This window comes from Mobula birostris, chromosome 28, assembly GCF_030028105.1.
Source record: "Mobula birostris isolate sMobBir1 chromosome 28, sMobBir1.hap1, whole genome shotgun sequence".
In the NCBI taxonomy this organism is placed as follows: domain Eukaryota; kingdom Metazoa; phylum Chordata; class Chondrichthyes; order Myliobatiformes; family Myliobatidae; genus Mobula; species Mobula birostris.
This window is the reverse complement of record NC_092397.1, coordinates 6,033,047-6,150,699: the sequence shown is the minus strand read 5'-3', so window position 1 is coordinate 6,150,699 and position 117,653 is coordinate 6,033,047. Positions and strand designations below refer to the sequence as shown.

The window sequence follows — 117,653 nt, the reverse complement described above, 5'->3', positions numbered from 1 at the left end:
GCGGGATCAGTTCATTCCAAAGAGGAAGAAAGATCCTAAGGGGAGTAAGGGGAGGCCGTGGTTGACAAGGGAAGTAATGGACAGCATAAAAATAAAAGAGAAGTATAACATAGCAAAGACAAGTGGGAAGCCGGAGGATTGGGAAACTTTTAAAGAGCAACAGAAGGTAACTAAAAAGACAATACGCAGAGAAAAAATGAGGTACGAAGATAAACTAGCCAAGAATATAAAGGAGGATAGTAAAAGCTTCTTTAGGTACGTGAAAAGGAAAAAAGTAGTTAAGACCAAAATTGGGCCCTTGAGGACAGAAGCGGGTGAATTTATTATGGGGAACAAGGAAATGGCAGACGAGTTGAACAGGTACTTTGGATCTGTCTTCACTAGCAAAGGCACAAACAATCTCCCAGATGTAATAGTGGCCAAAGGACCTAGGGTAATGGATGAACTGAAGGAAATTTATATTAGGCAGGAAATGGTGTTGGATAGGCTGTTGGGTCTGAAGGCTGATAAGTCCCCGGGACCTGATGGTCTGCATCCCAGGGTACTTAAGGAGGTGGCTTTAGAAATCGTGGACCCATTGGTAATCATTTTCCAATGTTCTATAGATTCAGGATCAGTTCCTGTGGATTGGAGGGTGGCTAATGTTGTCCCTCTCTTCAAGAAGGGAGGAAGAGAGAAAACAGGGAATTATAGACCGGTTCCTGACGTCGGTGGTGGGAAAGATGCTGGAGTCAATTATAAAAGATGAAATTACAACACATCTGGATAGCAGTAACAGGATTCAGCATGGATTTATGAAGGGGAAATCATGCTTGACTAATCTTCTGGAATTTTTTGAGGATGTAACTATGAAAATGGACAAGGGGAGAGCCAGTGGATGTAGTGTACCTGGACTTTCAGAAAGCCTTTGATAAAGTCCCACATAGGGAGATTAGTGGGCAAAATTAGGGCACATGGTATTGGGGGCAGAGTACTGACATGGATTGAAAATTGGCTGGCTGACAGAAAACAAAGCAGTGATTAACGGGTCCCTTTCCGAATGGCAGGCGGTGACCAGTGGGGTACCGCAGGGTTCAGTGCTGGGACCACAGCTGTTTACAATATATATTAATGATTTAGATGAGGGAATTAAAAGTAACATTAGCAAATTTGCCGATGACACAAAGCTGGGTGGCAGTGTGAAAGAAATGTGAGGAGGATGTTATGAGAATGCAGGGGTGACTTGGACAGGTTGGGTGAGTGGGCAGATGCATGGCAGATACAGTTTAATGTGGATAAATGTGAGGTTATCCACTTTAGTGGTAAGAACAGGAAGGCAGATTATTATCTAAATGGAGTCGAGTTAGGAAAAGGGGAAGCACAACGAGATCTAGGTGTTCTTGTACATCAGTCACTGAAAGCAAATAAGCAAGTACAGCAGGCAGTGAAGAAAGCTAATGGCATGCTGGCCTTCATAACAAGGAGAATTGAGTTATAAGAGCAAAGAGGTCCTTCTGCAGCTGTACAGGGCCCTGGTGAGACCACACTGGAGTACTGTGTGCAGTTTTGGTCTCCAAATTTGAGGAAGGACATTATAAGCTATTGAGGGAGTGCAGCGTAGGTTCACGAGGTTAATTTCCCGGGATGGTGGGACTGTCATATGTTGAAAGATTGGAGCGACTGGGCTTGTATACTCTGGAATTTAGAAGGATGAGAGGGGATTTGATTGAAACATATAAGATTATTAAGGGATTGGACGCGCTGGAGGCAGGAAGCATGTTCCCGCTGATGGGTGAGTCCAGAACCAGAGGCCACAGTTTAAGAATAAGGGGTAGGCCATTTTAGAGCGGAGTTGAGGAAAAACTTTTTCACCCAGAGAGTGGTGGATATGTGGAATGCTCTGCCTCAGAAGGCTGTGGAGGCCAAGTCTCTGGATGCTTTCAAGAAAGAGATGGATAGAGCTCTTAAAGATAGCGTAATCAAAGGTTATGGGATAAGGCAGGAACTGGATACTGATAGTGGATGATCAGCCATGATCACAGTGAATGGTGGTGCTGGCTCAAAGGGCCGAATGGCCTACTCCTGCACCTATTGTCTGTTGTCACACAGCAGTGAGACAGATCAGCTGGTTGAGTGGCGTTGCAACTCTTCATCTCGGATTCCATTTTCTCTGAACTGTTCCCACAACCAGGGGACTCACTTTCGAGGACCCTACACCTCATGCTCGCGATACTTATTATTTATTTATTTCTCTTGCACTTGAGCTTGTTGTCTTTTAAACATTGCTTTTTATTTTTTTTGTCCGTCCCGTTGGGTGTGGTCTTTCGCCGATTGTACTGATTTCGCCTGGATTTACTCTGAATGCCCGCGAGAGAGAACGAATCGCAGGTGACACGTACGTATGTTGACAATAGGTTTACTTCCAACTTTGAACAGCCACCTTGCACTCGAGGGATTGATTGTGGACTTCAGGAAGAGGAAGTTGAGGGATCACACACCAGTCCTCTGGCTCCTGGGTGTCAACTTATCCAAAGATCTACATTTCGCTATAATTACGAAGAGGGCGACAGTTACACTTCATCAGGCCTCCGATTGGGCTTGGTATGTCACTGGCATTCAACGTCAGTAAGACGAAAGAGCTGATTGTGGACTTCAGGAAGGGTTAAGACGAGGGAACACATACCAGTCCTCATAGAGGGGATCAGGAGTGGAGAGGGTGAGCAGCTTCAAGCTCCTGGGTGTCAAGATCTCTGAGGATCAGACCTGGTCCAACATATCGATGCAGTTATAAAGAAGGCAAGACAGCGAATATACTTCACTAGGAGTTTCAAGAGATTTGGTATGGCAACAAATACACTCAAAAATTTCTATAGATGTACCGTGGAGAGCATTCAGACAGGCTGCATCACTGTCTGGTATGGAGGGGCTACTGCACAGGACCGAAAGAAGCTGCAGAAGGTTGTAAATCTAGTCGGCTCCATCTTGGGCACTGGCCTACAAAGTACCCAGGACATCTTCAGGGAGCGGTGTCTCAGAAAGGCAGCGTCCATTATTAAGGACCTCCAGCACCCAGGACATGCCCTTTCCTCACTGTGACCATCAGGGAGGAGGTACAGAAGCCTGAAGGCACAGACTCAGCGATTCAGGAACAGCTTCTTCCCCTCTGCCATCCAATTCCTGAATGGACATTGAACCCATGAACAGTACCTCACTACATATATATATATATATAATTTCTGTTTTTGCACGATTTTTAATCTATTCAATATACTGCAATTTATTTATTAATTATTATTTTCTTCTTCTTCTAGATTATATATTGCATTGAACTGCTGCTGCTAAGTTAACACGTTTCACGTCACTGCCGGTGATAATGACCCTGATTCTGATGAACCAAAGACTCCAGCACGTTTCTACGGACAAGCACTGGAACTGCCTACACCACCCTTTCGTACAGAAGGCTGCTGCACAGGATCAGAGGAAGCTGATCATTGAGGACATCTTCAAGGAGCGATGCCTCAGAAAGGCAGCGTCCATCATTAAGGACCCCCATCACCCAGGACATGCCCTCTTCTCATTGCTACCATCAAGGAGGAGGTACAGGAGCCTGAAGACACACACTCAACGTTTTAAGAACAGCCTCTTCCCCTCTGCCGTCCGATTTCTGAATGGTCCAAGAACGCTACGTCATTCTTTTCCTTTTGATAACATATAGTATTTGCAACAGAACGGGTTTCATTGCACGTGTCAGTAAAATGCTAACACTACTGATCGGTTTTATAACTAACAGTGACTTTTAATGTACTGCCACGTTTCACAACATAGGTCCACAACCAGAGGTCATGGGTTAAGGGTGAAGGGTGAGAAGTTTAAGGGGAACACGAGGGCAAAAGTTCTTCACTCAGGAGGGTGGTGAGAGTCAGCACAGACACAGCACAAGTGGTTCAACATTGAAGAGAAATTTGGATAGGTACACGGATGGGAGAGGTATGGAAGTCTGTAGTCTCGCTGCAGCTCGATGGGAGGAGGCCGTTTAAATGGCTCGGTACAGACTAGAGGGGCCGAAGGGCCTGTTTCTGCACTGTTCACCCTATAACCCTGTTCAGTGATAATAAATCTGATTCTGGACTCTGGAACAACACCGGAAAGTGCCGGAGGAACTCGGCAGGGGCAGGCCGCGTCTGTGGAGGGGGCCGAAGAACAGCCGGCGGACGCTGACTGTTCCTGCTTCCCTCCCAGGAGTTCCGGGGTAGTCCCTCAGAGCGAGTCCTGAGCTGCTAGGCCAGCTCCAGCCAGCAGAGGGCAGGGCAGCACCACCATCGACAGGGCCAGCGAGCGGGAGGTCGCGGTTCGATCCCCCCACCCCACTGTCCGTAGCAGTTCGTACGGTCTCCCCGTGAACGCCAATAAACTGCGCAAATGCAAATATCAATAAATCATGAGACAGAATCCTTAAAGTGAGATCACTGGTTGTGGGAACATCTCAATGGATGAGCGTAGTTATCCCGTTTTGTTCAAGAGCCTGATGGTTGAGGGGTAGTAACTGCTCTTGAAATGTCTTTTTGCAAATTGGTTGGTTGTTTATCCTGTTAGGTATGGCCTCCTATTGACTCTGTTGTGTTCCGTCTATTTACTGTGAATGCCCACAAGAAAATGAACCTCAGGCTGACATATATGCACTGGGGTAATTAATTTATTTTATTCTTTGGAGCGTAGAAGGTTGAGGGGGAACTTGATAGAGGTGTTTAAAATTATGAGGGGGATAGGTAGAGTTGATGTGGATTGGCTTTTTCCATTGAGAGTGGGGGAGATTCAAACAAGAGGGCATGAGTTGAGAGTTAAAGGGCAAAAGTTTAGGGGTAACATGAGGGGAAACTTCTTTACTCAGAGAGTGGTAGCTGTGTGGAACGAGCTTCCAGCAGAAGTGGTTGAGGCAGGTTCGATGTTGTCGTTTAAAGTTAAATTGATAGATATATGGACAGGAAAGGAATGGAGGGTTATGGGCTGAGTGCAGGTCGGTGGGACTAGGTGAGAGTAAGAGTTCGGCGCGGACTAGAAGGGCCGAGATGGCCTGTTTCCATGCTGTAATTGTTATATTAAAGGCATCCGTTAGTCTTGCGAGACCATGGATCTGCGCCTGGAAAGTCTTCACTCTCCAGGGCGCAGGCCTGGGCAAGGTCGTATGGAAGACCAGCAGTTGCCCATGCTGCAAGTCTCCCCTCTCCACGACACCGATGTTGTCCAAGGGAAGGGCATTAGGACCCATACAGCTTGGCACCGGTGTCGTCGCAGAGCAATGTGTGATTAGGTGCCTTGCTCAAGGACACAACACATTCCCTCGGCTGGGGCTCGAACTCACGACCTTCAGATCGCTAGTCCAATGCCTTAACCACTTGGCCACGTGCCCACAATTGTTATATGGTTATATATGGTTTGACTGGAAAGTAGTATTGAGCACAACCATAATCTTATTGACCCGTGGAACAGTCTCGAGGGGCTGATTGGTCTCTCGAATCTCTTTCAAATGTTATATCTTTATCCAGCCTCTGCCAACTGAAGAGTTGGTGACCAGGTACAGAAACACCAGTGCCCTTGAACAGAAAATCCTACACAAGGTAGTGGATACGGCCCAGTCCATCACGAGTAAAGCCCTCCCCACCACTGAGCACATCTACGTGAAACGCTCTCACAAGGAAGCAGCATCCAGCATCAGGGACCCCCACCACCCAGGCCGTGCTCTCTTCTCGCTGCTGCCATCAGGTAGAAGATACAGGAGCCTCAGGACTCGCACCACCAGGGTCAGGAACAGTTACTACCCCTCAACCATCAGGCTCCTGAACCAGAGGGGATAACTTCACTCACCTCAACACTGAATTGTTCCCACAACCTCTGGACTCACTTTCAAGGACTCTTCATCTCATGTTGTCGATATTTGTTGGCTTTTATTTATTAATTTTTTAAAATTTATTTTCGTATTCACAGTTTGTTGTGTTTTGCACACTGGTTCTGTTGGATGTGGGCTTTCATCGATCCTATTGGGTTTCTTTGTGCTTACTGCGAATGCCCACAAGAAAATGATTCTCAAGGTTGCCTATGGTGACTTGTCTGTACTTTGATAGTAAGTTTACCTGGAACTTGGAAGAGGCATTGGAAGCTGGTAGGGTTTGGGAAACAGGGAGTCGCCGTTAGGGGACGGGGAGGTGTCGGGGTACTCACTCCGGGCTGCTCCCGCTGCAGGATGTGGAGGGCCGTCGCTGAGTTCATGCTCAGCTGCAGCCACACTGAGTGGGTGAAGATGAGGCGATCCAAGACGCTGACCTTGGTGAGGGAGCACTTGTGGGGCGGCTGCCGGCCGGTCGGGGTGTTCGGGGCGTCGTACACCGGGTCGTCCTGCATACTGCGGAGAGGGCGCCAGTCAGTTACGGGGCCCAGGAGAGGCACGTCGCTCCACCCCTCTCCCCATTCACCCCCGTCCAACCTCCCAACGGGACCCCACCCCTTTCCATTCACTCCCCACCGTCCACACTCCCAATGAGACCCCACCTCTTCCCATTCACTCCCACCGTCCGCACTCCCAACGGGACCCACCCCTTCCCATTCACTCCCACCGTCCACACTCCCAATGGGACCCCACCCCTTCCCATTCACTCCCACCGTCCACACTCCCAATGGGACCCCATCCCTTCCCATTCACTCCCACCGTCCACACTCCCAATGGGACCCCACCCCTTCCCATTCACTCCCACTGTCCACACTCCCAATGGGACCCACCCCTTTCCATTCACTCCCACCGTCCGCACTCCCAACGGGACCCCACCCCTTCCCATTCACTCCCACCGTCCACACTCCCAATGGGACCCCATCCCTTCCCATTCACTCCCCACCGTCCACACTCCCAATGGGACCCCACCCCTTCCCATTCACTCCCACTGTCCACACTCCCAATGGGACCCACCCCTTTCCATTCACTCCCACCGTCCGCACTCCCAACGGGACCCCACCCCTTCCCATTCACACCCATCATCCATACTCCCAATGGGACCCACCCCTTCCCATTCACTCCCCACCGTCCACACTCCCAATGTGACCCCACCCCTTCCCATTCACTCCCACCGTCCGCACTCCCAACGGGACCCACCCCTTTCCATTCACTCCCACCGTCCACACTCCCAATGTGACCCCACCCCTTCCCATTCACTCCCACCGTCCGCACTCCCAACGGGACCCACCCCTTTCCATTCACTCCCACCGTCCACACTCCCAATGGGACCCCACCCCTTCCTATCCACTCCCACCGTCCACACTCCCAATGGGACCCCACCCCTTCCCATTCACTCCCACCATCCACACTCCAAACGGGACCTACCCCTTCCCATTCACTCCCACCGTCCACACTCCCAATGGGACCCACCCCTTCCCATTCACTCCCACCATCCACACTCCCAATGGGACCCACCCCTTTCCATTCACTCCCCACCGTCCACACTCCCAATGGGACCCACCCCTTCCCATCCACTCCCACCGTCCACACTCCCAATGGGACCTACCCCTTCCCATTCACTCCCACCGTCCACACTCCCAATGGGACGCACCCCTTTCCATTCACTCCCCACCGTCCACACTCCCAATGGGACCCACCCCTTCCCATTCACTCCCCACCGTCCACACTCCCAATGGGACCCACCCCTTCCCATTCACTCCCACCGTCCACACTCCCAATGGGACCCACCCCTTTCCATTCACTCCCCACCGTCCACACTCCCAACATGCACAGATCACGATCCCACAACCCCAGCTCAACACCCCTTTAAAAACAGAGCAGGAGACAGCCATTCGGCCCCTTGCTGATGCTGTCCCATTGATGGCTGACCCACAACTGGCATCCACACAGCTTTCCCTTTGGCCCCGGCACCCCGCGTCTCACCGAGTTTGCCTCTCACCCTATTGTTGCCCCTTCTACCTCTGTGTCCCACTCTCCGCTGAATACAGAGAGGGTTGGACACTGTCCTACTGAGCAGCGGAGTGTGCCTCATCCCTCGGAAGGGGAAGGAAATGAGAATCCAGTATCGGGACACAAAGGTGTCCCGAAGTACAATTGTAGAGAAGTGAGATCGTGTGGGTCAGAGTGTGGTGGGAGAACTGAGAGCAATACACCAACCCACGCCCGGCAGAGTGACGCACTGCATTACACAATCCCTCGCCACATCCTCTCACGCCACCTGCTCCCAGCACACGTGTCAGCATGGCATGGGTCAGTCGCAGACACTGTCTCCCGTCACACACGACCAGACCAGAGATGGGGAGGGGTGTAGGGGCCGGAGGGGGTTACAGAGACGGGGAGGGGTGTAGGGGCCGGAGGGGGTTACAGAGACAGGGAGGGGTGTAGGGGTCGGAGGTGGTTACAGAGACAGGGAGGGGTGTAGGGGCTGGAGAGGGTTACAGAGACAGGGAGGGGTGTAGGGGACGGAGATGGTTACAGAGACAGGGAGGGGTGTAGGGGCTGGAGGGGGTTACACAGACGGGGAGGGGTGTAGGGGTTGGAGCGGGTTATAGAGACGGGGAGGGGGTGTGGGGGCCTGAGGGGATTACAGAGACAGGGAGGGGTGTAGGGGCCAGAGGGGGTTACAGAGACGGGGAGGGGTGTAAGGGCTGGAGGGGGTTACAGAGACAGGGAGGGGTGTAGGGGATGGAAGGGGTTACAGAGACAGGGAGGGGTGTAGGGGATGGAAGGGGTTACAGAGACAGGGAGGGGTGTAGGGGCTGGAGCAGGTTACAGAGACGGGGAGGGGTCTAGGGGCCGGAGGGGGTTACAGAGACAGGGAGGGGTGTAGGGGCCGGAGGGGGTTATAGAGACGGGGAGGGGTGAAGGGGCCGGACGGGGTTACAGAGACAGGTGTGTGTGTGTGTGTCTGTGTCTGTGTGTCTGTGAGCATTTGTATGACTGTGTGTGTGTGTGGGGAGAGAGAGGGAGGGAGGGAGGGGAGAGGGAGACTCGGCCTCTGTCGGTGAAGCAGGGAAGGTTTCAGAGGGGCGACAAGGCCCGGAACATCTGCCTCCAGATGTGTGCTGCACAGTAACGCCTCAGTCTGACCTGCCCTCAGAACCCCTGGGCCCTGGGAATGAGAAGGGAGGGTCCCACGCCACACAAACCTGAGGCCAAGACGTCGAGGTTGGAAGACTGACTCAAAAGATGCCAACCAGCCAATTAAGCTGCCGTCTCCACAGCAACCTGGCTTGGGCCTACATTTCTGCGCACCGTACAGGTTATGACAAGCAGAAAATTTGGGTCGGGTGCTCGTGGGAAAATAAGAGGAGAGGAAAATTAAACCGAATTTCACCACAGGACATCTCCCTTACATTCCCTGTTCACTGACGACTGTGTGGCCTGGTGCTGCTCTAAACTCACAGATGATACTACCGCAGCAGGCCGCATATGAAATAATGATGAGTCGGACAGCAGGAAGGAAATATGGAGCCTGGTAACTTCATGTCATGACAACAATCTTTCCGTTAATGTCAGCTAACTTAGTCAGTCACCTCAGAGAAGAGAGTGTTGCACAATTAATGCCAACATCAGTGGTGCTGTGGTCAGGAGGGTTGAGAATGTCACATTCCTGGAGTAAACATCACCAACAGCTTATCCTGGTCCAAGCACATGGCTATCACAGCCAAGAAAGTTCACCCAACGTCTCTACTTCCTCAGCAGGTTAAAGGCATTGACCGCCCGCCCCCCCCACCCATTTTTATCCAGCTGGATCTTCCCGGCTCGGGACGGGAACCGCTCTGCCCGTGACCGCGAGAAACCGCGGAGAGTCGTGGACAGAGCTCAGCTCATCACGGAAACCAGCCTCCCCTCCGTGGACTCTGTCTACACTTCCCCACTGTCCCAGTACAGCAGTCAGTGTAATCAAAGACCACCCCCCCCCCCACCCACCCCAGACACTCTCCCTTCTCCCCCCTCCCGTCGGGCAGAGGATACAAAAGTCTGAAAGCTCGTCCCACCAGGCTCAGGGGCGGGCTCTACCCCGACATTATCAGACTATTGGAGGGTCACCGCTCAACCCCACAACCTCATTGTAGCCCTCGCGCCTTATTGTCAGCCTGCAATGCCCTTCCCCCTGTGACTGTAACACTTTGCTCTGCGTTCCGTTAATCCTTTCCCCTCGATGCGCTGACGTGACGAAACGATCTGTACATACGGCTTCCAAAACACAGTTTTTCCACTGTCCCCCGGAGCGCAAGACAAAAATTAGTCAAAGTTAATCATTACTGCCAAACCTCCCGATCGGATACCTGCCCCTCAGAGAGGGAGATAAAGAGAGGGGTAGGGAGAGAGATAGATTGAGACAGAGAGAGATTGAGATAGAGAGACAGAGAAAGAGTTAGAAAGAGAGGGAGCAATAGAGGCTTCAATGAAATTCCCTCCTGTCCCAGGTCCTGACCTCCAGATAGTGTTCCTTTCTAATCCAGCCCGACCACTTCCCCTCTCCCCAGAACCACCTCCGATTCCAGGGCAAGTTGTGGGCCTGGGCCTCAGGGGAGACAGAACGTGACCAAGCTGCCCGCCAGGCAGCTAGACTAACGCGGCTCCCAGCGTGTATCCGTGGCTGCGAGGAGGGAACGCCGCACCGTGGGGGGGGGTGGTGGTGGTGGTGAGGAAGGAGGGGAGGCGAGGAGGGCCAGCGAGGAGAGATCGCGGCTCCGAGGGAAGGGGCAAGCGTGCGAAACGCACGCCCCTTTGGCCCGCGTCGCTCGTCGCAGCAAGGAACCAATCACAGTGTTGGGATCTTGCCATGCAGGGCCCTGCGTCGGCATTGCAATTGGCTGCCCTGTGGGACTAGCCTCAGCAGCCGGCGGAGCACTTTGACACCGGGGCAGGGTCGGTAAGGTATTAGGTAACACAACGGCGGTGGGGGGGGGGTGTCGAGGGTCAGCGCGAGTGGGGCCGAGAGACCCCGGCCTCCAGTTGGACGTTCACCTGAGAAACTCTGCCCCTGCGCTCATGGGACAGATCTTCGATTGGCCTCCAAGCAGGAGGGAAGTTCAAATTCAAGTATGTGTATACGGCCAAACGAAACGACGTCCCTCGGGGCCACTCGTCCTGATGCTCCTGTACCTCCTTCCGGATGGTAGCAGGGTGGGTGGTGGGGATCAGGCCCCTCACCTGCGATGCCCCCAGTCCCAGTAAATGTCAGGAGCAGTGGGGCAGGGGACAGACCTGGGTGATTCTCCCTGCGATTTTTAGGGTCTTGCGGTCAGTGTAGCCAGACAGGACGGGCTCGATGGCCCTCCTGCAGAAAGTTATTCGAAAGTGGGGGGACTTGCTGGCCTTCTGGACTAGTGGATCGGGGTGAGACCAAACCCCACTGAGTCAGGCGGCGTACAATGCTGTACCAATCTTGATGCAAGTTCATACAAAATGCCCTCCCGATCTGTCCAGACCCCTATATCTAAAAGCCTCTTAAAACCCCACCAAGCTACCTGCTTCCTCAGCTATCCCTGGTACTCCATTCCAGGCACTGCGTTAAAAAAAACTTGCCCCCGCGCCTCACCTTTAAACTCTCCCCACCCCTCTCCAACCATACCCCTTGACGTTTGTCATTTCTGCCCTTGGAGGAAGATTCTGACCGCCCATCTCATAGTTTAAAGAGCTGCTCTCAGATCCACCCTCCAGAGAATACAGGCCTGCTGAGTTCCTCCGGCGTTTTGTGGGCATTGCTAAATTCATCCAAAGCTCTCCTTGTAGCTCGGGCTCGCTAATCCAGGCAGCATCCTGGCGAACCTCGCCTGCAAAGCTTCCACATCCTCCCTGCTGCGGGGCGACAGGAACTGCATGCAGTACCCCAAGTGTGGTCTGACTAACGTCCTCCTGCCATTTTCCACAACAAACATCTTCTTATCTGAGAACGGTCTCTGGTTTAGCAGATCGTTAGCAGAAACTCCTTGAGGCCACGTTCTGCAAACAAGAGGAATTCTGCAGATGCTGGAATTCCAAACAACACACATAAGAGTTGCTGGTGAACGCAGCAGGCCAGGCAGCATCTCTAGGAAGAGGTACAGTCGACGTTTCGGGCCAAGACCCTTCGTCAGGATTAACTGAAAGAAGAGCTAGTAAGAGATTTGAAAGTGGGAGGGAGAGGGGGAGATCCGAAATGATAGGAGAAGACAGGAGGGGGAGGGATGGAGCCAAGAGCTGGACAGGTGATTGGCAATGGGATCCCACCACTAAGCACATCTTTCCCTCCCCCCCACCTCTGCTTTCCGCAGGGATCGCTCCCTACACGACTCCTTTGTCCATTCGTCCCCCCCATCCCTCCCCACTGATCTCCCTCCCGGCACTTATCCGTGTAAGCGGAACAAGTGCTACACATGCCCTTACACTTCCTCCCTCACCACCATTCAGGGCCCCAGGCAGTCCTTCCAGGAGAGGCGACACTTCACCTGTGAGTCGGCTGGGGTGATATACTGCATCCGGTGCTCCCGATGTGGCCTTCTATATATTGGCGAGGCCCGACGCAGACTGGGAGACCGTTTTGCTGAAAACCTATGCTCTGTCTGCCAGAGAAAGCAGGATCTCCCAGTGGCCACACATTTTAATTCCACGTCCCATTCCCATTCTGACATGTCCATCCACGGCCTCCTCTACTGTAAAGATGAAGCCACACTCAGGTTGGAGGAACAACACCTTATATTCCGTCTGGGTAGCCTCCAACCTGGTGGCACGAACATTGACTTCTCTAACTTCCGCTAATGCCCCACCTTCCCCTCGTACACCATCCATTATTTATTTCTATACACACATTCTTTCTCTCCCTCTCTCCTTTTTCTCCCTCTGTCCCTCTCACTATACCCCTTGCCCATCCTCTGGGCTTCCTGCCCCCCCCTTTTCCTTCTCCCTGGGCCTCCTGTCCCATGATCCTCTCATATCCCTTTTGCCAATCACCCGTCCAGCTCTTGGCTCCATCCCTCCCCCTCCTGTCTTCTCCTATCATTTTGGATCTCCCCCTCCCACTCCCACTTTCAAATCTCTTACTAGCTCTTCCTTCAGTTAGTCCTGACGAAGGGTCTCGGCCGGAAACGTCGACTGTACCTCTTCCTAGAGATGCTGCCTGGCCTGCTGCGTTCACCAGCAACTTTGATGTGTGTTGCTTCAATAGCTCTGATCAGGTCATCCCTCGGCATCCCCTCAAGACTAATCAATAGGCTTCAAGGCCTTGGCCTCAATATCTCCCTGTGCAGCTGACTCCTCAGTTTCCTCGCTTGCAGAGCCCAGACGGCTCGGACTGGCGACAACGCCTCTTCCACCACAGTCAAGGTCGTCGTGCTTAGCCCCCTGCTCTGCTCCCTTTACGCTTCTGACTGCGAGGCTAAGCACAGCCCCGACGCCACGTTCAAGTTGGCTGGCAAGGCCGCTGTCCTAGGCTGAATCGAGGGTGGTGATGAGTCGGCCTACAGGAGGGAGATTGAAAATCTGGCTGAGGGGTGCCAGAATGACAACCTCCCACTCAATGTCAGTAAGTGCAAGGAGCTGATCATTCACTTCAGGAGAGGGAAGTCAGACCTCATCAGAGGATCAGAGGTAGAGAGGGTCAGCGACTTTAAATTCCTTGGTGCTATCATTTCAGAGGCCCTGTCCCGGGGCCAGTGCACGAGTGCAATTACAAAGACAGCTACTTCCTTTGCCGTTGGCAGAGATTTGGCACGACTTCTAAAACTTTGGCAAACTTCTATAGATGTGTTGTGGAGAGCATATCGACTGGTTCCATCACCACAGCCTGGTACGGGGAACGCCAGTGCCCTCGGACGGAAAATCCCACATGAAGTCGCGGGTACGTCCTGGCCCATCGCGGGCGAAGCCCTCCCCGACACTGAGCACGCCTGCGAGAAACGCTGTCGCGGGAGAGCGGCATCCGCCGTCGAGGACATGCTCTCTTCTCGCCGCTGCTGTCGGGTAGAAGGTACGGGAGCCTCAGGGCCCACACCACCAGGGTCAGGAACAGTTACTACCCCTCAACCATCAGGCTCCTGAACCACAGCAGATAACCTCACTCAGCTTCACTTGTCCGTCATTAAAATGTTCCCTCATCCTTTTCAAGGACGCTTTATCTCATGTTCTCGATATTTATTGCTTATTTACTTATTTATTGTTATTATTTCTGTTTTATTGTACACTGGCTGCCCGCCCTGGTGGGTGCAGCCTTTTGCCGATTCTATTGTGGTTATTGGAGCTACTGAGAGTGCCGGAAGGTAAATGAACCTCGGGGTTGTCTATGGTGAGGTATGCACACTTCGATAATGAAATTTGCTTTGAACTTTGATGTTTTGTACAACTGCAGTGCTATTTCTTAACTCCTACACTCAATACCCCCACCATCGAGTCATAGAAAGCGGCAGCTCAGAAACAAGCCCTTCAGCCCATCTAGTCCATGCTGGACCATTTAAGCTGCCTACCCCCATCGACCTGCACCGGGACCATAGCCCTCCCTACCCTTCCCATCCATGCACCTGTCCAAACTTCTCTTAATCATTGAAATCGAGCTCGCATCCATCACCTGTGCCAGCAGCTCGTTCCACACTCTCACCACCCTCTGAGTGAAGAAGTTTCCCCTCATGTTCCCCTTAAGCCTCTCACCTTTCACCCCTAACCCCATGACCTCTGGTTGTAGTCCCACCCGACCTCGATGGAAAAAGCCTGCTTGTATTTACCCTGTCTGTACCCCTCATAATTTTGTATACCTCTGTAAAATCTCCCCCCAATCTTCTATGTTCTAAAGAATACAGTCCTAACCTGTTCAATCTTTCCTTATATCTCAGACCTGGCAACATCCTTGTAAATTTCCTCTGCACTCCTTCAACCTTATTTACATCTTCCCTGTCGGTAGGTGACCAAAACTGCACACAATACTCCAAATTAGGCCTCGCCAACGCCTTATACAATTTCAACATAACATCCCATCTCCTGTACTCAATACTTTGATATATAAAGGCCAACGTGCCAAAAGTTTTCTTTACGACCCCTGTCTACCTGTGACGCCACTTTCAATGAATTATGGACCTGCATTCCCAGATCCCTCTGTTCTACGGTACTCCTCAGTGCCCTACCGTTCACTGTGTAAGACCTGCCCTAGTTGGTCCTCCCAAAGTCCAACACCTCACGCTTGTCTGCATTAAGTTCCAGCTGCCATTTTTCCAGCAGTTCCAGATCCCAAGATTCCCTGACTTCTCCCACAAAGCCAATGTCTAATCCAGTTTACTACCTCATCCTGAATGCCGAGCGACTAACCTTCTTGACCAGCCTCCCCGAAGTCCATGTAGACAACATCCACTGCCTTGCCTTCAACCTTCCTGGTAACGTCCTCATGCGATTGGTTAGACACAACCTACATGCACAAAGCCATGCAGACTGTCCCTAACCTATCCCCGTCTTTCCAAATACTCATATATCCAGTCTCTTCAAATAATAACTCTCCCCTATACTGATTTCATACTCCTTTACGGCCTTTAACTTCCTGGTTAATTCTTAAAGCCTTTTTTAAACAGTGTGACAACATTGGCTCACCTCCAATATCTGGCACCTCACCCGTCGCTAAAGATGTTTTAAATATCTCTGCTATGGCCCCAGCTACCTCTGCACCTGCCTCCCACGAAGTCCAAGGGAACACCTTGTTGGGCCCTGGAAATACGTCCACCTCGATCTGCCTCAGGGCAGAACTCACCACCTCCTCCTCTGTGTCCGTGACGCTCTCCGGCTGCTTTGCCTCACTTCACTGGACTCTGTTCCCGTCTCCCGGGTAAGTATGGACGCAAAAGAAAACATTTGAGATCCCGCCCGCCTCTTTTGGCTCCACGCATGGATTACTACTCTGATCTTTGCAGAGGACCAAATTTGTCCTTTGCAATCCTTTTTGCTGTTATCAATGAAAGTAATATTATTTATCTATTTATTTATAGAGAGAGAGAGAGATAGGGTCCTTCTGGCCCAATGACCCAGCAACCCACCTATTTAACCCAGCCTAATATAACATATAACCATATAACAATTACAGCACGGAAACAGGCCATCTTGGCCCTTCTAGTCCATGCTGAACTCTTACTCTCACCTAGTACCACCGACCTGCACTCAGCCCATAACCCTCCATTCCTTTCCTGTCCATATGTCTATCCAATTTAACTTTAAACGACAACATCGAACCTGCCTCAACCACTTCTGCTGGAAGCTCGTTCCACACAGCTACCACTCTCTGAGTAAAGAAGTTCCCCCTCATGTTACCCCTAAACTTTTGCCCCAACTCTCAACTCATGTCCTCTTGTTTGAATCTCCCCCACTCTCAATGGAAAAAGCCAATCCACGTCAACTCTATCAATCCCCTTCATAATTTTAAACACCTCTATCAAGTCCCCCCTCAACCTTCTACGCTCCAAAGAATAAAGACCCAACTTGTTCAACCTTTCTCTGTAACTTAGGCAATGAAACCCAGGACAATTTAATCACGGGACAATTTACCAATTAAGCTACTGACCCCTACGACTTTGGACTGCGGGAGGAAACCCACGCGGTCACGGGGGGAACATACAAACTCCTCGCAGGCAGCATCGAGAATCGAACTGGGGTCAGCAGAGTGCTCGCCTCCACGCCACTGTGTTGCGCCGTGGGACCGGTGATCGACGGGGTCTTCCGAAAGGCAAATGGATGGTGGAAACGGTTTGGACGGGCCGAAAGGCCACTGCCTGACCTCTGGGCGCGGGGTGGGGGAGCAAAATACGTGAGGTGTCCCTGTGCCTGACCGCAGGGGAGGTGTTGGGTGGTGTGTGTGTGGGGGGGGAACGCGGTCACGTGGCAGGGCTGCAGTTCCAGTGTGAAGTTCTGGTGTCTGAGTCACAGCCAACGGGCGAGTGAGTCAGGGACGGGCAGGACGGTGGGAGGGAGGGAGGGGCCAAATGAGAGCCGGAGGTCAGAGGGAGAGAGAGGCAGAGTGAGGGGGCACAGATAGAAGCGGGGAGAGGGGGAGAGAGGGGGGGAGGGAGGGGAGGGGAGTGAGAAGAGGGGAGGGGGAGAGCGAGAGAGGGAGGGAGCAGAGAGGTAAAGAGAGGTGGGAGAGCAGGAGAGAGGGGAGGGAGGGGGAGGTAGAGAGGGGAGAGAGAGAGAGAGAGAGAGATCCATACCTTTCCCTCCCATCTCCCCCTCTCTTCCCCCAGCCCTCCTTGCTTACTCTCCTTCTCTCCTTCATTCCCTCCTTCTCTCCATCCTTCTCACCCCCCTCACTGACCCTCTTCCTCTCTTCCCCCTGCCTCCTCTCTACCTCTCTCTCCATCCCCCACTCTCGCCCTCTCTCCTTCTCTTCCCCCTTCCCTCCCTCCTACTTCTCTATCAGCCTCCTATTTCTCACTCCCTCTATCTATCCCCTCACTCCCTCCCTCTAGTTCTACTTCCCAATACTACTTCCATCGCCCTTTCTTTTCACCCTTTCTCATTCCTTTTCTTTGCTCCCTCTTTCCCATCTCTCTCTGTCCTCTCTCCCTTCCCTCCTTCCCTCTCCCTACCTCCTCTGTCTCCCACCCTCCTTCCCTATCCATTCCCTCCCTCCCTCCTTCTCTCTCCTTCCCCTCTCTCCCTCCGTCCATCTCTCACTCTCTCCCACCCTCTGTCCTTCCCTACCCCTTTCCTCTCTCCCACCCTCCTTCTGTCTCCCTTCCCCACTCCCTCCCTTCCTCCTCCTCCTACTCTCTCTTTCCCACCCTCTTTCTCTGCTTTCCTCCTTTCCACTCTCTCTCTCCCTCCCTCCTTCTCTCTCTCTCCCAATCGCGGAAGGCCTTCCTGTCGATTCCTCGGAGATCCGATCCCATGGGAGGAGGACCTACACGCCCTCCCCCCCCCCACACCCCCCGGTGAGTTACCTGTAGATCCTGGATTCTTGCTGTGCCCTCGGACAGCGGCTGCTCCGCGGGGGTGCCGCAGGGTCTCTCCGCCCGTCCGCCGTTCCCGGGGAAAACTTTTCTTGACAGACAGCCGCCCTCTGCGCAGGCGCGGCAGCCGGGACGGGACCTGGGGCAGGGAAACTCCCTCTCATCCGCGGGAAGGTTGAATCAGGGGGTGGAAGGAACAGAAAGGAAGCGCGTACGTGGGATAGGCATTCCCCGTGTTTGAAGTTTATGATGGACTTTGGAGTCACTGGGGAGTCCAAAGCGAATCCCGGTAAACATACACAAGGTGCTGGAGGAACTCAGCTACGGAAAGTCTTTTCATCAGGAGAATCTAAAAGACTCGACAAGGTCCTACTCGTCCGTGCTAGCCGTGGTCCCCACAGGGCTAGTCCCAGTTGCCTGTTCGGCCAACGTCCCTCTGAACGAGGGGTGTCCAATTTGGGGTCCAAGGACCCCTTGCTTAATGGCATTTAAAGAAAGGGTTGGAAACCCCAGCTTTAAAGCAAATTTATTAAAATAAAGTAAAATTATTATCTAAATGTAGACATCTTATTTATAGCGATACAACGCGGAAGTGTATCAATCCCCCGATTTAACCCTAATCACGGGACAATTTACAATTGACCTACCAGTGGGACGAAACCGGAGCGCCCGGGGGAAACCCACGCGCGGTCACGGGGAGAACTCCTCACGGGAATTGAACCTGGGTCCACCAGTACCGCAAACCGTCGTGCTAACCACTGCGCTACCGTGCCGCCTCCTCCCGGCGTTACTGTTACTGTAACATTACTACAGGGAGATTCATCTTCTCGCAGGCGTTCACGAGGAAGAAAATACAATAGGATTTACGGGGGGTTGGGGGGAGACTTATCCGCAAACAGACGGAGACTGAGAGAATGTGCAAGACAAGACAAACTGTGCAGATAAAAATAGAACTGAGAACATGATTAGAGAGTCCTTGAAAGTGAGTTTATAGGTCGTGGAATCAGTTCAGAGTTGAGATGGGTGAAATTATCCACACCGGTTCAGGAGCCTGATGGTTGAGGGGTAGTAACTGTTCCTGAACCTGGTGGTGCGAGTCCCGAGGCTCCTGTACCTCCTGCCAGCGGCGACAAGAGGGCACGGCCTGGGTGGTGTCGGGAGGGGGAGAGGGTGGGGGTCACTGATGGTGGACGCTGCTTTCTCGTGTCAGGGCTTCTCGTAAGTGTGCTCGATGGTGCGAGGGTTTTGCTCCTGATGGCCTGGGCTTGACCCACCACTTTCTGTCGGCTTTTCTATTGCTGGGCATCGGTGTCTCCGCACCAGTTCGAAATCTCTCCGCCGTGCATCTATAGAAGTGCCTTTTAAACGTTGTTAATCAATCTATCTATTTATTTGTGGAACCGGCCCCTCCGACCCAACAAGTCCAGCAACCCACCCTAGGCTAACCACAGGTCAATTGACCAATTAACCGGTAGGTACATCTTTGGACTGTGGGAGAAAACCGGAGCATCCGGAGGAAACCCGTGTGGTCACGGCAGGGGGGAGGGAACGTACCGAGACTTCTTACGGCCGGCCCCGGAATCGAACTCCGAACTCTGGGACGCCCCCGAGCCGTGGCGCCCGACCTCAGGCTTCGGATACCGGCTGCCCGACGGGAGCGGTGAATGCACCCGCCGCCGCCGCTTCCTCTTGCCGGAGAAAGTTGCAAGACAGAACCTGCTGTCAGTCGCTGCTGGAAATTTTAAGCACCTGACGCCGGAAATACACACACACACTCACACACTCACACACTCACACACTCACACACACTCACACACTCACACACACTCACACACTCACACACTCACACACTCACACACACACTCACACCAGAGGCCGGAGGATCTCAGCGGGTCAGGCAGCGTCTGTGGAAATGAATAAACTGTCGACATTTCGGGCCGAGACCCTTCTCAGGACCGAAAGGGACACCAGACTACCCGAAATTCGTTGTTTTGCCGCGCAATGCGTAAAGATTATTCCTCGTCTCTCAGATACTCTAAATCTTTTCCTGCTCTATTTGCCTTCAACCTGCGCCCCCTACTTATGGTTATAGTATTGGTCTATTGTTGTCACGGGTACCGAGAAACAGTGAGAAGTCTGTCTTGTATATTGCTGTAATCATTTCACAGTGCACTGAGGTAGAACGAGATAAATTCAGAGTGGAGTGTACAGAGACTTCATTGTTCAACAACGAGTAAACGAGGTGCACTGTGAGGTCAAGAAAAGGCTCGAATATTCAAAGGTTCATTTATTATCAAAGAACCTGGGCAGCACACAACTCCGAAATTCGTCTTCTCCAGATAGCCACAAAAAAAAGACCCATGGGAGGTTGTTCGAAGAAAAACAGCAAACCCACCACCGCCGCACAAAAACAAAAATTACAAATCGCCCCAAATTTAGATTGCAACGGCATCAACCCCCTCACCACCACACACACACACACACACACAGAGAAAAACAAATCAGGCCAACTGCAAGAAAATCAAACCCCGACCCACCACCCCACAAAATTAAATCGCTCAGATGGCAGCAAGGAAAAAAAACGGGTGAAAACACAGAATATAAAACAAAAAGAGTCCGGCTTATTGTACGCGGGGACCATTCAATGGTGTTAGCGGGACAGAAGCTGCCCTTGAGACAGGTGGTATGTGTTTGTGCTTTTATATGTCTTCCTCGAACATATAACATTACAAAACAGTACCTGTGTTGTTGTACCGAACTCTTAGCCCACTCTTAGGTCAATTTAACCCTCCCTCCTGCATAGCCCTCCATTTTCCATCATCCATCTAAAACATAGAACATAGAATAGTACAGCACAGTACAGGCCCTTCAGCCCACAATGTTGTGCCGACTCTCAAACCCTGCCTCCCATATAAGCCCCCACCTTAAATTCCTCCACATACCTGTCTAGTAGTCTCTTAAACTTCACTAATGCATCTGCCTCCACCACTGACTCAGGCAGTGCATTCCACACACCAACCACTCTCTGAGTAAAAAACCTTCCTCTAATATCCCCCTTGAGCTTCCCACCCCTTACCTTAAAGCCATGTCCTCTTGGATTGAGCAGTGGTGCCCTGGGGAAGAGGCGCTGGCTGTCCACTCTATCTATTCGTCTTATTATCTTGTACACCTCTATCATGTCTCCTCTCATTTCTGGGATGGCAGGACTTTCATATGATGAAAGACTGGATCGACTCGGGTTATTCTCGCTGGAATTTAGAAGATTGAGGGGGGATCTTATTGAAACATATAAAATCCTAAAGGGATTGGACAGGCTAGACGCAGGAAGATTGTTCTCGATGTTGGGGAAGTCCAGAACGAGGGGTCACAGTTTGAGGATAAAGGGGAGGCCTTTTAGGACCGAGATGAGGAAAAACTTCTTCACACAGAGAGTGGTGAATCTGTGGAATTCTCTGCCACAGGAAACAGTTGAGGCCAGTTCATTGGCTATATTTAAGAGGGAGTTAGATATAGCCCTTGTGGCTAAAGGGATCAGGGAGTATGGAGGGAAGGCAGGTACAGGGTTCTGAGTTGGATGATCAGCCACGATCATACTGAATGGCGGTGCCGGCTCGAAGGGCCGAATGGCCTACTCCTGCACCTATTTTCCATGTTTCTATGTTTCATCCTCCTTCTCTCCAGAGAGTAAAGCCCTAGCTCCCTTAATCTCTGATCGTAATCCATACTCTCTAAACCAGGCAGCATCCTGGTAAATCTCCTCTGGACCCTTTCTAAAAGTTTCTTAATTGCCTCTAAAATGTTTTTGAAAGTATCCTGACTGCGCCATGCAATTGGGTTTCAACGTAAGAATCTACAGAGAGTAGTGGACTCGCTCCCATACATCCCTCTCCTCCATCGGGATTATCTACAGGAGGCATCCAGCGTCAAAGATCCTCCCACCACCACCCAGGCCGTGCCATCTTCTCACAGCTCCCAACGGGCAGGAGGTACAGAAGCCTGAAGTCCCACACCACCGGGTTCAGGAACTGCCTCTTCCCTTCACCCGTTCGGTCCTTGAACCGACAAGCACGACCCTCATCACCACCTCGGTACAGCAACACTGTGACCACCTCACAGCGTACACTGTCGTAGGAAAACAGCATCCATCATCAGAGATCCCCACCACCCAGGCCGTGCTCTCTTCTCGCTGCTGCCATCAGGTAGAAGGTACAGGAGCCTCAGGACTTGCACCACCAGGTTCAGGAACAGTTACCACCCCTCAACCATCAGGCTCTTGAACAAAAGGGGATAACTACACTCACTTGCCCCATCCATTGGGATGTTCCCACAACCAATGATCTCACTCTTTATCAAGTGGGACAAAAGATGCACAAGTTAATGGTTAATTGGCCACATGGGTGTAAGTGAGCAGCACAGGCTTGTCGGGCCGAAGGGCCTACTACTGTGCTTTATTGTTGCGTAAAACAAAAATAAAAGGGGTTAAACTTTGAGGGCACTGGTGAACCTTGTTGTGAGGGCAGGTAGATGGTGGGCCGACCCATGGACGAGTACCATGAACTCTGACCTCACTGGAGCTAAAGATGGTGCCATGGGGCGACTTCTTGCAGTTCATTCACGAAACAGTTCGACAACTTCTCCCTGATGTCTCTCCTTTCCTTCCCAAGCCGGCTGGGGGTCCGTGATGTACAGCACAGCGTTCAAACCGCGGTTCGTCACGGCGGCAGGACCCCGCTACCGGAGCTCGCCGAGCAGCCCGGCATGTCAGGCAACTCCCGGAGCAGCCAGGCGCAGACCTGCGGCCCTGTGGGCGACCCGATCCCTCGCCGGCGTCGACGACAGAAGCGTCGCGGGAGATCGGAACACCGAGTCAGCGGTGTACGCTGCTGTTGGAACAAGAAGATCAAAACAGCAAGGTGTTGGCCTCACCTCTGACGATACCGCTCTCCCCCTTGTTAGTAAGAGAGAGAGAGAGCCTGCGGGATATCGAAGTGTGGGGATGGTCAGTAGTTGTTTTGATGGACTCCAGGTCACGGTCTTTTTGGGGGCTTCGCTCTTGCTTGTACGGCGGGTGGGGAGGAGGGCTGATGCTTTCTGTTGGAACAAATGGGAGGGGGCAGATTTGATGTTTTGATGTGCGAGAAGGAGGGGGCCTTTGGGGTTCCAATGTTTCTCTGTCATTCATTCTTGAGGGTTTCTTGAACAGTGGGTGTCTGTGAAGAGTAAGAATCTCAGGTTGTATACTGTACAGATTCTCTGACATTAAATTGGACCTTTGGACATGATGAAGTGCTTTGAGAGGTCAGTGATGAGACATATCAATTCCTGCCCAAGGACCGACTTGGAACCGCTCCAATTTGTCTGCCGTCACAGCAGATCCCCATTCATTGGCTCTTTGCTCAGCCCCGGAAAATCTGGGCAGTGACAATGCAGATGTACATCAGGACGCCGTTCAGCATTCAACACCATCATCTCCTTGGAACTAATCGATAAGCTCCAAGACCTGGGCCTCAGAGCCTCCTTGTGCAACTGGATCCTCCATTTCCTCACTTCAAAGTTCATCTATTAATCATCAGACAACCTTGAGATTGGTCTCCTTACACGGCTGCCGCGGAACAAAGAAACCCAATAGAGCCCATTAAGGAAAAGCCCCAATGTGCAGAGAGAGAGAGAAAAAGAACAAATCGTGCAAACGATAAAAGCAAGGAAATGGCGTCCTGACCTGAAGCCCACGAAAGAGAGCGCGGCCACACAGACACTCAGTTCAGTGCAGAGCTGAGTAAGTGTCGCGTACACCGCAGGGCCGTGTGCTTGGCGCTCCCCCCTCTCCCCGCTCAGCTCGCTTAGCGACGGTGAGGCCGAGCAAGGCTCCCATGCCATATTCAGGCTTGCTGACGACTCCACTGCCGTTAGTCGAACCAGAGATGCAGAGGCGAGAAAATAACTCTCAAAGCTTCAAAGTAAATTTTATTATCAGAGTACATATGTGTCTCCATATACAACTCTTGAAATTTGTAGTCATAGTCATACTTTATTGATCCCGAGGGAGATTGGTTTTCGTTACAGATGCTCCAGCCAAGAATAGAGTATAAATATAGCAATATAAAACCATAAATAATTAAATAGTAATATGTAAATTACGCCAGGAAATAAGTCCAGGACCAGCCTATTGGCTCAGGGTGTCTGACCCTCCAAGAGAGGAGTTGTAAAGTTTGATGGCCACAGGCAGGAATGACTTTCCTGAGGAAAAAAAAAATTATTTTCTTGGGCACTAAATCCAAGAACCGCAGAAGTATTAATGGTAGCCCGCGCCCAAAAGTCAACACACCTGTGCATATACAAAAAGGGGAAAAAAATGAAATTATAATATAAAAAAATAAGCATTACGATCTGTGAACATGAGATGAAAAGTCTATGAAAGTGAAGCTCCCTCTACACTGTCCCATCACAATTTGAGGGAACAGTTCCGTGTTGGGGGTGAGTGAAGTTTTCCCCTGCGGTTCAGGAGCCTGGCTTGAGGGTCTTATATAGTGGCAAATGCATACTTTGATAATAAATTTACTCTGAACTTTGAACGTCTCTGCGTGCAGGAACTGGGAAGGAATTCAGAGCTCAAACGTGAGTCAGCACTCATGCAGGAGGGAGGCTGGGCTGAGGGCGTGTGTGAGCGAACTTGACAACAATTCCTTTTCCAAAAGAGGATTAAGGCGCAAATCACCAGATGACAAGCGCTCCCTAAGCACAGAGCACCCTGTACAGGCTAAATCGCAGCTATTTACAGAGAGCTCCGAGCTGACAGGAGGAGCTGGAGAGAACTGATTAACACAAATCGACAGACTGACGAACAACTAGCTCGTGGTTTTAGTATCAGATCTGAGGTCTTGGCTGGGGATACTGGGGCGCTTCTACACCGAGAACCCCGATCACAACAATTCCCAGGGTCAGACACAGAGTGAAGCTCCCTCTACACCGTCCCATCACACACTCCTAGGGTCAGACACAGAGTGAATCTCCCTCCACACCGTCCCATCACACACTCCCGGGGTCAGACACAGAGTGAATCTCCCTCCACACTGTCCCATCACACACACCCGGGGTCAGGCACAGAGTGAAACTCCCTACACACCATCCCATCACACAGTCCCGGGGTCAGACACAGAGTGAAGCTCCTTCCACACCGTCCCATCACACACTCCCGGGGTCAGACACAGAGTGAAGCTCCATCCACACCGTACCATCACACACTCCCGGGGTCAGATACAGGGTGAAGCTCCCTCTGCACCATCCCATCACACTCTCCCGGGGTCAGACACAGAGTGAATCTCCCTCCACACCGTCCCATCACACACTCCCAGGGTCAGTCACAGAGTGAAGCTCCCTCTACACCGTCCAATCACTCACTCCCAGCGTCAGACACAGAGTTAAACTCCCTCCACACCGTCCCATCACACAATCCCAGGGCCAGACACAGAGTGAAGTTCCCTCCACACCGTCCCATCACACACTCCCGGGGCCAGACACAGAGTGAAGCTCCCTCCACACCGTCCCATCACACACTCCAGATGTCAGACACAGAGTGAAGCTCCCTCCACACCGTCCCATCACACACTCCGGGGGTCAGATACAGGGTGAAGCTCCCTCTGCACCGTCCCGTCACACACTCCCGGGGTCAGACACAGAGTGAAGCTCCCTCCAGACCATCCCATCACACACTCCAGACGTCAGACACAGAGTGAAGCTCCCTCCACACTGTCCCATCACACACTCCCGGGGTCAGATACAGGGTGAAGCTCCCTCCACACCATCCCATCACACACTCCCGGGGTCAGACACAGAGTGAAGCTCCCTCTACACTGTCCCATCACACACTCCCGGGGTCAGACACAGAGTGAAGCTCCCTCTACACTGCTGTCCCCTACAAGAAACACATGGGCCACCTTTCCCCGCGTTATACACGGGGACTGTCCATGTGAAGCAGCTGCCCCTGTGTATACCCTCGGGGACATCCGCCCCGTGTATATTGTCACGAACAAGATTCCCTGTGCGAAGAGACGGTCCTGCCAGTTAATTGTGATTTAGGGGAGAATCCCCCTAGTGACGGAGTGCGTGTACTGGTGATAGGCAGAGAGTCAATGGGCAATTAGGGGAGGGCCCCAGTATTTGTGTAATTAGGGGAGAGCCCACTAATAAATGGAAGAGCTCCAGGATAGGGGGAGTAGCTGTCGCCATGGAAACAGGTCCTTCAGCCCATTCCACCCAAGCTCGTCCTTTTTGCCCTCGTTTGGCCCCTATCGGTGTGGCACGGTAGCGTAGAGCAACATTTTACAGCACCAGCGGCCCTGGTTCGATTCCATAGAACCATAGAAACTACGGCACAGAAACAGGCCTTTTGGCCCTTCTTGGCTGTGCCGAACCATTTTCTGCCTAGTCCCACTGACCTGCACACGGACCATATCCCTCCATACACCTCCCATCCATGTATCTGTCCAATTTATTCTTAAATGTTAAAAAAGAACCCGCATTTACCACCTCATCTGGCAGCTCATTCCATACTCCCACCACCCTCTGTGTGAAGAAGACCCCCCTAATGTTCCCTTTAAACTTTTCCCCCCCTCACCCTTAACCCATGTCCTCTGGTTTTTTTTCCTCCCCTTGCCTCAGTGGAAAAAGCCTGCTTGTATTCACTCTATCTATACCCATCATAATTTTATATACCTCTATCAAATTTCCCCTCATTCTTCTACGCTCCAGGGAATAAAGTCCTAACCTATTCAACCTTTCTCTGTAACTGAGTTTCTCAAGTCCCGGCAACATCCTTGTAAACCTTCTCTGCACTCTTTCAACCTTATTAATATCCTTCCTGTAATTTGGTGACCAAAACTGAACACAATACTCCAGATTCGGCCTCACCAATGCCTCATACAAGCTCATCATAACATTCCAGCTCTTATAATTGATTAATAAAGGCCAATGTACCAAAAGCTCTCTTTACGACCCTATCTACTTGTGACGACACTTTTAGGGAATTTTGTGTCTGTATTCCCAGATCCCTCTGTTCTACTGCACTCCTCAGTGCCTTACCATTAACCCTGTATGTTCTACCTTGGTTTGTCCTTCCAAAGTGCAATACCTCACACTTGTCTGTATTAAACTCCATCTGCCATTTTTCAGCCCATTTTTCCAGCTGGTCCAAGTCCCTCTGCAGGCTCTGAAAACCTTCCTCACTGTCTACTACACCTCCAATCTTTGTATCATCAGCAAATTTGCTGATCCAATTTACCACATTATCATCCAGATCATTGATATAGATGACAAATAACAATGGACCCAGCACTGATCCCTGTGGCACACCACTAGTCACAGACCTCCACTCAGAGAAGCAATTCTCTACCACCACTCTCTGGCTTCTTCCATTGAGCCAATGTCTAATCCAATTTACCACCTCTCCATGTATACCTAGTGACTGAATTTTTCTAACTAACCTCCCATGCGGGACCTTGTCAAAGGCCTTACTGAAATCCATGTAGACAATATCCACTGCCTTCCCTTCAACCACTTTCCTGGTAACCTCCTCGAAAACTCCAGTAGATTGGTCAAACATGACCTACCACGCACAAAGCCATGTTAACTCTCCCTAATAAGTCCCTGTCTATCCAAATGCTTGTAGATTCTGTCTCTTAGTACTCCCTCCAATAACTTACCTACTACCGACGTTAAACTCACCAGCCTATAATTTCCCGGATTATTTTTTGATCCTTTTTTAAACGACGGAACAACATGAGCCACTCTCCAATCCTCCGGCACCTCACCCGTAGACAACAACATTTTAAATACTTCTGCCAGGGCCCCCGCAATTTCAACACTAGTCTCCTTCAAGGTCCGAGGGAACACTCTGTCAGGTCCCAGCGATTTATCCACTTTAATTTTCCTCAAGACAGCAAGCACCTCCTCCTTTTCAATCTGTACAGTTTCCATGATCTCACTACTTGATTCCCTCAATTCCATAGACTTCATGCCAGTTTCCTTAGTGAATACAGACGCAAAAAACCTATTTAAGATCTCCCCCATTTCCTTTGGTTCCGCACATAGCCGACCACTCTGATCTTCAAGAGGACCAATTTTATCCCTTACAATCCTTTTGCTCTTAATATACCTGTAAAAGCTCTTTGGATTATCCTTCACTTTGACTGCTAAGGCAACCTCATGTCTTCTTTTAGCCCTCCTGATTACTTTCTTAAGTATTTTCTTGCACTTCTTATACTCCTCAAGCACCTGATTTACTCCCTGTTTCCTATACATTTCATACAACTCCCTCTTCTTCTTTATCGGAGTTGCAATATCCCTTGAGAACTAAGGTTCCTTATTCCTATTCACCTTGCCTTTAATCCTGACAGGAACATACAAACTCTGCACTCTCAAAGTTTCTCCTTTGAAGGCTTCCCACCTACCAATCACATCTTTGCCAGAGAACAACCTGTCCCAATCCACGCTTTTTAGATCCTTTCTCATTTCTTCAAATTTGGCCTTCTTCCAGTTCAGAACCTCAACCCTAGGACGAGATCTATCCTTGTCCATGATCAAGTTGAAACTAATGGTGTTGTGATCACTGGAACCAAAGTGCTCCCCTACACAGACTTCCGTCACTTGTCCTAACTCGTTTCCTAACAGGAGATCCAATATTGCATCCCCTCTAGTTGGTACCTCTATATATTGATTTAGAAAACTTTCCTGAACATATTTTACAAACTCTAAACCATCTAGACCCCTAACAGTATGGGAGTCCCAATCAATGTATGGAAAATCAAAATCCCCTACCACCTCAACTTTATGTTTCCTGCAGTTGCCTGCTATCTCTCTGCAGATTTGCTATTCCAAGTCTCATTGATCTGTAATACAATCCCACTAATATGGCCATACCTTTCCTGTTTCTCAGCTCCACCCATAAGGACTCAGTAGACAAGCCCTCTAATCTGTCCTGCCTGAGCACTGCTGTAATATTTTCCCTAACAAGCAATGCTACTCCCCCACCTTTCATTCCTCTGCCTCGATCACATCTGAAATATCAGAACCCTGGAATATTAAGCTGCCAGTCCTGCCCCTCCTGTAGCCAAGTTTCACTAATTGCTATAACGTCATAATTCCACGTGTCAATCCATGCCCTCAACTCATCCGCCTTCCCCGCAATACTCCTAGCATTGAAATATATACACCTCAGAAGATTTTTACCACCACTCACAACCTTTCTATCAGCGGATTTGCTTGAACTTTTAACATCATTTATTTTCACCCCAGCCACACTGTCAGCTCTGGCACTCTGGTTCCCATCCCCCTGCAAATCTAGTTTAAAGCCTCCCCAATAGCACTAACAAATCTCCCTGAAAGGATATTGGTCCCCCTGTAGTTCAAGTGTAACCCGTCTCTCTTGTACAAGTCCCACCTGCCCCAGAAGAGGTCCCAATGATCCTGAAATCTGAAACCCTGCCCCCTACACCAGTTCCTCAGCCACTTGTTCATCCTCCAGAGCATCCTATTCCTACCCTCACTGGCACCTAGCACAGGTAGCAATCCTGAGATTACCACCCTCGAGGTCCTGCTTTTCAACTTCCTACCAAGCTCTCTATACTCACTCCCCAGGACCTCCTCACTCTTCCTTGCTATGTCATTGGTACCGATGTGCACCACGACATCTGGCTGATCACTCTCCCACTTCAGAATGTCATGCATTCGATCAGAGACATCCTTGACCCTGGCACCCGGGAGACAACAAACCATCCTGGATTCTCTGTCACGACCACAGAACCTCCTATCTGTACCTCTAACTATCGAGTCCCCTATCACTATCGCTCTCCTCTTTTTCCCCCCTCCCTTCTGCACTGCAGAGCCAGACTCAGTGCCAGAGATCCGGCTACTGCAGCTTGTCCCAGGTAAGTCATCCCCCCCCAACAGTATCCAATGCGGTATACTTGTTGTTGAGGGGAATGGCCACAGGGGAACCCTGCTCTGCCTGCCCTTTCCTCTTCCCTCGCCTGACAGTGACCCAATTTCCTGTCCTCTGCTCCTTTGGCATAACTACCTCCCTGTAGCTACTATCTATAATCTCCTCATTCTCCCGAATGATCCGCAGGTCAGCCAGCTCCTGCTCCAGTTCCCTAACGCTGTTTGTTAGGAGCTGCAGCTGGATGCACTTCTTGCAGGTGTCGTCGTCAGGGACACCGGAGGGCTCCCTGACTTCCCACATCCTGCGAGAGGAGCATTCTGTCAATGGTTCAATTTATTGTGCAGAGAAATGTATACAATATACATCCTGATATTCCTTTTCTTCACAGACATCTACAAAATGGAAGAGTGCCCCCCAAAGAATGAGTGACAGTTAAAATATTAGAACCCTGTAGCCCCCCCACTCGCCCCTCCCATACACAAGCAGCAGCTAAGCAACGAATCTCCCCCCCCCACGTACTTCAGCAAAAAAAAGCATTTGCGCCCTTCACACACCAAGCAAGCAATAGCAAAGCGCCCAAGAAAGACCATGATCTGCAGAACAAAAACTAATCTTTCCCCCGATAATTCGACATACCACAGGCTCTCCTCCTCTCTTCCTAATAAAGGCTCAGAGGGTTGCCCCCCACTTCCTTTCACAGCGAGAGGGGAGACGACCTAAGACAAACAACTCGCTGATTACGGTGTTAACGTCTGCCGCGTTGCTGTTTGTCCTTGTTCTGCGACTCAAGAATCGGCAATAAGCTCTCCCCCACCACCCAAGCCTCGGACCCCCGAAGGGGCACTCTTCTTCTCGGCCATGTCCTCGGGATAACATCCGGTCGTGAGCCCCCGGGAGCGGGTCCCAACGCCCCAAAGAACCGAAGTTTGAGTAGGCCAGGGTCTCCGACAGAACCCCATCCACCTTGAAGAGGGAAAGGGGACATCAAAGGCAGAAATTAAGCTGTTCCCACCTGATGAGCTCGAAGGAGTCACTGTCGAGCGCCATCATAACTCCGCCCCTCATCCTCGCTGTCTGTAAGGAGTTTGCACGTTCTCCCCGTCACCGCGTGGGTTTCCTCCGGGTGACCCGGTTTCCTCCCACAGTCCAAAGGCGTACCGGTTGGTAGGTTAATTGGTCATTGTAAACTGTCCCGTGATTAGGCTCGGGTTAAATCGGGGCATCGCCGGGCAGTACGGCTCGAAGGGCCGGAAGGCCTGTTCTGTGCTGTATCGCAACAAACCCTCATTACACATAAATAAATGTCTGATCATTTCCCTGTTGAACTGTTGCAGGAGACTGAATCTTAGAGGCAGCGGGCGGTGTGCGCTGCCGTCGGAAGAAGGATCCTGCACGGGAGGAAACCCTCGCCCTCTTTTTCCCTTTTCAAAGTGAGTGAGGGGCTGGCGGTCCTCGGAGAGGCGACGCGGCCGATTGTAACATCGAAACGGCGAGCCGCTGGTCTCCTGCTCCCGTTCGTTACAGGAGCGAGCTCTTTCTGTCTCTCTCCCCCTCGTTAGTGGGACAGCGCCGGTCTGACATCCCGAAGTGATGGGTTATGGACTGGAGTTTCTTGATATACCGGGGAAAGACGGTTAAGTGCGCACACTCAGCGTAGCGAAAGCCGAGTGACGAGGCAATGTTTGTGTGCGTGAGTGTGCCAGTGTTCAAATGCACACGTGTCCCGGGTGTGATCACCGAGCGCTCTCCATCTCATTACCCACCCCACCCTCCCCCGCGGCGACGATGCTCGGCAGCCGAGACGGGTAACACCTCCTTTCCCTGCTCTCCCGTGGATGGAGAACTTGAAGGGTTGGAGCGCCAGGTACCACCGTGACACTCCGGCATTACGGTCCTTCGTTGTCTGGATCCGTGTCCAGAGTGCGGCGGCGGCATTAAATGTAGGATTAGAGGGTGACGGTATTAAATGGGGGATTAGAGGGTGGCAGCATTAAATGGGGGATTAGAGGGTGACAGCATTAAATGGGGGATTAGAGGGTGGCAGCATTAAATGGGGGATTGGAGGGCAGTGGCATTAAATGGGGGATTAGAGGATGGCAGCATTAAATGGGGGATTAGAGGGTGGCAGCACTAAATGGGGGATTGGAGGGCAGTGGCATTAAATGGGGGATTAGAGGATGGCAGCATTAAATGGGGGATTGGAGGGTGGCAGCGTTAATTGTAGGATTAGAGGGTGACGGCATTAAATGGGGGATTAGAGGGTGACAGCGTTAAATGGGGGATTAGAGGGTGGCAGCATTAAATGGGGGATTAGAGGGTGACAGCGTTAAATGGGGGATTAGAGGGTGGCAGCATTAAATGTAGGATTAGAGGGTGGCAGCATTAAATGGGGGATTAGAGGGTGACAGCGTTAAATGGAGGATTAGAGGGTGGCAGCATTAAATGGGGGATTAGAGGGTGGCAGCATTAAATGGGGGATTAGAGGGTGGCAGCATTAAATGGGGGATTAGAGGGTGACAGCGTTAAATGGAGGATTAGAGGGTGGCAGCATTAAATGGAGGATTGGAGGGCAGCGGTATTAAATGGGGGATTAGAGGGTGGCAGCATTAAATGGGGGATTAGAGGGTGACAGCGTTAAATGGAGGATTAGAGGGTGGCAGCATTAAATGGGGGATTAGAGGGTGACAGCGTTAAATGGAGGATTGGAGGGCAGCGGTATTAAATGAGGATTAGAGATGAAGAACCTCCATTTCTGCCCTGAACACCAGCGGTATAACAGGCAAAAAAAAATCTATGCACTATCCAACGACTTCCCCACAGTCACAAAACAAATAAACACTATGGAACCCACTCAAAATAAAACAAACCCCCACCCCAGCGCTTAAAAAAAAAACCCCACGCCTACATCAACAAAAGAAAAACAGAGAAACATAGAATAAAAAACACAAAATCAAAAGGTGTGTTTCAGTTCAGCTCAGTGTTTATTATGTGCAGGGTGCCCCGATTCAAAGTCACCCAAACTAGCAACAACAACAAAAAATCCCCAGAATGTTACGTTCAGGGGCATTGGTGTCTCTATACCAGGCATATCCCGCTGGTCACCAACTCTTCAGTTGGCAGAGGCCGGGTAAAGATATAACTTTTGAAGGAGAATCAAGAGACCATTCAGCCCCTCGAGACTGTGTGACTTTCCATTCAAAGTTCAAAGTAAGTTTATTATCAGAGTACATACATGTCACCACGTACAACCCCGAGGTCCATTTTATTGCAGGAAAATACAAGAAACACAATACAACCAATGAAAGACCCAACACACATAAAAGTTGCTGGTGAACGCAGCAGGCCAGGCAGCATCTCTAGGAAGAGGTACAGTCGACGTTTCAGGCCGAGACCCTTCGTCAGGACTAACTTCGTCAAGACCCTACCCTACCGGACGGAGAAACAACCAGCGTGCAAAAGACCACAAAACCTGCAAGTACATAAAGTTTATTTTTAAAAAAGGCAATAAATATTGAGAACATGAGATGAAGAGTCCTTGAAAGTGAGTCCATAGGTTGTGGGAACAGTTCGGTGAAGTTGTCCCCTTTGGTTCAAGAGCCTGATGGTTGAGGGGTAGTAACTGTCCCTGAACCCGGGAATGTGGGTCCTGAGGCCCCACAGGAGTGACAAGAACAGCGAGAGGAAAGCATGTCCTGAGTGGTGGGAGTCCTCACTAATGGATGCTGCTTTCCTGCAACAGCACTCCTTGTAAATGGGCTCAGTGGTGATGGACTGGGCCATATTCAATTCTTTCTCCGATCTCTCCTGCTCTCTGCCTCCTGTTAGTTATCCAGCCCTCTGTCTGAGACCACACTCTCTCCATCCCGAGCCCTTTAGGGCTTCTAGAAATCTCGTTAATGCAAATATCCGATCAGCCAATCACGTGGCAGCAACTCAATGCATCAAAAAGCATGCAGACGTGGTCAAGAGGTTCAGTTGTTGTTCAGACCAAACACCAGAACGGGGAGTGGGGAGAAGAAATGTGAACTAAGTGATTTTGACCGTTGAATGACTGGTGGTGCCAGATGGGGTGGTTTGAGTATCTCAGAAACTGCTGATCTCCTGAGACGCTTCGGAAAGATGGGGCTTGTCAGCCGTGGTTGGCAGCTCATCTCGGAGAAGGAAAGCTCTGATCTCAAACCTCCGCTGCCTTGCGGCTACACCCCCTCATACAGAGGATGGTGTGAAAACCAAAAAAGGACATCCAGTGAGCGGCAGTTTTGTGGACGAAAGTGACTTGTTAATGGGAGAGGTCAGAGGAGAATGGCCAGACTGGTTCAAGCTGACAGGAAGGTGACAGTAACTGAAATAGCCACACGTTACAACGGTGGTGTGCAGAAGAGCATCTCTGAATGTACAACATGTCTAACCGTGAAGAGGACGGGCCACAGCAGCAGAAGACCACGAACACACTCTCAGTGGCCACTTTATTAGGTGCAAGAGGCACACTTCAGAAAGGGTGAGACAAGGAAACACACACTCACAGACACCAGTCCTCACACAGGGATCAGAAGTGGAGAGAGTGAGCAGTTTCAAGTTCCTGGGTGTCAATATCTCTGAGGGTCTAACCTAGTCCACAGGACCGAAATATGCTGCAGAGAGTTGTAAACTCAGTCAGCTCCATCACGGGCACCGGCCTCCGTAGTATCACCTGTTCCCCGGTAATGTTTGACAAGCTAAGTTATCAAAGATTAAATCCCTTTCATAACATCATGACGACTTTTTTTTCTGATGTTTTAGATTTTCTAAATGGCTTTGAAATAATTTCATTAGTAATGGATTCAGGCATTTTCCCAATGGCAATGGTTGGGTGATCCGGCCTGTGCTTTGCTGTACTCTGGCTCCCTCTGTCGGAAGGATGTGGCATTACATCTGTGGTTTCCCAATAACACGAGGGGTTCTGCAGACGCTGGAAATCCAGAGCGACACACACACACACACACACACACACACACACACACACACACACACACACACACACACACACACACACACACACACAACGCTGGAGGAGCTCAGCAGGGCAGGCAGCATCTACGTGAGGTCCCGACGAAGTGTCTCAGCCCAAAATGTCAGCTGTTTATTCCTCTCCATAGACGCTGCCTGACCTGCTGAGCTCCGCCAGCATTTTTGAGTATGTGGTGGTTTTCCAGTAAGATTTACGATTGAAGATTGGTTAATGTCATTTTCCTAGACACAAGTGTAAAGAAGAAAGAAATTACTCTTACTCTGGATCTGCTGCAGCACAAAAGATAAAGAACAATTTTTTTTTAAAAAACACAATAAATATAAATACACAAGATAGTTAATTGTATGTATGTCCCTAAAGTGACACCGGGCTGCACGTAAGGTGACTGGTAGGAAATAATAAAGTATTGGTGGAGTTAGTGGGTGGAGGTGTTGATCAGCCTCACTGCTTGGGGAAAGTAATTGCTTTTGAGTCTGGTGGTCCCAGAGTGGATGCGACGTAGCCGCCTCCCTGATGGGAGTGGGACACACAGTCCGTGAGCAGGGTGGGTGGGATCCTTCATGATGTTACTGGCCCCTTTTCCATCCCAGGAGGGATGGCACAACTCACATGACTGGTTAACGTGTATGAGAGTGATGGAGTGAGTGACGGAGTTGGGTGCGTGACGGAGTTGGGTGGGTGAGGGAGATGGGTGGGTGACGGAGTTGGGTGCGTGACGGAGATGGGTGGGTGAGGGAGATGGGTGGGTATTGAGTGGGTGATGGAGTTGGATGAGTGATGGAGATGGGTGGGTGACGGAGATGGGTGGGTGACGGAGTTGGGGGTGATGGAGTTGAGTGGGTGTTGGGTGGGTGACGGAGTTGGGTGCGTGATGGAGATGGGTGAGTGACGGAGATGGGTGAGTGACGGAGATGGGTGTGTGACGGAGATGGGTGGGTATTGAGTGGGTGATGGAGTTGGGTGGGTGACGGAGATGGGTGGGTGACGGAGTTGGGTGGGTATTGAGTGGGTGATGGAGTTGGGTGGGTGACGGAGATGGGTGGGTGACGGAGTTGGGTGGGTATTGAGTGGGTGATGGAGTTGGGTGGGTGACGGAGTTGGGTGGGTATTGGGTGGGTGATGGAGTTGGGGGTGATGGAGTTGAGTGGGTGTTGGATTTGGGTGGGTGACGGAATTGGGTGGGTGACCGAGTTGGGTGGGTGATGGAGTTGGGTGGGTGAGGGAGTTAGGTGGGTGATTGACTGAGTGAATTCCACAGATTCACCACACTCTAGCTAAATAAATTCCTCCTCATCTCCATTCTAAATGGTCGTGCCTCTATTCTGAGGCTGCCTCCATCTGGTCCTAGACTCCTCCACTATAGGAAACATCCTCTCCACATCCACTCTGTCTAGGCCTTTCGACAATCAATAGATTTCAATGAAATCCCCCCCACCCCCCATTCTTCTAACTTCCAGCGAGTACAGGCACAGAGCCATCAAACTCTCCTCATACAATAAGCCTTTCACTCCTGGAATCTTTCTCATGAACCTCCTCTCCTCAATGTCAGGACATCCTTTCTTAGACAAGGAGCCCAGAACTGCTCACAATATTCCAACTGAGGCCTCACCAGTGCCTGATACAGCCTCAGCGTCACATCCCTGCTTTTGTATTCTAGTCTTGTGATGAATGCTAACATTGCATTTGCCTTCCTCACCACTGACTCAACCGGTAAGTTAACTTTCTGGGAATCCTGCACGAGGACGCCCAAGTCCCTTTGAATCTTGGATTTTTGAATATTCTGCCTGTCTACACTTTTCCTTCTACTAAATTTCATGACTATACACTTCCCGACACTGTATTCCATCTGCCACTTCTTTGCCAATTCTTCTAATCTGTCCAAGTCCTTCTGTAGCCTCTTTACTTCCTCAAAACTACCTGCCCCTCCACCTATCTTCGTATTGTCTGCAAATCTGGCCACAAAGCCGTCAATTCCATCAGCCAAATTATTGACATATGATGTAAAAAAGCAGTCCCAACACTGAGGAACACCACTAGTCACGGGCAACCAACCAGAAAAGGCTCCCTTTAATCCCACTGTCTGTCTCCTGCCAACTAGCCAATGCTCTATCCATGCTAATATCTTGGGCTCTTACCTGGATAAGCAGCCTCACCTGTGGCACCTTGTCAAGGGCCTTCTGAAAATCCAGGTACACAGCATCCACCGATTCTCTTTTGTGTATCCTGCTTGTTATTTCTTAATTCTAACAGGTTTGTCAGGCAAGATTTTCCTTTAGGAAACCATGCTGACTTCGGCCTATTTAATCATGTGACTCCAAGTACCAAGACCTCATTACAAGGCTAACTGGTCTATAATTTCCTTTCTTCTGCCTCTCTCCCTTCTTGAAGAGCGGAGTGACATTTGCAGTTTGGCAGTACTCTGGAACCATTCCAAAATCTAGTGATTCCCCGGAAAGATAGTTTCTAATGCCTCCACAATCTCTTCAGCCACCACTTTTTTTTCCAGAACCCCAGTCAAAATCAGGAACCAGCGAGGAGGCTCCTCGCAGGTCCTTGAGTGAAGTTTTGAAAAGGCGGGTTCGCTGGCTTTTGGTGTTTGTCCAGCGGCCCGGAGAGGGGGGCCACTCACAGGTCTGAGAGCGTGATTTTATAAAGGAGCGGTCGCGAGATTCCTGCATTTTCTGGTGGCCCAATCGAATCGCGATTCATTAGCAAGGGCAAATGAAAATACGTAGGGACAAGTGGAGAGGGTAAAAAGACCCCGATGGGAGTTACATACAGACCTCCGAGCAGTGGCCAGGATGTGGGGTACAAATTACAACGGGGGATAGAAAGCCCGTGCCAAACAGAATAATATTAGGATGGTCATGGGGGATTCCAATATTCCCTAAAGGTTAACTTGCAGGTTGAGCCTGCAGCTCAGCATCAGTAAGACAGAGCAGATGGTGATGGACTTTAGGAAGATTGAGCCTGCACTGCTCCCTGTCACTATTGATGGTGAGGACGTGGATGTGGTGAGGACCTATAAGGGGATGCACCTGGACGACAGACTTGAGTGGAGCACCAACACAGAGGCTGTGTACAAGAAGGGCAAAGTCACCTCTACTTCCTGAGGGGACTGGGGTCCTTTGGAGTATGCAGGCCTCTCCTTCACATGTTCCACCAGTCTGTTGTCTGCCAGTATAATCTTCTACGCAGGGTGGTGTGCTGGGGGCAACGACATCAACACGGGTGATGCCAACAGGCTCAATAAAACTAATTAGAACGCCATGGCTCTGTTTTAGGAGTCAAACTGGACTCACTGGAAGCTGTGGTAGAACAAAGGACTCTGCGGAAAATCCTGGCAATTCCAGACAATGTCTCTCACCCTCTGCATGCCACCCTGGCTGAACAGAGGAGCACTTTTGGTAATAGACCAAGACAACTGCACTGCTCCCAAAGAGCGCTGTATGAGCTCATTCTTACCCTTGGCAACTGAGCTGTATAATGAGCCAACTTGTAGCCGGGGAAATGATGACCCCCCCCCCCCATTAGACTGTTTGAGGTAACTTATTTTTTTTATTCTTTCTACTTCTCTTCCAATATTTATATCTGTTCACTTGTAATGCTACGGTGACACTGTAATTTCCTTTGGGATCAATAAAGTATCTACCTATCTAGTAAGGAAGGCAAATGCGATATTAGCATCCATTTCGAGAAGGCTAGAACATACGAACAAGGATGTAATGTTGAGGATTTAAGGCACTGGTCAGACCGCAAATGGAGTACTGTGGGAAGTCTGGGGCCCTTACCTAAGAAAGGATGTGCTGACATTGGAGAAGGTTCCCGAGAATGAAAGTGTTAACGTATGAGCAGTGTTTGATGTCGCTGGGCCTGTACTCACTGGGGGTACATTACAATGAGGTGCGGGGGGGGGGGGGAGAAATATCTCATTGAAAGCCTATTGAACATTGAAAAGCCGAGACAGTGAACGTGGAGAGGGGGAGTCTAGGACCAGAGGGCACAACTTCAGAACACAGAGACACCCCTTCGGAATAGAGAAGAGAAGGAATTTCTTTAGCCAGAGGGTGGTGAATTTGTGGAATTCATTGCCAGACACGGCTGCGGAGGCCAAGTCATTGGATACCTTTAAAGCAGAGGTCGACAGCTTCTTGATTAGTCAGGGCAGAAAAGGTTACGGGGAGAAGGCGGGAGAATGGACTGACGAGGGTTAATAGATCGGCCGTGATCAAATAGCAGGGCAGAGCTATGTCTTATGAAACGAGGGAAATATCCCCAGAAGGAATAGACGCCAAAACACCATGACTTCCAAGTGCTTGGAGAAATTGGAAGTGGTTCACTTTGGAAGTTCAAACCTGAGGCAGAGTACAATGTCCGGATCACGTTAGGGTTCACATCCAGAGATCCCTCAAAGTTTCTGCACAAGCTGATGGCGTGGTTAAGGAGGTGTATGGTGTGTTGGCCTTCATTAGTCCGGGGGAGGGGGGGTGGGATTGAGTTCAGCAGCCGCGAGGGTAATGTTGCGGCCTCTATAAAACCCTGGTTAGACCCGCACTTGGAGTATTGGGTTCAGTTCTGGTCCCCTCATTATCGGAAGGATGTGGAGGCTTCGGAGAAGGCGCTGAGGAGATTTACCAGGATGCTGCCTGGATTAGAGAGCGCGTCTTACGAGGAAAGGCAGAAGCGAGGGCTTTTCTCTTTGGACGCGAACAGGATGACTGACGACTTGATAAAGGTGGTGTCTCAGACGATAAGAAGCATCAAAAGAGTGGACGGTATAGGACCTTTTTCCAGCAGTGGCCAACACCAGGGGGCACCTTTTTTAGACAAGAGAATGATAGGTTCCTGGTTGAAGACACTTTAAGAGACTTTTAGATAGGCAAAATGGATCTAGCAAAAATGGAGGGCTACGTGTGAGGGAAGGGTTAGATTGATCAAGGTTAATACAGGTCTGCACAACTTCATGGGCTGTACCATTCTGCATACCGCACGTTGAAGCCCTCTGTTGGTTGGGATGTTGTGTCTCAGCTGTCTTACCTGTGATAACGCAAGTCAGGGCAAGTATGATCAAGCTGCTGCCCATGTAGCCATAAAATAATGAAGCAGAAATTAGGCCTATTTGGCCCATCAAGTCTGCTCCGCCATTTCATCACAGCTGATCCAATTTCCTTTTTAAACCCCAGTCTCCCGGCTTCTCCCGTATCCCTTGATGCCCTGACCAATCAACAATCTATCAGCCTCTGCTTTAAATATACACAAAGGCTTGGCCTCTACAGCTGCCCAATGGCAAAGAATTCCACAGATTCACCACTCTCCCGTACGAAAGAAATTCCTCCTCATCTCCATTCTAAAAGTACGTCCACCTATTCTGAGGCTGTACCCTCTGGTCTTACCCTTTCTCACCTTGAGGAACACCCCTCTCCACATCCATTCTATCAAGGCTGAGACCATCCCGCCTCTCCCGGAAGTTCCAGGAGTCTCCCGCATATCGACAGTGACTCCCTGACGCCCGGAAATTATATACACCATCCCGGAAATAGATTTTTTTTGGGGAGGGAGAGCGAGCATCCTGATTGGTCTCTCCTCGTGCTAAGAGTGGTCCCCAACCACCGGGCCGCTAGGAAACAATATGATTTGGCGATATGAAACGATACGACTCAGCTGCACCTTTCTTCAGTCCCTGTCGCGCACTGTTGAACTTTAACGCACACGAGGTCATCAGTGACCCGAGACGTGGAAAGGAATGGGTCCGTGACACACTTGTGAATGTGTAGCCAGGCTCCCCCTCGCCATGGACCCTCTGATGGACCCAAAGGAACGGCAGTGACCGATACAGTTTGTCACCAGCAGCGTCGCAGGAATTGCCAGTCGGCGTTGAACCCAACGTAGGGACTGCCTCTAGAGACTCCAGCTCTGCGGGTTTCCCCCTGGGGGTCCACTCCCGAAGCCTTCCCCATGACCTGAAGGCAGCGGAGGTTTGAGATCAGAGTTTTCCCTCACCTGCCAACCACGGGCCGAGGAGGCCCGCCTGTCCAAGGCGCCAGCAACCCGCCTTCGCCCTGTCAGTAGAAACAGTCCCACCGGGCTTAGTAGCTAAGCCACGTGTGAAGGCCAGGAGCTGGATTGGTTGTCAGAGGCGCATGTCCTTGGAAGCATTTAATAGGTAGTGGGAACTTATCCCCAACTCCCCCCCCCACCCCCCAGCTATAACCACCCTAAGGAACCTTCCTCTGTAAACTACTGTCGGTGAAAATCCCAGATTAGCAGTTTCTGAGATACTCAAACCACCCCATCTGGCACCAACAATCATTCCACAGGTCAAAAACACTTCGATCACATTTCTTCCCCTATTCTGATATCTGGTCTGAACAACAACTGAACCTCTTGATCGTGTCGGCATGCTTTGATGCATTGAGTTGCTGCCACGTGATTGGCTGGTTAGATATTTGCATTGACGAGCAAGTGTCCGGGGGTACCTAATAAAGTGGCCGCTGAGTGTAGGTTAGCACCACATCCTGGGCCGAGGGAACTGCTTTACGTCCTGTGGAGAAAACTGGAAAATCTCGAGCAGGAAGTCCGACACCTCACCCCCCCGCGTCAGAAATCTCATTCCCCCCCCCGATGTGGCCCCTCTTCGGCCACGACCCCCCGGAACGCAACAGTCAGTAACACAGCAGTTTCATATCGGCAGGGGTTTTATTTGGATTAGAAAAAAAAGTTCTGTAATACTTTATATACTGAAGCAAATGACAGAGGACGGAGAGCCCCACGCAGAGGAACACGCTCCCCTCTCCGTACACGTAACAGGCCTGCTGTTAACTACTCGAAGGAGCCAAGGACACAGCACAGAGAAAGTTACGCCGGAGACGATTTATACCCTCCCGCGGAACCGCTGGGAGAAGGGAAGCACGTTTACAAACTTGGAAGTCAATAAATACTCGAGGAAGCATCAGGGCGGTGGGGATGATCGGAGGGCTCTTTGGGACATCAAGCGCAGACACGACGGGCTGAGCGGCCCGTCTGGAACAGAATGAGCTTAGAAGCCATTCACCATCTTGACTTGACGCGGGAGTTCCCCGATCCTCGGGAAGGCCCTGTAATTCCCCGTGTAATCCTGGTTGCAACGTGGGAAGGAAGACGGAACAGTGACCCCCCCCCCCCACCCCTCCAAAGAGTTAAACATCATCCATTAGAACAAGACTTCTTTCCCTGCCACCACCCTGGTCTCATCGCCTATGAAGCACCGGCAGCATTATACTAAATGTCAACCTCCTGCAATATACTTCAGCATTTGTTAATTCATTTGTTGTGATACACTCCGTGTGCGAGCTATGCGCACGGTGTTGTGGCCCCCCGACCCCCCCGGCCCGGAGGAACGTTGTTTTCGTTTGGCGGTTTTGCAGCTGAGTATAAACTTGAGGAATCGAGTCTGTGGATGTTCACGCCCTGTAGTGGCCCCCCAACCCGCCTCCACCGCGGCCGAACCAGCTCTTCACGGACACACGGGACGGGCGGCGGCGGGAGACGCGGCCCCCGCTGAAACTCCCTCCCCCACCCCCCCGAGGTAGAGCAAAGCGCGCCGCCGCTCGCTCCCCGCTGACACCCGGACCCGCACGGCCGCAAGTGGCTCGTCGAGGCGGGAGCGGCCCGCGGGAAGGTCAAGGGGGAGGTTGCAGACCCGACCCAGACCGCAACGGTGGGGCTGGCGGAGGGCGGCTCCCCGGTCGTCTTGCACCCCACGCCACTGGACCCCGACCCGCCCTGTCAAGGACCGCGTGGCGACTGTGCCGCATCAGCCTCCCCCCGCCCTATTGAACAAAGTTCACGCTGAGGCGTTCTCCGTTAAGGGACCCCGACATCCCGGGTTAACTCACGTAGCGACCGTCAAGTGGTGAAGGGAGGGTTACTGTGAGGAATGGAAACCCCTCAGAATACCGGCCTCTACCTGAAATCCCACCAACGGACAACCCCCTTTCGGAGAACATCACGCTCGACCCGATTACTGCTACCTAGTCTTCTTTCACTGCGCACTAGTTGCCTAAAACTAACACCAGAGATTCTGCAGATACCCCAAACCTGGGCTTCTCCCGGTCCAACCCCCAATTCCTTTTCCAGTCCTGATGGGAAGGATCTGGGTCCGAAACGTCCGTCGGTGCTGTCTGGCCTGCTGAGTACCACCCGCACTTCGGCCCAGCTGATGCTTTTGGGCAGCCTCTCCAATGATCCTGCGGCCCACCATCAACGCCCCGCGCTTCCCCCGTCTCCGTCTGCCGCGTGGGTTCCGCCGCTCACGGGGCACGAAGTTTCAAAAACAACCAGGACACAAGACTCACTATTTACAACACGGGGCAAAACACTAGCTTGCAACACAAGACTTTTTGCGGACGTACGGCGGGGAGCGGGCGAGGAGGGCTTTGAGAGGACCGACCGCGGCCCGGGACTGATGATGGCTCAGAATGTGCTCTCCCCTCTCCTCGGTATTCGCTCTCCGTCCTCCGGACGGCTGCCCTCGATCTCCCAGCACGCAACCCGCCTCGCACACGCGGAGCTCTTCTTTTAAACATCTTAACACGCAGGACGCAGCTCACCCTGTCACGCACTCCGAAGGGCAGCGACGGCGTGCGTCCACCCAGAAGCGAAGCCCACCCCCCCAGCACCCTCCCCCCCCGACGCGCACGGAGCTCCCTCGGCACCGGTGGGGGGGGGGCGCCACCGATCCCTTGCTGAACGGTCCAGGTATAAAATGGTGGGCAACCCCGCTCTACACTGTCCCGTCACGCCTTCCCAGTGACAGCAAGGAGGATTGAAGCATCCCAGGTCCTCTTGAGTTTTGAAGAAACTGGGTCTGGCGGCGGCAGAGGCAGTGTGGAGGGGGGAGGGGGAAGGGCAAGGCCCCTGTAAGGGCGACACAGTGACGCGCAAGCGAGCCGGGTTCAAATCCCGCCGCGGCGCGTGGAGCGTTTTTGCACGCAAATTCCCACCGGGCGCTCCGGTTAAGCTAAACTTTAATCCTCAGACCCTTGATCTGTGGCGTCCGGAGCTAGGGCGGCCCTCGTAGCATCCCAACGACAAGAGAGAGAACGGAATGGGGAGGGGGTCCCTGCTTGTACCTTCCCGGCTACATCTGCAAGGCGTCCAGAGCTTAGGTGGGCCAAACAGATCGGGCGACTACAGGCAGGGACGGGCCAACCACAGATCACAGATCACAGACACGGACGTGTAGACCAGCACCACTGACGGGACAACCACACACACACACACACACACACGTAACGTGGAGATCACCGACACACAGACACGCTACCATTACACAGCTGGCCTCCTGCGACGTTCCTTTCAGAAACCGAGGGGAAGGGTTTAGGGGAAGAGGCGTGAGGCAACTTTAACATCGGCTCCGGTTCCCGTTCCCGAGGCGTCCTCCCTGGCGGTCGAGTTCGCCGAGCGGACGCCGGGCCCCTCCCGGCCCCCGAGAGCACCCGTGCAAACGTCCCCTCCGCGGTGAGCTAGCAGCCGGGCTTGCTGTAGGAGAACAGTCCGATGGGGAAGTGCTTCACGTGAGTCGGCCACTGGGCCGCCAGCTGGAAAAATTTAACGTCGTTCCAATCCAGCCCGTCGATGGAGACTGCAAAAAACAGAGCGCACAGATAATTCACTAACTTCCCTCCCTGATTTATTAGAAATATAACAGATTAGCAGATCCTTCAAAGTTACCGCGCTGGTGGTTAAGGAGGCGAATGGTGTGCTGGCCTTCATTAAAAGTTCAAAGCGCAAACTTTATTATTAAAGTTACATACGTCACTATAGGCTACCGTAAGATTAACTTTCTTATGAGCACACACAATAAATCTCAAGAATAATAACCACGACAGAATAGGACACAGGAGAGAACAGATTGTGCCGATACAAAAGGGAAACAATAACGATAAATAGATTAGCAATAAATAATCGAGAACACCAGACCCGCGGGCACTAGTCCAGGGACTGAATTCAGGAGCCGCCAGGTAATGTTGCAGGTCTATAAAACTCTGGTTAGGCCACACTTATTGTTGTAAACTCAGTCAGATCCATCATGGGCACTGGCCGCAGTAGTATCCAGGCCATCTTCAAGGAGAAAGGCAGCATCCATCATTAAGGTCCCCCAGCACCCAGGACGTGCCCTGTTCTCATTGCTACCATCAGCGAGGAGGTACAGGAGCCTGAAGGCACACACTCAATGATTCAGAAACAGCTTCTTCCCCTCTGCCATCAGATTTTTAAATGGACATTGAACCCATGAACACTACCTCCCTACTTTTTAAATTTCTATTTTTGCACTCATTTAAGAATCGGTCCCCTCATTACAGGAAGGATGTGGAAGCTTCAGAGAGCAGGCAGAGGAGATTCACCAGGATGCTGCCTCAATTACAGAGCACGCCCTACCAGGAGAGGTTGAGCGAGCTGGGGCTTTTCTCTTTGGAGTGAAGGAAGATGGGGGGGGAAGAGAGGAAGGTGATAAGAGGCAGAGATCGAGTGGACAGCCAAAGATTTTTTCCCCAGTGCGGAAATGGCTAATATGAGGGGGGGAGGGGGCAGAATTTTAAAGTGTAGCTACACCTCAGGGACTGCAATGGTTCAAGAAGGCAGCTCAACACCACCTTCTCGAGGGACATCTAGGGACGGGCAATAAACGCTAGCTTGGCTGGCGATGCCCACATCTCATGAATGATTTTTTTTTTAAACGATAATTACTGTGCGGTAACCGGAATCTCCGGAGCTGAAGGCCTCGAAATCCTCGGCTTTGGCGTGTTTCAGCGGCCGGGGAGAGGTCGAAGGCGCTCGGCAGAGGATGGCGCTCGGGAGGCTGTATCGGAGGGGCTGGTCGGAAGCTCGAAGTTTTCGGATGGACGGACTCAGTGTCGGCTGTGGTCGGCTGCTTCCAATTGCATCGGCAGTTTTCGGTGCCTGGAGGTTTATGGCAGGGAGTTTCTCCCTTTTGCTGTCTGCTGTCGGGCGGGACTTGAGACTATTTTTACCGTGCCCATGGTTTGTTCTTCATCAAATTACAGTATTGCTTTGCACTGCTGTAACTATATGTTATAATTATGTGGTTCTGTCAGTGTTAGTCTTTGGTCTGTCCTGTTTTCTGTGATATCACCCCGGAGAAACATTGTATCATTTCTTAATGCATGTATGCATTTCTAAATGACAATAAAAGAGGACTGAGTGTTCTCATAATCTAAAAAAAAATCTAATTATTTTAAGGTGATTAGAGGAAAGTATGGGGGGGGGGGGCAGGGTTGTCAGGAGAGTTCTTTTTCCCCAAACACACAGCATGGTGAGTGTGTGGGACGCCCTGCCACGGGTGGTGGTCGAGGCAGATACATCAGGGACATTTAAGAGACTCTTAGATAGAAACAAGATGATGGAAAAATGGAGGGTCATGGAGGAGGGAAGGGTTAGATTGCTCCGACGAGCAGGTTTAAAGGTTGGCACAACATCGTGGGCCGAAGGGCCTGTGCTGTTCGGTGCAGCTGAACTGCAGGAGGAGATGCCAGGACGCACGAGCACAAGTCAAGGAGGGATGCCTTTGGAAGGACGGGAGTGGGGAAGGGGAGGGAATTCCAGGACTCGGCCGGCCCGGCAGCTGAAGACGTGGCCATCGGCGCAAAGGGGGCAGGAATCCCCAGGCCGTCCAAAGTCATGGGGCTCGTGGAGCAGTGACCTCTCGACTCAATGCGGAGCAGACTTGATGGGCTGAATGGCCTACGCCTCAAGACCAAGGAGCTCGAGGAGGAAACCGGACGTGTGTGAGCCAGTCCTCATCGGGGGAGGGGGGGGGAACCAGAGGTGGGGAGGGTCAGCAACTTTAAATTCCTCGGCGTGAACACCTCAGAGTAATTTATCCCGGGCCCAGCACGCAAATGCCACTTAATGGTGGCCGATTAGGAAAAGGGGAGGTGCAGCGAGACCTGGGTGTCATTATACACCAGTCATTGAAAGTGGGCATGCAGGTACAGCAGGTGGTGAAAAAGGCGAATGGTATGCTGGCATTCACAGCAAGAGGATTCCAGTACAGGTGCAGGGAGGTACTACTGCAGTTGTACAAGGCCTTGGTGAGACCACACCTGGAGTATTGTGTGCAGTTTTGGTCCCCTAATCTGAGGAAAGACATCCTTGCCATAGAGGGAGTACAAAGAAGGTTCACCACATTGATTCCTGGGATGGCAGGACTTTCATATGATGAAAGACTGGATGAACTAGGCTTATACTCGTTGGAATTTAGAAGATTGAGGGGGGATCTTATTGAAACGTATAAAATTCTAAAGGGATTGGACAGGCTAGATGCAGGAAGATTGTTCCCGATATTGGGGAAGTCCAGAACGAGGGGTCATAGTTTGAGGAAACAAGGGGAAGCCTTTTAGGACCAAGATGAGGGAAAACTTCTTCACACAGAGAGTGGTGAATCTGTGGAATTCTCTGCCACAGGAAACAGTTGAGGCCAGTTCATTGGCTATATTTAAGAGGGAGTTAGAAATGGCCCTTGTGGCTAAAGGGATCAGGGGGTGTGGAGAGAAGGCAGGTACAGGGTTCTGAGTTGGATGATCAGCCATGATCGTACTGAATGGCGGTGCAGGCTCGAAGGGCCGAATGGCCTACACCTGCACCTATTTTCTATGTTTCTATGTTTCTAAGAAAGCATGGTGGCGCCCCCCCCCCCACTTGCTTTGCTAATCTGGTTTGACGCAAACGATGCATCCCACTGCATGCTTCGATGTACGTGTGACAAAAACAATCTTTTTTTTCTTTCTTTGTAGCATAACACACACAAAATACTGGAGGAACTCAGCAGGTCATCAGGATTTCCATGGAAACGTCGTGACTGGAAAGGAAGCAGTGGGGGGGGTGGTGCTGGAAGCCAGAAAAAGGTGTGGTGGTGGGGTGGGGAAAGGTGAAAGGATGCAAGCTGGAAGGTCTCGGGTGAGGGGGCACGTGGGTGGGTGGGATGAAGTAAGAAGCTGGGAGGTGATAGGTGGAAGAGGTAGAGGGCTGAAGGAGGAGGAATTTGATTGGAGAGGAGAGTGGAACCTGGGGGAGAGGGGGAGGAGGAGGGGGAACCAGAGGGTGGTGGTAGCTTTTCCAGTCCTGGGGGCTGTCGGAATTCAGAAGATCCACACTGGGCCACCGGGCTGGAGGGGTTGCCTTCCTGCCTCGCGCTCCTGAAGGTTTTGAGAACTTTCGGCGACGCCCTAACCAGATCTGGCTCACAGTGCCCGTTCCCTGCCACACACACACACACACACACACACACACGTCACGCGGGGTTAGGCAATGGGAAACACGCGCAGCCAAACCCCACCCCCCGCCACGCCGACTGACCTTTCAACGTGCTGTGCTGCTGCGGTTTCGCCGAGCAGATCAAACGGCTGATGCCCTCGATGACCTGGCTCTTCGAGTCCACCTCCTTCTCCTTCGGTCTCTTGCTCAGGAATATCGTCGGCACTGCAGACAAGGCACAGTTAAACCCACTCTGCTCTCCCGAGCCTCTCCGTCCCTCCCCACTCTTCTGCCTTGCGGTTTAAACAAGCGCCAGTCGTCCTCAACTCAAAGTTCAAAGTAAATTTTATTACCAAAGTACATGTATATATCACCACATACAACCCTGAGATTCATTTTCCTGCGGGCACACTCAGCAAATCTATAGAATAGGAACTGTAAACAGGATCGATGAAAGATGAGCCAGAGTGCAGGATACGCCGTGCAGACGCAAATATTAATAAATAGCAATGAATAATGAGAACATAAGATAATGAGATAGAGAGTCCTTGAAGTGAAACCATTGGTTGTGGGAACGTCTCAATGGATGGGGCAAGCGAATGTAGTTAACACAAAATACTCTGCAGACGCTGGGGTCAAAGCAACACTCACAATACGATGGAGGAACTCAGCAGGTCGGGCAGCATCCGTGGAAATGGTCAGTCAATGTTTCGGGCCGAGACCGTTGACTGTTCATTTCCACGGATGCTGCCCCACCTGCTGAGTTCCTCCAGTGTGTTGCAAGTGTAGTTAACTCCTTTTGTTCAGAAGCCTGGTGGTTGAGGGGTAGTAACTGCTCTTGAACCTGGTGGTGTGAGTCCTGAGGCTCTTGTACCTTCTACCTGATGGCAGCAGTGCAAGGATAGATAAATAGCAATAATTAACAAGAACAGGAGCACCACGAGGCTGTATGCTTCACCCCCTGCTCTACTTGCTAGTATGGATTCAGTGGGCCAAATGGCCTCCTGTTATATTTGAATCCATCATTGACTCAGCATTGTACAGCAGAGCCCCTTCGGCCCATCACCTCTATGCCGTCCATCAACACTGAACCTTACTTCCTCTCTCCCATCTACACTGAGTATCCACACTATTGGGTACACCTGATAATGCAAATATCCACCCAGCCAATCACGTGGCGGCAACTCGATGCTTAAAAGTACGCAGGCACGGTCAAGAGGTTCAGATTGAACATCCGAATGGGGGAAGAAACGTGATCCAAGTGACTCTGACCGTGGAATGATTGCTGGTGCCAGATGGGGTGGTTTGAGTATCTCAGAAACGGCTGATCTCCCGGGAATTTCGCCCACAGCAGTCTCTAGAGTTTACAGAGGATCGCGCAAGAGAAGTTCACGGACGACACAGCGCTAGATCGGCTGAAACCAAACACGCCTGGACTCCCTCTGTGGATTGGCGTTTTACGCGTAACGACCGGCTAATGTGATGGTTTCTCTGTAGCAGCAGTGTTTGGGTTACCACCAGGGATAACCGGGGGGCTTTGGAATGTGCGGCGTCCAATGAGGGGGAGGTGCTTTCCTTTCTTGTGCACCCGAGCGAAGGTTTCGCGGGCTTTTGTTCGCCGGAAGACGGAGGGAGAAGATGCCAGAACAGGGGAAGTCGTAGTCTGTAGGACGGAATGGATGTGGAATGGGGTCAGGAGTCAACGCCCGAGGGGGGGGACGAAATCGATGGAGAACGAACAGACGGGAAAAGCACGAGTCCAATGTTACACGTTAGACTGTTTCATGACAATGGGCCCTTTTTCTTTACCAACCGTACAGTCAAGTTAAGAACTATAAAGCTCAATCATTTAATCGCATATTGTGTACCGTTTGTTATTTCGGGGTACTGATTTGTAACGGGGAACTCATCACGCAGCATCCACCCAAACAAGATTTCTCAGAAGTCTGGCCGGGCCAGAGGCTGTCTTCCCCTAAATGAAGCCGCTAGCCAAACCTCAGGGTTACATGTGTTCTGTCTTTCTCTCTCTCTTTTTCTTAATGTCGTTTGTGTGATTTTTTTTGCGCGCGCAGGAGTGTGAGGTCTGATGTTTCTCTCTGAATGCTTTCCGTGGGTTTTCTCTCTTTGTTTCGTGGCTGTCTGCGGAGAAGACGAACCTCAGTGCTGTATACTTTGATAATAAATGCACTTTGAATCTTTGAACGGCAGGGCTCCGAAGAGCGCGAAAGGGACCGGGAATACGGGTCCATAGCTCCTTGCAAGTGGCATCACGGGCAGGTAGGGGCGTAAAGAGAGCTCTCGGCACATTGGCCTTCGTAAATCAGGGCACCCAGTACAGGAGATGGGGTGTTACGATGAAGTTGTGCCAGGCAAGGCCTAATTTGGACTATTGTGTGCAGTTCTGGTCACCTACTTACAGGGAAGGTGTAAACAAGGTTGAAAGAGTACAGAGAAAATTTACAAGGATGTTGCCGGAACTCGAGGATCTGATTTATAGGACGAGGAGTGCAGATTTGATGGCCACGTATGAAAATTGAGGGGAATAGATAGGGTGACAACATGCAGGATTTTCTCCTTCAGGACTGGTGAGATTAGATCGAGAGGTTTAGGGTGAATGGTGAAATATTTATGGGAAACCGGAGGGGAAAGTTTTTCCAGAGGCTGAATTGTAATATTTAAGAGAAGTTTCGATCAGTACACGGATGGGACGGGTGTGGAGGGCCACGGTCTGGGTGCGGGTCGATGAAGCAAATCTCAGGCCTGTATACTCTGATGATAAACTTTGAACTACAGAGCGCTCCTCAATGTGCAGCGAGAGGAATTAAGGCATCCGTTAGTCTTGCGAGACCATGGATCTGCGCCTGGAAAGTCTTCACTCTCCGGGGCGCAGGCCTGGGCAAGGTTGTATGGAAGACCGGCAGTTGCCCATGCTGCAAGTCTCCCCTCTCCACGACACCGATGTCGTCCAAGGGAAGGGCATTAGGACCCATACAGCGTGGCACCAGTGTCGTCGCAGAGCAATGAGTGATTAAGTGCCTTGCTCAAGGACACAACACGCTGCCTCGGCTGGGGCTCAAACTCACGACCTTCAGGTCACTAGTCCAATGCCTTAACCAGTTGGCCACCGGCAAAATCGTGCAAACAATAAACGCAAATAGCATTTAGAACGAAAGTGAGCCTTCAGACACGAAGCCTGGAGTAGGCCGCAGCCTCAGTACAGCGCAGAGCTGAGTAAATATCGCGCAGAACAGGCCCGACCCTCGCCTCCGCCTTTTCAATCCATCTGGGGCCCGGTGTTTAAATCGCCCATGCCTTGGATCGCTCCCCGCACTAGGAGCCCGGGCCCTGTCGTATCGATACACTCTGGGCCTGGACCCTGCTGCCACGTACCCGACCTATCCAATCGGCCTGCCGCTTAGATCAATCAAACCTCGCTCTCGGTTTAGATGGACAGTCTGCCTCTCCTCCGCTCCGACTTCAGACACCCTAGCCCAGGGCTCAGAGGTTCCACTGGGCCTGTTCCCATCGGCCTCACCACCCACGCACCCCCCCCCCCACACACACCCCTTCGCTCCTGCCCCCCTCACCTTTCTTGTTCTTCTCTTTGGTGACCACCGTCATGGACATGGTGACGGAGGGGGTGACCTCCCCGCCGTTTGGCAGCCGGCTGACCTGCACCGAGCGGAAGGCGCTCTTCAGCGTGTTCTTGGCGTTGGCGTCCCGCTTCTCGCCCTCCTTCCGCCGCTCCACCGACTGCGAGAGCCAGTAGTCCACCTGCAGGCCCATGGCCTCCCCGCCGCTGCCGCCCGGGCTGTGCAAAACACAGGAACCAGAATCAGATCTCCCCCCACCAGAGCCGCCAAAACGCCCCCCTCCGCACGTTTTAGCCCTTCCGCCCCCGGGACAGTGCCAGTCGCCGCCCGGGCCCCACCCACCGCCACCCGCACTCACCTCGTGGACGAGAGGCCGCCGCTCATGGACGGGGAGGAGGGGGGCGTGGACAGCGCCTCTTTGACGTGAGCAGAGCTCGCGCTGTGGGGAGGGGAGGTGGAGGGGACGAAACTCGCGGCCGACGCTGCGTCCTCCGGCTCGGCGGCTGTCACTGCAACGGGGGGGAGAGACAGAGAGAGAGAGAATTAAGGCACAAACAAAAAAGCGTGACCTCCTGCTCTGGAAGCAGCCTGTGACCGCGTGGGTTTCCTCCCACAGTCCAAAGGCGTAGGGGCTAGGCTTAGCGGGTGGCGGGTGTTCTACGTTAGCACCGGGGGCACGGCGACAGTTGCGGGCTGCACAGACTCTGCCGGTCACTGATGCAAACGATACATTTCACCCTGCGTTCCCATGCGCGCTTGTGACAAATAAAAGCTTGAAGCAGGCCATTCGGCCCAAATCATCAGTGCTGACCCAGATTCCAACCCGAGCTGGTCCCATTTGGCCACGAATCCCTCCTAAACTCTGCCAACCCGACTTAATTATACACGCCTTTACTTTCACCAACACCCCTCTTGATACAGAGAGGGTGGGGGAGGAGGAGAGGGGCACAGAGAGGGAGGGGAGGGAGGGTGAGGGAAGTTGAAGGTGAGAGGGAGCAGGGAAGCAATGGAGGGAGGGGGAGAGAGAGAAAGGCAAGGAGTGGGGTGGGAGGGCTGGCGGAGATGCAGGCAGGGCGACAGTGGCAAGTTCAGGTATCGGCCGAGCCAGAGATATCCGTACCTGAGGCAGAGGGACAGGGCTCAATAATTCCAACTTTCACCACCTGCGGGATCAACAATATCATAAATTAACACGGACTTTCATCCTTCAGGAGGGAGAGCGCGGGAGGGAAGCGGGGGAGCATGAGGGGGAGCACGGGGGGAAGGAGTTTGAGGGGGGAGAGTTTCGAGGTGGAGGGGGAGGGGGAGTGGTTCGAGGCGAAGGGGGAGGGGTTGAGGCGGAGGGGGAGGGGTTTGAGGTGGAGGGGGAGGGGTTCGAGGCTGACGGGAGGGGTTTGAGGCGTGGGGGAGGGGTTCGAGGCGGAGGGGGGGAGGGGTTCGAGGCGGAGGGGAGGGGTTCAAAGCAGAGTGGGAGGGGTTTGAGGCTGGGGGGAGGGGGTCGAGGCTGGGGGAGAGTTTTGAGGCGGAGCAGGAGTGATTCAAGGCAGACGAGGGGTTCGAGGCTGAGGGGAGGGGTTCCAGGCGGAGGGGAAGGGGTTTGAGATGGAGGAGGGGGGATGGGGGTTCAAGGCAGAGGGGTTTGAGGCGAAGGGGGAGGGGTTCAAGGCTGAAGGGAGGGGTTCGAGGCGGAGGGGGAGGGGTTCGAGGTGGAGAGGGAGGGGTTCGAGGCTGAGGGGGAGGGGTTTGAGATGGAGGAGGGGGGGTTCGAGGCGGAGGGGGGAGGGGAGTGGGAGGATTATGCACGTGAGAATGGCCGAGTGTGAGAGACGAGGGTGAGAGAGGGAGGCCGTGTTTGGTTACGTAGCACAAACCGTTAAATCAGCAATAGTCAGGTGACGATGTACTCACACCAATAAAGGGAATGAACTTCTGATAGGAATCATCTTCGTGACTGAGAAGGGAAAGGGGAAGTTTGTTAGAGGACAGGAGGCCACACCAACCAACACTCACTCACCCACAGAGGAGCAGAATCAGGCCATTCAGCCCATCGAGTGTGCCCCACCATTCCACCATGGCTGATTTATTATTCCCCTCCACCCCAGTTTCCTGCCTTCCCCCCCGTCACCCTCAAGAACCTATCGACCTCCGCTTTAAATATATCCGACTTGGCCTCCACCGATACAACACCCCCGGCTAAAGAAATTCCCGCTCAGCTCCGTTCCAGAGGGACGTCACTCTGTTCCGAGACCGTGCCCCTCCCCACTTACGCGAGCGCCCGATTACCTCTTGTGCTTGCAGGTCAGCATGGCCTCGGCGATCGGGAGCTGGTGAGACACCTGCGCGCCGGATATGTACTGCGTGACCCGCCCGACCACGTCCAACGGATCTGCGGGGCATCAGAGCAGACAGCAAGCCGTCAGCGGGGCGGGACGGGCCAACGTGGACTCACAAAGGAGCCACCGTGCTCCATCATTGCAGAAGCGGGGGAAGACGCCAGAATAAAAAGGTGGAGGGGAGGGGGAGGGGGACGAGCTAGAAGGCGATTGGTGAAACTTAGGGGTGGGGTAGGAAAGCGGAGTGGGTGGGGGGCGGATGGTAAAGATACGTCTGGCGGTATGATCCCTTTGGAGGTGGCAGAAGTTGTGGAGGGAAGGACAAGGGGAAGTTGGTCACTGTTAAGATGGTGGAAAATGGGGTGAGCGCGGACGTTTGGGAAATGGAGACGTAGGCAAGGGCAGCATCAATGGTGGTCTCGAGAAGGTGAGTCGGAAAAGTAAAGGGCTGGGAGACCACCTCCCCTCTTCTTCTCTTCCCCAGTCTGGCCTCTTACCTTTTCCCACCGGCCCATCACCTCCCCCTGGTGTCCCTCCTCCTACCCTTTCTCCCACGGTCTGCTCTCCTCTCCTGTCAGATTCCTCCTTCTCCAGCCCTTAACCTTTCCCACTCGCCAGGCTTCACCTCTCACCTTCCAGCTAGCCTCCTTCCCCTCGCCCCCATTTTTTCGTTCCGGCACCAACCGCCTTCCTCCTCAGCCCCGATGAAGGATCTCGGCCCAAAACGTCGGCTCTTATTCATTTTTATAGAAGCTGCCTGACCTGCTGAGTTCCTCCAGCACTTTGTGTGACTTACCTCACTATTTTCCACTATTTCTCTTTTTATATATATTTCATAGTGTATTTTATGCCTTGCACTGTACTGCTGCCACACGGTAACTAATTTCATGAAACACTCAGTAGGCACTTTAACAGATACACCCGCTCGTTAATGCAAATCTCTAATCAGCCAATCACGTGGCAGCAAATCAATGCATAAAAGCATGCAGACTCGGTCAAGAGGTTCAGTTGTTGTTCAGACCAAACATCAGAACGGGGGAAGAAACGTGATCGAAGTGACTTTGACTGTGGAACGATTGTTGGTGCCAGATGGGGTGGTTTGAGTATCTCAGAAACCGTTGATCTCTGGGGGATTTTCACGCACAACAGTCTTTGACAGATAGACAGACAGACATACTTTATTGATCCCGAGGGAAACTGAGTTTTGTTACAGTTGCACCAACCAAGAATAGAGTATAAATATAGCAATATAAAACCATAAATAACTAAATAATAATGTGCAAATTATGCCAGATGGAAACCAGCCTATTGGCTCAGGGTGTCTGACCCTCCAAGGGAGGAGTTGTAAAGTTTGATGGCCACAGGCAGGAATGACTTCCTATGACGCTCAGTGTTGCATCTCGGAGGAATGAGTCTCTGGCTGAATGTACTCCTGTGCCCAACCAGTACATTATGTAGTGGATGGGAGACATTGTCCAAGATGGCATGCAACTTGGACAGCATCCTCTTTTCAGACAGGAGCAGAGGTTCCCAAACATTTTTTTAATGAGACGGACCCCTACCATTAACCCAGTGGTCTGCAGACCCCAAGTTGGGAACCCCTGCTCTAGAGTTTGGAGAGAACAGGGCAGAAAAACTTTTTTTAAAACCATCCAGTGAGTGGCAGTTCTGCGGACAAAAACGCCTTGTTAATGAGAGAGGTCAGAGGAGAATGGCCAGACTGGTTCAAGCTGACAGGAAGGCGACAGTAACTCAAATAACCACCCGTTACAACAGTAGCGTACAGAACAGCATCTCTGAAGACATATCAATCCGTGAAGTGGACGGGCTACAGCAGAAGACCACGAACATACACTCAGTAGCTACTTAATTTGCTACTGGAGGTAGATAATAAAGTCAACCCTATTCTCCTATCAGATTCCTTCCTCTCCAACCCTTGACCTTTTCCACCTCCCTGGCTTCACCCGTCACCTTCCAGCTAGCCTCCTCCTCCCCCCACCACCTTTTCATTCTGTTGTCTCCCCGCCCCTTCCTTTCCAGTCCTGAGGAAGGGGCTCGGCCCAAAACTGTTTATTCATTTCCACAGCTGCTGCCTGACCTGCTGAGTTCCTCCAGCATTTTGTGTGTGTTACCTGATACAGTGGATAAAGTGGCCAATGACTGTATATCAGTCATGGAAAAGTACAGCACAATTTGACCCGTTTAGTCCGTGCCGAATCATTTAATCATTCGACCCACACCGGGACCATACCCCTCCCATCCACGTACCTATCCAAACTTCTCTTCAACGTTGAAATCGAGCTCACACGCCCCACTTGTGCTGGCAGCTCGTTCCACACTCTCACCACCCTGAGTGAAGAAGTTTCCCCTCATGTTCCCCTTAAACGTCTTACCCTTCACCCTTAACCCATGACCTCTGGTTGAAGTCCCATCAAACCTCAGTGGAAAAAGCCTGCTTGCATTTACCCTATCTATACCCCTCATAGTTCTGTACACATCTATCAAATCTTCCCTAAATCTCTCTGCAAGCTTTGAAAACCTACTTTATTATCCACAACTCCACCTATCTTAGTATCATCAGCATACTTACTAATCCAATTTACCACCCAATCATCAAGATCATTAATATATCTGACAAACAACATGGGACCCAGTACAGATCCCTGAGGCCCACCACTACTCACCGGCCTCCAATCTGACAAACAGTTATCCACCACTACTCTCTGGTGTCTCCCATCCAGCCACTGCTGAATCCATTTTACTACTTCAGTATTAATACCTAACGATTGAACCTTCCTAACTAACCTACAGTGTGGAACCTTGTCAAAGGCCTTACTGAAGTCCATATAGACAACATCCACCGCTTTACCCTCGTCAACTTTCCTAGTAACCTCATCAAAAAATTCAATAAGATTTGTCAAATGTGACCTTCCACGCACAAATCCATGTTGGCTGTTCCTAATCAGATCCTGTCTCTCCAGATGATTATATACACCATCCCTAGGAATACTTTCCATCAATTTACCCACCACTGACGTCAAGCTCACAGGCCGATAATTGCTAGGTTCACTCTTAGAGCCCTTTTTAAACAATGGAATTAGAAACCTGATTCTCATTAATCCCTAGCTGGCTCACCTCGCGCCTACCCCCCCCCCCACCCCCGCCAACCCCGGCTGCCCCATCTTACCGGTACTGGGCGGCTCCATCTTGCTGAACAGCTCAGTCCACGCGGCGTCCAGGAAGAGGGTGTTGTACTTGCTGTCCAGTGACGCCATGTACTTGGCAACAGGGTGAAATCCTGGAAGGGGGAGAATAGAGGTGGAAATATGAAGGGGGCTCCAATATTTAGTAGACCACTTGCCCCCTTCCACCCCGTGCACTGTACATCACATTGTCCTCTAACTCTGCCCCTAGATCTTACGGCCTTATTAGAGGTCGTGGGCTGGATTGAAATGATCCGACTTTATTACTTGCATCCTTCATATACATGAGGAGTAAAAATTTGTACGTTAGGTCACCGTCTAAATGTACAATTTATGGTAACTTATAATGAAGAGTATGTACAGCAGGCCAGTCAATATAACACAGAAATACAGTTGCGTCAGTGTGAATTAATCAGTCTGATGGTCTGGTGGAAGAAGCTGTCCTGGAGCCTGTTGGTCCTGGCTTTTATGCTGTAGTACTGTTTCCCGGATGGTAGCAGCTGAAACAGTTTGTGGTTGGGGTGACTCGGGTCCCCAATGATCCTTCGGGCCCTTTTTACACACCTGTCATTGTAAATGTCCTGAATAGTGGGAAGTTCACACCTACAGATGCGCTGGGCTGTCCGCACCACTCTCTGCAGAGTCCTGTGATTGAGGGAAGTACAGTTCCCACACCGGGCAGAGATGCAGCCAGTCAGGATGCTCTCAACTGTCTCCCTGTAGATTTGGGGGCCCACACCAAACTTCTTCAACAAACTGAGGTAAAGGAGGCGCAGTTGTGCCTTTTTCACCTCACAGCCGGTGTGCGCAGACCACGTGAGGTCCTCGGTGATGTGGATGCCGAGGGACTTACAGCTGTTCCACCCTCTCAACCCCAGATCCGTCGATGTCAATCGGGGTGAGCCTGCCTCCGTCCCTCCTGTGGTCCACAACCAGCTCCTTCGTTTTTTGCAACGTTGAGGGTGAAAGGTGAAAGTAGTTTTAAGGGGAAGGTGAGGGGGACCTCCTTCACTCGGAGGGTGGTGAGGGTGTGGAACCAGCTGACAGAGGAAGCGGTGGATGTGAGTTAAGAAAAGTTTGGATAGGTACAATGCTGGGAGGGCTATGGTCCATGTATGGTGGTGGGACTAGGCAGAATAACAGTTGGGTATGGACTAGATGGGCTGAAGGGCCTGTTGCAACTCATTAACCCTAACCCGTAGGTCTTTGGGACTGTGGGGGGGGGGGGGAGCTGGAGCCACACCCCCGCCCCGGGGGAAACCCAAGCGGTCACGGGGGAGCACGTGCAAACTCTTCGCAGGCAGTGGCGGGACTTGAAAGCGGGTCACCAGCGCCGCAGTGCAAAGCGATACAGTCCCTCGCCAGCGACGCCGACAAAAACGGCCACCACCCCTCCCCCCGCACCGCGGCGGAGAGCGAAACTCACCCAGCGGGACCACCAGGATGCGCAGGTAACCGAGCCAGTCCGACGTCTTGTTCGCGAGCTGCTCCACGAAGAACCGCAGGATGGCGGCCAGGTAACTCTGCCCGCCGATGGCGGCCACCTTCACCGGCCGCGGCATCGGCGCGTTACAGTTGCAGCTGGCGGAAAGGAACGCGGGCATGGTGGGGGGTCAGGAGAGCGAGGCTGCGGCGGTACCCCAAACCCAACCCAAAGGGATCTCAGCGGCCGCCCGAGTCGTAGGGGCAGGTCCGCGTTTAAGGCCTTGCACAAAAGGCAGCAGCCCCTTCCTTTGTCGCTGCAAAGCTCCCTCATGGTTGGCCCTCTGACAGAGTGGAGATCCCTCACTCTTGCCCAGCACTTTGAAGCTCCCTCACTGCTGTACTGCAGACATCATGGAGCTCCCTCAGTCCTGCCACTTCGAAAGGGTGGAGGCTCCCTCAATCCTGCCCCTCTGACAGGCTGGAGCTCCCTCACTACCCCTTTGAGAGGACAGCGCTCCCTCGATCCTGCCCCTCTGACAGGGTGGAGCTCCCTCACTACCCCTTTGAGAGGGTGCAGCTCCCTCAATCCTGCCCTTGACAGAGTGGAGCTCCCTCGATCCTACCCCTCTGGCAGGGTGGAGCTCCCTCAATATCCCTTTGAGAGGGTGCAGCTCCCTCAATCCTGCCCCTGACAGACTGGAGCTCCCTCACTACCTCTTTGACAGAGTGGAACTCCCTCAATGCTTCCCCTCTGGCAGGGTTGAGCTCCCTCAGTGCCACCTCTTCAAAGGAGTGGAGCTCCCTCAGAGAGTGCAGCCCCTCCCTCAGAGCTCCGGATCAGAAGCCCAGTGGATCAAACACGGATCGTTTCCCACCCGGAGCCCGGCACTGGGAACACTGGGACGGATCCCAGGGTCACTGTTCCCCCGGGCTGAGAATCGAACCCACCATCTCACGGCGTGCGCGGGGGACAGGGAGGTCGCGTGGGGGAGACGGGGAGGTCACGCGGGGGAGACGGGGAGGTCACGCGGGGGAGACGGGGAGGTCAGACGGGGGAGACGGGGAAGTCAGGCGGGGGAAACGGGGAAGTCAGGCGGGAAGACGGGGAGGTCAGGCGGGGGAGACGGAGGTCAGACAGTGGAGACAGGCAGGTCAGACGGGGGGAGACAGGGAGGTCAGACGGGGAGACAGGGAGGTCAGGTGGGGGGGACGGGGAGGTCAGGTGGGGGGGACGGGGAGGTCAGGCAGGGGAGACAGGGAGGTCACGCGGGGGGAGACAGGGAGGTCACTCGGGGGGGACAGGGAGGTCACTCGGGGGGGCAGGGAGGTCACTCGGGGGGACAGGGAGGTCAGGTGGGGGGGACAGGGAGGTCACTCGGGGGGGAAAGGAGGTCACACGGGGGAGACAGGGAGGTCAGATGGGGGAGACAGGCAGGTCACACAGGGGAGACAGGGAGGTCACGTGGGGGGAGACAGGGAGGTCACTCGCGGGGGACAGGGAGGTCACACGGGGGAGACAGGGAGGTCAGATGGGGGAGACAGGCAGGTCACACAGGGGAGACAGGGAGGTCACGTGGGGGGAGACAGGGAGGTCACACAGGGGGGGAGACAGGGAGGTCACTCGCGGGGGACAGGGAGGTCACGCGGGGGCAGACAGGGAGGTCACGCGGGGGAGACGGAGGTCACGCAGGGGAAGACAGGGAAGTCACGTGGAGGGAGACAGGGAGGTCACTCGGGGGGGGACAGGGAGGTCACTCGGGGGGAGACAGGGAGGTCACTCGGGGGGGACAGGGAGGTCACTCGGGGGGGCAGGGAGGTCACTCGGGGGGGCAGGGAGGTCACTCGGGGGGACAGGGAGGTCACTCGGGGGGGGAAAGGAGGTCACACGGGGGAGACAGGGAGGTCACACGGGGGAGACAGGGAGGTCAGATGGGGGAGACAGGCAGGTCACACAGGGGAGACAGGGAGGTCACGTGGGGGGAGACAGGGAGGTCACTCGCGGGGGACAGGGAGGTCACGCGGGGGCAGACAGGGAGGTCACGCGGGGGAGACGGAGGTCACGCAGGGGAAGACAGGGAAGTCACGCGGAGGGAGACAGGGAGGTCACTCGGGGGGGGACAGGGAGGTCACTCGGGGGGAGACAGGCAGGTCACATGGGGGAGACAGGGAGGTCACACGGGGAGACAGGGAGGTCAGATGGGGGAGACAGGGAGGTCACTCGGGGGAGACAGGGAGGTCACTCGGGGGGGGACAGGGAGGTCACTCGGGGGGAGACAGGGAGGTCAGATGGGGGAGACAGGGAGGTCACGCAGAGAGACAGGAAGGTCACGCGGAGAGACAGGGAGGTCACGCGGAGAGAGGGAGGTCAGATGGGGGGTACAGGGAGGTCACATGGGGGAAACAGGGAGGTCACACGGGGAGACAGGGAGGTCACACGGGGAGACAGGGAGGTCAGATGGGGGAGACAGGGAGGTCAGATGGGGGAGACAGGCAGGTCACACAGGGAAGACAGGGAGGTCACACAGGGGAGGAGACAGGGAGGTCACACGGGGGGGAGACAGGGAGGTCACTCGGGGGGACAGGGAGGTCACTCGGGGGGGAGACAGGGAGGTCACACAGGGGGAGACAGGGAGGTCACTCGGGGGGGAAACAGGGAGGTCACTCGGGGGGGACAGGGAGGTCACTCGGGGGGGAGAATGGGAGGTCACACAGGGGAGACAGGGAGGTCACACGGGGGGGAGACAGGGAGGTCACTCGGGGAGAAACAGGGAGGTCACGGGGGGAAACGGAGGTCACTCGGGGGGGAGACAGGGAGGTCACACAGGGGAGACAGGGAGGTCACATGGGGGAGACAGGGAAGTCACTCGGGGGGAAACAGGGAGGTCACTCAGGGGGAGACAGGGAGGTCACTCGGGGAGACAGGGAGGTCACTCGGGGGGGGGGACAGGGAGGTCACACAGGGGGACACTCACTAGCGCTGTATCCTGGTGAGGATGGCTGACAGCGACGTCTGAATCTCTATCATGGAGCAGGTGCAGACCACAGCCCTCTTCTGTTCCAGCAGCAGCTCGGAGACGTACTGTGCAGAGGGAGAGAGGGCGAGTTAACGAGGGGGAGAGGGAAAGGGGAGGGGCGATGGGGGGGAGGGGGAGGGGGAGAGGGGGAGGGCAAGGGGCCAGAGAGGGAAAGGGGAAGAGTGCAAGGGTGAGTGTTAATGAGAGAGGTAGGGCGAGGGTGAGAGAATGAGAGGGGAGAGGGGAGAGGGGGAGGGGAGAGAGGAGAGGGGAGGATGGGAGAGGGGGAGAGGGAGGGGGAGAGTGGTATGGAGAGGGGGAGGGGGAGAGGAGAGCGGGAGAGGAGAGGGGAGGAGAGGGGGAGGAGAGGGGGAGGAGAGGGGGAGGAGAGGGAGAGGGGAGGGGGAGGGGGAGGAGGGGGAGAGGGGAGGGGGAGGAGAGGGAGAGGGGGAGGGGGAGGGGGAGGAGAGGGAGAGGGGAGGGGGAGGGGAGGGGGAGGGGAGGGGGAGGGGAGGGGGAGGGGAGAGGGAGGGGAAGAGGGGAAGGTGGGAGAGGGGTAGAGGGAGGGGGAGGGGGAGGGAGGGGAGAGAGTAGGGAGGGGGGAGGGGAGAGGGGAGAGGGGGTGGGGCGCAGGGAGAGGGGAGGGGAGGGTGGGAGAGGGGGAGGGGAGGGGGAGGGAGAGGGGGAGGAGGGAGACACACACTCTGGTACCCCAGGTTAGGGGGTACTGGTCTGCTTTCAATAAGTACCTCCACTCGGGCGCCGGTGATGCCTACCTGCCCCTGCCAGTCCACCGTGCTCACCATGACGACCGTCTCCGGCACGCTACTCTCCGACGCCGACAGGATTTGGTTCAGCTGGTCGTAAACCACTTTGCGAGGGACCTGGCGAAGGAACCGCGCACCACATCAGGAATGTGAGACTCGGCGGGTCGGGGGTCACGCGCTGGGAAAGACGGAAGCTGCCGGCTCCCTCACCTGGATGCTGAGCTCTGGCGACCTCTCACTGTCCGAGCTGTTCGCCCGCTCGTTCTGCGCCCGGGTCACCTGCCGATCCTTCAGCGGAGTCCTCCTGTGCTTCGGAGTGTGGCTGGCATCGGCTTTACTGAAAACACAGGTCACAGCGTCAACGACTTCCCAGGGGCGCGTGTGCACGCAGGACCCACCCCCAGAGTCAGTGTGTGTGTGACCGTTCCCCCAGTGAGGGTCAGTGTGTGTGTGTGTGTGACCGTCCCCCAGTGAGGGTCAGTGTGTGTGTGTGGGACTGTCCCCCAGTGAAGGTCAGTGAGTGTGTGTGTGACCGTTCCCCAGTGAGGGTCAGTGTGTGTGTGATCGTCCCCCAGTGAGGGTCAGTGTGTGTGTGTGGGACCATCCCCCGGTGAGGGTCAGTGTGTGTGTGTGTGTGTGGGACTGTCCCCCAGTGAAGGTCAGTGCGTGTGTGACCGTCCCCCAGTGAGGGTCAGTGTGTGTGGGACCGTTCCCCAGTGAGGGTCAGTGTGTGTGTGTGACCGTCCCCCAGTGAGGGTCAGTGTGTGTGTGTGTGGGACTGTCCCCCAGTGAGGGTCAGTCTGTGTGTGGGACCATTCTCCAGTGAGGGTGAGCGTGTGTGTGTGTGGGACTGTCCCCCAGTGAAGGTCAGTGCGTGTGTGATCGTCTCCCAGTGAGGGTCAGTGTGTGTGTGTGGGACCGTCCCCCAGTGAGGGTCAGTGTGTGTGTGGGACTGTTCCCCAGTGAGGGTCAGTGTGTGTGTGTGTGTGTGACTGTCCCCCAGTGAGGGTCAGTGTGTGTGTGGGACTGTTCCCCAGTGAGGGTCAGTGTGTGTGTGGGACCGTCCCCCAGTGAGGGTCAGTGTGTGTGTGTGTGGGACCATCCCCCAGTGAGGGTCAGTGTGTGTGTTGTGTGTGTGTGTGTGTGTGTGTGTGTGTGTGTGTGTGGGACCATTCCCCAGTGAGGGTCAGTGTGTGTGTGTGGGACCGTCCCCCAGTGAGGGTCAGTGTGAGTGTGGGACCGTCCCCCAGTGAGGGTCAGTCTGAGTGTGGGACTGTGCCCCAGTGAGGGTCAGTCTGAGTGTGGGACTGTCCCCCAGTGAGGGTCAGTGTGAGTGTGGGACCGTCCCCCAGTGAGGGTCAGTCTGAGTGTGGGACTGTGCCCCAGTGAGGGTCAGTCTGAGTGGGCAGTAAGGCGAGTTACTGGGCAGTGCCGACAGAGCAACCAATCACCTGGGAGAAACAAAGGTCTGACTCTCGGACTTGCTGCTCTTCACGAGCGGTTTGGACCTATCGGAATTCGACCCCGTCGAAATGAGCTCCCCAAACGCCTCCTGCTCCATCAATTCCTGCGGCAACAATTCAACAGGGGGTTAAAACAGACTTTCATCCCAAAGACTCCACGCTGAAAATCCCAACACGAGCACACAGAGGGCAGAGGGAGAGAGGGCCCAGGGAAGGGAGAGACAATCAAACAAACAATCTACTGGGTGCCAGAGACTCTCCCCTTTGTGTCCACTACAGTATGGGGCCGAGGATATACAAGAGTACTCAGACTAGGGCAACAACAGACCCGAGATGAACCTTCGGTGTAATGGGAAAGAACCAGTGAGATGCTCGCCATTGGTATGGCCATGACATCAAAGTTCAAAGTAAATTTATCAAAGTACGTATCCATGTCACCAAATACAACCCTGAGGTTTAATATCACTGGCCTATGTCGCGAAGTTTGTTGCCTTTGCCACAGTGGTACAACACAATACATATTAGTAAAAAACAACTATAAATTGCTTTAAGATTGCCTGCAAATCTCAAAGGTGTATAACTTATGTCTTCTTTGATCATCAACACACTTTGAAACTTTGAATCGGGACAAGTAGATATCGGCCCAATTAAGCAGCTATCCCAGTTCGCTATATTTTCATGGAAATAGTTAAAAGTATTTTTAAAAAAGGGGCAAACTAACTTTATAACTGAGTAACATATTATGTATTTAAATAAACTATAGAACATATTAGAACACTACCTATACTACTACAGTACTATAAAATTGTGCATTAGTTCCTGATACTTATTGAAGGAGGAATTCAACATAAGCTGCCATGTTATTTTGATTGCAAATGAATAAATGCAGCACAGACACCTCCTGCAGATAATCTTCATACAATGCTTCTGACCATTTCATCCTCCAAATCTTCATTTTCATTGTAACATTCAAGATGATTGCCGATACCTTCAAATTCTTCGTAGTTCCCAACTTGTTGAAGTAGTGAAATTGTTTCATTTTCGCTCCCGGCTGTTTCTGGCATCTCCAAGCCTGAGTGCTTGAAACCACAGTGAGCAGAACAGTTCCAAATTGTTGTACTTCTTATTTCTCGTCGACTATCAGTGACAAAGATCGCTGTTTTTTATTTAAAAAACACTAACACATGTTACTGGCGCTATTTAAAAACTGCTCGCTCTAAGTTAGAAACTGTTCAGCAAGTCTCCTGTCCCAATTAAGGGGCATATCGGGAAAGGCGGGAGGAGAAGATGGCGGTGCGCCTGCACGTGCGCAGCCCTCCGGTGAAAAATGATATCGTATCTGTTAAATAGGGGCCGTGGACAATTCTGATTTGATGGAGAATGGACGCGAAAGCACAGAGGAACATCTGGAGAAATTTCTGAAACGCTCGTTCGCTGTTGTCCTTACTGCGTGGTTGGGAATCTTTCAGAGGGTAGGCCTCAAAATCCCCGGCCTTGCCTGCTTTTGGCGACAGAGAAGGAGGTCGAATCGTTCGGACAGAGATGGCGCTCAGTACGCGGTGTCGGAGAGCTGATCAGAGCTCGACGTTTTCGGATGACTCAGAGTCGGATTGTGGTCGGCATGGCAGGGAGAGTTTTTCTTCCTTCTCCCGTCTGTGTGAGATGTGGGACATTTGAGAGACTTTGAACTTTACTGTGCTCACGGACTTCTTCATCAATTTATGGTATTGTTGCACTGTTCGTAACTATATGTTATAATTATGTGGGTTTGTCAGTTTTTTCAGTCTTGGTCTGTCCTGTGTTTTGTGATATCACACCGGAGGAAAGAATGTATCATTTCTTAACGCATGCATTACTAAATGACAATAAAAGAGGACTGCGTGTCTTCATAATCATACTTCCACCTGAGCCACTTCTCTCCAAAGCCCCTCGGCATCCTTCATCCTCTGCCCCAAGCACCAGCACTTTACCCTTACACCTCAGACCTTCAGTCCTGCTGCTACCTAGCCACTTAGAAGAGAGTTCCTCTTGCTTCAAGTCTATCAACACCCAGCGGCCACTTTATCAGTGACCTCCTGTACCTAATAAAGTGGCCATTGAGTGTACATTTATGGTCTTCTGCTGCTGTAGCCCGTCCACTTCACGGTTCGACGTGTTGTGCGTTCAGAGATGCTCTTCTGCTCACCACTGATGTAATGAGTGGTTATTTGAGTTACTGTCACATTCCTGTCAGCTTGAACCGGTCTGGCCATTCTCCCCTGACCTCTCTCGTTAACAAGGCGCTTTCACCCAGAGAGGTGCCGCTCACTGGATGTTTTTCGTTTCTCGCACCGTTCTCTGTAAACTCTATAGAGCAGGAATTCCCAACTTTTTTTATGCCATTAACCGAGGGGTCCGTGTACCCCAAGCTTGGGAACCCCTGCTCTGGAGACTGCTGTGCGTGAAAATCCCAGGAGGTGAGCAGTTCCCGAGATACTCAAACCACCCCATCTGGCGCCAACAATCATTCACCGTTCACTTGGATCACATTTCTTCCCCCACCCCCCACGCCCGCCCACTCTGGTGTTTGGTCTGAACAACCGAACCTCTTGACAGTGACTGCATGCTTTGATGTGTTAAGTCGCCGCCACGTGATTGGCTGATGAGATGTTTGCATTAACGAGTGGCCACTGAGTTCAGATATCTATAGTGACAGTCTCCTGCACCAAGCATCACTATTTCTAACCAGTGTCAGACTTGTGTGGCCATTAAGTACTACACCGTAGTTAGAGGGAACAGTTTTTAAAATAAGTGTCAGCTGGGCGTGTTTGTGCTCAAAAAGCGGCAATTTTTATCACTGAAAGTTGGCGAGAAGCAAGCAGAAAGAGAATTCCGAACTCTTCTGCTCACTGCGGGCTCAAGCATTCGGGCTTGGAGATGCCAAATACGGTCGGGAGTGGGAATGGAACAACTTCACTACTTCAACAAGTTAGGAACTACGAGGAATTTGAAGGCATCGACCATCATCTTAAATGTTACAATGGAAATGAAGATTTGGAGGATGCAATTGTCAAAAAAATTGTATGTAGGCAGTCCATTATCTTCACTAGGTGCCTGCACTGATTTTGGTCATTTAGAGTCAATCAAAAGAACATGTTAGCATACACTGTACGAAATCTTCTGTCAATAACTATTAGGAACTAATACCCAGATTTATAGTACTGTAGTAGTATGGAAGTTGTCCTGTCCAAGATCGGAAGAAGCTGCAGAAGACCATGAACATGGCGAAGCACATCACACAAACCAATCTTCCATCCTTGGACTCACTTTACACCGCACGCTGTCGGAGCAGTGCTGCCAGGATAATCAAAGACACAACCCACCCAGCCAACACACTTTTCGTCCCTCTTCCCTCTGGGAGAAGGCTCAGGAGCCAGATTTGGGAACAGCTTCTTTCCAACAGTGATAAGACTGCTGAACGGATCCTGACCCAGATCTGGGCCGTACCCTCCAAATATCCGGACCTGCCTCTCAGTTTTTTTGCATTACCTTACTTTCCATTTCTCTATTTTCTATTTATGATTTATAATTTAAATTTTTAATATCTACTATCGATTTGTAATCCAGGGAGCGGGAAGCGCAGAATCAAATATCGCTGTGATGATTGTACGTTCTAGTATCAATTGTTTGGTGACAATAAAGTATAAAAACTATATAGTATAGGTTGTGTTCTAATTTGTTCTGTAGTTTATTTAAATAGATAATTTGTTCCTCAGTTAAACAGTAGTTTTTTTTATATATACCTTAAGTATTTCCATGAAATTTCAGTCCCAAATGAAACTTGCAAATGAAAGTTCAGATGTGTCCCAATTAAGCGGATTGCAATACATTTCTTAAAGAAATTTATAGTTCTTTTGTGTATTTAACTGTACTGCCGCCGCAAAAACAAGAGATTTTACAACATGTCAGAGATATTAAATCTGATTCTGATCTCGCTGTGAAACAGGGGCATCTCTTTCTCCTTTATTAGGGAGAGAGAGAGCCTGTGGTATGTCGAATACCGGGTGAAACGGGTAGTCTTTGGGGTAACTGCAAGTCTGTGTCTTTGCCGTTGCTTTGCTCACGCTTGAGTGCTCGGTGGCGGGTGCTGATGCTTTTTTTTGCCGGTGGGGGTGGGGGGGGATCGTTGCTTGCTGCCACTTACACGCGGGAGGGAGGGGAGCTGGGGGGGAGGGACTTTAGGGTTCCAACATTTAACTGTCAATCATTCTTTGGGGGCACCCCTCTGTTTTTGTGGACGGTTGCGAAGAAAAAGCATTTCAGGATGCATATTGTATACATTTCTCTGACACTAAATGTACCTTTGAAACCTCTGAACGACAATGAACAATCTCGAGTCCTGAACACCATTCATCTGCGGGACACGATCTCAGTTCTGGCTTTGATATAACGATCAAACTAACTGCTCGAGGCAACGTTAGCTCAGAACCACTGTTGCCTGGCACGCAGAGATAAACTCTCTACTTGTCTGTGGGGACTTACAAATGCATTTGAGAGGCAGAGAGATTTGTAACTCAGAGTGAGGCAAACCCTCCTCATTGTTCTTCCCAGAGGATGGCAATCCCTCCTTCCTGGCCCAATTTTTATACACACAAAAATGTATCCAAATGATTATATTATCACAGAAATACATTACTATACAGTTTAGCTTGGTTGATAGCTTAACTCTTATTATACATATTGATATGTTGACTTGATCATTCTAATGTTTTTTTTGTTGTTGATTTTCAATGATGATTAATAAAAAGATTTTAAAATGAAAATGAAATGAATACAGTATTCTGGACTTCATAAAACACATTATTTGCAGCTTGCAATTAAAATACCCCTGGCATTGATATAATCTTTCAACAACACCCACCCCCACCCTATTGTGCTGCATACCCGCCTTGCTGCCCCTCCCACGGCACGGCGCTCCCTTCCCTCCGCCCCTCCCACACTGCGGCATTCCCTCCTCGCCGCCCCTCCCGCAGACCTGCACCTCCCCCCAACCCCGCTCCCCCACAACCGTGTGTGGCAGTGCGAACCCCTGGCAGGGATTACGATTCCTGCGGAATGGGCTCGCCCGCTAGCCCCAGGGAAAGGGAGACCCGAGCTCTCGGCTGGGAGACCCAGTACTTTACCGGGATCTCGGACTCTGAGGCCGCGTCGTCCGTGAGCTTGCCGCGGGACGTTCGGAGCTTCTCACTCGGCGCCGCCTCCGGCTGGCGGTGGAGGGGGGGGGAGCCCGGGATGGAAAGGAAAAGGAGCCGTTATTAGTCAGGACAAGCCACAGCGCCGGGACCCCCCCCCCCCACCCCCCAGCCTCCGGAGCCTGTCAACACCTACCGGGCTGGCGAGCTCCTTGCCCAGGCTGCCTTTGCTGTTCAGGCTGCCGAACTCAGTCTGGGAGCTGGACTGGGACATCCCCTCGAAAAAGGGTCTACAGTTCGGAAGGAAGGAGATAAAGAGTGAGTGTGAGGAGGAAAGGCCAAGAGAGCGGGCGAGAAAGGGAGTCAGAATCAGGCAACTTAAACGCGCGCACGCACACACCCACACGTACGTATATATAGCTAGGGTGCCCCAGGCTTCTGTGGAGCACTGTAGTAATTTTCTACATTGCACTGTACAGCTGCCACAAAGAACAAAATCCAATTTTCACGAGTGAGGAAAGAGAAATCAGCTATGAAGATAGGTGGAAGGGGCAGGTAGTTTTGAGGAAGTAGAGAGACTACAGAAGGACTTAGACAGGTTAGGAGAACGGGCAAAGGAATGGCAGATGGAATACGGTTTCCGGAAGTGTATGGTCATGCACTTTGGTGGAAGAAATAAAAACATACTACTATTTTCTAAATGGAGAGAAAATACAAAAAAAAGGCGTGAAGGGGCTTGGGATTACTTGTGCAAGATTCCCTAAAGGTTAGTTTGCAGGCTGAGTCTGCAGTGAGGAAGGCAAATGCAATGTTAGCATTCATTTCATTTCGAATATAAAAGCAAGGATGTAATGTTGAGGCTTTATAAGGCCTCACTTGGAGTACTGTGAGCCGTTTTGGGCCACTCATCTTAAAATGTGTGTTGGGCACGTGGCCAAGTGGTTAAGGCGCTCGCCTAGTGATCTGAAGGTCGCTCGTTTGAGCCTCCGCTGTGGCAGCATGTTTGTGCCCTTGAGCAAGGCACTTCTACACATTGCTCTAGTGTCTGTGCGAGGAGTGGCGCCCCACACAGACTTCCAATCTGCGCCTCGTAAGGCATGAAAACACAGGCCTCTCATGGTCTGAGTCGACGTTCCCTCCTCCCTCCCTATCTTAAAATGGATGTGCTGAAACTGGAGAGGGTTCAAAGGAGATTCACAAAAATGATTCCAGGATTGAATGGCTTGTGAGGAGTGTTTGATGACCCTGGGCCTGTAGTCACTAGAATTCAGAAGAATGAGGGGTGACCTCATTGAAACCTATTGAATGGTGAAAGATCTTGATGGAGTGGATGTGGAGAGGATGTTTCCTATGGTGGGGGAATCTAAGACCAGAGGACACAGCCTCAGAATAGAGGGGCGTCCTTTTAGAACGGAAATTAGGAGGAATCTCTCTAGCCAGAGAGAGGTGAATCTGTGGGATTCTTTGCCACAGGCGGCTGTGGAGGTTAATAGATTCTTGATCAGTCAGGGCATGAAGGGATACGGGGAGAAGGTAGGAGACTGGGGGCTGGGAAGGAAAATGGATCAGCCATGATGAAATGGTGGAGCAGACTCGATGGGCCAAATGGCCTAATTCTGTTCCTATGTTTTATGTTCTTATCTCGGGGCCAACGGGGGCCATGGATTAAGCAGCAGACACAGGAAGTGAATCAAGCCATACTGGGAACAATTCGGGTTTGAGCCCAAACCATCGCCGTACAAGAGAAGGTAGATTACGAAGAGACCTGTTGATTTCCTGTAATTGTGTCAAGGAGGCCCTCTTGGCACCCTGGCAGGAGGTTTCCAGGTCAGTTTCCCCAAGACTGCCTCCCTCCCCCTCCTCTGTTCCACGGGCGCAGGCCTGCCCATTCCCTCAGGAGCGGGCCTGCTCGTTTCCATGGTAACAGGCCTCAAGGAGGCCTGGTCACCTCCGGGATCCAGGCAGCCAAATCGAATCTGCAAGTAAGAGTTTGGTGGCACGGCAGCACGGCGGCCAGCGTGACGCGTTACAGCGCCGGCAACCCGGGTTCAATTCCCTCCACTGCCTATACGGAGTTTGCACGCTCTCCCCGTGGGTTTCCTCCGGGTGAGCTCCGGTTTCCTCCCACGTTACAAAGACGTACAGGTGAGGGTTAGTAAGTCGTGGGGACGCTACGTTGGCGACACTTGTGGGCTGACCCTCCCCCCAGCACATCCTCGGACTGCATCGGTCATCGGCGCGAACGATGCAGTTCACTGTGTGCTCCTGTGTCCGTGTGACAAATAAGGCCGATTTAATCTACGCCCAGCATCTCCAGATTGCTGGGGTCAGGTCCGATGCTGAGCGGGGCGGGCGGCCGCACGTACTTCAGTTTGGGCTTAGGGGTGCTGAGGACGCTTTCCGTCTCCTCCATCTCGGGGCCGCTGTCGCTCGGGTTATACAGTTCCAGGCTGTCGTACAACAGGTCCAGGTCCTCCTCCACCTCCTGGATCTGCTCCGTGGACACGTTCTCCAGAGCGAGCACCTGACGGAGGGAGAGAGAGAGAGAGAGAGACAGAGAGGACAAATGCGTCATCCAAACTAGGCCTAGCATGCAACCTAATCGAGAGGGCCAGCTGTTGGAGCGGGCTCCAGACCTGGGTTATTGGACTAGGCTGAAAGTAGATAGAAGGCAAATGCCATGTTAGCATTCATTTCGAGAGGACTAGAAAACAAAAGCAAGGATGTAATGTTGAGGCTTTGTAAAGCACTGGTGAGGCCTCACCAGGAGTATTGTGAGCAGTTATGGGCCCCTCATCTACGAAAGGATGTGCTGACATTGGACAGGGTTCAAAGGAAGTTCACAAAAAAGATATCAGGATTGAAAAGCTTGTCATATGATGGCTCTGGGCCTGCACTCACCAGAATTCAGAAGAACGAGTGGTGATCTCACTAAAACCCATCGAACGCTGAAAGGCCTCGATAGAGTGGACGTGGAGAGGATGTTTGCTGTGGTGGGAGAGTCTACGACCAGGGGACACAGCCTCAGAATAGAGGGGTCGTCCTTTTAGAACGGAGATGTGGAGGAATTTCTTTAGCCAGAGAGTGGTGAATCTGTGGGATTCATTACCACAGGCAGCCGCAGAGGCCGAGTCAATGGGCGTATTGAAGCAGAGGTTGATAGATTCTTGATTGGTCGGGGGAGAAGGCAGGAGATTGGGGCTGAGAGGGAGAATGGATCAGCCATGATGAAATGGCGGAGAGGACTCGATGGGCCAAATGGCCTAATTCTGCTCCTATAACTTACTAAAGCACAGTACAGGCTCCTCAGCTCAGGATGTTGTGTCGATCTTTTAACCGGCTCCAAGATCAATCTCACCATTCCCTCCCACGTAGACCTCCATTTTGCTATCATCCCTCTTAAGGTTCTCCAGTGTACCTGCCTCAACCACCAGCCCTGGCAGGGAGTTGCACGCACCCTGCACCCTCTGCGTAAAAACCCTACCTCTGTCGTCCCTCCTGTACTTTCCTCCAAAGTCACCTTACAATTGGGCCCCCCTTATTTCTCGTGGGGAAAACCAAGACGATAGTGGACACTCACCTCGTCAGAGACTCTGAATCTCTTGAGCAACGCCACAAACTTCTGCTTAATATTTTGCTGCTGAGAGAAGAAACGTTAAAACGGTTAAGTTGACTCCATTAGAAGAGTACAGCACAGGAGCAGGCCATTCGGCCCACAATGTTGTGCTATCCCAGCATCAAAGACACCCAAACACTAATCCCTCCTATCTACACCATGTCCATATCCCTCCATCTTCCTCACATCTGTGTGCCCATCCAAGCGCCTCTTAAAAGCCTCTAATGCATTTGACTCTACCACCACACCAGACATCACATTCCAGACATCCACCACACTCTGAGTTTAAAAAAACTTACCCCTCACCATCCCCGTAGAACCTACCCCCCCTCGCCTTCAACGTATGACCTTCCGGGCGAGCACGGAGCGACACGGTGGTGAAATCCTGTCACTCCGCTGCCTCAAAGCTCTAGCAGTTCCTCCTGATTCAATTGCGTCCTCCGGCGCTGCGCGCCCGGGGACCACGCGTTCTCACTGTGACCCCTCTGCGTGCCCCAATTTCCTCGTCGAGGGTACTTCAAGCAGAGGTTGACAGGTTCTCCATTAGTAAGGACAGCGGGGAGAACCTCGCTAATCAAGAACCTTTCAACCTCTGCTTTAATAGTAATTATTATAAAAGAGGTGGACGTGGGCACGTGGCCAACTGGACTAGTGATCTGAAGGTCGCTGGTTCGAGCCCCAGCCGGGGCAGCGTGTTGTGTCCTTGAGCAAGGCACTTAATCACACATTGCTCTGCGACGACACCGGTGCCAAGCTGTATGGGTCCTAATGCCCTTCCCTTGGACAACATTGGGGTCGTGGAGAGGGGAGACTTGCAGCATGGGCAACTGCCAGTCTTCCATACAACCTTGCCAGGCCTGCGCCCTGGAGAGTGAAGACTTTCCAGGCACAGATCCATGGTCTCGCAAGACTAACGGATGCCTTTATTATTTATTATTATTAACTGGAGAGCTCTTCTCAGAAGCAGAGGGTTCCTTGTGGCAATATAAAATCAGAACCAGGTTTCATATCACCAGCATATGTTGTGAAATTTGTCATCTTTACGACAGCAGTACAATGAAATACATGATAATAGAAAAAAAATTACGGTATAGATATAGAAATTAAGAAAGTAGTGAAAAAACAGAAATAAAACAGTAGTGAGGTAGTATTCATGGGTTCAGTGTCCATCCAGGAATCAGCTGGCAGAGGGGAAGAAGCTGTTCCTGAATCGTTGAGTGTGTGTCTTCAGACTCCTGTACCTCCTCCCCGATGGTAGCAATGAGAAGAGGGCATGTCCTGGGTGATGGGGGTCCTTAATGATGGACGCTGCCTTTCTGAGGCATCGCTCCTTGAAAATGTCCTGGATACTACAGAGGCTGGTGCCCAGGATGGAGCTGACTGAGTTTACAACTCTCTGCAGCTGACTTCAATCCTGAGCAGTAGCCCCCCGCCCCCATACCAGACAGTGATACAGCCAGTTAGAATGCTTTCCATGGGACATCAGTAGAAATTTGCAAGCGTCTTTGGTGACAAACCAAATCTCCCCAACCTCCTAAGGAAATATAGCCACTGTCTTGCCTTCTCTGTTGCTGCATCGATATGCTGGGCCCACGTTAGATCCTTAGAGATACTGACACCCAGGAACTTGAAGTTGCTCACTCTCTCCACTTCTGATCCCTCCATGGGACACCACTCAGCTAGCTGATATATCTTGCTCCTGTACACCCTCTTATCACCATCTGAAATTCTGCCAACAATGGCTGTCAGCACCAGGTGATTAACACAAAAAATTATCAAAAATACATACAGTGCCTGAAAAAAAAATTCACCCCCTCCCCTGGAAGTTTTCAAATTTTACTTTTTTACAACATTGAATCACAATGGATTTAATTGGGGCTTTTTTTTTGATAAAGACGAAGTGAAAACAGATCTCTACAAAGTGATCAAAATTAATTACAAATATAAAAGACTTATAGCTTATTAGGGAGCGTCAACATGGCTTTGTGCGTGGTAGGTCATGTTTAACCAATCTATTGGAGTTTTTCGAGGAGGTTACCAGGAAAGTGGATGAAGGGAAGGCAGTAGATATTGTCTACGTGGATTTCAGTAAGGCCTTTGACAAGGTCCCGCATGGGAGGTTAGTTAGGAAGATTCAGTCGCTAGGTATACATGGAGAGGTAGTAAATTGGATCAGACATTGGCTCAATGGAAGAAGCCAGAGAGTGGTAGTGGAGGATTGCTTCTCTGAGTGGAGGCCTGTGACTAGTGGTGTGCCACAGGGATCAGTGCTGCCAGATGAAGTGATAAATGCAGGCTCACTTTTAACATTTAAGAAAAACTTGGACAGGTACATGGATGAGAGGTGTATGGAGGGATATGGTCCAGGTGCAGGTCAGTGGGACTAGGCAGAAAAATGGTTCGGCACAGCCAAGAAGGGCCAAAAGGCCTGTTTCTGTGCTGTAATGTTCTATGGTTCTACTTAAAAACTTTACTAAGTCGTGGAAGTGACTTTAATTTAATTCGCAATAGTCTTTTTATTTTAAATCTATAGAGCTTTTCAGGGTAATTTAGTTTCTTGTTTTCCATTCATTGGGTGTCAGCAGCATTTACTGCCCAACCCTAGTTGCCCTTGAGAAGCTGGGTGATGAGCTGCCTTCTTGGAATCGCAGAGCTGTTAGGGAGGGGAGTCCGCGACTTTGACCCAACGACAATGAAGGAACGGTGATTATGTTTCCAAGTCCGGATGGTGAGTGACTTGGAGGGAGTCAGGGGGTGAGTCACACCCAGCAGGATTCCTAACCTTTGACCTGCTCTGGTAGCCACAGGGCTTATATGGCCGAACCAGTTCAGTTTCTTGTCAATGGTCACCCCATTGTCGATAGTAGGGGATTCAGCGATGGTGACGCCACTGAATATCAAGAGATGAGTTTTCACTGGGAAAAAAAAGGAGTAAGGTTTTATTTCCCAGCTCTCTACACCAGCGGTCCCCAACCACCAAGCGTGTGGTACCGGGCCGCGAGGAAACGATATGATTTGGCGATAGGGGTCAGCTGCACCTTTCCCCATTCCCCGTCACGCACTGTTGAGCTTGAACGCATGCGAGGTCACTACCCGCGCGTCACCCACGTCCAGTTTTTCTTTAAATGATAATATCGAACCTGCCTCTACCACTTCTACAGGAAGTTCGTTCAACACTTACTTCAAGCTCCCCTGATAATTGACTTATTACTATATTCATGCGAGGAAAACATGCGCTGTGTGTTTATTATTAAATTTGTTAGATAAACCCTTTTGGAAAGGAAATTGAGTGTACTAGCCACTTATCACCGATATATATTCCGGTAGCATTAACACCCCACCCCCCCCGAACAGAATCGCCAAGAACAATTTGTACAAAAAATCGGCACGTACACGCATGCGCACTGGTGCCCGCGCAAGGCTTCATGATCTTTGTAGTCTTTCTCGGAGTAAACACAACGTATTGGACTGCTACTTTTGCCCGTTGGCAACCCTACCTCCCCCCCCCCCAGGTCGGCCGGTCCGCAAGAATATTGTCAATATTGAACCGGTCCGCAGTGCGATCAAGGTTGGGGACCCCTGCTCCACACCACACTCCAGACCAGTTGGTGGCAGGAGTGCGCCTGTAAGCTCGACCGCCAGTCGCCATTAAAAGTCAGAAGAAGAAGAAGGTAGTCCAACTGCTGTTGAGTCAGTATCCTGGCGAAAACTACACTATGAAGACAAAAGGACAACCTGGAAGCTCGTTCCACACAGCTACCACTCTCTAGAAGTTCCCCCTCAAGTTACCCCTAAACTTTTGCCCTTTAACTCTCAACTCATGTCCTCTTGTTTGAATCTCCCCCACTCTCAATGGAAAAAGCCTATCCACGTCAACTCTATCTATCCCCCTCATAATTTTAAACACCTCTATCAAGTCCCCCCTCAACCTTCTATGCTCCAAAGAAAAAAGACCCAACTCCCTTTCAACCTTTCTCTGTAACTTAGGAGATGAAACCCAGGTAACATTCTAGTAAATCTTCTCTGTACTCTCTCTATTTTGTTGACATCTTTCCTATAATTCGGTGACCAAAACTGTACACAATAATGACTTAAATGTGCAAACAACAGGAATTCTGCAGATGCTGGAAATTCAAGCAACACACATCAAAGTTGCTGGTGAACGCAGCAGGCCAGGCAGCATCTGTAGGAAGAGGTGCAGTCGACGTTTCGGGCCAAGACCCTTCGTCAGGAATAACTGGAGGATGAGTGAGTAAGAGATTTGAAAGTTGGAGGGGGAGGGGGAGATCCGAAATGATAGGAGAAGACAGGAGGGGGAGGGATGGAGCCAAGAGCTGGACAGGTGATTGACAAAGGGGATATGAGAGGATCATGGGACAGGAGGTCCGGGAAGAAAGACAAGGAGTGGGGGGGGACCCAGAGGATGGACAAGGGGTATATTCAGAGGGTCAGAGGGAGAAAAAGGAGAGTGAGAGAAAGAATGTGTGTATAAAAATAAATAACAGATGGGGTACGAGGGGGAGGTGGAGCATTAGGGGAAGTTAGAGAAGTCGATGTTCATGCCATCAGGTTGGAGGCTACCCAGACGGAATATAAGGTGTTGTTCCTCCAACCTGAGTGTGGCTTCATCTTTACAGTAGAGGAGGCCGTGGATAGACGTGTCAGAGTGGGAATGGGATGTGGAATTAAAATGTGTGGCCACTGGGAGATCCTGCTTTCTCTGGCGGACAGAGCGTAGATGTTCAGCAAAGCGGTCTCCCAGTCAGCGTCGGGTCTCGCCAATATATAGAAGGCCACATCGGGAGCACCGGACGCAGTATATCACCCCAGCCGACTCACAGGTGAAGTGTCGCCTCACCTGGAAGGACTGTCTGGGGCCCTGAATGGTGGTGAGGGAGGAAGTGTAAGGGCATGTGTAGCACTTGTTCTGCTTACACGGATAAGTGCCAGGAGGGAGATCAGTGGGGAGGGATGGAGGGGACGAATGGACAAGGAAGTCGCGTAGGGAGCGACTTAAATGATCGATTTCCCGAGCGACCGGTACGTTTCCGTACTGTGGGAGGAAACCAGAGCACCCGGAGGAAACCCACACGAAGGAACCTACAAACTCCTTACAGGCAGCTGTGGGAATTGAACCCGGGTCACGTGTACTGTAAAGCGTCGTGCTAACCCCCAAGCTACCACGCCACCCCATAAGGTATCAACGGAGGCTTAATATAGAGCATAGCAGTTATAGTGCCAGTGACCCTGGTTCAATCCCCATCACCATCTGAAAGGAGTTTGTACGTTCTCCCCGTGACCGTGTGGGTTTCCTCCAGGTGCTCTGCTTTCCTCCCACAGTCCAAAGATGGACCCATATTGGTAAAGGTCCCTGTTTTCTTTGCTGAATGACTATACTATGTCAGAGGTTACAACGGGGCATCGACAGGATGCAAAACTGGGCTGAGAAGTGGCAGATGGAGTTCAACCCAGATAAGTGTGAAGTGGTTCATTTTGATAAGTCAAATATGATGGCAGAATATAGTATTAATGGTAAGACTCTTGGCAGTGTGGAGGATCAGAGGGATCTTGGGGTCTGAGTCCATAGGACACTCAAAGCTGCTGCGCAGGTTGACTCTGTGGTTAAGGCGGCATACGGTGCATTGGCCTTCATCAATAGTGGAATTGAGTTTAGGAGCCGAGAGGTAATGTTGCAGCTATATAGGACCCTGGTCAGACCCCACTTGGAGTACTGTGCTCAGTTCCGGTCGCCTCACTACAGGAAGGATGTGGAAACCATAGAAAGGGTGCAGGGGAGATTTACAAGGATGTTGCCTGGATTGGGGAGCATGCCTTATGAAAACAGGCTGAGTGAACTCGGCCTTTTCTCCTTGAAGCGACGGAGGATGAGCGGTGACCTGATAGAGGTGTATAACACGATGAGAGGCATTGATCATGTGGACAGTCAGAAGCTTTTTCCCCAGGGCTGAAGTGGCTAGCACGAGAGGGCATAATTTTAAGGCGCTTGGAATTAGGTACAGAGGAAATGTCGGGGGTAAATTTTTTTATGCAGAGAGTGGTGAGTGCGTGGAATGGGCTGCCGGCAATGGTGGTGGAGGTGGATACGATAGGGTCTTTTAAGAGACTCCTGGATGGCTACATGGAGCTTAGAAAAATAGAGGGCTATCGGTAACCCTAGGTAATTTCTAAAGAGAGGACATGTTTGGTACAGCTTTGTGGGACGAAGGGGCTGTATATTACTGTAGGTTTTCTATGTTTGGATGTTTCTAACTCAGCAGGCCAGGCAGCATTTATGGAAAAGAGTGGATGTACAGTCTACCTACCAGCTGATTTTCAAAGTTCGAAGTACATTCAGTATCAAAGTACGTATACTTTATACAACCTTAAGATCTGTTTCCTTACGGATGGCCGCAAAGAAACCATTAAAAAAAAAACAGAGAAAGACCATCAAACACCCAACGTGCAGAGAGAAAAGACAAACACACATCGTGCGTACACTGAAGACGAGCAAAGAGTGTTCAGAATTCAAGTCTACAAAAGAAAGACCGTGCACAGACCCTCAGTTCCGCGCAGAGTCGAGTCAGCCTCGCGGAGCAGCAAGCCAAACAGACCTGCCCTCGCCTTGGGCCCCAGCACCCTGACCTTCTCAACCTGGCCCAGCGCCTAAATCGTCCTCCAAACATTTTAAAGGCAAATGGTGGTCGCACCAAATATTAATTTCATTTAGTGTTCTTTTTTCAAACTTTTCAGCTCTTTTTTGATAGTTTAGAAACTTTCATTATTTTTGAAAGCATCTTCATTTCACAGAAGTTTTTTTTACATATACCTAAAACTTTTGCACAGTACTGTAGATAAGCTTCAAGACTCAACTTTTTCCCTCAAGAAAGTCCATAATTACTAATTCATTCATCAATGTGTTCAAAATTACCTTAGGAGGGGAGAGTGGACCATGGGAGAAAGGGAAGGCGAAGGGAACCAGAGGGAAGTGATGGGCAGGTGAGGGGTAAGAAAAGGGGCGAGAGGGTAACCAGAACGGGGAACCAAATTTGGTTTGTCACCAAGGACACTCACAAATTCCTACAGATGTACCGTTGAGAGCATTCTAGCTGTCTGCATCACCATCTGGTATGGGGGTGGGATGGGGGGAGAGGTAGGGGCTACTGCACAGGATCGAACTAAACTGCAGAGAGTTGTAAACTCAGTCAGCTCCATCATGGGCACCAGCCTCCGTAGTATCCAGGACATCGTCAAGGAGCGATGCCTCAAAAAGGCAGCGTCCATCATTAAGGACCCTCACCACCCAGGACAAGCCCTCTTCTCATTGCTACCATCAGGGAGGAGGTACAGGAGCCTGAAGACACACACTCAACGATTCAGGAATAGCATCTTCCCTCAGTCATCCGACTTCTGAATGGACATTGAACCCATGAACACTATCTCACTACTTTTTTATTTCTATTTTTGCACTACTGACTTAATTTAACTATTTAATATATTCTTACTGCAATTCATATTTTTCTCTATTTTCATGGATCACATCGTACTGCAGAAACAAAGGCAACAAATTTCACAACGTATGCCAGTGATATTAAACCTGATTCTGAATTGAAAAAGGGAAAACGGGGGGAAAGCTACCGGAAGTTAGAGAAGTCGATGTTCATGCCATCAGGTTGGAGGCTACCCAGACGGAATACGAAGTGTTGCTCCTCCAACCTGAGTGTGGCCTCATTGAGGCAGTAGAGGAGGCAGTGAGAGAGTTAAATAATCGCCTCGCCCTCAAGAAAGGTCCATCACCCCTGCCCTCATGATCATCATCATTATCATCGGGTGCCGTGCCCAGTTTGAGTTTTGACTGGCATGGCCCACGCACTCCTGTTTCGGGTCAAGTGGATCAATTCATTGGTGTTCATTTCCAGTTCTCTGGCTGCTGTCTCCATCATCATTTGTCTTTGTCTTCCTCTTGCTTTCTTCCCTTCAATCTTTCCCATAATTACAGTGCATTCTAACTCCTCTTTCCTAATCTCATGTCCAATGAAGTTACGTTGCCTTTTCATGATGTCATACATTATTTCTCTTTTTGTGTTTGCTCTGTTCATGACATCCTCGTTAGATATTCGTTTCGTCCATGATATTCTTTGCATCCTCCTCAAAAACCACATCACTGCTGCTACAATTCATTTCCTCATGTTACTAGATATTGCCCAACATTCTGAGCCACATAACATAACTGGATAAATGTAGCATTTCAGTACTCTGAGGCGGGTTGTCGTGCCTAGTTTAGTGTTGGTCAGTATAGTCTTCATTTTCATAAAGGTGTCTTTTGCCATCCCTATTCTTCTTTTGATGTCCAAGTCGCACCTGCCATCTGATGTCACCCAGCTTCCTAAGTTTAATTGTTTTATGTCTTCCCCGTTTATTCTCAGCCTGCAGATAGGATTCCCCTCCTTTTCCCCGACACCCATACACATTTCAAAACAGTCAGGAACACCCCCGCCCCCAAAATACCATCTTCACCTCCTCAGACCGAACGGGGCCCCGGGATTCTGGCCCAAGGGCCCTCCCCCTCGCACGAAGGTCAGGGCCGGCCCCGACCAACGCCCAGACCACAGGGCCCGGCGGCCACCACACACGGCTCGACTCACGTTGCTCATTCCCGCGCGGGAGATGCCGGAAGAGTTCGGCAGCTTCCTCCTTGGCTTCTTGCGTTTCGCGATGTCCTCGTCTTCGAAAAATATATCCTGCCGAGGACAAGGGCAGTCAGTGTGCGTGTGCGTGCGAGAGCCACGGTCGTGTAACGATTATAAATTACCGGTACAGTCGATTCCGGTTAATTGAGACTCGTCAGGACCAGTACAAGTTGGCCCAATTAAGCATTGTCCCAATTAGCCGAATTTTCATGAAAATAGTTAAAAATACATTAAAAAAACTCAAACTACAGTTTAACTAGGTAAATATGTATTCAAATGAAATACAGATTAAATTAGAACACTACCTATACTACGACAGCACTATAAACTGTGTATTAGTTCCTAACAGTTATCGGCAGAGGAATTCAGCAAATGATGCTGTGTTCTATTGATTGATTGCAAATGAGCAAAACCAATACAGACACTGGGTGCAGATAATGGGCTGCCTTCATACAATGCTATTGATGACTGCATCCCCCAAATCTTCATTTTCATTGCAACATTCAAGGTGATTGCCGATACCTTCAAATTCTTCGTAGTTCCTAACTTGTTTAAGTAGCGAAATGGTTTCATTTTCACTCCGGGCTGTTTCTACCGTCTCCAAGCCTGAACGCTCGAAACCGTAGTCGGCAAAACAGTTCTGAATGCTTATTTCTCAACAACTATCAGTAACAAAACTCACTGCTTCTTGAACACAAACTCATGCAACTAACACTGTTTAAAAACTGTTCACTCCAAGCACGGTGTAGTGTCTAACGCCCACACAAGTGCACATGAATGACATGAGTTAAAACCTGTTTGGCTACAGTATCCCGTCTCAATTAAGCAGCATAGCGTTGCAATTAAACAAACAGAACCTCAGCTAATTTCTCGACTGCTCTTCTTTAAGAGATGTCTCAGATAAGTGGCTGCCCTGATTAACTGCTGGTCCAGTTAATCAGAATCAATTTTATTTGTAATAGTGTGTGCGTAGTTGCGTGTAAGTGAAACTGAGAGGGAGAGAGAGAGAGAGAGACTGTCCCCCAGTGAGGGTCAGTGTGTGTGTAGGACCGTCCCCCAGTGAGGGTCAGTGTGTGTGTGTGTGGGACCGTTCCCCAGTGAGGGTCAGTGTGTGTGTGGGACCGTCCCCCTGTGAGGGTCAGTGTGTGTGTGAGTGGGACCGTCCCCCTGTGAGGGTCAGTGTGTGTGTGAGTGGGACCGTCGCCCTGTGAGGGTCAGTGTGTGTGTGTGTGTGTGTGTGTGTGTGTGTGTGTGTGTGGGACCGTCCCCCAGTGAGGGTCAGTGTGTGTGTGTGTGTGTGTGTGTGTGTGTGGGACCGTCCCCCAGTGAGGGTCAGTGTGTGTGTGTGTGTGTGTGTGTGTGTGTGTGTGTGTGTGTGTGTGTGTGGGACCGTCCCCCAGTGAGGGTCAGTGTGTGAGTGGGATCGTCCCCCAGTGAGGGTCAGTGTGTGTGTGAGTGGGACCGTCCCCCAGTGAGGGTCAGTGTGTGTGTGTGTGTGTGTGTGTGTGTGTGGGACTGTCCCCCAGTGAGGGTCAGTGTGTGTGTGAGTGGGACCGTCCCCCAGTGAGGGTCAGTGTGTGTGTGTGTGTGTGTGTGTGTGTGTGTGTGTGTGTGTGTGTGTGTGTGGGACTGTCCCCCAGTGAGGGTCAGTGTGTGTGTGGGACCGTCCCCCAGTGAGGGTCAGTGTGTGTGACCCACACCCAGGTCATAATTCAGGCATTCAACTGCAAACACTGCTGATGTAGTTTTCGGGAGTTACCTGGCTGTGGATCGGGTCATCGCTGACTTCCTGTTCTGAGGAGAAGCTGTCGTCTTCATCCTCCGAGTAATTGTCGATGTCCGGGGACCGATCTGTAGCAGATAAAACCCTACCCCGTCAACCACAACAAGCACTTTCTGCAAACTTACATCTCACGCAAGCGTTTCTGTTCCCGGTCCCTCTCCCCGGAACAAAACTGGTTCCTCGTTACCATCAAAGCTCGCAGCAAGAGAGAGGCCATTCAGTCCATCGAACCAGGGATAGCTCTTTAAAAGAACTCTTCTTTCAGCCCCACTCCCCCTGCTCTCTCCCCTCCTCAAAATCCTACAAAAGGTAGTGGATACGGCCCTGTCCATCACAGGTAAAGCCCTCCCACCATTGAGCACGTCTACACGAAACACTGTCGCAGGAAAGCAGCTTCCATCATCAGGGACCCCCACCACCCAGGCCATGCTCTCTTCTCGTTGCTGCCATCAGGAAGATGGTACAGGAGCCTCAGGACTCGCACCACCAGGTTCAGGGACTGTTACTACCTTTCAGGCTCCTGAGTCAGAGGGGATAACTTCACTCACACCAACATCGAACTGTTCCCACAATCAATGATCTCACTTTCAAGGACGTTTCATCTCATGTTCTCATCATTTATTGTTATTTATTTATACTTGCATTTGCACAGTCTGTTGTCTTCTGTACTCTGTCTGATCTTTCATTGACCCTGTTTACAGTTACTATTCTATAGATTTATTGAGTACGCCCACAAGAAAATGAATCTCAAGGTTGTGTATGGTAACATATGCTCCCTCTACGATGTGCGTGAACGCGTGCACAAGGGAACTTAAATTGCGCACAACAGCGTGTCACCCTCTCCCTCGCCGGCCTGTTCAGTATATTTCACGATCGTACACAATCATATTTCCTTTTCCGGTTTCCGGTGCAGACGGTGCGGACAACATGGAGCTTGCCACAATTTGTCTGCAGAGTTTAGAAATGGCTTACTTATACTGTTTTTATTGAAGAAATTATCCATCCGCTACGGTCCAATTCCAGAGAAGCAAAAACCGCTTGCTCGTTTAAAGCGGAATAGCTCTTCCACTTAAAAATCCAGTGCGCGCACGTTGTTGTCACCGGACAAAATAAACTGCACGGTATAAGATTTTTTTGCACACTGGTCATCACAAATTAGAGGGAACACCGAGGGTGACATATTCGTACTTCGATAATAAAATTCACTTTGAACTTTGATTTGCGGGTTATTGAGAATAAAAATCGGGAGGGGAAATGAGGGGGGAGCTTTTTTTTTTGTGCACATGGAGTTGTTATTGAGAATGTGCTTCCTGAAAGAATCCATGTATCCCTGCAATTACGTGAAGCCATATCTGGAATTTGCGTCCAGGTTTGGTCCCCGTACTTAAGAAAGATGCGCTTCTGAATGGGGTTTGCAGTAAAGGCTCGCCAGACTGATTTGTGAAGTGGTACAAGACAGCACACAGACTATGTCCATGCCCACAATATTTTCATCCACCTGCAAGGATGTAAATTCTTAACTCTCTGTTTACCATCTCAATTCTCAACTGTTGTCAGAGCACTTTTCGTAGCGAATAATATTTAATTATTTTCTGGTCTCTTTGTATTTACTGTGGATGCCCGCAGGAAAACGAATCTCGGGGTTGTAGATGGTGATGTACATGCACTTCGGAGAGACGGGGCTCTCCTGCCATGCTGGCAGCTCATCCAGGAGAAGCAAAATCTCTGATCTCAAACCTCCGCTGCCTTGCAGTTACACCCACTCGCGAGGGAGGCTTCGGGAGTAAACCCCCGAGGGAAAAATTCGGAGCTGGAGTCGTGAGGCGGTCCTACACTGAGTTCAATGCTGACTGGGCGACTCCTGGTGCCAAACCACGTCAGTCCTTTGGGCTCACCAGATGCCTGGAGAGGGGGAGCCCACTACATGGGCAACAGCTCACTCTCTGTACCGTACTGCCCTGACTTTTTGCGTACCTAGACAGCTAGGTTAACTCTGACTGACAAGAGGCCAACACAACACATATGTACTTTAATAATTAATTTACTTTTTTGAGCCTTGAACCTCCCTGAAAATATCACCCCCTCCCACCTTCTGCACATTTCCAGTTGAACCCACTCCCTTTCATTCAGGGTGTCCCAGAGTGAAGGGGTGGAGGGAGGGGGTAGGAAGGAAGGAAATGAATGGCCTCACCTGACAGCTTCAGTTTGGGGGTCTCGTGGTCAATGGGCTGGCTGGACAGAGAGTAAATCCTCACCTCGGCCACCAGAACTGAGGCTTCCTTGATGTTGCTGTGGAGACCGAGTACCTGGCCTCCTTCGCTGGGGTGCTGCATGACCTGGGAACAGTGCAAAGGTCAAGGGGCAAGTCGGTGCTGGATATATGTCACCCGAACCACGGCAGAACCCCCACCCGGCAGTAACAAACAAAACTCCGGGCCGTGTGATGGAGAGACACACAAAGACAGCAGGCGCTGGGGTCTGAAGGAATGCAAAGTCTGCTGGGGGGTAGGGGAGTGGAGGACTTTTGATTTTTTTTCACCTGGGGACAGAGATCCCAGAGATTGGGGGGGGGTGCTGGTGGTGCAAACCCTGGGGAAAATTGGGGGCGTTTGACAGCGATTCCTGGGAACTGAAGGGTAAGGAGTTCAGAGGTCACATAGGGAACAGAGATCCCAGAGGATTTTGAAGGAGGGGTGCAGAGATCCCGGGAATCTCGAGAGTGGGGCAGCAATCTTGCAGATTGAGGGGCAGATATCCCAGGGATGCGAGTGGGGAATGGGTAGACATTTCCAGGGATTATGGGGTGGGGGGGGGGGTGGAAGAGATCCTGGAGCATTAGGGCAGGGAACAGAAATCCTGGCTGACCAGGGAAGAGGACAAAGGTAGGGGTCAGATGTCTCAGGGGTTCTGGAGGGGGTTCCGAGATCTGTGGGATTTTAGGGGGGGGGTGTTCAGAGATCCAATGGGATTTCCAAAGGGAGGGGTCAGAGAGATTACAGGGGATTTTGGGGGGGGGGTTCAGAGATTCAGTGCGATTTCCGAAGGGAGGAGTCAGAGAGATCACAGGGATTTTGGAGGGAGGGGGGTCAGAGATCCTGTGGGATTTTGGAGGGGGGGGGGGTCAGAGATCCTGTGCGATTTGGGGGGGGGGGGTCAGAGATCCTATGGGATTCCAAAGGGAGGGGTCAGAGAGATCACAGGGGATTTTGAAGAGGGTGCGATCAGGGTGGCAGAGATTTTGAGGGATCGGAGTGTGGGAGGGGCGGAAATCCTGGGGGTTGAGGTGGGGTGGACACTGATCTCCGAGTATTTTGACAAACTGGAGCAGAAATTCCCGTGGGTTTACCTACAGAGATAGAGGGCTGGACGTCCAGGTAAGGATTCGAACCGGAGCACAAGGATCTTAAAGTCAGAACTTGTTTTATTTATTTAATCTGGCCTTTGGAGCTGCAGCGTCCGGCAATCCCTAGTCCAATCACAGGACAGTTTACTATGACCAATTAACCTACCAACCAGTACGTCTTTGGACTGTGGGAGGAAACGGAGCACCCAGAGAAAACCCACGCGGTCACGTGGAGAACGTACAAACTCCTTACAGACAATGGCGGGAACTTGAACTGCGAACTCCGATGCCCCGAGCTGTAACAGCGTGGCACTAACTGATACGCTACAGATGGGTCCCCCCATCCTAGTCTGATGTCACAGCGCGAGCTTGTTACGAGCAGCTATGGGATTCGAACCCCGACCGTTGGCGCTGCAAGGCGACCGTGCGAACCGCACGGCTGGGACAACAGCGTGTAACAGAGGCGGAGCGAATACGGGATTCTTCACCGGTCAGCGGGAGACTTTGACCGCGACCCTGAAACTCAATTAATGCCCCGCCCCCAACTCATTCACACCCACGCTGCTGCCAGGGAACGTCCCAAATGACCGGGGGGGGGGGGAATTGGGGAGGGTGAAAATGTGGAAATTGGACGGGATTGAGAGAATCAATCTTGGAATCTAGAGGGAATCGGCGGTCCTAGAGTGGGGCCTGATGTGGGGTGGGGGTCCGAGGGCCTGTTGCTGGGGGTGTTCGCAGGGCCCATTGCCAGGAGGGAGGGGTCCGCAGGGCCTGTTGCCAGTGGGGGGAGGGTCCGCGGGGCGTGTTGCCGGGGGGGGGGAGGGGTCCGCGGGGCCTGTTGCCGGTGGGGGGAGGGGAGCCTAAGGGGCCTGTTGTTGCCGGGAGTGGGGAGTCCGAGGGGCCCGTTGCCGGGGGGAGGGATCCGCGGGGCCTGTTGCCGGGGAGGGGGGGGGAGGTCCGCGGGGCCTGTTGCCGGGTGGGGGGGGAAGTCCGAGGGGTCTGTTGCCGGGGGGGGGAGGGATCCGCGGGGCCTGTTGTCAGTGGGGGGAGGGGAGCCTAAGGGGCCTGTTGTTGCCGGGAGGGGGGAGTCCGAGGGGCCCGTTGCCGGGGGAGGGATCCGCGGGGCCCGTTGCTGGGGGGGGGGGGGGAGGTCCGCGGGGCCTGTTGCCGGGTGGGGGGGGAAGTCCGAGGGGTCTGTTGCCGGGGGTGGGGGGAGGGATCCGTGGGGCCTCACCTCAGCCATGTTGATCAGCCCCACGGCCAGCGTCTTGTAGCCGAGGATTGTGCGGTTCTTGTACCTCTTCCGGCGTTGCAACATGATCTGGAGCTTGTTGGCATCGCGCTTCAGGAAGTGCGGGTACTGTGAGGGCGAGGGGAGGGGGGGTTTGGGGAAACACCAGTACGTCAGTACCCGTCCCACTCCACCCGACGTCCCTGGACCCGAGAGCCCCACTCTTTCAGTGGGTAACCCACCCATCTCATTCCACCCCTCGTCCTTCTTCCCCCCCTCCCCACCCCGACCGCTAATATAACTCTTGCTTCTGCACCCCTTCCGTCACCCCACTCTCCTCCCTCCTTAACCCCACCCTTCCATCTCCATCCTCCTCCTGTCCCAGCTGACCCCTAACCTCCAACTCACCCATCGAATCCTTCGCCCCCCCCACCCTCCTTTAACCTACCCCGTCCCCCTCCTCTTCTCCTCCTCCCACCCAGCTCTCTGCCCTCGCCTCTCCCCATCTCCTCCGCTCTCCCCCAATCGCCCTCCAGCAACACCGTGAGCCCCCACCCCCAGGGTCCGGCTCTGCACTCCCCCCACCGTGGAGGCCGTGGGCGTCTCCCACCGCCCCACAGCAGAACGGTTGGATTAGAGTCTCCGCCGCCTACCCCCTCCCCGCCCGCCCCCGCACCCGGTCCTCCACCAGAGGCCTCGCGGCCGAGGGGAAGGGTTGCCACGGCTACCTGGAGGGAGAAGGTCAGCTGCAGGTCCGTCTCCGTCATACTGCTGGCCAGTAGCGGGATCTCGTTTGATCGCAGCACCCTCTTGGAGCCCTGCAGTCCGGGAGAGAGGCGGGGGGGGGTGTGGGGTTAACGGGGAGGGGGAAGACAGCAGATACAATCTCTACAGGCCCATCTCTCTCAACCCTGCCTGGCGTACAAGGCCTCCAGCCTTTCAGGCCGGCCGCCGACGACCGACAGGAGAGTTGGGACCACAACTTCCCGCTCTGTATGTTAACTTTGTGGACGATACAAAGGTAAGTAAAGGGTCAGGTATAGAGACGAGGAAGCAGGGGGGTCTGCAGAAGGAGTTGGACAGGTTTGAAGAATGGGCAAAGAAGTGGCAGGCGGATTACAGTGTCGGGAAGTGAACGGTCATGCCCTTTGGTATGAGGAAGAAAAGCAAAGACTATTTTCCAAACGGGGAGAAAATTCAAAAATCGAGGCGCACGGAGACTTGGGATTCCTCGCGCAGTTTCCCTGAAGGTTGAGTGGGAGGGGGAGGAAGGCAAACGATATGCTAGCATTCATCTCGAGAGGATGAGAAGACACAAAGGCAAGGGTGTGATTGCGGGGTGTCGGTCAGACCGCACTTGGGGAACTGAGAGCAGTTCTGGGCCCCTTTATCTGAGGAAGCGGGTGCTGGCGTTGGGAGAGGAGGTTCGCGAGAATGCTGCTGGCAATGAAAGGGTTAATGTTTGAGGGGCTGCACTCGCTGGAGTTTTTTGCTGGGGTGGGGGGAGCCTCACTGAAACCTATCGAGCATTGTAAGGGCAAAGACAGAGAGAACGTGGAGAGGATGTTTCCGATAGCGGGAGAGGGCACCGTCTCTGAATGGAAGGACGTCCCTTTGGAACGCAGGTGAGGAGGGATTTCTTGAGGCTGACGGTGGTGATTCTGTGGAGGCCAGGTCCTGGGGGGTATTTAACGCGGAGGCTGACGGACCGCATATTGATAAGAGTGGACGCGGAGAGACGTTTCCGTCGGCGGAGGGCCTCACCTGCAGCTTCACAGCGATCACCACCGAACTGAGGTCTTTGTCCAACTCCTTCAACACCAGCAGCTTCTTCAGCGTCAGACTGAACAATCTGAGCGAGAGGGAGGGAGGGGGGAGAAAGACGGGAGAGTGAGGGAGCTGCCGGACATTCCTGCAGCATGGCGCACGGCGCGGCGGTCCCGCGTTTCAGGCTCCGTCCCCGCTGCCACCCGTAGAGAGCTCGCACCTTCGCCACCAGCGCAGCGTGGCCCGCGGACCCAAACCCGGAGGAAACCTGCGCGGTCATGGGGAGGCCGCGGCCGCGGCAGGAAATCGAAACCGGGGCGCCGGCGCTAGAAGATAGACGTGAATGGAGACCCAAGGATCAGGCTTATCGACGGAAAGAGCAGACCGGCCAAACCTCGGTTTCCCTGCAGCGACAGGAGAAACAGCCTACTTCAGAATCACTCTCCCCTCCTTAATACCCACCCCGTCGAACGTGGTCACTCGTTAGGGTTCGGGGGTGGGGGGTCAATTAGGCGCAGGGCGGCGTGCGCGGTGATAATTACCCCGGGCTAACAGTCCAGGTTACGAGTCCCAAACCCACCATGGCAGCTGGGAATTAAACACAATTGTCGAAATAAACGCGGGATTTTAAAAATGAGCGTCGATGAAGGCAATCGAAATTGGCGATTCAGCAAACTTATACCCTGAGGGTGACACAAGAGATTGTGCCGACGCTGGAAATACACACACACACACACACACAAAATGTTGGAGGAACTCAGCAGGTCGGGCAGCACCTGTGGAGGGCAATAAACAGTCGACATTTCAGGCCGAGACCCTTCCTCAGGGCCGGAAAGGAACGGGGGAAAGAGGCCAGAACAAGAAGGTGCGGTGAGGAGGAGGAGGACAAGATGGCAGATGATAGGTGAAGCCGGGTAGGTGGGAGAAGGGATGGAGTAAGAAGCTGGGAAGTGATAGGCGGAAAAGGTAAAGGGGCCGAGGAAGAAGGAATCTGATAGGAGGGGAAGAGTGGACCGTGGGAGAAAGGGAAGGAGGAGGGGATGATAGTTGGGGAGTTCAGCCACACACACACAAAACGCTGGAGGAACTCAGCAGGCCAGGAAGCATCCATGGCAATGAATAAAGATGATGTTTCGGGCCGAGACTCTTCATCAACACGGGAAAGGAAGAGGGAAGAAGCCAGGATATGAAGGAGGAAGAAGGGGAAGGAGCAGAAGCTAGATTCTAGAAGATGACAGGCGAGACCAGGTGAGGGGCAAGTTGGGTTAAGTGGCAGAAGTTACTGGAAGGTATAAAATTGAAATAGCAAGAGGGGGAGCAAAAGCAATTACGGTAATTTCTCCCTGTTCTTCTCCTCTTCCTTTACCCATTTACCCCTCTTCATCTTCAATCTCCTCTTCCTTTACCCCTTTACCCAACGAAACCTAATTTCCCTCAGGATCAATAAAGTATATCAATCTATTTATCATTCTGGTTCCCTCTCTCACCTCTTCCCTTCTCCTCACCAGCCCATCACTTCCCTCTGGTTCCCCTCCTCTTCCGCTCCCTCCCCCCGCCCCACGGTCCACTCTATTCTCCAATCAAATTCCTCCTCCTTCAGGCCTTTACCTTTTCCACCTATCACCTCCCAGCTTCTCGCTTCAGCCAACCTTCCCGCTCACCTATCACCTGCCATCTTGTGCTCCTTCCCTCTCTCCCCACCCCCCAAGAGTCTAGGAGAGTGAGAAAGGGGACTAGAGTGAAATGTAGAAGGTGCAGTTGTAAACAGCACAGAAACAGGCCCTTCGGCCCATCATGTCCATGCTGGACTTTTTGCCCCAATTCCCTTCATTAGGACCATAAGTCAGACAGGCTGCAGCTCTTTGGATTCCTACTGTTGGATTCTGATGTTCTAACTCCAGGGTTCTTTTGGAAGTCAGGGCAGAGGCACGAAACGTCTGGGTTCGCCATCCTCATATTAAGCACCAATAGCACAATGAAAATTAAAAACAGACAGCGATAGAGGTCCACAAAGTGAAGGAAAACAGAAGGAGAAAAAGGGAGAGGAAGAAGATGGCATCCAACGTGGGGCAACTTTCTTTTTACATATGTACACATAGATAAGAAACTTTCCACTCAATTTCACAGATAAGAGTCCGCCAATGAGAAAGACCCTATCCAAATAACGCAGCGCCAGAGCTTTCCGGAATCATACAAATGTAACCGAATGCAAGGAAACAAATCACAGGGCTGTACTTGGTAATATGGTTGAGTTCAGCTTGAAATTTGATAGGGAGAAAGGAAGGTCTGACCTAGCAATATAGTCATAGCCATACTGCATTAATCCCAGGGGAAATTGGTTTTTGTTACAGTTGCTCCAGAAATAATAAGTAGTAATAGAACCATAAATAGTTAAATAGTAATATGTAAATTATGCCAGTAAATTATGAAATAAGCCCAGGACCAGCCTATTGGCTCAGGATGTCTGACCCTCCAAGGGAGGAGTTGTAAAGTTTGATGGCCACAGGCAGGAATGACTTCCTGTGACGCTCTGTGCTGCATCTCGGTGGAATGAGTCTCTGGCTGAATGTACTCCTGTGCCCACCCAGTACATTATGTAGAGGATGGGAGACATTGTCCAAGATGGCATGTGACTTGGACAGCATCCTCTTTTCAGACACCACCGTGACAGAGTCCAGTTCCATCCCCACAACATCACTGGCCTTACGAATGAGTTTGAGTTTGTTGATTCTGTTGGTGTCTGCTACCCTCAGCCTGCTGCCCCAGCACACAACAGCAAACATGGTCGCACTGGCCACCACAGACTCGTAGAACATCCTCAGCATCGTCCGGCAGATGTTAAAGGACCTCAGTCTCGTCAGGAAATAGAGACGGCTCTGACCCTTCTTGTAGACAGCCTCAGTGTTCTTTGGCCAGTCCAGTTTATTGTCAATTCGTATCCCCAGGTATTTGTAATCCTCCACCATGTCCACACTGACCCCCTGGATGGAACCAGGGGTCACCGGTACCCTAGCTCTCCTCAGGTCTACCACCAGCTCTTAGTCTTTTTCACATTAAGCTGCAATCTTGCAGTTTATCCTGCAATATCTTGGTGGAGGAAAGGAAATTGCAGTGGTATGAGAGAGGAGTTGTCCAAAGTAAATTGGAAGGAGATGCTGGCAGGGATGACAGCAGAGCAGCAATGGGGTGAGTTCCTGGGGGAAAACGGGGAAGGTGCAGGACAGATGAATTCCCGAAACAAAGAAATACTCAAATTGCAAAATAGTACAACCGCGGCGGACAAGGGAAGTCAAAGCTAATGCAAAAGCAAAAGAGGGGGCAGACAACAAAGCAAAAATTAGTGATAAGACAGAGGATCGGGAAGCTTTTAAAAACCCTACAGAGAGCAACTAGAAGAATCATTAGGAGGGAAAAGATGAAATATGAAAGCGAGCTAGCAAACAATATCAAAGTGGACAGATAAGGCTTTTTCAAGTATGCAAAAAAACAGAGATGAGAGTAGATACAGGACCGCTAGAAAATAATGCCGGAGAAATAATAACGGGGGACAAGGAGATAACAGATGAACTAAATGAGTATTTTTGCATCAGTGGAAGACAGTAGCAGTGTGCCAGGTGCTGAAGGGTGTGAGAGAAGTGGGTGCAGTTACTATTACAAGGGAGAAGGTGCTCAAAAAGCTGGAAGACTGAAGGGTATATAATTCACCCCGACCAGATGAACTGCACCCTAGGGTTCTGAAAGAGGTAGCGGTAGAGATTGTGGAGACATGAGGAAGATGTTGGAGTCAATTGGTAAGGATGAGGTGATAAGAGTACTTGGTGACACAGGACAGGATCGTACAAAGCCAGCATAGTTTCCTCAAGGGAAAATCTTGCCTGACGAACCTGTTGGAATTCTTTGAGGAGATTACAAGTAGGATAGATAAAGGGGATGCGGTAGACGTTGTATATTTGGACTTTCAGAAAGCCTTTGACAAGATGCCACATGAGGCTGCCTACCAAGTTAAGAGCCCATGGTATTACACGAAAGTTACTGGCATGGTTAGAGCATTGGCTGATTGGTAGGAGGCAGCAAGTGGGAATAAAAGGATCCTTGTCTGGTTGGCTGACAGTGACGAGTGGTGTTCCATAGAGGTCAGTGTTGGAACTGTATCTTTTTATGCCATAGATCAATGATTTAGATGATGGAATAGATGGCTTTGTTGCCAAGTTTATCTGAAGATTGGTGGAGGGGCAGGTAGTGTTGAGGAAACAGGTAGGATGCAGAAGGATTTAGACAGATTAGGAGAATGGGCAAGAAAGTGGCAAAGGAAAAACAACGTTGGAAAATGCATGGTCATGCACTTTGGTAGAAGAAATAAATGTGCAGACTATTTTCTAAACGAGGAGAAAATCCAAACATCTGAGATGCCCAGGGGTGGGAGCGTGGCACTGTTGATCAGAGATAGTGTCACGGCTGCAGAAAAGGAGGAAGTCATGGAGGGATTGTCTACGGAGTCTCTGTGGGTGGAAGTTAGGAACAGGAAGGGATCAATAACTCTACTGGGTGTTTTTTTATAGACCACCTGATAGTAACAGGGACATCGAGAAGCAGATAGAAGACAGATTCTGGAAAGGTGTAATAATAACAGGGTTGTTGTGGTGGGAGATTTGAATTTCCCAAATATTGATTGGCATCTCCCTAGAGCAAGGGGTTTAGATGGGGTGGAGTACGTTAGGTGTGTTCAGGAAGGTTTCTTGACACAATATGTAGATAAGCCTACAAGAGGAGAGGCTGTACTTGATCTGGTATTGGGAAATGAACCTGGTCAGGTGCCAGGTCTCTCAGTTGGAGATAGTGATCACAATTCTATCTCCTTTACCATAGCATTGGAGAGGGATAGGAGCAGACAAGCTGAGAAAGCATTTAATTGGAGTAAGGGGAAATATGAGGCTATCAGGCAAGAACTTGGAGGCATAAATTAGGAACGATGTTCTCAGGGAAATGTACGGAAGAAATGTGGCAAATGTTCAGGGGATATTTGTGTGGTGTTCTGCATAGGTACTTTCCAATGAGACAGGGAAAGGATGGTAGGGTACAGGAACTGTGGTGTACAAAGGCTGTTGGAAATCTACTCAAGAGGAAAAGAAAAGTTTACGAAAGGTTCAAAAAACTAGGTAATGATAGAGATCTAGAAGATTATAAGGCTAGCAGGAAGGAGCTTAAGAAAGAAATTAGGAGAGCCAGAAGGGACCATGAGAAGGCCTTGGCAGACAGGATTAAGGAAAACCCCAAGGCATTCTACAAGTATGTGAAGAGCAAGAGGATAAGACGTAAGAGAATAAGACCAATCAAGTTGTGACAGTGGAAAAGTGCGTATGGAACCGGAGGAGATAGCAGAGGTACTTAATGATACTTTGCTTCAGTAATCAATACGGAAAAGGATCTTGCCAGTTGTAGGGATATCTTACAGTGGACTAAAAAGCTTAAGCATGTAGATATTACGAAAGAGGATGTGCTGGAAAGCATCAAATTGGATAAGTCACCGGGACTGGACAGGATGTACCCCAGGCTACTGTGGGAGGCAAGGAAGGAGATTGCTGAACCTCTGGTGATGATCTTTGCATCATCAATGGGAACGGGAGAGGTTCCAGAGGATTGGAGGGTTGCGGATGTTGTTCCTTTATTCAAGAAAGGGAGTAGAGATAGCCCAGGAAATTATAGACCAGTGAGTCTTACTTCAGTGGTTGGTAAGTTGATGGAGAAGATCCTGAGAGGCAGGATTTACGAACATTTGGAGATGCATAACATGATTAGGAATAGTCAGCATGGGTTTGTCAAGGGCAGGTCATGCCTTACAAACCTGATTGAATTTTTTGAGGATGTGACTAAACACATTGATGATGGTAGAGCAGTAGATGTAGTGTATATGGATTTCAGCAAGGCATTTGATAAGGTACCCATGCAAGGCTTATTGAGAAAGTAAGGAAGCATGGGATCCAAGGGGACATTGCTTTGTGGATCCAGAATTGGCTTGCCCACAGAAGGCATAGAGTGGTTGTAGACGGGTCATATTCTGTATGAAGGTCAGTGACCAGTGGTGTGCCTCAGGGATCTGTTCTGGGACTCCTTCTCTTCGTGATGTTTATAAATGACCTGGATGAGGAAGTGGAGGGCTGGGTTAGTAAATTTGCTGATGACACAAAGGTTGGGGGTGTTGTGGATAGTGTGGAGGGCTGTCAGAGGTTACAGCGGGATGTTGATAGGATGCAAAACTGGGCTGAGAAGTGGCAGATGGAGTTCAACCCAGATAAGTGTGAGGTGGTTCATTTTGGTAGATCAAATATGATGGCAGAATATAGTATTAATGGTAAGACTCTTGGCAGTGTGGAGGATCAGAGGGATCTTGGGGTCCGAGTCCACAGGACACTCAAAGCTGCTGAGCAGGTTTACTCTGTGGTTAAGAAGGCATATGGTGCATTGGCCTTCATCAATCGTGGGATTGAGTTTAAGAGCCGAGAGGTAATGTTACAGCTACAAAGGACCCTGGTCAGACCCCACTTGGAGTGTTGTGTTCAGTTCTGGTCACCTCACTACAGGAAGGACGTGGAAACCATAGCAAGGGTGCAGAGGAGATTTACAAGGATGTTGCCTGGATTGGGGAGCATGCCTTATGAGAATAGGTTGAGTGAACTCGGCCTTTTCTCCTTGGAGCGACAGAGGATGAGAGATGACCTGATAGAGGTGTACAAGATGATGAGAGGCATTGAGCATGTGGATAGTCAGAGGCTTTTTCCCAGGGCTGAAATGGCTAGCATGAGAGGGCAGAGTTTTAAGGTGCTGGGAAGTAGGTACAGAGGAAATGTCAGGGTTATTTTATGCAGAGAGTGGTGAGTGCGTGGAATGGGCTGCCAGTGACGGTGATGGAGTTGGATACAATAGGGCCTTTTAAGAGACTCCTGGACAGGTACATGGAGCTCAAAAAAATACAGGACTCTGGGTAACCCTAGGTAACTTCTAAGTTAAGGACATGTTTGGCACAGTTTTGTAGGCCAAAGGGCCTGTATTGTGCTGTAGGTTTTCTAAGTTTCCATGTTCTATGACTTGGGAGTCCTTGTGCAGAACGCCTCGGGTTAACTTGCAGGTAGAGTCGGTGGTGAGGCAGGCAAGTGCAATGTTGGCATTTATTTCAAGAGGTCGAGATTACAAGAGCAAGGGTGTGATGCTGAGGCTTTATAAGACACTGGTGAGGCCTCACCTTGAGTATTCTGAACAGGTTTTGGGCCCCTTATCTAAGATGTGCTGGCACTGGAGAGGGTTCAGAGGAGGTTCACAAGGATGGTTCTGAGAATGAAAGGGTGATCATATGAGGAATGTCTGTACTCGCTGGAATTTAGGAGGAGAAGGGGAGACCTCAATGAAACCTTTCGAATGTTGAAAGGCCTCAACAGAGTAGATGTAGAAGGGATGTTTCCCATGGTGGGGGAGTCTAGGACAAGAGGGCACAGCCTCAGGATAGAGGGGTGTCCATTTAAAACCGATGTGGGGGAAATTCCTTTAAGGGGTGGTGAATTTGTGGAATTTGTTACCACAGGCAGCTGTGGAGGCCAGGTCGTTGGGTGTATTTAAGGCAGAGATTGATAGGTTCTTGTTTGGACACAGCATCAAAGGTTACGGGGAAAGGGTTGGGGAGTGGGGCTAAGGAGGGGAAAAAAGGACCAGAAGGATCAGTCAAGTTTGAATGGTCGAGCAGACTCGATGGGCCAAATGGCCGAATTCTGCTTCAATGTCTTACGGTCTTACATGTACTTTCATAATAAATTTACTTTGAACTTTGAAATACAGGACACGTTGAACAACTGCATTTGCACACTGTGACCACTAGGAGGCACAGTGAACAACTGCATATACAAACAACAGGAATTCTGCAGATGCTGGAATTTCAAGCAACACACATCAAAGTCGCTGGTGAACGCAGCAGGCCAGGCAGCATCTCTAGGAAGAGGTACAGTCGACGTTTCAGGCCGGGACCCTTCGTCAGGACTAATGGAAGGAAGAGCTAGTAAGAGATGTGAAAGTGGAAGGGGGAGGGGAAGATCCAAAATGATAGGAGAAGACAGGAGGGGGAGGGATGGAGCCAAGAGATGGACAGTTGATTGGCAAAAGGGGATACGAGAGGATCATGGGACGGGAGGCCCAGGGGGAAGGAAAGGGGGGGGAACCCAGAGGATGGGCAAGGGGTATAGTCAGAGGGACAGAGGGAGAAAAAGGAGAGAGAGAGAAAGAATGTGTGTATATAAATAAATAACGGATGGGGTACGAGGGGGAGGTGGGGCATTAGCAGAAGTTTGAGAAGTCAATGTTCATATAACTAAATAACGGGGAAAACCTGCAGATGCTGGAAATCCGAGCAACACACACACACACACACACAAAATGCTGGAGGAACTCAGCAGGCCAGGCAGCTTCTGTGAAACAAAATACAGTCGACGCTTCGGGCCGAGACCCTTTAGACCGACCCTTTTCCTCCGTGACTGGAGGTAAAAAAAAAGATGAGTAGCTTTACAAGGTGCGGGGAGGGGAGAGAGAAACACCAGGTGATGGGTGAAACCGGGAGGGGGGGATGAAGTAACGAGCTGGGAAGTTGACTGGTGAAAGGGACAGGAGGCAGTGGAAGAAAGAAAAGGGGGGGAGCACCAGAGAGAGGCGATGGGCAGGCAGGGAGATGAGGTGAGAGAGGGAAAGGGGAATGGGGAAGGGTGAAGGCGTGTGGGGAGCATTTCTATAAGTTTGAGAAATCGATGTTCATGCCATCAGGTTGGAGGCTACCCAAACGGAATAAGGTTTTGTTCCTCCAACCTAAGTGTGGCCTCATCGCGACAGTGGAGGAGGCTATGGATGGACATGTCGGAATGGGAATGGGAAGTGGAATTAAAATGTGTGGCCGCTAGGAGATCCCGCTTGCTCTGGCGGACAGAGTGTAGGTGCTCGGCGAAACGGTCTCCCAATCTACGTCAGGTCTCACTGAGGTACAGGAGGCCACACCGGGAGCACCGGACACAGTTTATGACCCCAACAGACTCACAGGTGAAGTGTCGCCTCACCTGGAAGGACTGTCTGGGGCCCTGAGTGGTAGTGAGGGAGGAGGTGTAGGGGCAGGTGTAGCACTTGTTCCGCTTACAAGGATAAGTGCCAGGAGGGAGATCAGTGGGGAGGGACAAATGGACAAGGGAGTCACACAGGGAGCGATTCCTGCGGAAAGCTGGGGCGGAGGGAGGGAAAGATGTGCTTGGTAGTGGGATCCCGTTGGGAGGTGGCGAAAGCTTCGGAGAATTATGTGCTGGACTTGGAGTCTGGTGGGGTGGTAGGTGAGGACTACTGGAACCCAATCCCTGGTAGGATGGGTTAAGAGCAGACGTGTGTGAAATGGAAGAGATGCAGTTGTTGGTGGAGGAAGGGAAGCCCCTTTCTTTAAAAAGGAGGACATCTTCGTTCTAGAACGAAAAGCCTCATTCTGAGAGCAGGTGCGGCAGAGACGGAGGAATGGAGAGAAGGGGATGGCATTTTTAAAAGTAACGGGGTGGGACAAGGTGTATACATACATACTGTGACCACCAGGGGGCACACTGTAGCCACCCCACTTCAACTCTCCTTCCCATTCCCATTCGGATATGTCCATACATGGCCTCCTCTACTGCCATGATGAGGCTAAACTCAGGTTGCAAGTGCTACACCTGTCCCTACACCTGTCCCTACACCTCCTCTCTTGCCACCATTCAGTGCCCCAAACGGTCCTTCCAAGTGGGTGAGTCTGTTGGGGTCATCTATTGCATCCGGTGCTCCCAGTGCGGCCTCCTCTACATCGGTGAAACTCGACGCAGATTGGGAGACCGCTTCGTCGAGCACCTCCGCTCCGTCCACCAAAACAGACAGGATCTCCCAGTGGCCACCCACTTCAACTCTGCTTCCCATTCCCATTCGGATATGCCCATACATGGCCTCCTCTACTGCCATGATGAGGCTAAACTCAGGTTGGAGGAGCAACACCTCACATACCGTCTAGGTAGTCTCCAGTCCCTTGGTATGAACACAGAATTCTCCAACTTCCGGTAATTCCCTCCCCCTCCCTTCCCCTATCCCTATTACACTCTGCCCCCTCCCCCAGCTGCCTATCACCTCCCTCATGGTTCCACCTCCTTCTACTACCCATTGTGTTTTCCCCTATTCCTTCTTCACCTTTCCTGCCTATCCCCTCCCTGCCTCCCCTCTCCCACCTCTTTATCTTTCCCTTTACTGGTTTTTCACCTGGAACCTACCAGCCTTATCCTTCCCACCCTCCCCCCACCTTCTTTACAGGGCCTCTGCTCCCTTCCTCTACAGTCCTGACGAAGGGTTCCGGCCCGAAACGTCAACCGATCTTTTCCACGGATGCTGCCCGACCTGCTGAGTTCCTCCAGCGTGTTGTGAGTGTTGCTTTGACCCCAGCATCTGCAGATTATGTTGTGTTTACGGACTGTATATACACACTGTGCCACTAGGGGACACACTGAACAACTGCATTTACACACTGTGACCACTAGTTAGTCACTTCGTTAGCCCTGACGAAGGGTCTCGGCCCGAAACATCGACTGTACCTCTTCCTAGAGATGCTGCCTGGCCTGCTGCGTTCACCAGCAACTTTGATATACACACTGTGACCAATAGGGAGCATACTGAGCAACTGCATATACATACTGTGACCACTAGGGGGCACACTGAGTTGCATATACAGATTGTGACCACTAGGGGGCATACTAAGCTGTTACATGTGTATAACAACTTGACTTGAATTGGTTGTTACATGTGTATAACAACTTGACTTGAATTGGTTGTTCGTACAGATCAGATCATTACGCAGTGCATTGAGGTAGAACAAGGTAAAGCAATAACAGAATGCAGAATAAAGTTCAACGACGACAGAGAAAGTGCAGTGCAGGTAGACAATAAGGTGCAGGATCAGAACGCGGTCAATTTATCAAAGTAGGGAACTGTTCAATCCTCTTATTGCCCTTGAACAGAAACTCCTACAAAAAGAAATGAATACAGCTCAGTCCACCATGGGTGAAAACCTCCCCAACCATTCAACACATCTACGTGGAGCGTTGTTGCAAGACAGCAGCCTCCATCGTCAGGGACCCGCCACCCAGGCCGTGCTCTCTTCCCGCTCCTGCCGTCAGTAAAATAGGTACAGGAGCCTCAGGACTCGCACCACCAGGGTCAGGAACAGTTACTGCCCCTCAGCCATCAGGCTCCTGAACCAGAGGGGATAACTTCACTCAAAAAGTTCCCACAACCTCTGGACCCACTTCTGAGGACTGTTCATCTCGTGCTGTCCGTATTTAATGCTCATTTATTTATTCTTATTACTTCTTTCTTTGCAGAGTTTGTTGCCTTCTGCACTTGGTTCTGTTTAAAGATTTATTGAGTATGCCCGCAAGAAAATGAACCTCAGGATTGTCTACGGTGACTTTGATAATAAGTTTACTTTGTTCTTACAACAGGGGTTTTAGACGCTGTCCTCGAGGCTGGCGGGGCGAGCTTTCAGGCTCCTGTATCTTCCGCCTGACGGGAGAGGGGAGAAGGGAGAGTGTCTGGGGTGGGTGGTTTATCGAGGCAGAGAGGAGTGTGGACAGAGGAGGCCCAATTAGGCTCCTTCGTCTTACGGTCTACACATGCACATGTGCATCAACGGAACCAGCAGCCCTACCCGCCGCGCCCGCCGCCATGCCGGCCTCAGGCTCCGCACCCGGAGAGAGGTAGGGGTCTGTCTGCAGTCACCCCTCCCACCCGCCAACCATCCCGTTTCACCGTCTCCCCCCTCCCGTCCCAGTCCCACAGCAAACACCCCCTTCCCCTGCACGCTCGCCTCTCCCGGCCCACCCCCTCCCCCCCCCACCCAATCACAGTGCGTGCGCGTTCCTCTGCGCGGAGACGCTGAAAGGGGGAGGCCGCTCGGCCCCTCGTGCCCGGTCTGTGCGACGCCACTCTCCCGTGACATCCCCAAATCCGTCCACCTCGGGCAGGGAGACGCGAGAGCTGCACGACAGACAGCAACCTAGACCCCTCCCGCCCTCTTCGGGGCAGGTATAGCTCATCTGGGAGGCAAACAGGAATACCTTAAATAAACTTCTCCCCCCATGTCCCCCCCCTTCTGCATTCTCTCTCCTCTCCCTCTGGAGTCCTCCCTTCCCCTCTCCCCCCACTGCATCCTCTCCTCCTGTGACGCCTCACGCCCTGACCTCTGTCCCCCTCATTCCCCTCTCTCCCCACAACCTCACCTCCCCTCCCCTCCCCCCCCCCCCCGGCGTCTCTCTCCTCACAACCCCTCCCTCCCTCTCTCACTTCGCCAGCTTCCTTCCCCTCCTCCCGCGACCTCGGCTCCCCCAATCTCTCCCCCCACGTTACAGCCCCCCCTTCCCCTCGCGCACTCTGTCACCTCCCACGAGCTCGGGGGGGAACAACAGCTCGCCGACAAGCCGCGGCCGGCTCCCCGCTTGGTGGGCGAAACCCCCTCCGCCCTACGGTGGAACTGATGCCCGGGCCAACTCCGCGGACGAGCTCCCCACCCCCCTCCCCCTCCCCGTCCGATCCCTCCCTCAGCGTTTGCCGCCAGCGTGTTTACGTAAACACAGGGCAACTCCGCGGGGAGCTTCCCTCCTCAGCTAACGACTTGTTTATCCCCCGACTTGTTTACCACTGATCCTGTGTTTGTCCTCCCCGGAGGGGCGGCCCCTTGCTCCCCGATCCCCACGGGCCCCAGAACCTTCCGCGCCACCCCAGCATCCACCGGGGAGGGGGGGGGCAAACCCAGAGCTGCCAGCCCCCCCCAGCCGTGCAGTGCTGTTCTCCACCCCCCCCCCCACTGTGCTGGGGGAGGAGCGGGTGAAGAGGGAGCAGTGGGGAGGGAGGGGCGCGCGAGAGGGCACTGAGAGAGGGCTTAGACCACAAGACCATCAGACATAGGAGCAGAATTAGGCCATTCAGCCCATCTAGTCTGCTCCACCGTTCCATCATGGCTGATCCCAGATCCCACTCATTCCCGTACACCCGCCTTCTCGTCCTATACTTTGATACCCCGACCGATCAGGGAACGATCAACTTCTACCTTAAATACACCCTCCGACTTGGCCTCCACCACAGTCTGTGGCAGAGCGTTCCACAGATTTACTACCCTCTAGCCAAAAAAAATCCTCTTTGTTCTGAAGGGTCACCCCTCAAATCTGAGGCTGTGCCCTCTAGTCCTGGATACCCCCACCACAGGAAACATCCTCTCCACATCCACCCTAGCTAGTCCTTTCAACATTCGGTAGGTTTCAATGTGATCCCCGCCCCCCCCCCCCCATTCTGCTAAATTCCAGTGAGAACAGACACAAAGCTGCCAAACACTCCTCAAATGTTAACCCCTTCATCCCCTGGAATCATCCTCGTGAACCTCCTCTGGACTCTCTCCAACGACAACACATCCGTTCTGAGATCTGGGGCCCAAAACTGTTGACAACACTCCAAGTGAGGCCTGACTGGTGTCTTATAGTGCTTTTAGTTTCTACTCCCCTTGAAATAAATGTCAGATTTGCCTTCTTTTATCACAGACTCAACCTGTAAATTAACCTCCTGGGAGTCTTACATGCGAGCTCCCAACTCCCTCTGCACCTCTGATGTTTGAACCTTCTCCCCATTTAGATAATAGTCCGCACTATTGTTCCTTTAAAATGCATTATCATGCATTTCCCAACACTGCATTCCATCTGCCTCTTTTTTTGCCCATTCTTCTAATTTGTCCAAATCCTGCTGCAAACACATTGCTTCCTCAGCACGACTTACTCCTTCACCCATCTTCGTATCATCTGCAGACCTTGCCACAAAGCCACGAATTCCATTATCTAAATCATTGACAAACAGTGTGAAAAGTGGTGGTCCCAATACTGACCCCAGAGGAACACCACTAGTCACGGGCAGCCGACCAGAAATTGTCCCTTTTGTTCCCACTCTCTGCCTCCTGCCTGTCAGCCGTCCCGCTCTCCATGCCAGTTTCCTTCCTGTAACACCATCGGATTTTATCTTGTTAAGCAGTCTCACGTGTGGCACCTTATCAAACACCTTCTGAAAATCCAATTGAATCATCCACTGCCTCTCCCTTGTCCACCCTGCTTGTTACTTCCTCGAAGAACTCTAACAGATTTGTCAGGCAAAATTTCCCTTTACAGAAACCATGCTAACTTTTGACTTATTTTGTCATTAGTCTCCAAGTAGCTTGAAACTTCATCCTTAATAATGGACTCCAACACCTTCCCAACCACTGAGGTTAGGCTAACTGGCCTATCATGTCCTCTCTTTTCCTCCCTTCTTAAAGAATGGAGTGACATTTGCAATCTTCCAGTTCTCTGGGACCATGCCAGAATTAAGTGATTCTTGAAAGATTATGACCGATGTATCCGTTATCTCTTCAGCGACCTCTCTCAGGACTCCGGGATGTAGTCCATCTGGTCCAGGTGACTTATCCCACCTTAAGACCTCTCAGTTTGCCTGGCACTTTTTCCTTTGTAATAGCAATGGCACTCACTCCTGCTCCCTGAGACTCACAGACCGCTGGCACACTGCTGGTGTCTTCCACAGTGAAGACCGATGAAAAATACCCACTAAGTTCATCTGCCATTTCTTTGTCCCCCATTACTACCTCACCAGCATCATTTTCCAGTGGTCCAATATCAACTCTCACCTCCCTTTTTCCCTTTATACAACTGAAAAAAAACTTTTGGTATCCTGCTTTATATTATTGTTTGCCCTCACATTTCATCTTTTCCCTTCTTATAGCTCTCTTTTAGTTACCTTTTACTGGACTTTAAACGCTTCCTAATTATTCAACTTCCCACTCACTGTTGCTACCTTACATGCCCTTTCCTTGGCTTTTATGCAGTCGTTAACTTCCCTTGTCAGCCACGGTTGCCTACCCCTGCCATTTGAGAACTTCCTCCTCTGTGGGGCATATCTATCCCGTGTCTTGTGAACTATTCCCAGAAACTTCAGCCATCTCTGCTCTGCCGTTACCCCACCAGTCTCCTCCTCCAATCCACCTAGGCAAGCTCCTCTCTCATGTCTCTGTAATTCCCTTTATTCCATTGCGATGCTGACACATGTGACTTATACACTATGAATTCAATCATATTATGATCACTGTCTCCCTAATAAGATCTGGGTTATTACACAACACCCAGTCTAAGATAGCCTTTTCCCCAGTAGGCTCAAGCACAGGTGGCTCTAAAAAGCCATCTCGTAGGCATTGGAATTGGTTGTTGACTTCAGAAGAAATTTACATCGGTGGTGCGCAGGTGGAACAGGTCGAAAGCTTTAAGTTCCTCGGGGTCAATATCACAAATGACCTGACTTGGTCCAACCAAGCAGAGTCCACTGCCAAGAAGGCCCACCAGCGCCTTTACTTCCTGAGAAAGCTAAATAAATTTGGCCTGTCCCCTAAAACCCTCACTAATTTTTATAGATGCACTGTAGAAAGCATTCTTCTAGGGTGCATCACAACCTGGTATGGAAGTTGTCCTGTCCAAGACCGGAAGAAGCTACAGAAGATCGTGAACCCGGCCCAGCACATCACACAAACCAATCTCCCGTCCGTGGACTCACTTTACACCGCACGCTGTCGGAGCAGTGCTGCCAGGATAATCAAGGACACGACCCACCCAGCCAACACACTTTTCATCCCTCTTCCCTCAGGGAGAAGGCTCAGGAGCTTGAAGACTCGTACGGCCAGATTTGGGAACAGCTTCTTTCCAGCTGTGACAAGACTGCTGAACGGATCCCGACCCGGATCTGGGCCGTACCCTCCAAATATCCGGACCTGCCTCTCGGTTTTTTTTGCACTACCTTACTTTCTATTTTCCTATTTTCTATGTATGATTTATAATTTAAATTTTTAATATTTACTATCAGTTTGTTCTCCAGGGAGCACGAAGTGCAGAATCAAATATCACTGTGATCATTGTACGTTCTAGTATCAATTGTTTGGCGACAATAAAGTATAAAGTATAAAGTATTCAACAAATTCCCTCTCTTGCAATCTGACACCAGCCTGATTTTCCCAATCGCCTTGCACGTTGAAGTCCCCCGTTACAATTGTGACATTACCCTTATTATGTGCCTTTTCCAGCTCCCTTTGCAATCTCAACCCCGCATCTTGGCTACTATTTGGAGGCCTATATATGATTCCTGTGTTTTTTTTTACATTTGCAGTTTCTTCTCTTTTTTTTGCGTGTGCGTCCGTGATGATGTCCTTTTCATGGCTTTTACAAGGCGCGGAGCGAGAGAGAGAGACCGTGTGGGCGCGCCACTCCCCACACAGAGAATCTTGCAGTATTTTTCCCTTTTATTTAACGAGGTCGAGCTGCGATCTCGACACTCAACCCGGCACGGATGGAAAGCGAGCTCGGGAGCGGACGTGACTGGGTTCCAACCCGGGAACCTCCGCTCCCAGGTCCTGCGCCACCAGCCGGCCCCAGCGCATTTGCAGTTTCTTAACTCCACCCACAAAGATTCAACACCCTCTGACCCCGTGTCACCTCTTTCTAAAGATATAATTCTATCTCTCACCAACAGAGCCACAGCACCACCCATGCCTTCCAATCTGTCCTTTCAATACACAGCAGATCCTTTGATGTTAAGCTGCCAACTACGGACTCCTTTCACCCACGGCTCAGTGATGTCACACCGACCAATCTCTATCTGCACGAGTTTGTCCACGATATTCCGAATGCTTTGCGCATTCAAATACAGCACCTTCAGTCCCGCATTCTTCGACCTTTTGAATTTTGCCTCTGTGGTACAATTCAGCTCTTTGTTCTGTCTGCATTTGTACCCGATCATTGGCTTGTCCTTCCTTACATTCACGTTACGTCCATCGTCGACTTGTCAACCTGCTGGCTCAACCTCGGCTCTGTCATCCCGGTTCCCGACCCCCTGCCAGATTAGTTTAAACCACTCCCGACAGCTCTGCCCGCAAGAATATTGGTTCCCCTCGGATTCAAGTGTAACCCCTCCCTTTTACCCTCGCAAGCGGAACAAGTGCCACACCTGCCCCTACACCTCCTCCCCCACCACCATTCAGGGCCCCCAAGCAGTCCTTCCAGGTGAGGCGACTCTTCACCTGTGGGTATGTTGGGGGTCACCTCCTGTGTCCGGTGCTCCCGGTGGGGCCTCCTGTATATCGGCGAGACCCGGCGTGGACTGGGAGACCGCCTCGCCGAGCAGCTAGGCTCCGTCTGCCAGAACGAACGGGGTCACCCAGTGGCCACCCCGTTTTAATTCCACTTCCCGTTCCCGTTCCGATATGTCCATCCATGGCCTCCTCCACTGTCGTGATGAGGCCACACTCAGGTTGGAGGAACAACACCTTATATTCCGTCTGGGTAGCCTCCAACCTGATGGCATGAACATCGACTTCTCAAACTTCTGGTAACGGCCCCCCTCCCCTGCCCATCGTCTCCGTCACCAGTCCCATCCCCTTTTCTTTCTCTCACCTTATCCCCTTGCCTGCCCATCGCCCCCCTCTGGTGCTCCCCCACCTTTTCGTTCTTCCATGACCTTCTGTCCCCACCTATCAGACCACACCCCCCCCCCCCAGCCCGGGATCCCTTTCGCCAATCAACTTCCCAGCTCTTCACTCGATCCGTCCCCCTCCCGGTTGCACCCATAACCTTGTGTTTCTCTCTCCCCCCCACCTTTTAAATCTACTCCTCATCCTTTTTTCTCCAGTCCTGCTGAAGGGTCTCGGCCAGAAATGTCAGTTGCTGCCTGGCCTGCTGAGTTCCTCCAGCATTTTGCTTGTGTCCCTTTTTGTACAGGTCACACCTACCCCAGAAGAGGTCCCAATGATCCAGAAATCTGGATCCCTGCCCCCCTGCTCCAATTCTTCAGCCGCACATTTATCCTCCACCTCATTCTATTCCTATACTCACTGTCGCGTGGCACGGGCAGCAATTCCAAGATTACTACCCTCGAGGTCCTGCTTCTCAGCTTCCTTCCTAACTCCCTGTATTCTTTTTTCAGGACCTCCTCCCTTTTTCTTCCCATGTCGTTGGTACCAATATGTACCATGACCTCTGGCTGTTCTCCCTCCTATTGCAGGATACTGTGGTCACGTCCAGAAACATCCCGGACCCTGGGCACCCGGGAGGCAAACTACCATCCGTGTTTCCTTTTCGCGTCCACAACGGGTGAAGAGAGGAGTGAATTGGGATTGGTTTAATATTGCCACAGGTACCGAGATACGGTGGTAAATCTTGTCTTGCACACTGTCCACGCAGACCAGATCATTACCCGGTGCATTGGGGTCGAACAAGGTAAAAGAATAACAGAATGCAGAATAACGTGTCACAGCGACAGAGAGAGTGCACCGCAGGTAAACAATAAAGTGGAAGATCAGAACGAGGTAGATTGTGAGGTCAAGAATCTATCTTATCATACAAGAGTCTGACAATGTCGGGGCTGAAGCCATACCTGAGCCTGGTGGGGCGAGTTTTCAGGCTTTTGTATCTCCGGCCCGACGGGAGGGGGAGAAGGGAGAATGTCCGGGGGGGGGGGGTCTTTGATTATCCTGGCTGCTTTACTGATGCAGTGAGGAGTGTAGACAGAGTCATGGAGGGGAGGCTGGTTTCCATGACGAGCTGAGCTGTGCCCACGACCCTCTGCGGTTCCCCGCGGTCTCGGGCAGAGCGGTTCCCGTCCCAAGCTGGGACGCATCCGGAGAGGAGGCAAAGGCCGGGGTCCGCCTTTGAACGCATCCGCAAACGCTGCCTCCCCGCGTCGGCCGCGGGCCCCCCCCCCCCCCCACTCCCGGCACACCAATGCAGGCGACAACCTAACCGAGATCGCGTCAGCCTGCGGAATCTCACCGCGCAAGAGGCCAAATCCGGCCCAAAAGTCACGGAGAGAAGGCAGGAGAATGGGGTCGAGAGGGAAAATAAATCAGCCGCAACAGAATGGCGGAACGGACTCGACAGGGGCCAAGCGGTCTAATTCTGCTCCGACGCCTTAGGGCAGGACTTTCTAATTTGGAGTCCGCTGCATAAAACAGGGCGGGAACCACCCCCCCCCGTTTGAATTGTCTTTGTAAATGTTGTTACTATACTTGACTCCACCTCTCTAAGTCCAACCCGACCTTGCCAGCCTGAGAGGTGGAAACAGGGGGTTTCAGCCAGCCAACAGGTCTGTGCTGAAGCTGCTCCCGGGGCCAGCCCCCCACCCCCTGCACAGTGGATACAAAAGGATTACGGAAACTTTGACAAACTCCCGCCCTGTCACGGACTTTGTGAGAGGTAACACTGAGAGATAAAGAGGGAAGTACCTGCGTCCGCAGCGCCCCCCTCTGGCAGCCGGGAGAAGCGCTGGCCGCACCTGCACTTCGCTCCCGCCGTGCGCTAGGAAATAGTAGCAGGCCACTCAGCCTCTCGAGACTATCCCACCGCCCAGCGGGATCGTGTCTGGCCTCTACACCCACCCCCCACCTCCCAGCCTCTCCCCGTTACCCCTCGGTCTTCCGATATTTACCAACCTGCACCTGATATACACCCGGTGATTCGGATCCCCGCTTCACTCACACGGGGGGGGGGGGGGGGGGGGGGGCGGCAAAGACGTCTCCAACCTAAATGTTCACCCCCCCCCCACAAAAGACTCCTGCAACCACGTGTCCCTGGTCACGCCTCTCCTCCGCGGCACAGTAGCCTAGCGGTCAGCACGACGGTTTATGGCACAGGCGACCCGGGTTCGATTCCCGCCGCTGCCTGGGAGAGTCTGGGGTTTATTAATCCGCGTGGGTTTCCTCCGGGTGCTCCGGTTTCCTCCCACGGTCCGACGACGTCTGGGCTAGGGTTAGTAAGCCGTAGACACGCCACACTGGCTTTAGAAACCCCCTCCGCCTCCCCTCGCACATCCTCGGACTGTCTCGATCACTGACGCAAATGATACACTCGACTCGGGTCTTTAAATTAAATCTCCCCCCCTCTCTACATAAACACGTTCCTTCCAGTTCGAAAACACCCTGCCTACGCACCTCTCAGCTCCTTTTAACACCCCTCCGTCTCGTACGCTCCAACAAAGTCCCAGTCTCCCCCTATAACTCAGGTCCTCGCGAGGTGCTGGCTAATCTTTTCAGCGTCCTTTCCACTCCGAGATCATCCTTCCTGCAACAGGGCGGCCGAAACTCCCAAGTGCGGCCTCCAAGCGTCCAGTACCCAAGACAGGAACCGCTTAAACGTTTCAGGAACAGCTTCTTCCCTCTGCCATCCGGTTTCTGGATGGACGTTGAGCCCGTGAACACGACCTCACTATTTTTTTTACCTTTTTTTGCTCTATTTATTTATTTAACTCCGTATTTTACATACAGTGTGTATACTTGTGTTGTAATTTATAGTTTTTACGTCACGCACTGTACTGCCGTCACAAAAACGACAAATTTCGCAATGTACTGAAAATCATCGACAATAAACTGGTTCAGGTCTTGGGGAGGGGGGTTAAAGGGGGGGAGTCAGGCACAGGGACAGATAGACAGCGAGACAGGGTGACAGGCACAGAGAAAGAGATGCGCAGAGACAGAGTGAGAGACACACACAGACAGACAGAGAGAGAGAGACACACACACAGAGAAACAGACACACAGAGTGAGAAACAGACACACAGAGACACACACACACACAGAGGGAGGGAGAAACCGATAGATAGAAAGAAAGAGAAGGGCAGAGAAGGGGTGAAAGAGGCGGTGAGACAGATGAGAAAGATGGTGCGCCAGAAAGAGACAGAATGGGAGAGTGACAGAGAAAGGGACCGAGTGAGAAAGAGAGTGACAGAGAGAGAGAGAGACGGAAGGAAAGAGAGACGGGGAAAGAGAAAGAGTGAGCGAGGCGGTTAAGAGAAAGACAGTGAGGGAGATGGGTAAGAGAGATAGAAGGTGACAGAGAGAGAGAGGAGAGCTGAACACAGACAGGAGATACAAAGAGGGATGGACAGAGAGAAGGGGCGGACAGAGGGGGGAGACGGAGGGATAGAGAGGAGAGGGAGACGGGGAGGGATAGAGAGAAGGAGAGGGAGACGGGGAGGGATAGAGAGAAGGGGCAGACGGGAGGGATAGAGAGAAGGGGGAGACGGGGAGGGATAGAGAGAAGGAGAGGGGAGGTGTGCAGGCGGGGACTGCGGAGCGAAGGAGACGGACGGACGGGACCGGACGGGACGGGACGCCCTCCACCCTACCTGGGCACGCAGCTGGGCGAGGAGCGGTCGATCTCCCAGGTGGCGAACAGGTTCATGTGCACGGGTCTGGGCGCGGCGCCCGCCGCTGAGCGGTGGGGCCTCTCGGCCATGGCGGCCGCTCCAGTCCCGGGGCCACAGGCGACGGGTTCCGGCTTCTCACACGCAGAGGAAGCGGAAGCCTGCTGGAGGATCCGAGCAGAGCAGCGAGCCGCCGCGCAGAAGCTCGCCCCGGCGCCGAGCCGCGGACCGCAGACTCCCCCCGCCGGGCCGAACTGCACACCGCTCTCCCTCCGGGCATACCAAGGAGGACAAGTGGCCGGCGTGCAAACTTCACGCACACACACACTCAACTGTGCAAATCTCACGCCGGGCCGAGACGGCAGCGCTCCCCTAGTGTGCAAATCTCGCACCCAGACAAGCGCACGGCGGCCACTCGAGCGTGCAAACCTCACGTATATTATGCAAACCACAGCACAGGCCCGGCGTGCAAATCTCCCCCCACACACACATGAATATGCAAAGCACACGCCCCGAGTGTCTGCAAAGCGCTCCCCCACACACACACACGCGTGAAAAGCACACACCTGAGTGTGCAAATCTCACGCAGAAACTTGCACGCCAACACACCAGCCCGTGCGAGATCCCTCCTGCGGTGCACAGCCGGCAAAACTCTGGCGCCCGGGAGTGAGCAAAGCGTGCAAAAAAATCTGGTGCACACGTCTCACACACACTGCACCGTGTTTTACAGCGGCCCTGGGGCAAGTCGCACTAGCTAGTGACAGCACGCACACGCACGCTCACGCGTAAGTGTGCAAATCTCACACTGCATTCGACACACATCAGCCGCTGTGCAAAAACATCGTTCAGTCCTGCCTGTCACGCCAGGCAGTGTGTACTGCGATCAGGGTGTAGACAACTAAGTATTTCATCTGAGATGCCATCATCTCTCCCGTCCCATCCTCAGCCCACCACCCCCCCCCCAGCTTTGGTCTCCCTTGCCCCTCTGGGGAAAAAACTACGACCCCCACTCCACCTGAGACTTGCTCAATTCTGAATGCCTCTTCTTCACTCTCCACAGTCCTGAGGAATCGAGGGACTAGGCTGGCCCACCTCCCCCTCTAACTCCGGCCCTCTAGTCCCGGTAGCGCGGTCGAGCACGACGCCTTGCGGTACCGGCGACCCGTGTTCACTTCCCCCCGCCGCCGCCTCTGAGGAGTTTCCACGCGCTCCCGCGCGGGTTTCCTCCGGGTGACCTGGTTTCCTCCCAGAGTCCAAAGACCGGCTAGCAGGTTAATCGGCCGCCGTAAGTTGCCTGTAATAGCCTCACCAGCGGCGACCTGTGCAACTGCAACACAATCTCCCATTCCCTGCGCCCAGCGCCATCACCATGAAGCCCAAGAAGAGAAGTGCCTTCTTCGCCAGCACAAACAGACGCCGGAAATCCGTCTGGCACTCACAAGACACTGCAGGAATTCTGCAGGGCCAGGCAGTGCCTATGAACATCGGCCTCTCGAACTTACGGTAATGCCCCCCCTACCCCCATTCCCATTCCCCTCCCTCACCTTATCGAGCCCATCACCTCCATCTGGTGCCCCTCCTCCTCCCCCTTTCCTTTCTTCCCAGGGCTCCGTCCTCGCCTGTCAGATTCCCTCCCCTCCAGCCCTGTATCTTGACTTCCCGGCTCCTTTATTTCACCCCTCCCCACCCCCTTCCAGTTTCACCTGTCACCCCGTATTTCTTCCTCCCCTTCTAATTCTGACTCCTCATCATTTTCCTCTCCAGTCCTGACGAGGGGTCTCTGCCCGAAACGTCGACAATTTCCTCTTTTCCATAGACACTGCCCTGCCTGCTGAGTTCCTCCAGCGTTTTGTGTGTGTTGCTCTGAATTTCCAGCATTTATAAAACCCTATTACTATTACAATTATAGAATTATATAAAATGAAATTATGGTATATTATTATATAATCAGTTTTACAATTATGCAATGAGTTTTCACTGCTGTCCACTTCAAGGTTGAACACGTTGTGCGTTCAGAGATCCCTTTCATTGTTGTAATGGGTGGTTATTTGAGTTACTGTCGCCTTCCTGTCCGTTTGAACCAGTCTGTCCATTCTCCTCTGACCTCTCTCATTAACAAGGCGTTTTCACCCACAGAACTGCCACTCACTGGATTTTTTTTTCTCTCTGTTTTCTGCACCATCCTCTGTCAACTCTAGAGACGGCTGTGTGTGAAAATCCCAGGAGTTCGGCAGTTTCTGGGATACTCAGACCACCCCATCTGGCACCAACAATCATGCCACAGTCAAAGTCACTTACAACACATTTCTTTCCCCCGTTCTGACGTTTGGTCTGAACAACAACTGAACCTCTTGACTGTGTTGGCGTGCTTTTACGCATGGAGTTGCACGCCATGTGATTGGCTGATCAGATATTTGCATTAACGAGCAGGCGTACAGGTGTACCTAATAAAGTGGCCACTGTGTGTAGAACTTATTATATTCATAATGAAATATTAAGGCATCCGTTAGTCTTGCAAGACCACGGATCTGCGCCTGGAAAGTCTTCACTCTCCAGGGCGCAGGCCTGGGCAAGGTTGTATGGAAGACCGGCAGTTGCCCATGCTGCAAGTCTCCCCTCTCCACGACACCGATGTTGTCCAAGGGAAGGGCATTAGGACCCATACGGCTTGGCACCAGTGTCATCGCAGAGCAATGTGTGATTAAGTGCCTTGCTCAAGGATACAACACGCTGCCTCGGCTGGGGATCGAACTCACGACCTTCAGATCGCTAGTCCAATGCCTTAACCACTTGGCCACGTGCCCACAGCTCATAATGAAATACACTAAATAAATATCGTTTATACTTTAAATATGCAATTACTAACAGATTGGGGCCGCACGGTAGCGTAGTGGTCAGCACGACGCTTTACGGTACCTGAGACCCAGATTCAATTCCCGCCGCTGTCTGTGAGGAGTTTGTACGTTCTCCCCGTGACCCTGTGGGTTTCCTCCGGGTGCTTTGGTTTCCTCCCACACTCCAAAGACATACCGGTCAGTGGGTTAATTGGTCATTGTACAAACGTAAGTTGTCCCGGAGGAACGCGGGGGGAACGAACGAACTCCTGTTGTAAGTGACTTTGACTGTGGAATGATTGTTGGTGCCAGATGGGGTGGTTTGAGTATCTCAGAAACTGATGAACTCCCGGGATTTTCACACACAACGGTCTCTCGAGTTTACAGAGAATGGGTCAGGCGGCCTCTGGGGGAGGGACACGGGCGTCGCGGGCTGAGACCCTTCACCAGTCTGATCCCTGCCGCCCCATCTGGGCTCCGGCGGTCTCCCGGCCCGGGTTCAGCGGAGCCACGCGGCGCCGGCCCACCGAGACTCTGCTAACCCATTTTATTCCCCCTCAAATGTTTCCCCTCAAACGTGTGTGTTCGGGGGGGGGGGGGGAGTCAACTATGCCACCGACCTGCAGCTCGCTGGAACGAGGGGCGGAACCCAGGTGCCTCTGGGGGCAAACCCACACTGTCACAAGGGGAGCGTGCAAACTCCACGCGCGCAGATTGGGATCGAACCCGTGTCTCTGGAGCCCAGAGCCTGTGGCTCTGCTGTGGCATTGCTTGGCCACTGGTTACCAGGGAAGGGTACGTAACAGAGATTACTAGTATCAGATCGCTGGACTACATCCACTGCCGCCCCCCCCCACCGATCAGGTATTCGACCACGGGAGGCATCACTCCCTCCCTTCTCTCACCCGACATTCCCCATTCCTGGATGGAACACAGGGAGGCGTAACATTCCCAATCCCCGGACCTAATGTAAACATCTCCAGGCAACACCGAACCAAATGGCAGAACCACGGCTAACGGGGACGGCGACGGGGGGGGGGGTGACCGAATACGGTCGCCGGGGGCGACCAGGGAGTTCGGCCTCACCTCCGCAGTTGGGCGTTGCGAGAAGTTGGTGTTTGCGGGCGGTGTCCCTTTACTGAGAAACCTCTCCCCCACTGAGAGTCTGTGTGTGTGTGTGTGTGTGTGTGTGTGTGTGTGTGGCCTCTACCCCCCCCTCCCCAAGGGAACAGTAAATTTGCAGATGACACCAAGATCGGAGGTGTGGTGGACAGCGAGGAGGGCTGTCGTGGCTTGCAGAGGGATCTGGACCAACTGGAGAAATGGCAGATGGAATTTAACGCAGAGAAGTGCGAGGTGTTTGCACTTTGGTAGGACCAACCAGGGTGGATCTTACACAGTGAACGGTCGGGCAATGAGGAATGTGGTAGAGCAAGGGATCAGGGAATACAGGTCTATGATTCATTGAAAGTGGCGACACAGGTAGATGGGGTTGTAAAGAAAACTTTTGGCACCTTGGCCTTCATCAATCAACGTATTGAGTACAGGAGATGGGATGTTATGTTGAAGTTGTATAAGACATTGGTGAGGCCTCATTTGGAGTATTGTGTGTAGTTTTGGTCACCGACCTGCAGAAAAGATGTAAACAGGATTGAAAGAATGCAGAGAAAATTTACAAGGATGTTGCCAAGTCTGGAGGACCTGAGTTATAAGGAAAGATTGAATAGGTTAGGACTTTATTCCTTGGGATGTAGAAGATTGAGGGGAGATTTGATAGAAGTGTACAAAATTATGAGGGTACAGATAGGGTAAATGTAAGCAGGCTTTTTCCACTGAGTTTGGGTGGGACGACAACCAGAGGTCATGGGTTAGGGGTGAAAGGTGAGAGGTTTAAGGGGAGCACGAGGGGAAACTTCTTCACTGGGGGGGGGGGCGAGAGTGTGGAACAAGCTGCCAGCACACACGGTGGAGGTGAGCTCGATTTCAACGTTTAAGAGAAGTCCGGATAGGTGCACGGATGGTAGGGGTATGGAGAGGGCGAGGTCCGGATGTAGGTCGATGGGAGTAGGCAGTTTAAATGGTTGGGCACGGACTAGATGGGCCGAAGGGCCTGTTTCTGTGCTGGACTTTTCTATATTTGTGTGTGTGTGTGTGTGTGTGTGTGTGTGTGTGTGTGTGTGTGTCCTGTCTCTAGTGAGGCCAGTGTGCATCTGTGTGTGTGACCCATCCCCCTGTGAAGGGGTGTGTGTGTGTGTGAGACCCATCTCCCAGTGAGAGCGTGTCTGTACACGCGTGTGTGGGTGAGACCGGTCCCCCTAGTGATTGTCGGTGTGTCTCTGTGTGAGACCCGCCCGTGTGTGTCCCAGTGAGGTGTTTTGAACTAACTGGAGTCTTTCGGAAACCGCTCCCTCCCAGTGCATACCACGCCCTGCAATAGTTAAATTTAATCTGATCAAGACCCGGGCGTTAATTGCTGAGAACTCTCCTCTCTCTGTGTGGCGGGCAGAAAACATGACGCAGTTGGTATGTGGGGGAGCTGGTCAAACTCTCTCTTGTCAGGAGCAGCCTGTCCCACTCCGAATCTCTCAGCACAGAACGTCCAGACTCGTCAGCAGCCTCCGAGAGAGTCACAGGCGGCGCTGGCAGAGGGGAGCCGGGGGAGGCCGGGAGAGGCCGGGGGAAGGGGAGAGGGGTCCCGGTGGGAAAGGAATCTTAGACCATTGGACAAGGGGAGCGAGGGGGGAAGAGGTGGAGACTGACAGGGTGAACTGAAATTGAGAGAGAGACACACACACACACGCACACAGATACAGAGAGGGACACAGACAGAATCATACACACATGCAGAGACAGACACAGAGACACATACAGAAACACACACACAGAGATAGACACATACAGAAACACACACAGAGATAGACACACACAAAGGGAGACACAGAGAGGCATACACAGAGGGAGACAGACACATGCAGAGAGAGAGAGAGACAGAGAGAGACACACACACAGAATCATACACACATGCAGAGAGACACACAGAGAGACACAGATACATAAACACACACAGAGACACACAGAGAGATAGACACACACACAAAGGGAGACACAGAGAGACAGAGACAGACACAGAGGGAGACACAGAGAGAGAGAGAGATACACACACACACAGATAGACACACACAGAATTATACACACATGCAGAGAGACAGACACACAGAGACACAGATACAGAAACACAGGGACACACATAGAAAGACAGACATACACAGAGGGAGACAGACACACGCAGAGAGAGATACAGAGAGAGATGGAGCAAGCGAGATAGACGCAGAGAGGCACACACACACACACAGGGGAACAGAGACAGAGACACACACAGAGGCAGGGAAAGTGGGAGCGGAGGAGAGAGGAGGGAAAGAGAAGATAGATAGAAAGAGAGAAGGGGAGAGAGGAGGGAGAGAAGAGAGGGAGACTGATAGACACAAACACGTACACTCACACACAAATGGAGACGGAGAGAAGTGGGGGAGAGGTGCAGAGTGGGGAGAGAGAAGGAAGAGGAAAAAAAAGGAAGAGATTGTAAATTACCCAGGACCCAGGGGCAGTGGAGAAATCTGACTACCCGGACAGGATGTGCGTTTTGTGAGATTATCTCAGGCTGCCCAACCCCGTCGCAGCAGGAATAATCGCCTGGTTGAGCAGGTGCACAGATGATCTCCTCAGGCCCGGCTCCTGGCTGGGCTGGTAATCTGGACCGCAGGGTTAATGCTGATCACAGTGTCTGGCTTTCCTGCAGATCGGAGACACGTCACACACCCCGTCCTGCTTCCGGGAGGCAGCCGGAGTGACAGATTCAGCCTGGTGATCAAGGCCTTTCAGCCCATCGGCTCGATGCCAGCCCCCCCTCACATAATCCCATTACCCACCACTTTGAAGTAATTTCCCTCCTGATGCCCAGCCCATTCATTTTAAAAGCTCCAAGTAATCCCATTTGCCGTTGCCTCTGCAGGTTGAAGTATTATTGGACGGGAAAATAGTCGTCTCAATTCTTCACCCCCCTC

The 117,653-nt window shown here is 51.9% G+C and overlaps 1 protein-coding gene across 2 annotated transcripts; it reads right to left on the bottom strand.

Moving 5' to 3' along the window:
* Window positions 1–42,387: 42,387 nt before the first annotated feature.
* On the bottom strand, window positions 42,388–111,176 carry pacs1a (phosphofurin acidic cluster sorting protein 1a). 2 transcript variants are annotated; one of them, XM_072246076.1, is made up of 24 exons: window positions 110,741–111,176; window positions 89,474–89,561; window positions 88,438–88,527; window positions 87,713–87,838; window positions 85,327–85,471; window positions 83,112–83,203; window positions 81,308–81,403; window positions 72,630–72,686; window positions 71,416–71,573; window positions 69,246–69,339; window positions 69,041–69,121; window positions 63,867–63,982; window positions 62,626–62,752; window positions 62,425–62,532; window positions 61,607–61,713; window positions 58,636–58,790; window positions 57,194–57,304; window positions 53,957–54,059; window positions 53,582–53,624; window positions 52,794–52,836; window positions 52,032–52,182; window positions 51,668–51,891; window positions 48,183–48,305; window positions 42,388–44,448 (listed from the first exon to the last, which is right to left on the bottom strand). In XM_072246076.1, exons 1-24 carry the CDS (start codon window positions 110,848–110,850, stop codon window positions 44,330–44,332), a joined length of 2,667 nt encoding a protein of 888 aa, XP_072102177.1. In that variant the 5' UTR covers window positions 110,851–111,176; the 3' UTR covers window positions 42,388–44,329. The 2 variants fall into 2 exon arrangements, with proteins under 2 accessions (XP_072102177.1, XP_072102176.1); XM_072246075.1 differs by having other exon boundaries at window positions 72,630–72,689; window positions 110,741–111,175.
* Between the last annotated feature and the right edge of the window lie 6,477 nt (window positions 111,177–117,653).

Excerpts from the sequence above, each read along its gene's own strand:
- pacs1a (XM_072246075.1), bottom strand. The coding sequence starts at position 110,850 with ATGGCCGAGAGGCCCCACCGCTCAGCGGCGGGCGCCGCGCCCAGACCC. Across the intron at positions 61,714-62,424 it reads CGGTGGACTGGCAGGGGCAG|TACGTCTCCGAGCTGCTGCT; the intron begins GTAGGCATCACC and ends CCCTCTGCACAG. Across the intron at positions 57,305-58,635 it reads CATCCTGGTGGTCCCGCTGG|GATTTCACCCTGTTGCCAAG; the intron begins GTGAGTTTCGCT and ends TCCCCCTTCCAG.